Source organism: Cavia porcellus, unplaced genomic scaffold, assembly GCF_034190915.1.
Source record: "Cavia porcellus strain 051 isolate PalLab524CR breed Dunkin Hartley unplaced genomic scaffold, mCavPor4.1 scaffold_29, whole genome shotgun sequence".
Taxonomy (NCBI): Eukaryota; Metazoa; Chordata; class Mammalia; order Rodentia; family Caviidae; genus Cavia; species Cavia porcellus.
Genome location: NW_026947512.1, coordinates 46,019,546 through 46,129,346, shown reverse-complemented (window position 1 = coordinate 46,129,346; position 109,801 = coordinate 46,019,546). Strand labels below are relative to the sequence as shown.

At 35.0% G+C, this 109,801-nt stretch overlaps 1 protein-coding gene across 1 annotated transcript; it reads right to left on the bottom strand.

Moving 5' to 3' along the window:
• Positions 1-232: 232 nt before the first annotated feature.
• On the bottom strand, positions 233-108,624 carry LOC100379225 (ADAM 5 protein precursor). The gene is given in 21 exon segments (NM_001173099.1): positions 233-302; positions 13,310-13,360; positions 13,812-13,989; positions 22,266-22,377; positions 28,833-28,916; positions 37,669-37,891; positions 38,721-38,811; positions 44,269-44,467; positions 46,777-46,872; positions 56,554-56,752; positions 65,387-65,523; positions 94,470-94,551; positions 95,458-95,624; positions 95,803-95,874; positions 102,775-102,840; positions 103,715-103,892; positions 104,691-104,767; positions 105,041-105,119; positions 106,558-106,613; positions 107,589-107,668; positions 108,531-108,624. Coding segments are annotated over 21 exon segments (2,334 nt in total). The 5' UTR covers positions 108,586-108,624; the 3' UTR covers positions 233-250.
• Between the last annotated feature and the right edge of the window lie 1,177 nt (positions 108,625-109,801).

The window sequence follows — 109,801 nt, the reverse complement described above, 5'->3', positions numbered from 1 at the left end:
ATCTGGCAGAACTTGTTGGCTTCACTGGATAAGGGTCTTAACCTGTACTCATCTGTTTCTGAGCCTTTCCTGGACACACGTTATAGTAGATAAGGTGGAGCCTGGAACTGAAATTCAGAGAAGACATCAGACGCATGTCTGGAAATTCAGTCACAGATGATTTATTATTACATAGTGCAAACACCTCAATAATGAAGGCGATGAGGGCGGAAGTGTGCGTTTCCTTCTTGCCTCCGGCCACTTCAGAAGGTTATTGTGCATCTTCCTCTTTGTTACTATGTTCTGTGTCTGCTGGAAACTTGCTGTAGGAAAAACCAAAGCACAAAATGCCAATGCTGATCAAAATGTTTATAGATAACATATTTATACAGTTAACTAAAATATAATCATATTGTCAACTTTGTCCTTTGAAGGACAAAGTTTAGGAAAAGAGAAAACTAATTCCAGAAAAAAAATAATGCTAGTTATTTCAACTAGATATACTCTTCCTAAGTTGCTGTCTGTCCATGTTCTGGTCAATAAATAGTGCAACTGCTTGGAAATTTCCATTTTGGAATCATTTTAATTTAGAATAAAAAATGAAAAAACGGTGGTAATTTTAACTACAGGTATATTTTAAATTAGGCAAAACTACAACATACCCACACATGCACATGCTCCTAGGAGCATATATTCATACACTGAAAACTTTATAATGATTATCCTGGGCATACCAGGATTAGTAATGATTATTATTTCATTTTTTTGCAGATGTATATTTTTAAATGGGTATGAGAAGAAAAAGAGGAAAGAAACAAGATTCATGCATTCTAAGTTCTCTACCTGGACAAGGATCTTAATACCATTAAAAACTAAAACCAGCCTTTAAAATTATGGAAAATGAAGCAAGTATAACAAAATGCAATCAAAATTGTTAATTATTGAGTACAGATATGAGAATGACAAATATTTTAAACCAAAATAAATAATATATAAAAACTACAAGTTTATTAACAGAAAGCTAGGTCTAAAACCTGAGTTCAGATTACAAAAATCAGAGGAGGAGATGGGATAAGTTCAAATATATCAACTATTTTTTGTGCTAACAATGTCTTAAAAGTTAATTCCGTATAATCGTATCATGTTCTATTTCTGTTCTCATACTCACTATACAAATGGCTCATTACTAAATGACAGTGGAAAATTACAAAGAAAATTCAATAGAGTTGTAAAAGAAAGTAAAATTTTAGGTATACTGAAGTTTGGAAAGTATACCATGCACATGTCCAAATGGCTTATAATGAATAATTTATGAAGTTACAACTTCATACGAAAGAATTGCTACTCTGGCCATAGACAGAAATAAACAATAAAGGCATACATGAGTTGATCAATTCTTTTCCAGGGAATTTTCTGTTTTCAAGCTCTAACTGTACAATTGTTCTAAGATGTGTGTACATAAATGGTTATTATAACATGTTTGTAATAACAAAAGCTAAGAATGGCTTAAATATCTACAGTAATTACTTTATTTAAAATTAAAAGTCCCAAAATGATAATTAAAGCCTATATTTTAAAATATAAAAGCTCTAATATTCTTGAAAAAAAGTCTAAGTATTTGCTAATGTTTTAACTTAAAAAATTTTAAGAAGATATACAGATATATTGTTACTGGAAGACTTTGTATGTTATGAATATGAGAATTTTTAACTTAATTCATGTATCTAGTAAGGTTTCTCATATATTTTAGTATATAGTCCATAGTACCTTCCTCTTGTACATGAGTTTCAAAATCTTTTCCTAATTTTTCCTACCCAATTGTCAAAAAAAAAAATCCTTGAATTTACATTAAATGTTTAGAAATCTATATACTAGATATACATCACTGACAGTGAGACTTAAAGTTGGGTTGTTTCCAATATTTCATTCTTACAATTAGTTCTACTATGAACATTCATATGGGTATCTATTGATACACATTGTGAATGGTACATACCAACAAATGGAATCTAGGCGGTTAGATTTTTAAGTTTTCCAAGTATATTTTGCAAATCTAGACAACCTCCAGGATATGCACAAGTTCCAGTTGCTCTACATTCTCACTAAGTGACAATGTAGGTTTTTTATAGTAGCTACCATCTCAGAGTTTAGGAGTATCCCGAGTTTTTAGTTTGCACTTTCCATGTCACTATTGAGCTACACAATTTTTATACAGGCACTGTTCATACAGATGCAGTCTCATCTTTTTCTGTTTGCAATTTAATTTTTAAGATTTTATTGTTTCCTATTGTGTTACAGACACTTATTGGATGATCATCTAGAAGTTCCTAATGCCCTTCCCTCCAAAAACATACAAAAAGTGATGAAAACCTACAGAGCACGGAGTCAGCACAGGAACACAGAAAAGGGAAGAAAACATCTAGACTCACCACTCCATACCCTTTAGGTTCAGCTTGGACCTGGGAAGGACTTCTCTTTGTGTGCAAAAGATAGTCAAGCACTCTCAGCAGCCCTCATTACCACAGTGGATGCCTACAGTCCCCACTCCAAGAGAATCCTGCAGTCCTCACAGGCGTCAAGCCAATTTGGGTAGTTGCCTTGAATAAACACAGAAGTACTACTCCAAAGAAAAACCCCAAGCTGCACCCTGAATTCAGTGGTTCAGACTGCTACCACATTGCAATCTGAAACACTCTCTTAAAACTAGAACCATTGCTTCGGTAAATCCTGCTCTAGGGCCAATGGCTAGTGTACTCGATCATCCCTGAAGCTCTGCCATTATTGGGGCCATGCTGGATCAACGGACCAATGCTCACTTGAGATGCTGAAGCTTCCTATCTACTGGAAACAAGTTGTTAGGACACATTCATCTCCTTCATCCCAGTGGCTGCTGTGACATGTCTCTGGCTACTCATAGCAAAGGCTATGAAGCAGATATGTCCCCAGGTGACTGAACCAACACAAGTCCTACCTGTCACCCCTGAAGTTAGCCACTTAGTACCTAAACTCACTTAGTAACCACCATCTCTGTATACCAGGACCACAGTAATGAAGACTTATCCCAATAAACATAGCTCTCTACCATCCAGAAAACATCCCAGGGGAGTTGCCAAGATCCTGGGCACTTGAGACAAGGTTATGCCTGTACTAGAGGACAAGAGAATAGAATCTCAGCACAGTAGAGCAGATCTACCCCAGATGCCTGACCTGACATGACAATTTCCTCCCTCTCCACAGAAACAGAGCCTTGATTGAGTTATGCCTCCCCATTCTCTAGAACAAATATCCAAGGTAACCTACCTCTCTGGCTCTGAACCAGACCTTAGGAGTCAGCTTCTGAGGTATCCTGCCCCACAGAGAAATGACCTCATCATAGTGGACATCTGGTGGACATCTGTCCACCAGAGTTCAGTCCAAACCTGCCATTTCTCTTTTATTTTTCCTTCTGCATTCAGTTTTGCAGAGCCTAGGACATGGCAGTATCCCTCTACTTTAGAGTACAGGATCCCCCATATGTGATACCTCCTCTCCTGGTGCCTCCGTTGCTGCTCTGGCCTTTTGACTCTAGAAACTGAATTTCATGTGTGCCTTGCTCCCTTGAGGCCCAGGCTTCTAGATTACCTCTTCTTCTCCAGAGACATACAAGGGATATGATCTAATTACCAGGGCCAGAGTAATAGCTGTACCTTTTGTCCACTGGCCAAACATATTGATTTTAAGGTGCTATGAACTATATACTAAAAATCTAAAATAAATCTTGGTGAAAGAGCTACATCCACCCAGTGCATAAAGGAATCTACAGCCATGCTATAGGACTGACAGTGCTTCAGAAAGATATTGAGCCCAGGGCCCAGCCCCAAAACTAATCCAACCTCCTGTGCCTTAAAACAGCACTACTGTGGCTGCTTATGAGCTCAATTAGATGCTATATCAAGAATATTTCCCTCGATACTGGGACTGGGAGGACCCACCAAGATGCCAACAAGCCAGCATTTCTGGGAAGCTACACAAGCTGCATGGGTACTGGGAAAAGAAAAATCAGTGCCTCCCAAGAATCAGCCATGCTGGGATTGGAAGGACCCACCACGAAGCCAGACAGCCAGCCCTTCTGGTAAGCCATGCAAGATGCGGTGGTTCCAGGAAGAGAAAAGTCAGATAGCACCTCCTGTGAGCCTATCGGTGCAGGGTATGACAATCAAATCACCTCCCACATCTCTCGTGAACAACCAGCTGGTTCTGAGGATAAGTGAAGTTGATAGCAACTAAAGTACATTAAGCAACTAAACGTTTGTATTGTTTGGTTAATTTTTCAGGCCTGGAGCCAACAGTCTGAGCATCTCTTGGGAGCATGACAGTATGCAATATAGCAAATATGGGGGATTTCCTTCTATCTCATCTTTGAAATCCAGTATTGTTCTCACTGTTTGCTTTGTTCTGATTGTTTTATTTTATTCAATATTCTGTTTTTATTGATTTTATTATGTTATATTTTGGTTTGATTTTGCTACACCTGATGGCATGGGCTACTATTGTGAAGATAACAAGATATACTATGGTAGCTCTTCTCATTTTCTTAGTATCCTGCCTTGAAGTTCTGTATCAGTTTTGCTGCTTTGTTCTGTTTTGTTTTGCTAGATTTATATATATATAATGTTTCCCTCAGCTAAGTCTCTTCATTGTGAATACAGTAACACCAGGACTCCTAAAGATCTTGACATCCAAAAATCTATCAGCCATATACACTGGCACAAATTCCTACAGGTATATGCACAAATTCCACTCAGGTACATGTAGCTATCATAATGCTGATCCCAACTGAAAACACTGAATAAATTCTACAATACTGTACACTCAGAGAGCCAGAGGTAGGGAACTTATCCAACATCTACCCTAGCACTAATCTAAAAGTGAAAGTGCTTCTCCAGGCATGGATATCTGATTTCATCAGATATAAAGACAGAAATCCCATGATATACAAGAGAAAATAGACACTTCAATTAAGAAAAGCAAATCATGATCTGAATGAGAAATTCACCAAAGATATATATTTAACTAAAAAGTTCTGAGACCTTGGAATTGAAGAAGTCAATAAATAAAAAATTTTAAAAATACAATTGAGAGTTTTCTCAGCAGATTAGACCAACAATAAGAAAGAATCTCTGATTTTGAGGGGACTTATTTTGGAAAAACTATCAAATGGAAAAAAAAATGAAAAAGAGTGAAGAAAGTCTGCAGAACTTATGTGACACTCTTAAACAAATATTTGTATTATATAAGTCCTGTGAGGAGAAAGAGTGCAGAGAAACAGGGGAAAATGAGTTATTTAATGAATTAAGGTTCAAAAACTTCTCAAGTCTTGAGAGAGATATGGACGGCCAAATCCATCAAGCTCATAGATTGTTAACCAAGTACAACCTTAAGACATCCTTCAAGGTCAAAGAAAAATGAGCTTTAAAAACAGAAAAGTAACCCACCAAGTGGCATACAAAGAATTTCATTAATCTAGGAGAGATGTCTTATCAAAAATCTGGGTGATAGGAGAGACTAGAAAAACATACTACCCTTCAAGAATATATGATATCAAGAGGCTATTTACAGAAGTAATAGCTGAAAATTTCCCAAGCATGAGAATGGAAGCTGACATTAGGATTAGTGAAGCATATAGAAAAACAAATAGCCATAACCAAAATAAAACTATGCCCAGACATATAATAATCACCATCCCAAAAATCCAACATATGAACAGAATATTAAAAGCTGTTGGAGAGAAAAGACAGATCACTTATAAAGGAAAATCTATCAGAATCACAGCCGACTTCTCAACAGAAACAATGAAGTCAAGAAGAACATGGCATGAAGTATTCCAGATCCTAAAGGAAAATGATTTTCAAATTAGACTGATGTACCCTAAAAAACTGTCCTTCAAAATGGATGGAGAAATAAGATAGTTCCATGACAAAAAACAACTGAAGAACTTCAAGATCACCAAACCAACCCTGCAAAGAATACTGAAAGACAGTCTAGATACACATAGGAAAAAAGCGACTAAGCAAGGCAGACAATTAAACAGAATGGAAAGATAAAGATGCAACAGCAGCAAGATAACATGTCAACAATAAACCAATATATAACAGTTATAACCATTAATGTAAATGGTCTCAATTCACCAAATAAATGAAACAGACTGGCAGAATAATGCATCAAGAAACAATATCCAACCATATGCGGTCTGCAAGAAACCCAAAAGGAAACTCACACTGAAAGTCAAAGGATGGAAAACAATAATTTGTGCAACAGGAACCCCCCAAAAAAGCAGAGGTAGCTATTCTGTTTGCAGACAATGTGAACTTCAAACCAGGAATGATCCTAAGAGAGAAAGAAGGTCACTACATACTGGTTAGGGGAAAACTTCAAGAGGAATAGATAACTATCTTAAATATATATGCACCAAATTCCAGAGCACCAGCTATACAAAGCAAGTATTACCAGAAATGAAAAATCCAATTAGCAATAACACAATTACAACAGGAGACCTTAACACACCATTGACACCAAGGGACAGGTCAACCAGACAGAAAGTCAGCAAAGAAATAACAGAACTAAATCACAACTGTGAACAAACGGACTTGATAGACATATACAGGGTGTTCCATTCAACAACATCAGAATATACATTCTTCTCAGCAGCACATGGGACATTCTCTAAAGTAGACCATATACTAGCTCACAGAAGATATTTAAGTAAATGCAAAAGAACTGAAATTATGCCACGCACATTATCAGATCATAGCACCATGAAACTAGAAATTAATGATAAAAGAAACGCAAAAACCCCCAAAAAACATGAAATTTGAGTAATACACTCTTGAGCAACCAGTGGATCACAGGGGAAATTAAAGAAGAAATTAAACAATACCTACGAGCAAATGAAAATACAAATACAACTTACCAGCATCTGTGGGATGCAATGAAAGCAGTCCTCAGAGGAAAGTTTATTGCACTGAGTTCCGACATCAGGAAAACAGAAAGAATACAAATAAATAACCTGATGTTATACTTCAAACATCTAGAAAAAGAAGAGCAAGTGAAGCCCAAAGCCAAAAGAAGAGAGAACAATTATAAAAATCAGAGCAGAAATTAATGCAATAGAGAATAAGAAAACAATTGAAAGAATCAATGAATCAAAGAGTTGGTTCTTTGAAAAATAAATAAAATTGATAAGCCCCTAGTTAATCTTATTCTAAAAAGGGAAGAAAAAGCTCAAATTCATGCAATAAGAAATGAAAAAGGTGAAATCACTACAGACTCTGTGGAAATACAGATCATCAACACTTATTTTGAAAATCTCTACTCTCATAGGTTCAGTAACACAGAAGAAATAGATTACTAGAAACATATGAAATACTAAAGCTGGATCAAGATGTAAAACTGATGAATAACCCAATTTCTGTTAATGAAATTGAAAATGTAATGAAGTCCTTACCTACAGATCGGAGCCAGGCCCCAACGGATTCACTGCAGAATTCTACGTACAAAAACAACTTAAGGCCAACACACCTCAAACTCTTCAATGAAATTGAAAGGAAAGAAATCCTTCCTAACTCATTCCTGGAAGTAAATATTACTCTAGTACCAAAACCTGAGAAAGACCCAACTAAAAAAGAGAACTATAGGCCAATCTCCCTAATGAACACAGATGCAAAAGTCCTCAATAAAATACTGGCAAACAGAAAGCAGCAAGAAGATTACACACCAAGTGGGATTCATCCCAGGCATGCAGGGATGATTCAACATACATAAATCAATAAATGCAATCCATCATATCAGTAAAGCCAAAAGCAAGAATCACATGATCATTTCTATAATGCAGAAAAGCTTTTGATAAGGTCCAACACCCATTCATGCTAAGAACCTTACAGAAAATTGGAATAGATGGTCTTTTCCTCAATATGATAAAGGCCATCTATGACAAACCAATAGCCTGCATCGTATTAAATGGCCAAAAACTGAAGGCCTTTACCTTAATCAGGCACAAGACAAGGATGTCCCTTATCACTGCTCCTATTCAATATAGTACTGGAAATACTAAATTAGATAAGAGAGAGATAAATAAAAGGGGCAAAGGTAGGAAAAGGGGAAGTTAAATTATCACTATTTGCAGATGACATGATACTCTACATAGAATACCCCCAAAACTCCATTGAAAGCTCCTAGATATAATAAATAAATCAATAGCATTTCTATACACTAACATCAAAATCACTGAGAGAGAAATAAGAGAAGCCACGCCCTTCACACTAGTATCCAAAAAAAAATGAAATACCTAGGAATTAATCTCACGAAAGAAGTAAAAGATCTGTACAGGGGAAATCATAATACCCTGAAAAAATAACTTGAAGAGGATCTCAGAAAATGGAAAGACAGTTCATGGATAGGAAGAATGAATATTGTAAAAATGACCATTCTCCCAAAACTGTTATACAGATTTAATGCAATCCTGATAGAAATGCCATCAACATACCTCATAGATCTAGAGAAATGTCTCTTAAAATTCATCTGGAACCAGAAGTGACCTAGAATAGGAAAGGCAGCTCTAAGCAGCAAAGGCAGGGCAGGAGGCATCACAGTCCCTGACTTGAAGTTATACTACAAAGCAACTGTAATAAAATCAACATGGTACTGGAATAAAAAGTGATCTGAAGGTCAAAGGAATAGATTAGAAGATACAACCACAACTACAAACACACTCAACCACCTTATTTTTGATAAAGGGGCCAAACATGTTCACTAGAAGAATGAGTCTCTTTAATAAATGGTGCTGGAAAAATTGGATCTCCACATGCCGAAAACTAAAACTAGACCCATGCCTATCACCATATACTAAACTAAAATCTAAATGGTTCAAAGATCTGAATATTAAACCAGAAACACTAAATCTCTTGGAAGACACATTGGGTAAAAACCTTGAATACATAGGGGTAGGTAGAGAATTCCTGAACAGGAATCAAATCACATGGGAAATACTTCCTAGAATCAATAACTTGGATCACATCTTATTAAAAAGTTTCTGCATGTCAAAAGAAATCTCCAGCATAGTGAAAAGAAAATCCACAAACTGGGAAAAAATCTTAGTGAACTGTCCCTCAGACAAAGGACTTCTGTCTAAAACATATAAAGAATTTTAAAAAATCAGACCCCCAAAATTCAAAGACCCAATCCAAAAACGGGCATCAGAGAGGAATACACAGTTCTCAGATGAAGAAATACAAATGGCAAATAAATACATGAAAAAATATTCATCATCATTGGTCATTAGATAAATGCAAATAAAAACCACCCTGAGATTCCATCTTACTCCAGAAAGAATGGCCAGGATCAAGAAAACTACCAACAACGAGTGCTGGTGAGGCTGTGGGGAAAAAGGAACTCTCCTGCACTGTTGGTGGGAGTGTAGACTGGTGCAACCACTGTGGAGATCAGTCTGGAGACTCCTCAAAAAGATGAGATTGGAAGTCCCATTTGACCCAGCTATTCCACTTTTAGGCATATTTCCCCAAAGAACTGAAAACATCATATCAAAGTGATATATGTGTGCCCATGTTTATAGCAGCACAATTTGTAATAGCGACATCTTGGAAACAATCTAAGTGTCCGTCAACTGAGGAAGGGATTAAAAAGTTGTGGTATTTTTATACAATGGAGTACTACTCAGCTATAAAGAATGATCACATTTGAGATATTTTATATATAAATGGATGCAACTTGAGACCATACTCATAAGTGAAATAAATCAAACTCACATGTATAAATACCGTATCATCTCCCTAGTGTAAGAAATGGTAAAAGTGCATAAGAGTTTATGGTAATCATGATTCCCCATTACATTGCTTTGAAGCCTTATAGTGCTTGCATCTATTATTTGGATTGGTTTTATCCTGGTTTGTTTGATTTTACTATCTGTGATAGTATGAACAGCTATTTTGAAGAAAACAAGACATTATAATAGCCAGTGCTGATTTAATATCATCTGACTCTGAAGTCCTACTATGCTTTTGTTCTTCTGTTTCCATTGGGTCTACTGTATTATATCTTATTGGATTTTATTTTGTGTGATAGTATAAACAAATTTTCTATGGAAAATGAGATAATATAGTAGCCATTGTTTGTTCTCTGCTATTTGGTTCTGAAAGCCCTGTAATGCTTTCAGTCTCTTGAATGGTTTTATACTGTTTTGTTATGTTTGATACTATCATATATGAAGCTATACTCAACTGTTTCATAGAAAGAGACATTATGGTAGTTACTGTTAATTATGGGTTGTCGTGGTAAAATGCTGTGTTGTTTGCATTGTTCTGATCTGATCTGCTTTGTTATGTCCTCTTTTTCTTAATCTCTTTCAAATAAAAAAATTTTAAAAAGAATAAGACAATAATATAAATCGATATGAAAGTATAAAATTCATTAATAGAAAAGCCATACTCAAATTCATAATTCATTAGTAGAATAATAGTGTATTAATTCTCTAAACCTAGTATAAAGGTTAAAGTCAAAATGGTCAAAAATAACTACAACTACTCTAAATTATTAAGTAATACACAAGATAAATAAATGTGAACTGCAACTGCAGGGAAAGTGGGGCAGGTGGGCAGGGAAAGGCCCAGGGAGGTTTCGGGAAAATCCTGACTAGCCAGCCTGAAATCCTTCCTAGAGAGAGCAATTAGGGGGAAAAGCAGGGAGAAATGATAAGCAGCCTGACTCGGGTTGGTGCCAGAACTCCAGCGGGAGTCTGTGACCCTTCCTCACCTCGAGTTAAGGATAAAGGAGAGGGCTGCATACTAGGACACTTAGTATGTAAAATGCATCCTCACACCTGAACATGCATGACCTGCATGTGGGTAAACAACACTCAGAAAAAAGAAAAGTGAAGTCAGATCTTTTGCAGGAAAACAGGTAGAACTTTGGACCATAATGCTAAGTAAAATAAATCAGACGGAGAAAGTTGAATATCACATGATCTCTCCTGTATGAGAAGCCCAAAATATAAAAATTAAATAAATAAACACATAAACAAATAAAAGGGTAAAATAAAGGAGAGATGATAAGCAACAAGAAGAAAATGTGTTTTAAAGTGCGCCTTAAATTGTGGATTGCGAACAATGTGTTCCATTGGACTTGTGTGGTCACAGCACTTCAGAACCCAGGTTTTTGGAGACAAATCATCAGAAAGGATGAAAGTTGGGTCTCTGGTTATCACCCTGAGACTAAGGTACAGAATTGTCAGTAGAAATCAAAAGCATGCTGATCAAGACACAGCATCAAGGTGATATTATTGTGTTTTTTTTTTTTTTTTTTTTACTTTGACGGAATTGTAGGAGCTGAGTTTGTACCCAGGACTCTACAGTGAACTCAGAATATTATAAGAGCTTGTTAGAGTACTTAAGAAATGATATGGTTGAAACCAGACTGAGAAACAGGCAAACAGGTATTATTCTCCATCATGATAATATTTGAGTTCACACATTGCTTCAGGTATGGCAATTTCTGTCAAATAAAAATATTACAATGTGTCTTCATCTGACAAGGATGTTTTTGGTGTCTGGTTAACTGGGAATTTTTACAATCAATTTTTCTTCATGTATAAAACTGTTCAGGCTTTTTTATTATTCTTAATAAGGTAATTCTTATTTTAAACCAGCTTGCCATTTCTAAATTATCCTCATGAAAAGATGTAAAATGAATATTCTTAGATTGTATTAGCCTATATAATATTAACTGGGTTCTTTTTAGAAATGTTTTATCTAGAATTGTTGAATCTGTAATCAAAAATCCATCTGTGCTTTTACTTTCTGGCAGTTCCTTTTGGTATCTAAATTAGGCTGCTCTTATGAAGCAACTTTAGAAAATGGGTTTTTTCATTCTCTGCTTAAGAATAACTGGTATTCTTACTTAAATATTTGGGGAATGTAATGGTTTGAGTTATTTTTCTCAGTTCCTTATATCTTAGTATGAAATTATTGATTAATTTTTATTTACCCATGGTTTTTGCCCCATGACTTTGCAATATTGTCATGTTAGATTAGAGAGTTATACTGCACATTCTCTTTTATTGATGCTGTTTGGTATTGTATCTTATTTCCCCAATTAAGTACAAGCTTTTGTGACAGGAAATTTTGACTGAATTTGGCTTAGGTTTTATGCTTTTAAAGTATTCCTTGAAAACAGCATGTCAAGTAGTAACTTTGTGGTAGATCGTAAATTACAACTTCTATATCTTAAGGGGATACAATCTTACTTATATTTTATTCCACATTATTACATTTTACAAACAAAAAAAGATGCATAAGGGAGAGAGATAATGAATTGTATATTATCTAAAAACTTAAATTTATTGACCTTAAATTGTTCTTACGTCCAGAACATTCTTAAGATTACATTTTATGAGCTGGTATTAATAATTTTATCAATTCTCTTTTTATTTTTACCTGTTCAGTTATTTTTTATAAATTTTGAGTATGTCCAAATACTCAGTTTTTGTCTTTGTGTATTTTTATTTTTATTCTTACATGTTTCTTTATCCTTTTTTTCTACACACTAAATTTGAGTGTAATTACTGTTTTATAGTAAATTAATTATAGGAGTAATAAATACATTTTTCATTATTGTCTGTTCTATAACATGCATCTCCTTGCGATTAAAACTTTAGGATCAAATGTAGTTTTGTTTTAGAAAGGAGAGACGTACCTGTGTTGTATAGATTTTAAAACGTCTGCCTTGACAATAGAATTAGGATAACTATAATTGACAGTGCCTCTCACATAATTCTCAGTTCAGATATTTGTGTCAATATAGTATTTACTAAATGATGTTGCATGGTCAGCACATAACTTTATACTGCAATGATGCAGAAAAAACTTGAAAGATAATCTTGACTGGTAAGTAAAATATACATTCCTGTCTACCTTTTCAAAAGGGAAATATTGTGTACTAACATGCAAGAGGGGTTATCCAATGTTATAAAAACGAAGTCACTTTATTTGATTGTCTAATTCTTCCACAATCTGAGCTCTCAATTTACTTTTTGAGACGATATAAAACAGGAAAGCAAATGAATCCCAAGACTCTATATTAATAACAGCAATGTTTGCTACAATAGCATAACTGTTAAGTGCATAAGAAGCCCCGGTAGCCAGCATCTGTTCATACGACAACAAAATCCCACCAAAATAAAAATTTTTCCTGCCAATGCTAAAAACAAAGAACAATTTATATATTTATAGATGCTAGGATGGTAGCACACACCTTCTTTTACATTTGTATATTCTACATTTACCTTTCGGTGGCAGATAACGTGACGCTCCTGCTTCCATCTTCTGACACAGAACTATAAAATTGATAAAAATCAGTTTTAAGGTTGAGAAAATCTTAAATCTCATGTTAGAGGACTATTTGAAAGCTCTTCTTTAAGCTAACAGCATCCCTTATATTTCTTCCTTGATTTACAGTGCCACTTATTATTAAGCCCATTGGCTACATGGCTATTTTGACTGGCTCAGTGACTTAGGAAGCTAACGAAACCTGCATGGCAGACAGATCGCCTCCTACAGGGATTCTGGTGGCATACTGAGTGGTTTTCGTGATGAATAAGACTGGAAAACAGTGAACATTAAATCAGCTTCAAATGTATCTCTGTAATTTTCCTAATATTGCCTTGTCTATAGTCTTAGATATTCCTAATAAAACATACTTACTAGTTTTGACTTATTCAACATTAATGAGTAAATATGCAGACACATTATTTACATATATATATAAACATATATGTATACACATACCTCATGTGCTCTTTTTCCCCTCTGCAGAACAACTTTCCCAATTGATTCTGCTTTATTAAAATAGCAGCAACAATAATTATCACAGGTATACCAATGTAGAAAATGAGTTGAAATCTTTTTGTTGAGAGAACAACATATCCTCTCCTCATGTTAATTTTACGAAATCCACTTGTTTTTGCTGGAATGGAAAATATTGATTCTAAATTGTCTTAGACACTTCATTAGCCAAATTAAAAGGTAAAAAGGATAGCATTACCAACATCATCCCCAAGCATTAAACATCCATATATGATGATTACATTATGAGAACAATAAAAAATACCTAACCAATGTATATAAATATGCCATTACTCATGTTTTACTGATATTTTTTAACTCATTAGATTGTATAATATTTGCAAATTTATTTAATCTTTTTTCCAACTTGCTCACTCACCCTGCAGAAGTTGCTTTGAACTGGTTAATACTGGTTAAAGACTGGAGTAGTTATAAGGTGCATGCTGAAAAAGCCTATGTTACCATGAAAGGACTGTTGTATACGCATTGGTTCTGGAGAGGGCCAAGAGAGGAGAGAGGGCTGGAAAGAAAGCTTCCATCTTCTTCGAGAATACATAAACAATCATGAACAGAATGTTGGCCGAATATGAATATTAAAGAGGCTTCCAGGCTCAGACAGAAGAAAAAAGGAACATGTTATTCGACAAGAAATAAAAGATTATGTCCATGACAAAATTAAAAAAAAAACCTTGGCTAAATGATATTCTAATGTTCTGTGGAGGATGGAACTCAGTTCCGAAATTGTACAGATAGCCACGATTTCTAAGCAAAATGTCGAAGCCATGACTCGTGTCTTCCAGATCACTTATGTTAAAATGCCAAAGGGATGAGATGGATTAAAAAGCAATTGTGGAGCAATTTTCATCTTATCCATATTTCACAAAGCAACAAAACATACTCTGTAGTTAATACCAAAAATGGTCTGAAAATCATTTGATGAAGATGTAATAGGTATGAACCATGGGTTAAATCAGCCATCTCAGCAGGAGTCAGGAATACGGATTAACCAGAAGAGATAAGATTTATACCAGCAGAAGCGCTGTCACTCTGGTTCAAGGGTTCAGACTGGGATAGCAGAGCTACCTGGCTACGAAAATGATGTATCTTTTAAGAAAGGAGAAGAGTGAGCTGGCAGGTACCTCCATAATCACTGGGGCTGCCATCACCCCTACAAACCAAGGAGGCACAGCAGCCTCCCCTTGGTTTCAGAGGAAGGGGACCCCTCTTCTGTGTCTGTGGCCCTGGATGCCGCAACGCAGTGCATCGTAAGTAGAACCATTACAAAGACAGCACGGATGGGGCAGCTCTCCAGAACTGAAGGAGCGGAGTCATGGCCTGTCATCAAGGGCAGAGGGGGAAACACAACGCTAAGTGTTACCACTCTCAAGTTTCAAGATTCAACGGATCCTGCCTTGCTAGCTTTTTTTTCTTTTTCATTTGGATTACATAATAGTTATGTTCATTTTGGGGAAATGGTAAGTAATTGACATATGTTCAACATTTTTATCCCCTTTCCCCTCCACTTCTCACTCTTTGATCCCACTTTTCCCTTCTCCAAAAAGTTTGCCCTTATTTTACTCTTTACCTTGTAGGTGTGGACTTGCTTGGGACCCGGAACCCTTCCTTCCTTCCCACCATTCCTCTTTGGAGTACACAGCCTACATAGGTCCATCTCGCCATTGTACTTCACAATCACTTGTTTGGTTTCACAGAGTCACAGCTTTGAAGAATTTTCATCTTACATAGAATCATACTTTAGATCTCACTTATACTATGGACTTCCGACTGGCTGGAATGAGTGAATATTTGGAGGGATGTTGGGATAGAAACTCACTTTGCACGTAAGAAAGGCAAGAATTTTTGGGTTCACATTGTATAATATTATGGATAAAACTGTCACCTTCTAAACTCATATCTGGAAGTCCCAATCCCCAGTGCAATGGTATCAGGAAATGGGGCTGTGGAAGGTAATTAAGGTTAAATGAAGTCTTAGGGTAGGCTCTCGCCTGATAGCAATGCTGTCCTTAGAAGGCAAACAAGAAATTCTCCTTCACACACATGCACAGGAGAGGTCACGTAAAGATGTAGTCAGAAGCCTTTCTGCAAAGCAAGAAAAGAGCCTTCGTCTGACACCAAATTTGCCAGCACCTTCAATATGGACTTTGAGCGTCCAGAAGTTAGAAAATAAATGTATGTTAAGATGCCTGGCTTGAGGGGTAAGGATTTGGCTCAGCAGCACAAGCGCCTGCCTGGCAACCATGCGATAGTTGAGTTACATCCCTGGTACCAAGAAAGAACCCTTTGCTTGCAGCATTTAATTATGGTAGCCTGAAAGACCAAAAGACCAATATGGTGTGTTTTAAGAAGGAATGTACAATAACACTTAAAGTCCAGGATATTCTATGGAGGAAAAAATAGTTTTGAATTTCCTATAAAGTTTTTTCTCAACCACATTCACGACCAATGATCTCAAGAGCTGCAGAGCGAAAAATAACAATGTCATATTTAAAAGTTTCAAAGATAATATATGATCATTTCAATAGATGCTATATATGAATCTAAAAATATATTTATTTTTAAAAACTACTTAGAAGGAATGAATATTTTCTAAGCAAAATATGTTTCATAAAAGGTAGGAGTTTTTATGATAAAAACTAGAGATTTTTCCAAAGAATAAAATAATGAATATCATTTTCATGATTTTTAAATTTCTGAATGAATTATCCATTGAAATTGTAAAATGGGAAAGGGAGAGAGGATAAAGGAAAGGACAGTAACCGAAGAGATGGAGAGATAAATTATTATTTTAAAAATGGGGCAATTAATTGTATTTTACATCATTTAAACATTGTCAAACCAGAAACATTACCTAAAAGTTTTCTAAAAATAGTAACATTTCATTGACACAATTTACACCCAAAACTCAGTAGGCTTTCTATATTTAAGAAGCAATGTGACAGACAGAAAATATCTTCTTCTCATACCAATTTTCAAAAAAATTATAACAGACTTAAAAATTAAAACAATAATTCCTGATCCATAAAAAATGCTTCTAGAACTGCTTCAGTACCTACAGAGAAATAAAAACACAAATAGACACCACTTCCCACTTATCAGGAAGCCGGCTAACACAGAACACGTGCAGGCAAGGACGTGGAGAAACTTGATCATGAGGGGAGAGTGCAAAATGCAGCGACTGCTGTCAAGTAGCAGAGTATTCCTCAAAAATTTCCAAATAAAATCACTAGATGATCTAAAAATTTCACTTCTGGGCAAATGCTCAAAAGAACTGAACATAAAGTCTTGACATATGGCAGGTGTAAGTGAAAACATTGGTGCGTGTTTAATTTTTAATTTTTGAAAACAATTTAATACCGTTAAGACACACTGCCATTAATACCCACACTGTCCCTCACTTGGAGCACATAATTCATCTCTTCATTCTTGCCATTTTGTGAAGTCCGCTTTCACGGGTGTTTTTAGTCACGCTCTTCTGACTGCCTCAATGTCCTAGTGTCTCAAAGGAACATCTATCTTTGCTGTTGATGTTGACTTTGAGTAAGAGCCAGAATTTGCGCAGTACCGGATCCAGTGAGTGAGACGGACAAGGATGCACTGCCATGTGTTTTCCAAGCCTGCCTTTCCATTTCTGCACTTTTGATCACATGTCATAAAGACAAGCAAAATGGAAGATCCTGAGTCCTGCCTCAGAAATGACAAGAACTAGGGTTTAAATGTATTCCCAGGGCGGGAGTAATGTGAGGCAGAGCGATGGCAACGAGCATTTCACACACATTTTTACTATGCCTAGTATTTATAAACATGTGATCATAGTCATTATTCATAATAATCAAAATGTAAAAATAACTTGCGTCTGTCAACAAATGAGTACATAAACAAAATGTGTAACCATTCAAGAATATTATGTAACCTTTAAAGGTCAGTGAAGTTCTGAAACATGCTGTAACGTGTCTGAATATTAAGGACACCATACCAAGTGAAACACATGTGTTTGTCACTTTTCTCACTGCTGAGATAAAGTGTCCGACACCCAAAGTAAAAGGAGGAAAGATTTATTTAGCTCGCAGTTTGTCGAGGTTTCAGTCCATAATTCCTTGGCTCCAAGGCAGGGTTACATGGCCAAGAGGCAACAGTTCATAGTAGCAGAAGGCAACAAAAGCAAAATCCACCAATCCAATCAAACACCCTTAATTCCAGTGTCCTGTGGTCCCAGCATTGCACTAGGAATCAACCACACATTCCAGGCTCAGCTACTCCTAAAAAAGCCCTATGACTGCGTGAGACTTTGGGGTGACATCTAGACACAAACCATAACAAATAGACAAGTCACAAAATGACAAGTACTGTATGATTCTAACTATGTAAGACAAGTAGAGTAGAAAAATTTACAGAGAAAAAGCAAAATGGTAGGTTCCAGGATCTGAGAAGCCAAGGAATGGGCACTTGGTGTTTAACTGGCAGCAGTGATGGAGAACCCTTTAGAGCTTTCAGTGATGTAACAAACAGCCCTCTCTGGCAGGCAGGCCGTAGGTTCCCACCGCTGGTATAGAGCATCAGTTTTATAAGACTGAAACATTTCTGAAGAAGGATGTGGTTGCACATAAATGTAAAACAATAATTTACTTAATGCCACTGAACTTTATACTAAATTATTAAAATGGAAACCACTGCAATGTGCAATTTACCATAATTAAAAATGGACATTTGTGTGTGTGCTATAAAAAAATCAAACAAACCAAGAGAGTAGATTGACAAGGTTACTACACGTCAAGTGGCAGAATTACACATCTCTTATAATCGTAAAGGAAAAAGAAGGCCTCACAGAATTGAGGAACTGTAAGCAGAATATCACTTTTCGGCCTCTTATACTTGTCAAATATTAAAAAGACTAATAGTAATCCTTGAAAATAGGAATAATGTATGAAATTATTAGTGGTAATCTCTGGTAGGTTAGGATTACATAAAAAGTATTAAAAGAAAAATATAATGTGAGATTAAAACATACTTTTTATAATTTTACATTATGGCTGGGGAATTAATTCTGTGGCAGAGCACATAGTTAGCATTTGTGAGGACTTGGGCTCAATCCCCAGCACCACCAAAGAAGAGACGAAAATTCTACATAAGTAGACAAATAAATGTTTGAAATATGTGTATTTAGATTATAGAATTTGCAAAAATGGGTTCTCATATCCATAAGCACTCAAATATTATGTTTATGTTTACAGTTGTATATATGTGTGGGTGTGTGCGTACATGTACTAATGTGTGTGTTTGTTTTTAGCATTCTTTGAAAATGTCCATAAAGTAGTACAAGAGTTGATAGTGCATCTAACTACAAATAATAATACCACATATAATCCATAATTTGAGGACTTTCCAGGCTTATCCTATTAATATAAATCAGTGAGGTTCAAAATCAATAGAACAAGAGAAATAACAAAACCTGGGCTCCTTAAGACAGTTTTCGCCTCCTAATACTGACAAATGGATTAGGATCGTAAGGATTGCTTCCATGGTAAGTCCCAGGAGCATCAAAAGACATAAAGAGATTCCTATTCTAGATGCGAGGCCCTCTAAGTGAAGGGGCAAAACATGCAGCCATGTACCACACCAGCAGAGGGAGCTCCAGGTACAGCCATGAGCCCCAGGTCTGGAGCAGAGTAAGTGGAGGCTCACTAGTGAAAGGCTTTCTTTCCTACTGCCATCTGGACCCAGAGGGTACCAGTTACATACACGTAGGCTTTTCTAAGACTGTCCTTGTTGTAGTACCGAACATCTCACATACTGGTGAATCCCTCACTAGGATAGGAACTATCTGGCTTTTTACAGACAGTAGCATAAAAGAACAAAATCCATATAAAAATATAAGGATTAAAAGCAAACGTTTTCAGTGTCAAATGAACATAGCACAGATTTTTTATCTTCTATAGTCATTATAGATTATGGAACCCACAATCTGTGGTTCACCTTGAGTAATGTGATTTAAAGACCTTGAACTTATGAATGCTAACAGTCCATCTTTGGCTTAATCTGTGGAATAACTATTGTAATTTGTATTAAGATATAATTTAAGTTTTCATTATTGGGACTACAGTAGCTGTGCTAATTAACAACTCAGATGATGTAATTGGGAGCAGCTGTACTAGCAAAACTGTAACAACTCAAATACCACTAAACTAGACAAAATGACTGTGATTTTAGTTACAGGAGGAAGGAACAATGCACAATATGCAAAAAAATGATTTGGGACTGGACATGATGGAGAAGGGGTTATGAAAGCACATATGGTAACAGAATGTGCAATATGACAAGTTCACATGTCTAGGAAAATATAATCAAGTACTTCTAAACCAATCAGATATTTGTCATCCAAATCAAGTAATTTGTTTTGCCAAAAGACAACAATGTCCTGGCAAAACAACTATTGTTGAGTAAGCTTGGGTACAGAACAGATATAAGCATATCTTATTATTCATTCTCTAAACAAAAGACCGTTACCATTCTGAACAAACACTGCAGACTTGATGTATCTACATCCACATTTAGCTACCACTAGGAATTTAAATATTTGCAACTTCTATTGAGTCTATAATACATATCTTACTACAGAAAGGAGGGAAATCTCACCTGCTAAATACACTGCATATCTTACAGATTACACGAAGTGGGATACAGCATCTCAGCTTGGGATACAGAGTTTCATAATGCAAGCTTTTGGTTACTGCATTGGTCAGTAACATCCAAGAAACAGAGAGATGGAAGAAGTGACAAGAAAGGAAAGGGCCAGGGTGAAATACAGTCCCTAAGGTCACATCTCCATTACCGATGGAGACACACCCCGCAGTACGCTTTACTAAGCTCCCTCCTGTCTCTTGACCGAGCAAACTGACAGTCAAGATTAAGTTACTTTCAGTTTCCTCTATGTACATAGACTTAATCTGAATTTTTCATTTTATGAAATGGACAGAGATATTCCTTAGATATGTATGTGTACAAGATGATTATCACTGTTGCCTGATACCGGAACTATGTTAACATATTGTCCTGCCATAAAATCTTATTTTAAAATGTGGGATAAGAAATTACTTGTGAAGTTGACTTTAGTCAGTTTTGCTTATATATATATATATATATGTTTTTAAGGACATCTTAAAAGATACAGGCAGTTCAGAGAAGTGTTATCATAATGAAACATAAAAGGTAAAAATACCTGATTGAATCATAGGACAAATAGAAGCATATGATTTTTATTATATATAAAAGGAACATTTATGTATAAGAACATATCTATCTAATGACTCCTATTGCACTTATGTCCTCTAAAATTCTTACATTTGTAAATAGTACTTTTACAGTATGTAATAATATAGCCTATATAATTTAAACATCCAACAAAGAGGTTTTTTTAAAAGTTAAATTACTGCTTCATGGGAAGTTATGTTTTTTTATTATAAAATGCTGATATAATTTTCTCAGAAACAGCATTTGTTTAGCTGTACTATGAAATACTATTAATTCATAGAGTGTATTACTCCTTTTGTTTTATTTAAACAATGATATCTATGCAACTTGACAGAAAACACAGAAAAATATGCAATTCAAATAAATGTATCTTCCATGTTTTGTAAAAATAATAATTTATGCATTCCACATCTCACATATATCATATCTTAGATCATTATGCTTTTCTTTTAGCTTGACACGTGATTTGATTGTATGTTGCATCTAAAAATTTGGTAGCCTCATAACATCCAAGTACACAAAATTGTGCCCAAGGCTTTTCATAACTGCTTTCTGAGGCCCATAGGAAGGCAGGTAGAGTGGATGGCCCAACTGTTGCCCTATCTTCCAAAAGGTCAATACCTTATGAAACAAAGGACAACCCCTAGTTTTTCCCAGTCTCATCCATGTTTGTTTGACCTCAGAATGCTACTCAAGAACAAACGAAGTGAAGTGTAAAAGAGCAAATTTCAAAAGCTTAATTGGAGCCCTTACAACACAGACAGAAAAGCTATTATGAAGCCTACAAGAAGAAAAGTCAGACTGAATGCTTTCAAGGGCATCAGTATCATATGGAAAAGATGGCTCACACTATTGAAAAATAGGAGTATTTGAAACAATCCAGTGAACTATCTTAATTTACAGGACAAATTATACACAATGAAATTTCCACTTTGGGAATTTTCTGACACTGTACACAATTTTTCTTTAGTTATCAATGTCAGTGCTGATACAGAAAGAACAGTATGAACTCACTTGATCACTTTATAAAGTCATGTTTGTTGGCATCAGTTGCTTTGTAATATACCTGCAAATCTATAATTTATTCAATTATGAGTTTTATTTAATTAATGCAATTTTAAGGATACTAACTTGTTTCTACCAAATGGCCATCATCAAGACTTCCAAATTGTCCTTTCTTCGGTGCGCATTCAGGAGGGACAAACCCTTTGTGACAGTGACAATTATCAAGATTGTTGCAAATCTAAATTAATAAAAAGGAATAATTTCCATCTGTGAAACATCAATTTTTAATATACAAGTGTTTATTTGTAATATGGAAACAAAAAACAACAACAGTAGGCATAAAACCTAATTATGGCTTGAAGGTAATGATTTTTATACATTCACTTATTGCATATTGGAAATATTTAAATGAATGTTTAAAATAGTCTCAGTAAGACTGTATTTAAACATACATTTTCTATCCCACTTATTCCATGTACTGATGATCTGAGAATCAAAAGGTGCAGCCCTCAAGAAATTGTTAAATCACTAAGGAAAAAGAAATAATCAAACTTTGTTAAACAAAGATTACCTTTTGAAACTTCATATCAGAATTAAAATATTTAAAATGATTTTCTTTATTTACATATAAGCACATTTATATGTTGTTAAACTTATGTCAAACATTATCAATACAAATAGAGGTATTCTGGAACACTATGCAAAATTTTAAAAGCATTTTATTACATCATTAATTCACTTACTATTTCAACAGTTTTCAGTGTCCCTTTTAGAATTTTAAAGTCTTCGTAACTAAACTCCCTGACCTTAGTTTTAGTCCCCTAGTCTAATTAAGACCTAGCACTCTTTGTTACTCAGAAACTCATGAATAAAATCACATATTCATCAGATTCTATCCTTTAAATAAATTTTATTACTTTATTTACCAGAATAATTAGGTGCAAGGCCTCCGTATGATACTCCAGAGGTACATCTTGGTTAACCACATGGGTCCTGGAAGCTCTAAATTCTGCCTAGCCAGGCACAAGAGCCTGGTGCCAAAGTCAGGGGTGCACCTCACCTTACCATGTGGGTACCATAGGTTCAGAAATCTACCCAGTCAGGCGTAAGGCCCTAGCACTACACTATGGTGATGCATCCCTTCTGGCCACATGGGTCCTAGAGGATCCAAGCTCTGGCAGCTCAGCATCCCAGTGAAATCCATCATGGGAACATCCTACCAGCAGCACAAGTCCCAGAGATGCTGAGCTCTGCCTAGCCCAGAGGTCCAGAGCTGTACATCAAAGAGAAATCACAGGTCCTAGAGATTTTGAGCTGTGCTCATCACAGCACAAGGCCCTGGTGCCATAGTTTGGGAGTGCATCTCTCCTATATCCACACAAGTAATGGATTACACAAGCTCTGCCCAGCCCAGCATCCCAGTGCAGGCTATCAGGAGGGTTCCTGACCAGCCACACAGGTCCCCGAGGAAAGTGGCAAAATGAAAGAGCAAGATGCAGTCTCAGACCTCCAGCCACTGAGAAGAAACTCAGGAAACACTGAAATGGAAGACCCTGGAAATCACACAACTGAACTTTCTGAAATGATAGCTACTGAAGTAAAGACACAACTCCATGAAGCATCAGATCAGAAATCTCCTCTCAGAAAAAAAAGACAAACATTATGAAAGAAATGCTGAATGTCTAAAGAATATGTAGATAAAAACAGAGAAACATGAGGAAATGAAGTGATATAAACTTTAATGGAAAATATAAAACAGAATTAGAATGCAGGAAACAAATTCAAACAAATATTCAGGAAATTAAAAATTCCATTGAAACTGGAAAAACTGCTTGAATGAAGTTGGATAGAGTCTCAGACCTTGAAGACAGGATGGAAGCTAAGATCTCTTAAAAAAAATAAAACAAGGAACCAGGAAACAACAATTCCACAGATTCAAAATGATACAAAGAGAAATAACATAATTTTGACAGGTGTCAATGAAAAATCAGGAAGCAACAAAAATGAGATGACATTGACAGAAATAATAGCAAAAAAAATGTTCAAGCATGGGAAAAGAATATGATATGCAGATAAGTGATACATATAGAAACTCAGCCATAACCAACATTAATCTTCACTCAGATATGTAATAATCAAGATCTCAGAAATTCAGCACAAGAGCAGAATACTAAAAGTGGGCAGAGAACACAAACAGATCACCTAGCAAGGAAAACCTATCAGAATCATGGCAGACTTCTCAACACAAACCTTCAAGTCAAGAAGAGCTTTGAGGTAATTATTTCAAGTTTTGAAAGAAAACAGCTTTCAACCCAGATTGATGTACCCTGTGCAAAACTATCTTTCTAAATTGAGGGAGAAATAAAATACTGTCATGAGAAGGAACAACTGAAGAAGTTCATGACCACCAAACCAATACTAGAAAGCATACTGAGAGACACTCTAGAAAGAGATACAATGACTACAGTTCCAATAACAACAGAAGAAGGAAACCACCAAACAGGGAAAATACTGAAACAGAGAGAAAAAATAGCGAACCAACAGCAGAAAGATAACATGACAAAGATAAGTCAGTACATACCAGTTATACCCATTGATGTAAATGGCTCAACTAACCAATAAAAAGAAACAGCCTGGCAAAGTGGATTAAGAAACAAAATCCAACATCCAGGAGAACATGGCAGATAGATAACAGCAGCTACAGAGGCTCTCTGAGATCGCCAGCTTAGAATCCAGGAATGATGCAGTGTGAGGAGTCCTAAGCAAGGGGAGATATACTCTGCCGACCAAAGAACAAACTAAGCTGAGAGAAACCAACTGGAAATGCAATCCCGATGCTGTAACAGGAACAGATAAAATCTCAGCACGGAAGCTGGAACCCGCACCTCTGGAAGCCGCAATTTGAATTTCCTGCTGCCACTGCTGTGTCCCAAATGGCACAGCAGGAAGAAAGAGTGCACGAAAGCTCTGAGAGCGGGAATTGGCGAACCAAATGGAGTTGAGAGTGGGACTGGCCGGAAGCCCTGCATCAACCTGTGGTGAGTGAGAGGAACGGGGACACTGTCATAGACTAGGAGGCTCCAACAGAGGACGTTCTGGGACTGGGCAGACTAGCCAGAACAGGATGCTGCAGTGACTTTAGTCGCATATTCTCCTCTCAAGCTCCTCCCACAGAGCAGATTGGTGGGAACTGCTTGGCCTGTTTCATGCCCTGAGCGAGACCCAATAGCCAGGGATGAAGTTGCCCCCAAAATTGTGCTAAATTGATTCTGTGTATGCAGCACACACTAACGTGGTGAAGACCCCCAGTGACTCACTGGCTCTGAGGGAAGGGGCCAGCCTGCACTGCCCCTGCTTATACGTCAGTGATCAGCAGCAAACTGGAGAGGGCAGAAATTCCTAGCCAGCACACTTCAGAGTAACTGTAACCAATACAGAAACGGCCTGGGACCTCCACCATACACCTGTCAAGAAGAAACCAGAAAAACGACAAGAGGAAGAAACAGGAAAAAGTCCTCAGCCACCAACCCAGGGAATATGGGTCCAGGAGAGGTAAACACAGAAGAGATTGAGAGCAGCAAACATGCAATATCGGATATGGCACCAGCTGACATAAAGAAATATCTTCACGACATTATAGAAAAACTCAAAGCAGAAATATTAATACAAGTGAAGCAAGATATAAGAAGATTAATATAAAAGAAATGCTAAGAGTCTCTCAAGAAGATACAAATGGAAGAGTGGAGGAACACAAAAAAGGAGAGAAACCTTCGACAAATAATATTTTATAAATCTATAGTGCATGAAACAGATTCAAAGAGATTACCAGGAAATCAAAAACTCCATTGAAAGCTGGCAAAATTGCTTGAAAGAAGCTAAAGATAGACTATCAAAACTTGAAGACAGGTTTGCAATGTGTGATCACAAAAGCAAAGATCTCTTAAAAATAACAAGGAACCAGGAAGTAACAATACAAAGGATAGAAGATGACAAGAAGATCTATAAATTAAGAATAAAAATGTGAGTGAAGAAGCAGGGGTAAACACAAATGAAATACAAAGGCTATTCACAGAAATAATTAAGGAAAACTTCCCAAGCATAGGAAAAGGAAATGATATTCAGATAAATAAGGCATACAGAACTCCAGCCGCCTACAACTAAAACAGATCTACATCCAGACATATAATAATCAAGATCCCATAAATTCATCACAAGAACAGAATAATAAAAGCTGTCAGAGAAAAGAAACATATCACCTATAAAGGAACACCCATCAAAATCACAACAGACTTCTCAACATAAACCAAATCAAGAAGAGCTTGGAGCAAAGTATTTCAAACCCTGAAAGAAAATAACCTCCAACCCAGATTGATGTACCCTGCAACAATATCTCTCAAAATAAATGGAGAAACAAGATGCTTCCATAACAAAGAGGAACCGGGGGAGTTTGTGACCACCAAGCCAATCCTACAAAAAATACTGAAGGACATTCTAGAAACAGAAAAAAACACTAGGGTTTCAGGAACAGTGGCAGAGAGGCCTCAGTGAACGGGACAGACAGCAGGATGAAGGAGAAAAGACAACCAATGGCAGAAAAATAACAGAGCAGAGATGAGGCAGAGAAGGTTGGCTATACTCTCTAACATAGATGGTCTTGATACACTAACAAAAAGAAACACAGACAGAGTCAATCAGGAGAGAGGATACATTGAGATGCTCTTCATAGGGAATATAATCAACCCAAAAGAGAGTGCATGGACTGAAAGGCAAATATGAGAAAATAATGCTCTATGTGACAGAGAAGTAGGTGCAACTTGTCTAGCAGTTGTAGATAGGTTGAAAGGCCTCACGCTTTTGTGCAGTAGACAACTATTCAGCTGTAGGGAAGGAAAAACTTGAGGCTTTTGTAGTTAAAGGAATACAACTTAAAATCAAGCTCAGGGGTAAAAAGTTTCACAACTACTTAGGTAAATAGTGGGATGCCCCCCTAATCTAAAAACTAAAGGAAATATTAATGGAACCCAAAATGTACAATTCACCCTGTGAAAGTGAAAGAGGAAGAATTGTCTAAAAAAGGAAGGCAGAGGATATTGTTAATAGTGTATCAGGATTTAAAGCCCACATTGTTCTCATCGCTCTGTTTAGTTTGATCATATGCTATTCCAGTCTGTTTACTTGTACTAGACTTGAGGGCACAGACAGCTATTCCAAAAACAGCAGGATATACTCTGGTAACCATCCTTAATTTCCTATTAACTTAATCTGAAGCCCTGTATTACTTACACTGTCTTATTTGAACCTGGTTTGTTAGATCGCTGTCTTGTCTTGACTGATTTTGACTGATTTTATTTGAATCTGTTGTTTGATAGTATCAAATCTGAGAGTATAGGCAACTACTCTGAAGACAGCAAGATTCACTAGGATACCCATTCTGGTTTGACTATTACCTGCTTTGAAGTCCTATAATGTCTCCAATGCTTTGTTTTTATTAATATTGTTATGTGCTGCTATGTTCAATTATATTATGCCTGATGATATAACAATTCTATTGAAGATAACAAGAGACATCATAGTAACCATTGTAGATCACCTTGTGTTGTGGTTTTAATATTGTACTATGTCCATTCTTTTGTTTTGAATGATCCCGTTTTGTTTTGTTTTCTTTCTCATTTGGTTTTATTCTTTTCAGAATAAAATTTTTTAGAAATTTAAAAAAGATTTTGTATGTCAAAAGAAATCTCCAACAGAGTAAAAAGAAAACCCATGAGTTGGAAAAATATCTTAGTCAACTGTCCCTCAAACAAAGGACTTCTATCTAGAACATATAAAGAGTTAAAAAATAAAAATAATTCAGCCTTGAAATGTGTATGTAAATTATTGTCCTTATTATAAAGAGGGAAGAAAAATAGCCTAAAACAGGTGGGAGCAATTTACATGGCTTGTAATATATGATAACTAAGTGTCTGATATTAACAAAAAAGGAATGATTTTTTTTACAAAGATGGTTTTTGATGGAGACTAATAGTGCATACTATTCCATATAGTATCTCATTGCAGAAACCTTATCTTAGGGAGATTAACCAAATTTCCTTTGGAACTGCTTGTACTTTAGAAAGTACATTTTAACTGTCATCAAATATCTTCTTCTCCTCCTCCTCCTCCTCTTCCTCTTCCTCTTCTTTCTTTTCTTCCCCCACTTCCATCTCTTTTTTTCCTTTTCTTCATCTTCTTCTTTTACTTTATTCAATGCCAACCACAGCCAAACACAAATACCTCACAATTAATAGTAACATGCTTCTAATTGTTATTAACCTACTAGTTAGGCAGGATAGGCCAGACTCTAAATACTAATCAATGCTTCCAATAAAATTCTAATGAAATTATTAGCTACTGTCTACCTTCTTTTTTTAAAAAAAATATTAATATGGTGACAAAGCACTACATAGGGTTAGCACACATCCACCCCTCACAGTTATAGAGGGAATCATCTTCATATTTCTTCTGTTTGCTCCCTAATAAATAGTTGGTAAATTTCTTAAGAAAAGATTAAATGTACAAACTATAGATGGTAAAATGACATGATATAGCATAAAAGTAACAAAAATGCCTTCAGATCATTTTTCAGACCCCCCCAATTATTTAATTAATTGTGAAAAAGTCATACAGCTTTGGATGAACAATAAATTTACTTACCCCACGGCCTTGACAGTGAATTTCAGCATTGCAGGATCCATTGTTAATAAACTGAACTTCTTTACAAAACCATTTGTCACAATACTGAGGCAAAGCAATATAAAACAAAAATAAAGTCACACAAATTATGTACATAGGTACTCATAATAAGAAAAATCAGAGAAAATCCATGAATTCTTATTCCCCAGAACTGGCATGTAATTCATGAGTATACACTATGGAAAAATACTTAATTGTGACTATAATGAGAAAAGCTGTATAACTTCAGAGAATAAAGATATGATCTGTTCTAAGGAGCTGAAAGTAATATTTTCCTATCACGTACATTTGATTCTCTCAAGTAATTGGGAAAATCATTTGACCTTTTGAGTTGAATAACTATTTGAGGATCAGTTTTAAAATAATGCTCAATATAAGACCATTATATCAAAAGCTCCAGGGTTATGCAATTACTATGAGCAACCAGGGGTGAGAAATATTGGATGGGACAAAAAGGTCCTAAAATTACAAGTATGACATGAGACCACACCAGGTCCAGGCACAGATGCACACATATAATCAGGTGGGAGCAACAAATAGGACCAGTCCAGGAGCTGGCTGGGGCACAGAAGCAGGCCAGGGAAACCAGGCTCAGACATGAGTGCATATGCAGGCCCAGGTGAGACCTGTGGTGTGGAAACGTCCACTGCAGCAGTGAGGCGTCAGCAGCTGCAAAGTTAGGTGAACCAACATTGTTCTTCAGCACACAGACACCCTGAATGCAAGTGGTGGAGGCTACCACTCTATATCAAAGGGCTCCAGAAACAGAAGATCAGCCCTAGCCCCACATCCAGAGGCCAAGATCAGCTCCATGCCCAGCACAACTCACCTGATAGTCTTGGTTGGAATACACAGTACATTTCTGGGATCTGACTTGGACACTACGAAAGAAGAAATCTGCAGCTATTCTGTTCTCTGCCACTGAACTCAACTCAAACACATGATGTGTTATCAAATTAAAAGTTCTATGAGTGAGCTAAAAACAAATTTGCTGCATATATTTGTGCTCACCGCAAGGTATATACACATTATACCATGGGCTTCAGCTATGCTTATCTCAGTTTTTTGCAACTCTACACTTACTACCCTATTAAAAAGACAAACTTTATATAATCACTGCTTCAGACTTTGGAGACTACTCCTCTGGGGCCCACCAACACTAGTAAAATTTCCTCTTTTCTTCTGAGTGCCTGGTTACTTTTGACTCAATTTTCCCACAACACTCCCATAGAACTGTGAATACTAGAGGAATTTTACTACTTTTATTTCTCTTTGTCTGATTGGTTACCCTTTTCCTATTTGGTTGAGTTTTGTTTGGTTCTTTGTGGAGATTTTTTTCTTTTCCTTTTATTTTTTCTCTTTCTTCTTTGTTTTTCACCATTTCATTCTTACCTTTCTTTTTGTTCTCTTCCACTCATCTCCTTCCTTTCAAGTACTTTGTAAATTTATATTTATATGTGAGTAAACACTGTCTCTTCTCTTTCTGATACATTTCAATACTGTTTGGCTTTCTGTTTCATTCCTTCTCTCTCCTGTGTCCTCTAGCTGCACAAAACTTGGGTGATCAGTCTTGCTTCTTCTATAATGACCTCATCAGCTCTCTATCTTGTTCTCTACCCCTCTTAACACCTTCACCCTCAAAACAGATTAATGTCACTCCAGTAAGGAGATAATATTGCACACAATTTCCTAGTGTATGTTGGATTTTGTTATATAATTGTAGAATTTTCTCCTATTGTTAAAGATATTAAGTAGATAGTCACCACAGTTTGTACGTAGCTAGGCTGTACTTTATGCTATTGTTATTGCTAACTATGGGACTTTAACCAGGTCATCATACATCTTATAAACAGTTTTATTCGACCTTATATGCTAACACTGTGATTGTATGGAGTCATACTTATCACCTAAAACCTATCATCTAAACCATCAACTAAAAACCTAGGTGCTGAACCAAATAGCAAGTTTTCATCCTTAACAACTTGGGAAGGTAGGATCTTGGGATAGACATAAAGACCACCTATATCTAGAAGACATCCCTGAAAAGCAAATATCTTCTAGCATAGCTTCAATACTAGTGATAAAGCTATCTACCATAAGATTTTTGCAGGAATCAACACAGAAAAGAAAATAAAATGCCAAATAGAAAATATAAAATGACAAGACATGGAAGCAAAATGCAAATCAGTTCCCTAGCCTACCCAAGGCAAGCCCGAAGCACAATGAAACAGAATCAAAGTCATACCCTCGAACTTTCCAGAATAACAGTAATGAAAGTGAAAAAGCAAATGGAAAAGGCTATAGAAAATAACATTTCAGGCACAAAAAGAAATGCTCAAAATGAAAAAATATTAGGGTAGATACAGATTTAAAAAATAGAAGTTAGGAAAATGAAGGAAACCATACAGGCACAACCTAGCAACCAAATGGAAGCCATGAAACAGATCCAAACAGAATAAAACCTCTATTGAAAGTGCAGGTAACAGACTAAACAAAGAAAAGAATAGTCTATCAGATCTAGAAGGCAGATTGCAACTAGTGACCATGAAAAGAAAGACAGATTAAAAATAACAAGAGAACATGAAAAAATCAGTAAGCAGTTGCAAGATGAAACAAACAAACAAAAAAGCAACATTAGAAGCATCAGAGTCAACGAGAAGGCTGGAGGCAGTGAAAATGCCAGGGGGGGAAACTTCTCTACAGAAGCAGTGCATTAAATTTCCCAAACATCTATAAAGAATTTGACATGAAAATAAATAAGGCATGTAGAATTCCAAATAGTCATGACCAAAACTAATCTACACCGAGGTATATAATAATCAAGATTGCAATAGATACTTAGCACAAGAACAAAATATTAAAATCAGTTAGAAACAGAAGCAAGTCACTTATAAAGCTAAGCCAAGATTACAAGACTTAGGCAAGGAAAAAAAATCATCAATCAATAAATGCACAAAATGTTTTTTTGATAAACTCACAGAGATTAGTAATACAGTTATCTATCTTGTGTGTGTGTGTGTATATATATATATATATATATATATATATATACATATACATATAATCTCTTCTTTCCTTTTCTCCTTTATCCATCCCAGTTGTTCTTTCCCTTTGAGCACTCTCTTTCCTTTTCGTTTTCACAATACCTTTTGTACATTTTGGATCATAGTACTCTTTTAGGTTTTTTTACACTAAGGAGAAAATACAATATTTACATGTATGAGTTTTATTGTAATATGACCAACTACTTCTAATATAGCTTTATAACAATATGCAATATATTAACTAGTGTGAATTTTCTACTTTTTAAAAATTCTGTATCATTTCTATCTTTTTTGGTTTTTTTTAAATGAAAGTTTTTTAAAAGGAAAGCCCATAAGAATCACAGCAGTCTTCTCAACACAAACTCTCAAATCAAGGAGAGCTTGGAGTGAGGTATTTCAAGCCCTAAAAGAAAACAATTTGTAATCCAGATTGACGTTATTGTGAAAATCTCTTTGGTTTGAACGAGACTACGAGGTCATTTTGGTTTTGTATCCTTGGCACTGTATGGTGATGGTGGTGGCTGTATGGTGGCAGTGTTGTTGTTGATATTATTTTATTTTTCTCATATGTCTTTGTGATTTTTTCCCTTTTGTTCTCTTTCTTATCCCTTTATTTTCCCTTACAGAAGAAGAATCAGCCAGTACTTTAATTTAAACAATAGCTTTCATTGACATGGCAGTGTAATTCTCACCAAAACTGTGCATAGGCTCTCTAAACATAAGCCAGCTCCTACCCTATTAACAGATGCTAACACCCTCAGAATTGATTTCAATCTCCAGCTACATTTGCTCACCTGCGAATCCCTTCTGCCACTCCCAGAAACATTCTCTCAAACCCTCAACACTAGTGCTTTACTCCAACTATAAAAATAATTCCAATATATTCCCATCTTGTCTCTTTTTTTCTCCTCTGTCTTCTGATGGACTTCCTCCGTTTATATTTGCTTTTCTTATGCTTCCTTCTCTTTATGCCCTAGTCCATTACAATCAGACTAGTAAGAGGCACAGAAAGAATGTGTGAAATTGTTTTTTAAAAAAGTTTTAGTGTACATGATAGATGTGTGATTGGAGTTGCTGATACAGAAATAAGCAGTAGATATTCTCTCCTTGCAGCACAGCAGCTGGGTCAAAGGCTATTAAATTGACTAGGCCAAAGACAGACAAATATTGAAAAACAGCTAAAGCCAAGATCACCTCATGGAGAAGCAGACACTAAATAAAGAGAACTCCATACTAACAACAAAATCTTTACACAATAATTTATCAACCTACAGTACACATGCACACACACACACACACACACACACACACACACATAGAAATATAAAAAAAAGAGAAAACAAAATGCATCCTATAACTCCTAAAAAGTTGATATACTGGGCATTGCAATAAGAAACTGAAAAACAAAATGGATGAATTATATAAAATGAAAAACAAAGAAAAAACAGTAAAGTGTTCAACAAGATAAAAATAATGTAATTAAACAAATAATGATTTGAGGGGGCTCAAAATTGAATGGAGGGCCTTGTGCATGCAAGTATAGCTCTACCCCATCCCCAGCCCAATAACAAGCTTAATAAAATAATCAATGAGCTTAAAGAAGACACAAAAACATGCGGAGCTGACAAAAATGATCCAAAACATGAGCAACCAATTTAGCAAAGAATCAGAATCCATGAAAATATACAAATCAGAAAAACTGGGTTTAACAATTCTGTTGGAAGTCTGGGAACCAGAAGTAACCAATGTGAGAAGCAAGTGTCAGAACTAGAATACAGGGCTGATTCAGATGACCATGCATTCAGTAAAAACAAAAATACAACAAGAGATCATGTGGAATGAATTCGACAAGTGCTAAGTGATGTGAAGAAAACACCTAAGATTAATTGAAATAAGTAAAAAATCAGAAGATACAAAAATAACACAAGAAATAACCACGATCAGAAAAGAAATTCTCCAGAATGCATTGTAGATAAAATCTCAAAAGTTCACCAGAAGAACAAAATCTTAAAAGCTGTCAGAGAAAAGCAATTAATCACTCACAAGGATAAACCCATTACAGCAGACTTCAACATAAACCTTAAAGTCCAGGAAAGGTTGGAGTAAAATCTATCAAGTCCTAAAAGAAAACAACTTCCAAGCCAAACTACTAAATCATCATTCAAAACTGATGTAGAAATAGGGACTTTCCGTGGAAAAGAGCACTGCTAAGGAATTCTTGACTAACAGTACTTCAAAAAAATTCTAAAGTTTATCCCTCCAGTGATGGCAAACATTTTAGAGAGCAAATACTCAAAATGCAACCTAAAATCCACTTACTTATTACAAAGTGTCAAAACCTGAACATTTAGGTTTTGGTTCAGAAAAAACAACTACCTGTCTGATGCTCAACTGCTGGGACAACTTGGTTCACCTGCAAGCATAGAGGTCTCTGCATGGCAACTGTGGCACATGTGCCACAAGTTCACCATCACTGTCCTAAAACAGACAAAATGATGTCAATGAGTAGAGTGGAATAAATACACCAGGTAGGATGGGAAGCAAACCAAAATGATAAAAATCAGCAACAGAAAGTAATGCAATCACAGGAATAAGTAAATACCTTTCAGTAACAAGTCTCAATATGAAGAGTCTCAACTCAACTGCCTTATCAAAAGATACAGACACGAAGACTGGGTCAAAAAACAAAACCCAACAACATGCTTCATATATGAAACACATTTAATCCAAAAAGTAATTCAAGGAATCAACATCAAAGAGATGAAAACAATATTCATGCAATAGGATCCTGAAATAAAAAAAGGACCTGTCCTATTTTCACACAAATCAGAACCCCCCCCCAGCAAACTTGATAAGATGAAAAGATGTCTATACATTGGCAAGGAACAATTTAGCTGGAAGAGATAACAATTGTAAATATACATGCAACAAATGCAAGCATACTCAACATTATAAAATAAATACTGCTGAAAATAAAAAAGTAGAGAAATTGTGGTAGACAATCAACACCCTACTATCATAAATAGGAAAAAAATCAAAGTCAAACCGTGCCTTCAAACAAACTGGCTTAAGAGATTTCTATAGAATGTTCCACCAACAAAATGCACAAGCTTCTCAGCAGTAAATGGAACTTTCATCAAAACAATCCATATATTTTTAGGGTATAAAGCTTGCTTAAGTGAATAAAAAGAATTGAAATTAAACCACACATGTTATCAGATCATAATCCAATGAAACTAAAAATCAAGGGCAAAAGAAACCACAGAAATTATGCAAATATATGAAGATTAAAAGTTCACTTGAATAAAAAATGGGTCACAGAAGAAATCAAGGAAGACATTAGATCATTCACAGTATCAAACAATAATGCCACCACAGTATACCAGAATATACTGGATACAATAACAACAGACTTAAGCGTGAAACTTACAGCTTTCAATTCCCACTCCAGAAAAAAAGCAGGCCCAAATAACCAAATGGTGTTCTTCAAGGTCCTAGAAAAAAAACAACCCAAATCCAAAGCTACTACAAAAACTCAAAAGTGAAGAGTAGAAATTAATGAATATGAGACTAAAAAAATACAAATCATCAATGAATAAAAGACCTGGTTCTTTGAAAAAATAAACAAAATACGTAAAACCTTAGCCAACCTTAGCAAAAGAAGAGAAGATATATATGAATGCAATCAAAAAATAAAATGGTGAAATCATAATGAACATTGCTATATTCAGATTTTCAACTACAGTATTCTAATGAATTAGTGAGTCCAGAAGAAATGGATAGCATCCTAGATACATGTGAATTATCAAAACTGGACCAAGAAGACCCTCAATAGTTCAATAATAGGTAATGAAATTGAGGTAGTGATGAAAAAACCTGCCAATTAAGGAAAGCCAAAGACCCAGTGTTTTACCAATGGTTTCTACAAGATCTTCAGGAAGATCTAAAACCAATACTCATAAAATTCTTTAATGAAATTGAAAGGGAAACAGTACTCTCAAAGTCATTCCTAGAGACTAGCAGTCCCTAGAATCCCAAAGAAGAAAAGAGCCTAAAAAGAGAACTACAGACCAATCTGTTTAATAAGTATAGATACAAAAATTTTCAATGACATACTGGCAAACAGAGCGCAGTGAATCATGATAAAGATGATTGATACATAATGGCACCTGGATGACCTCAGCAGCCAAGGGAAGCCTTTGGATGCCTCTCTCCCACACTCAAAAGACCTCAGCAGCCAGGATCATGGGCTGCCCTTCCCCATGTTCCAATGACTTAGCGGACAAGGAGAGCCCCAGTCACCCCTCCCCTACACCCAAAAATCCTCAGCAGCCAAGGATATCATTGGTTTTCCACACCAAAATGACTTCAGCAGCCCAGGAGAGCCTTGGTCACACCTCTCCCACACCCAAATGGCCACAGCAGCTGATGGACCATCAGTGATCCCCTTTCACCACCTGCAGTACCTCGGTGGGCTGGTGTAAGTTTGACAACCCCACCCCCCATCCAGAGAAACTCAGTGGGCCAGCAAGAGCATGGTGACCTACAGATAAGTGAGGCATACAGAACTCCGACTAACCATAACCAAAATAAACTACAACCAAACATATAATAATCAAGATCTCAGAAATACAGCACAAGAGCAGTTGTTAGAAAAAAGAAACAGATCACTTATAAAGGAAAACTCATTGGAATCATGACAGACTTCACACCACAAACCCTCCAGTCAAGAAGAGCTTGGAGTGAATTATTTCAAGTCCTAAAAGAAAACAACTTCCAACACAGATTGATGTACTCTGAAAAACTACCTTTCAAAATTAATGGAGAAATAAGCTACTTCTATGACAAGGTACAACTGAAGGAATTCATGTCCACCAAACTAACCCTACAAACAATAACAAAGGGCATGTTAGAGAGAGATAAAATGACCACAGTTCCAGGAACAGTGGCAGAGGGGGATGGCTGAGTTGGGGAGGCAACTGAATGAGGAGGAAAAGGAGGGAGTCAGTGACAGGAAAATAGCGAGTTAGAGATGAGCTCGTGCGTGTTGGCCATCACCTTTAACGCAGATAATCTCAATCCACCAACAAAAAGAAGCACAGAGTGAATCAAGAGAAAAGACCCACCAATGTATGTTATACAAGAAATATGTAACTCAAAAGAAAATTTATAGACTAAAAATTAAAGGAGAGAAAACAACAGTCTATGCAACAGGGAACCAGAGAAAAGCAGGGGTGGCTTGCCTACCAACCACAGAAAGAATAAGAAAGATATGGTATTTTTATACAATGGAAAGCTACTCAGCTATAAAGAAGGATAATCATGACACTCTCATAGTAAATGGAGGCAACTTGAGATCATACTCGTGGGTGAAATGGCTCAGACTCACATAGGTGTAGTCTCCCTAATGTAAAAAACTGAAGGAGTTAATGGGATCCAAAGTTGACAATGGATATGGTGAAAGTGAAAGGGGAGGAAACATCTAAAAAGGGAAGGTGGGAACAATTGTCAATTTCTTTTTATCTTGTTTTCCTGTATAATTTTCATTTTTCTATTTTGTTGGGTTTTATTCTGTTTGATTTTATTATATCTGAAGGCATGGTCAACTATTTCAAAGATAACAAGATATATTAATGTAACCATTGTTGATTTCCAATTATCTTGTTTTGAAATCCTATATCACATTCACTGTTTTGTTTTGAATAGCTCTATTCTGTTTTATTCTCTTAAAAAAAAAAGAATCTGTGTGTTACCTGGCCAGGCCCACAGATGGTACCATCTTCTACAAATGTTTCATCTCTGTCTTCAGGTAGAAGGACTGTAGTTAGTGATAAGTCCCTAATTATCTTCCTTACTGTTTTAGTTGTAGCTACACATATATCGTCTCGAACATGTGCATAAACCACAGATAAATTTACACGTGATACTAATTGTTTGTGTGGCCATGTGCAAACTAATTTTCCACATAAAGCATGTCTAGAAACACAAGAAAAAATTATTTTATCATTCAATGAAACAACAGATAGCCAATAACATGTTAATAAATAACAGATTTTCTTCATTGTTAAGAAAATAAGCAGTTAGGTCTCTGTTTCTTCTAAATTGTTAACTTTCTTGTTGCCAGGAACCAAACTCATGACCTCATATTTGCAAAGCAGGCACTTATGCCGCTGAGCTAACAATTGTTTTCTTTCCATCACAGTTCTTTACCTAATGTGAAAATGTAGCTTACTCTTATTTAACTTACCAGACAGCCAAATTCAAGAGAATGTTTTATTAATTTAAACCCAGATTTCAATCATTTTCTCTCACTAAGTCTTTTTAGCAATGACTTACAACATGCCTTTTGCTTTATGAAGCAATTTAACAGTGAAAAATCAATAATCATTAGACTTTGACTCTTTTTTTCTGCCCTCTTCTGAAATCTGAGCAATCATTGATCTTTAGTTTTTCTTTTTTGATCTTTAGTTTTTTATAAATAAAAAGGGATAAGTATTTATTGCTAAATAAATTTGATGTATATAAATATATTTATAATTAGTATCTGCCATATGTAAATTGCAAACTAATTACCTGTCTCACTAATTACAATCATAGATAGAAGCTTATTTATGTGGTCACTGTTGCCTTAGCATTATAAGCACTGAATACATATGCATTATCATAGGTAGTGAAATACTGTTCAGCTCAGATCAGATAATAAAGAAAATCCAAAAAATACCATTACTCTGTACAGGATATAGTCTAGGATTTTAGTAACCTACAACCTGAATTCCTAATAAAATTATAATTTTTAAATACATACTGAATGTAACATTGGTGGCGGCCGCAGTTTCCGTAAACATCTCCTCTGGAATTTACTTCATCATAACAAGCAAAAGGAGCACCTCTAGAATCTAAAATGAACATCCAAAAAATTTAAGCAAGATATGATACAGAATTCAAATTATAGAAATAACAGAGATGGTCTGAAAATTATACTCTGACTTCTAAGCAGGTTTATGATTTCCCAGCAGTAAAAATTTGCTGGGAATAAATTTAGATTTAGATTAAAAAGAGAACTCCTGATTTTTAAGCCTGGTTGGTTTTATTCCCTATAAAACAGTAAGTAAAGAGCAATATCATAAGATGGTTCTGTACTTTTAGGAAGATAAGCAGCTGTAGTGCTCTATTTCCTCTAAATTGTTTACTGTCTTACTTACCTACTTAATATAAAAATAGAGCTTACCCTTGTTAGTAGGGAAATGGTATTCAGTATGCCATATGGATAACCAAGTCAAAGAACATCTCCTTATTCCATATCATACTCTTAATCTCTGTTCCTTAGCACTAAATAAGATCTATTACATTTCAAAATTAGAGATCAATGTCCATCTACTGTAGCCATAGTACATATTTAGCTATTTGTAGTTTTTAAATTATGAAAAAAATTCAAAAATCTCTAATAACCACCCTATCACTTTGGACGTGGTACTTTAAATTTGATTTGCATTGATCATGTTAATCATTTGGAGTAAGAACTGAGATCTTTTATTGCCACCACTAATGTTTGAGTAGGAAATTCTCTTGCACAATTTCATATAACCTGACCTGTACATTTGACTCTCCTAAAAAATACAATGTACACCAGAGATATTCTAGCACATTCTAGCCACATTTCCAGCCCTTTTTATTTTTTATTCTGAGACAAGATTTCACTAGAAGACTTGAATTCATCAGCATTCCTTAGTGCTAGTAAAACAATTCTTTCTTTCTCTTTTGAAAAAGCATACTTGAGTTCATACAGAAAATCATGAGTTTTTTGCTTTGTTCTAATCAAAACATTGGCTTGGTTAAACCTAATTTAAACTTTCCAGTTCTTCCAAATTATAATGTGACCAGAATTTGGAGGTGAGGTGGAGCAAAAGCTAAATAATCAGAATAAATAAATTTTCATGTAATAGTTTCTAAAAGATCAAAATCAGTATAAGAAACATCCACTATGAACAAAATACTGAAATTGTATGTAGGGATAGGTCATTTGTTTTATGATTCTGCTACTCAACTCAATAGGCATGGCCATTTCCAATTGTCCAGTGGTTACACCACGAGATCAAGGGCCGCGTCTGCATTCAGCAGCCTTCACCTAGAACCGTAGCAGCCTACTCAGCCAGGTAGAAAAAAGACTATTCCTGTGTGCCTCTATTATGTCATGTAACTCTGAACAATCCAGCATTCTCTCTGATGTCCTTTTGCAGTTTAACTTCTTGAGAATCAGAAAGGTAGGTAGATTGCTGTGTTTTCTTGATGCCCTCTTGTGATTGGAATTCTGTGCGCCACCAAGATATTGACAGAACATCTATCATTTAATTTTGTTGGGTCCCTGGGAGGTTTTGGCATATAGAACAGCAGATTTCCTCTTCCACTCTCTACTTTATGGGTTACTAACTGAGGTGTCTACAAAATATGAAAGCACAATTCATGAAAGAAATTGTTTGGGCCATTTTTAGACAGAGCTTTGACTCTTACATTTGTTTCAGTCAGTCATCACTGCACCTCCTGAAACTTCACTGTACAAAACTGTTAGAAAGACGCTGCCTGTCAAAGAGCAATCATACCTGGACCACTTCTAGGCATGTGTTTCAAAGATTCTGAGACAAAAGATGTATTTTGTACCCAGTATTGGAAATATACAACTAGTTTCCTTAGTTCATGTTATGGCTGTGTCTAGATGTCCCCACAAAGCTTCATCCAGTCATAGGTGGGGCTTTTTCAGAGGTGGCTGGATCTAGCGTGTGTGATGCTGGGATTGACTCATAGTCCAATGCTAGAGCTAATGGGGCTAGGGTTAAGGGTCCTGGGACTAGTGTTATGTAGGTCAGTGCTCAAGAAGAGGGGGGAAAATACATATATATTACTATTATAATTCATTCAGGTGAGTTGAATCAATTGAACCTCATAAATCTAAATCTTTAAATACAGCACTGGTGTGATATCATCAATGGTTCTTGAACACAGTGTCCTGTGACTTTTAATCATGGTACATGGGGTAAGTACTATGGAGATTCTATCTAGTCTTCCAATAGTCACTTCAGACTGGAGGATGCATCGGTACATAAGCTGGTGAACCACCAGCTGGGGTCAGGAACAAGTGTTCAGATCCATCCCTCCACTAGGCAGTGTGAAGTAGGGCAAGTTGTGTGATTTCTTTTTGGCCCCAGTTTCTTAGTAAAGGCAGCAAAGCAATAAGACTCTATTCTCTCATCTGAAATATTTTATACAAAAGTTTTACATTCAGTGACTGACTATACTTCCAAAAATACTGTCTCTTGTAAGCAAAGTCACAGGCTTTCCATTAAACATGCAAACTCCATATAGTCATGTGTTTTTTGTTACTGTATAACTTTCCTGAAATGTTTTCCACATGAGTCAAAATATGGTAGGATGCTTTCATAAGTTAATACAGAAATGCATATTTTTCCTCTTATTAAGACTGAAATATAACTCAGCCTGGCATTCTTTAATGAGAAGCTCCTTTTCATTCTGGCGTTTTTCCTTGTCTGAGCAAAAATTCTAAATGAATTTAGAATTCATCTTTGTTTTCCAAATTAGAATGAATTATGATTGCCTGGATATCTTCTCCTGAAAATGCCTTAGGAGTTCTTGTCAGTTGTACTAATACTTCCTACTCGAAGACAAAAAAGTATATTCCCTTAACCTTCTCTGCTCAGGACCCATGAGCTTGGCATCTCAAATGATAATCTGAAATGCTGAACCAAAGAAAAGGAAGAGGAGGGCACATGCTATTTTTCTTTCATTAATCAAGTTATATAATTGAGCGGTCTGTTGTTCATGATGTTTGTCTCTATTTTGAATGTTTTAAAAGGACCTTCAAATATCTCAGGGAGTAATATAGATGCTATAAATAAATCATAGTCTTGACCAACCTTGAGGAAAAATATGTAAAACAGTCCCACTAGACTGGTGCTCATTCAGTAGGGCACACCTTAAGAGGAAATGCTTTTCTTATCTCTTTAAAATCAAAAGCACTTTAATTTAGGAATCTCCCCTATTATATTTTCTTAGTCTAATCCTGTTATTTCTGGGATGCTAACTGCAAGATGTTGAGAGAAACAATCAAAGGCTTTAATTACAGACCTTTTCTGTACTGTAATAAAGTTTTTCTCTGCACTTCTAAAACAGAGTACCTGAGAGAATATTTGCTACAGATTCTCATTTTAATCCTGATTACTTCAGTACCCAGGGCACTTTTGCAAAGGTGATTTAAAAGGGAAATTGTCATCATTGGAAACTGTGGGAAGGCCAGAAGCAATTAAAATATCTAAACAGATCTTGAGAAAACAAAAAAAGAAGACTATTGAATATTCAAATTCGGTCTTTCATATTTCTATCCTAAATTTTAAAGGCAAAACCATCTCCCCAAAACTGTAGTACTCAATAATTTCTGGGCAAAATCAAACAAAATAATCCACTCTGAAATTAATCTTTTTTGTGTCATTAATATTCATTAACTTGGTCACATTCCGATGTAGATCTTCTTCTAAACCTCTCTTCTCCAAATTTCTAAGGAAATAACTCGCTCAAGGATACTCCCCAAAAATATCAATTCCATGATTTAGTATTTATCTAATATTGTTACTATACATAATAACCAAAGAAAATTTAATTTAAAGCCATGGTGTAGAGCTGAGCTATAAAATACACAAATATGTCAAAGGCAAAAGAGATACAAAAGAATTTGTTCTAGAATTGTGAATTTTATCATTTTATTACCTACCATCCAGGGAAATAGATAGACCTGTAACAATTAATCTACAGTTTCTCAGATTTAGAAAAATTCTCAATGGATGGTATAGAGGAAATTAACTGAAAGGAGCCCTGCCTTCTCTTTTTGTATAAAGTCCCAGATACACAACACTATATGAAAGAACAAATTGGAATGAGACTCTATAAATCTGGGACACTCCAATATTTTGGCTAAACAAGTCTTTAATTTTTTTCATTGGTATATTTTATGGTGCATAATATTTAAATTCATCTTAAAATATTTTAAATATTCATCTGAACATTTTTAAAGCAATTCATAAATTTATCAAGCTAGGAACACCAAATTACGTCACTCTTGATGACAACTGGCCCACACCATAAGGACTAGATCAAAGAATGTCCACTCTCTTAAGAATCAAGGATATTTCAGGAGTGTATTTGCCATTTTCTATATTTGGCTGCAGATATCATAAGGAAAAACAAAGACTGAAAAAGCCAATATCTCATTTCCTTTTCCAAAGTAATTTTAAAAATATGATTTAAAATCAAGGTCATTCACCACCTGTATAGAATATTACACTATGACTTGATGCGTAAGATATGTCTGTTAATATAAGCATATTAAAACCTCATGTTTGTGCCAGAAATCAACAATTTGATGAAACACAATAATCTGTATTAGATCTGTGGAGCAATACCTCTATTGCTCATTACCTGTAAGTTTTATGTGGATTTCATCTTACAGAGAAAATGCCTTCTTCACAATTATACCAAACCCTACTCTACAAACATGCTACAATTCTTCAATTCATTGATTCTTTGTATTGTTTTCTTAGTCTCAATTGTATTAATTTCTTCTCTTTATAATTTCTTCCCTTGTACAAACTTTGGATTTGATTTGTTCTTCTTTTTCTAGAAGTTTGAGGTTCAATATTAGGTTGGGTTTTTGTTTTGTTTTGTTTTGTTTTGTTTTGTTCTTGAGCTACAGAGGACTGCTTTCACTGCATCCCATAATTTCTGGTATGTTGTACTGGAGTTACCGTTTAATTGTAGATACTATATATTTTCACAAAGAAAATAATCCACACATTTGAGGAAGCTATCAAGTTGGATTGGGTTTCTGGTAAGTTAGAACCCTTTGCCATAAGCAACACCTTGGAGATTCACATAATCCATAACTAGCACTATTGTGTCTTCTAAAACAATGTTTAAGTCTAAACTATACCTCTACTTAATACTATAGGAAGCTGGATTTTCATTTCAGATTTCTTTATTTTGCACATAAGAATTCCATATAAACTCAGGAATTTTATTTTTCAAAATAAAAAATTACAATTTACTTTAACCCTATTCTACACTAGGCAAGACTTTAGTCGAAAACAAATTATGTTTACATTTTTGTCTTAAGGAATTGGGAAGAAGTAAAAAAGATCAAGATGAGTTTTATGTACATGTACTCACTCTCTATGATCAATACAACTATTATGTACTGAGAACACATACCAATAAAAATTCTAAAATTACAAAACAGAATAGTAGACTGGAATAATAAAATTTTAGGAACTAAAAAGAAAATTAGTCATTACCGCCTCCTATTAATGCTTGACACTGTCTGTCATGAGTCCGACAACGTCCATTAAAACAGAAGGCTCCACCTGAGTCACAGAAGTGTCCATTTTGTGCATAAGTATCATGTACACAGTCCCCACTTCGTCCATTGCAGTATTCATCGAAATCACAATCTTTATCAACTGATTTCCTACAAAGTACATTGGCTTTCTGAAACTAGGAGGGAAAGGGGACATAAAAAACAATTATATATTAATATTATTTCAATTTTCTTTTTATTTATCTTTAAATTCCCATTAGTTTTTTTCTAAGTTGATAAGAACAATAAGAAAGTGAAGTGTTTTGATCACTTACTGAAGCATCACATAGAAATTTAGGTGATGGAGTTTTTTAAACATGAAATAAAGGGTAATATTTATGAGGGTAATTAGGAACTCAAAGATGAGCATACTGGGATAAAATAAGGAAAATAAAACTATTTACTTAGTATACTGCATGGTAAACAACTTAAAAATAATATCTACAGTTAGATATCTGGTATCTTCAGGGTTTTCTCTTTAGCTAATAACTTCTTTTTCTGCACACTTGAGTTTGCCAAGAAATATAGTATATTGCAAATGTTCTTTTCATCAACACAAGGCCCAGCTCCTCATGGCTACCATCATTATCTAGTACAAAGTAAGTTAAATTTTGTTTAGTTTCTAAAGATCCTAGAGACCCAGATCGTATAACCATGTTCAAATTCCCAAATTGAGTTTCTTTATACTTTTTATTGAGTTCTTGATAAGTATATGCCACCTTTAGCAAATGTTAACACAAATTTTCTAATTGATGGATGAGGAAACAATAATTTGCCTTTGCATCCAAGATGATGGCACCAACACTGAACTAAAAACCAGTGACTAAAATTGTTTCTCATGAAAATAAGTAAAAATACTGTAAGATAGTATCATTTGTTTGGTATTTGTTTCCTTTCACAAATTTGTCCAAAGTCAAACTTTTACTCTAACTTTACAAAAATACTTATGAATCCTCAGTTCCTCAAATGCTCTCAGAGCCAAGCTTTACTATTTAGTACCTCTTCCCTTAATAACCAGAGAATTTTCTGTGTGTGTTGTTTTATACTTGTAGGGCAGTATAATTCTAATTATAATTATAGGGCAGTATAATTATAATTGTAGGGCAGTATAATTCTAATGCTTGCATTTAGAATTTTTTCAGGTTATATTTCATGATGATAGAGGTTAAATCAATTTAATTCTGTTTCTCTTCTTAGGCTCAAATTGGAAGTATTTCTTTCCTTACTTCTATAATGAATTCCTGTTAGCCCTAAACTTTAAAATTACTAGTTCTGTTTCTGAAATTTTTCCTCATAATTTACTGGGTTTTTAAAAAATTCTTGAACAGACTCTCAGTCTGTATGATTTATCTAATTAATGGTCAAGATTCTGTCCCTTTCCATAACTGGACCAGTGAGGGACTACACAGTAGACACTATTGTATCTGTGCTACAACTCATGGTTTGGGCTCCCTAGTTTCCCAGCAGGTAATGTATTGAACTCACTGAAACTATGAGCCAAAATAAACCTTGACTTCTTTAAGATGCCAGTATTGGGCATTTCCCCCCAATTACAGGAAAATGCCTAACACAGAAAAACAGAACTGAATGCGATCATAGTAGGATTGTTTTAATCAGGGAAATCATTCAAGAATGTATACAAATCACTAAAAATTTTTCAAAGTGGATTTTCTTGGTTATATTTTATCACACCTGTTTCAGCCACTGAAATTCTGATATTTGCTAAGTTGTAGTGATCTTCTATTTAAATTAAAAATGTACTTGTAAGCAGTGGCTCATTCACCTTCAATTTCATTTTGTTCCATTTCCTCTTTGTAATAATTCAAAGAAGAAAGCATTTTTCTGAAATTTCTTCTGTATTTCAGAAAAACTTAATTTAAAAACTGTGTTATTCCTCCAATCTATGGATGTTTGCTGTTTATCTTGCTCAGAATTTTTTTCAGGATCCAGCAAATTATAATGAGTATAGGTAACTAGTTAGAATTGCTTTAAGATGGTCTCTATTGAGGAGGAAGGAATGAATAATTTCAACACATAACTGAATGAATTGTAGAGGAGAAAAGGACTTTGCCAGAAGAGATTAAGGTGAATTTAGCCAACAAAATAAAGCTCGCCTGACTTCCTTACCCCATATAAGTGATACTTATAGGAAAACGACTACAAAAAATGCTGTAGGGATATGTTGACCACACAGAAATTTCATAGAGTACACAGGAATATTTTTAATTCCTATATATATATGTAAATTAAGATGAGAAAGAAGTTTCAGACATCATGGATATATGAACTTAACAAATAAAGGGTTACTGAATAAAGTATGGAACTGGTCAGTTCTGCATGATTACAATGTAGTGGAAAGGATGAATAGGGTACGAATATGTTTTCCATTTTCTTGACACACTTCAAGAAACTGCTACACTGCTATCAAATACAGATTGTCTCTTACCTGGCAATCCACTGTACAACATGGTCCAGAGCCACATTTTGCACCCTTTTTCATCCTGCATTGCATGGGATCACAGCACTTTTTATGTGTACAATTCTATAAGGAAAAGCTAAATGTTAGCTAATCACACTTGGTTTGAGTGTCATCAAAAAAGAGCACAGTGCACGACTTTACAAAGTCTAGTCACAGCACTCCCAGTTTCAATAACTTCTTATTTTATAGTCTACAGTATTTGACTTACAAAAGTCAACATCTCATTCTGTAACTTGGAAAAGAAACATGTTTTCCACATTCTATGTAATATGGACAATGATGCTACACTGAATAAGAACCAAGAGGAAATTAGATGCTTTATTAACTATATTTTCTTTAAACATTTTTATATTTTATATTATTTATATTTACATTTTATTTAATAACTATCAACTATTCTATTTACATACAACTTTCAACTTTAAAACACTTCACCAATTGTTCGTAAGATGGTAAATGTTTACTACAATTGCAAATTTTCTCAATGCCCCCACTTCACATTGTTAGAAGAGATGAAAAACTAGAGATTCTAAAACTGCACCAATAGATAACCACTAGCCATGTGTATCTATTTAAATCTAAATGAACTAAAGCTAGATGAAATTAATAATCAAATTATTTAGTCACATTTTATATATATATATATATATATATATATATATATATTCCATATATATATTCCAGGTGTGCACTGGTCACAAATTTCAGAATTTCTGTTTGAATCTTTCATACTACGCATCATGCTCCTTAATAATTCAATAACTTATCTGTATCCTCTTTAAAGTCAAGGATCCTCCACAAAATCAAGTTTCTAAAGTTCTTTGTCCTGTATTTAATCTACTTTTTTTGTTATATTCAGTCACTAACAAGTTACAGATTATTGGAAGAGTTATATTGCTTTGTCTTTTAATGTTTCCTGTTTCTCTTTTGAGATTTGTACAGCCATTGGGATGGCTATCTCTTCCACTTGTATAGGAGTGTGTTCTTAGGGAAGAAGCCCTCTTTCGAAGGCTCAATCCCCAGTACTGCTCAGAAAAGAGAAATCAGACCATAGTAATGACATCAACACACAGAAAAAGCAAATAGAAAATGCAGTAATAACAATAAATGTTACAACTATTCTATCAATGACAATGTAGAGAAACAATGTAGAGGTAACAATGTAGAAAAAAAGGCTAAAAATCAGTAAAGGTTCAGAATAATAATAATAATAATATAATAGCACAGATAGACTAGGAAAAAAGAAAAATGAAAAAGGAAGCAAGATTTTAAAAGAAAAGGGGTGTAGCAGGACCATGCCAGGTCACTGACGTTTTGTCTGTCTTAGGGCTGTGTTCACTTGAGAGCTCTGGCTTTCTCTTCTGTGCACTTGGAGTCACTGTTCTTCCCAGACAGCCCTCCCACATGTGACCTGATGAAGTGCCCTGCTCATGCCACTACCCAAAGAAGTGGCAAATGTCCAAGCTGAGGCATAGCCCCAGGCTCACAGAAAACTGGGAACAGCAAACCGACTGAGTTCTGTGCCGGAGGGAGGCAGTAACAGGACCAGTCACCTTCTGAGCCTGATTCTGGCACTTTGAGACAAGGCCCTATCAGGAAATCTCTGGGATGGTCCTTACACCTTGTCAGGGAAGGCTGAGGAGCTTCCACTGCCAGGGCTGTTGGAATGTCTCAGACACGTCTTCAACTAATTTTTCTTGTCTCCACTACGGCTCTCTCCCATCGGGTCATGGCAGCAGAGTGTCCCTGGGACCCTGGAGTGAAGATGTGCTGTAAAATCTGCTTCCCACAGCCCCTCTGTCTCAAACAGTGGGCCCCTCTGAAGGCAGTTCCTGGTTAGGCTATTCGGACATGTGGCAATGTGCAGTAGATTTCTTTTGCAAAGCAAGGCTGCCAACGTGGGTAAAGTCATTTTCAAGAAAAAACACACAGGCTTTCAGTTTGTATGGTGGATTGATAACTGGTGGTCCACTTGTAATACCAGCTGAACTAAATCAGTGTGCTGCTGCTCAGGACAGCCCACCTGACGATTGTTTCCAAGATAAAAAAGGAGAGGAAGACTTCAGTGTTGCTGGTTCTCTGTGTTGTTGTTGGTTCTCCTGGAGAAGCTTGTCTCGCTGGCTTCCTCATATGAACCCGGCTGTTCTCATTGTCAGAGGAGCTCAGAACCTCATTGTCACCGAGGATGGCAGTGGTACTTTTCAGGTTCCAAGTTGCTTCCTGGTTCCAAGGCAGAACCCTCAGCCTGATGTGCAAAAATCCTTCATCCCGCTGGCAGACTTTCTGGCTTCCACTGTTCACCATTAGGCCTTCTCAACACAGATCCATGAAATAGGGAGTCGTCATCATGGGCTCCAGGTCTTCAGCTGGATTCCTTGTGTCTAACTGTGTGGACAGATTTCCTGCATTTCTTGTATTTAACTCTTTGGGTGCCTATAACAAAATAACACTGTATCATGCCCTGTATGTGATTGCTCTCCTTGTAACCGCAGCCTATACACTTTGCAATGACTGTTTGGTAGCTAGGGCTGCTGGCCCGTGGTTTATCACTAGGCTGCCAGCTTTCTCCAAGCAGAACTCGGCATTGTTCTCTTCCTCCCCCTGGGAGCCAGAGTCTGTCCTGTAGTCAGCATCACACTTTTTTCTCTGTTGCCTTTATGCTTTCTTTGTTTCTAGCTTTCCTGTCATGTCTCTCTTGATTAATGAGCGCTTCTCTTTCTCCCCTTAGAATATACTTTCTCCTTTATAATTTAACTCATCTCAGTTTGAGAGTCACACACAAAAAAGATTCTTGTATTCCATCAACCTATTACCACTTTCTATATTCCTATATTTTACTTACAGCCCTGCTATAGGATTACTTACTATTTACTTTTGGTGGCAGTACTACATAATGTTTTGTCACTACTTACATATTTCCAGTTCTGAATTCAGTAATGTTAGATTTGTCACTTAAAATCAGCTACCGTGGAGTATTCACAAATAGGCATTTGGAAGATGCTACAAATCAGGGTTTCATTTACATCTTGGTTGACTCATTAATGCAGATTTTGAAGAGATTCAATGTACTAAATATAAAACAGTATAAAAGTGGCTAATAAAGCAAATACAAAAATAATAAATTTAGGGAAGAACAAATGGGGATGAAACTACATTTATCAAATCATAGCTGACTCAAAGACTTTGTAGGAATACAGATGTGATACCAAGATATGATTTTCTGCAAAAGTAAACAAAAACATTCTGAAAGAATCTGCTGTATAACTTTACAGCAAGCACATGGTGTGATATATTTCATCATCACTCCAAAATTATTTTATCCATCTTTCATATCAGTAGTATTTAATAAATACATGCACATAAGTACATGTGTAAATTTTTATTCAGAGATCAGTTGTTATATATTTACCAAAATATCACTGCTTTTGAATTCATGTTTTATATAATTTATCTTTTCCTTCCTTTCCCCTTAAACTATCTACTACCATTTATATAAATTTTGTCTCTTGCAAGCATTAATTGACTTTAGTTGATTTTTACTTAAATCTGCCAAATATATTGTCCATTGCATTTAATGTAATTACTAAGAAGCTAGAATTTAAATCAACTATCACTTCTTTTGTCTACTGACCTCATTTGTATGTTTTTAATTTTTTCTTATCTTGCTTTCTTTTGTGTTGATTCTATAATACTATCATTACTTTTTTTCTTCATTAAGTTAGAATTTATGTATAGTTTTACTTCTGGCTGTGTGGTTTCGTAGAGGTTGTAACATCCACCCTGTCTTATTACGCATAAGGCAGTTTAAAGCATTTGTATAATACAGACAACACATTTAATTTCAAATCTAATTGTTAGAAGGAAGTAGGATTATCGTTTTATATTTCTAGCTTTCATTTAGATTTGCCCCATGTTTAAACTTTTGTTTTCTCACTTTTACTTTTATCATGTTCTTCCACGGAAAGTTCTTTTCCTTCTGCAGGCAGGAAGCTCTATAAATTCCTTCATTATTTCCTGTAATATTACTCTGTTGGTGTTTTCTCAATTTTCAAATTCTTCCGAAGATGTTCTTTTTATATCTTAATTCTTTGAGAATAATTTTGCGAGGATACGCTGGCTGCTATTTCTTTCAACACTTTAGTGATATACCATTTTCTCGATTCAATTATTTCTGTTGGAATTTAATCATTAGTTTTATTATTCTTTTGAAATTCACATTTTTTTTGTCTTTTGAATTTCTCCTTTTCTTTTACCAGTATTTTCATTACAATGTACTAGTTTTCTTTAACTTTGTAAAGTTTCCAGGCACGGTGGTATGATTCATTTCTTCTGTATTTGAATGAATTTCCAGATATTACCTCTTAAAATATACCTTTGCATGACTTTCTCTTTTTTTGTCATCCTGGGTAAAATTGCTTACATACTCATATTTCTCTTGTATCTCTCGATCTCTCATCTATTTGGATTATGTTCTTGATCTTTTACTTCATTCTGTTCAAATTTACAGATTCCTTCACCAGTCACATTTAACTGTACTGTTCCATTCAGTCACAACGTATTTCAATTCAGTTACGTCTTTTCAAAATTTTCATCTTATTTTGTGGTTTTCAGGTCTCTGCTAATTCTCATTATTGGATTTAATCTCCTTAAACATAAACAGTCATCCTAGATATTTTAGTAGTATATCTGATAAGTCCAGTGTCTGCAGGGTCTATGTTACTATTGTCATTTTCAGTGCTATCTACTCATATGCCCGGTTGTTTTCTCGGTGCAGATTTTTGTGTATAATGCATGTTTAAAATACATAGTGCCTAGGCAGACATCAGCGCTACTCTATATTTAAATGGTCAGGTTACTGAAATTACTTAGACTTTGGCATTAGTTTAATCTAATTGCATGCATTTTAATGCTCTGAAAATTAAGACAGACATCCCCACCAGAGGGCATGTGAACAGTCTACTTACATCCGCACTTGTCATGGAGCGGGGGCACAGGGACCTTTCAGCCTTGTTTGCCCCTGCAAACCAGGCTCCGATGTGAATATTTCAAAAACAACGTTCAGATTCTCAGCAATTCCCTCCAAAAGGACCAAGTTCCATTATACACACACACACACACACACACACACACACACACACAAACACAGTGACCCCCAGACCACGGGTTTCCATGTGATACTGGTTTCACACTTCTTAAACGTTGCCAGATTCTTTGAGCTTGCTTGACTTTCCAGTTTTCACGAAGAATTTGGCTCCAAATTACTATCATTAGTAATTCTGAGTTTCCACGAGTTGCCTTTCTATTATTCTGGAACCCATAACTTAGTACTGTGATACTTTTTGGTTTTCATTCTTTCTGAAACAGGGTTTCTCTATGCAGTTCAGGCTGGCTGGCCCTGAGCTCACTTTGTAGCCCAGGCAGGTGTCACCAGGCCCTGCTGTGATACATTTTTGAGACAAGATCTCACCAAGTCACTAAAGCTGGGTTTGGGCCTGTGATCCCTCTGCCTCAGCCTCCCAGAATACCAGAATTATAGGCCTGTGTCACTGCACCTACCCCTGCTCTAATGTCTGCCATATCTTTTCTTCTGTTTTCTTTGGATTTGGTTTGCTCTTTTTCCAGTTTCCTAAAGCAGAAGCTTGCATGCTTAATTTGTAATATTTCACCTAATGTACTCTTTCAGTGTGATAAATTTCACTCTGGACACTATTTTTTCAGTCAAGCTATTATTCATGTACAGGAAGGCTACTGATTTTTGCATATTGATTTTGTATTCTACAAATTAATAAACTGATTTCTTAGTTGTAATTGTTTGTGGAATCTGTGGCATTTTCTGCATATAGGGCCATGTTACTGCAAGTACAGATGATTTTACTTCTACCTTTTGAAAATGGTTCCTTATTCTTTCCAGGTGCCTTTGCTAGTACATACACTACCACGGTGAATAGAAGTGACAAGAGTGTCTTGTACCAGAGCTTAGTGAACATTTTCCCCAGTAAATTTAATGCTAGCTGTGAGTTTTCCATGAAATAGCCATCACTGTTCTGAGAACTTTCATTCATATGTTTAAGCTGTTAAGAGTTATTAAGAAAGGATGCTGAAGTTTGCCATATGCCCTTTTAATACGAACTGATATGACCATGTGGTCTTAGCTTTTACTCTCCGATTATGAGATGTCACATTTGTTAAATGTATGTTAAGCTAAGCTTACATGCCACCTGGTTATGTTTTATAATCATTCTGCTCTTTAATTAGATTTTCTCTTTTATTGAAATGTTTGCATCAATCTTTCTCAGATAGATTTGTCTATACAGTTATTTTCTTGCTCTCTCAGTCTGAGTTTCAAGTGCAATAGGCTTTATAAAATGTGCTTAGAAGTGTTCTCCTGGCTCTGTTTTTGGTAGAGTTAATCATAGTTCATATTTGAATCTTTGGCAAAATTCAGTTACAAAGCCATTTGGTCCTAGGATTTTATTTGCTGGAAGTTTTATTATTACTACTACTTTTTCAATCTCTTTATTTGTTATTTGTCTGTTCAAGCTTTCTATGCAAATTTCTTTCTCATTCAAAGTTTGGAATCTATCCTAAGGAGTATTCCAGATGCACAAAAGAAGAATGTATATTCTATTGTTATTAGATGGAAAGTTTTGCAAACATGTATTACATGGAAAGTTATATATATATATATATATATATATATATATATATATATATATATAGTTGGTTAGATACATTTGGTCTAAAGTAAGTTTAAGTGAGCTAAATATTTCTCTATTAATCTTCTATCTGACTGACCTACTTATTATTAAAAATAAGACAGTAATGTCAGCTATTAAAAGCCAGACAGTAAAGGAATAATACAGCTTTATGCTTATTCATTCCCTTATGCCCATTAATACGTGCTTTATATATTTAGTTGTTCTTATATTGAGTGCATACCTTGCAATTGTCATATATGCTTGATTACCTGACACTTTTACCATTAAATAATTTTGTCTGCTATTACAAAATTTTAGACTTAGTCTTCTTTTGGTGAGAGCTATCCCTGCTCACTTTGAGTTATTATTCACATGAAATATATTTTTCTATCTGTTTGATTTCAGTATATTGTGTCCTCAAAGCTAACATTCATCAGCTGTAGACAGTAAATAGCCAGGTCTTATATATAAATTGAAGAATTCCATTAAGTTTTTAAGATTAGGTAGGTATTGTTACAAGCTTTCTGTTACAAGCTCAGGTTTGTCCTACAAAGATTTTGCTTCTCTTTTATTTCATACAAATAAATTTTCTGAATGTAATATTCTCGGGTGGCAGTTTCCTTTCAACAGCTTTGAATATACCATCACATTTCTCCCGGACTGAAAAATTTTCTCATTCTTTTTTCCTTTTTCTTCCCCTCTTACTGAGTTGTATCAAAAGACCTACCTTCAAGATCAGGGATTCTGCTACTTAATCTATTCTCCATTGAGGTTGTCAATTGTATTCTGATTTCGTTCATTAAATTCCTCAGTTCTAAGACTTCGTTTTTATCAATATATTTGTTGAATTTCTAATTCACAATGAACTTTTTATTTCACTATATTTTATATCTGTATTCTCCTTTATTCTCATGAAATTTTCTTAACATTATTATTTTGAATTCCTTTGCAGAAAATTTATCAGTCTCCATATTTGAGATGTTGGTGCAGAATTATTGTGGTTCTGTGGTGATGTTTCTTTTAGTGTGATTCTTTTTCATGCTTTATGTACCTTCATTGATGCCTAAACATCTTGGAGTAGTTTCCTCCAGCTTTAAAGAGTGGCTTTCACAGGGAAAGACTTTCACTTGCAAACTGTCCCAAGGGTGTTAGTTGAAAAAGATGTACTGGTCCTGGCTTTGATGAGTGCTATTCAGTAGTCTCTATCTGGCTTCTTTAGCTGTGATCAGTGTCAGTAATGACTATTTCAATGGCTTTACTTGGTAGGAGTTTGTAGTGGCAAGCTTGATGGAGTAGCTCTTGTAGGCTTTTGGTAGTGAAGATTTTAATGGTCCTATTCCCACTTTTCCATAGTGAGACCTAAGTGAGGGGCTTTCCCTGGCCCCAGGTCTGACACAACCCACAGAACGCCACAGTAGTAATGTCTTCCAAATCAAAGATGTTCACAGTCTTTATGAATCTAGGATCCTGGGCTGTATTTTGCTGACCTGCTGTATACCTATGACATATGTGTAGGTTTACATTATAGGGCATGGGTAGATACAAGTCCCCTACGATTGTAGCTCTGGGGCACTCCTTTGTATTTCAGTCCCACAGGCAGGGATATATCTGTGACTCTAAACCCTGATCTAACAGTATTGGCCTGCTTCCAGTGAAGAACAGTGTTCCAGAAGTTTAAGCACTACAGAGAAAGATACAGTTATACTTCAAATTATTGAGCCTACAGGACAGAGTAGCAACTTGGGCACCAGGGGAAGATGCACATGTGGTAAAGACTCTGGACGCTGAAGAGATGGCTCATCCTCTTTGAAGTCAAATGCTGCATAAGTACTGAGGTATGGTGGCCTTCCTTGATGGCCAGGGTCTTTGCAGTCAGGGGGCAGTTTACTGATGGCTGTGCTACCCAGGACAGAAAGGCAGCTAAACAGCTTAGACTCTAGAAGGCTAGTCCAAATACAGGAATATAGGGCACTGTGGCTGCTCAGCACACAAGGGAGGGGTGGCACACTCAGACAAGGTTTGGTTTATCATGAGAAAGATGCCACATGGACTCAGGAACTTGGGGGCACTGCTACTCTGCTGGGCCTAGACTAAGAAGCCCGTGGAAAGGCAAAGCAGCAACTGGAATTGAGAGATGAATGACTCCTGGGTAGCTCATTCCAGAGGGCAGGGAAACATCATATTATTGTGTCTCTGTAGTGAGATGACACAGTGATGGTAGGGCCTAAGGGAGGAATGGCTACTGGGTGTGAGAGCAGCATGCACTCTAGCAGCGCCTTTGGTTTCAAGATAACACAGGACAGCAGAAGCTTTAGTCATGTATCACCTTTTATTACTACTTTGATCTTACTTTTATATTTTTACAAGATATCTACTTATTATTTTAGAATATTTTGCATTGGTATCATTTGTACTTAAAATATTTTTCTCTATAAATTAGCCAACAATGTACTTTACTGTCCTATTGGACATAGTCCCTTGCATTTGGACATCTTTGTTGCTTTTTGTTACTGCTGGCTATAATGAGTATATTGCATTGACCCTTTTTCTTTTTTCTTTTTCCTTTCTTTTCTTGGTGACTTTATCTTATTGGTACATTTTAGATAGGCATAATAATAGCATTCATCATAGGGAGTTTGTACCTGTACATGATACACCTTGCTGCTTCTTTTTTTCCTATTCCTTTTACTTCCTTTCAACTCCTCCTCTTTATTTACCAATGTTTTGTTTTTCCTTCTATTCTTTTTTATTATCTCTTCATTCCATCCCTCTTTGTTCCCCCCTTCTATTTGCATTGAGATTGTATTGACAGTCATTAACTTTTTTGCTGATATTTCACTAATGATACAAAGAAATTTTTTAAGATAAACATTATAAACCCATGCACTCACTTGCAAAAATAAAATTAGAATACATGAAAATTTATAACTTTCCCAAATAAAAATGTCTTTTTCAAATAAATTTCACTGAAAGACAAAGTTGGCATGCTTTTTCTTTTCTTACTACTTTCTACACACATAAGAAATTGAGAAAAATTTCTACTAACACGTAGAGTGCCACAATCACATTCTTCACCTTCTTCCCTTATTGAATTGCCACAGATTCTCCGTCGCCTTGGTGGGAACTGCTTATAAATTGGCATATCGTAAGAAGTGTTCCTGAGACAAGTAAGGCCATATTGTGATGCAAAATATTTAAAGTTATCCATGCTGCAAGTGCTAAAATCCTTTAAACCACTGGCAAACCTAAAATATAAACATATGAGCATAACAAAAATTATTGGTGTATAGCTCCACATATCTCTTAATACGATGTTTCAAAGAAAAGTTTCACAAGCATTATTCTACATGGAAAATAATAAGCACATGTTTAGAAATACTGATTAAATTGATATGTTATAACGTACTTTTATAATCCCACTAAGAAAAACTAAAGAACTAATATATTCCAAAAATTTTGGTCACACACACCATGTTTATATAAAAGCTAGTCCAGGTGATCCCTTAATATCTGCAAAGATCTGTTTAAAGATCCCTTGTGCCCCAAATCTCAGAAATAATAATGCACAAGCTCAAGTTCTTATAATTTATATGTTCAAAAAACACCTCCATTCCCATGTTTATTGCCATATTAGACACAATTGTCAAAATATGGAATCAAGAGCCAGTGCTGACATTTGCACAAGCAATGTGCCGATCCAGGCACAGAAGGACATTATCTATTGGTTAATGGAAATATTCAATAGCAAGAGTTAAGAATTATAAATATACATGTGCCAAACCACTGTGCACCCTACTTTATAAAACAAACTCTAATGGGCATAGAAGATCAGACAAACATCAATAAAATCATCACAAATACATCAACTATACAAAAAATTCAACTTTTGAACAAATGGATTTAAAAGATGTGTACAGACTGTTCCACTTAGCAACAGTAAAGTACACATTTCTTTTGGCCACACATAGGACTTTCTCCAAAATAGACAACATACTACTAGCTAATAAAGCATGCCTAAGTAAATGTAAGAGAATCAAAATTTTACTGTGCATATAATAAGATCAGAGTGAAGTAAAATTCAAAATCAAGCAAAAGATATTACAGAAACTATATAAACATGGAAGTTAAAATACACATCCTTGAATAATCGATGGATAACAGAAGAAATTAAGAAATAAGACAGTTCCTCAAATTAAATGATAATATTAAGATAATATGTCTAGAATTTTGGTACATACTGAAAACAGTCCATTAAGGAAAATTTATACCAATAAATGCCCACATCAGAAAAGTAGGATGAGCCCAAATAAATAGTCTAATGATTCATCCCAAGATCTTAGAAAAACAGGAACAATCCAAACCTAGATTTTATATAAGGACAGAAATCATAAAGAGCAGAGCAAAAATTAATGAAATGGACACAAAAAATACAAAGATTCAAAGAATAATTTCTTTGAAAGAATAAACAAAATCCACAAACTCTTAGCCAACCTTTCCAAAAATGGAAAGAAATGACACAAAATGAGTGCAGTTAAAAATGAAAAAGTTGAAATCACAAGAGACAATGGAAATCCAGAAAATTCATAGCATCTACTTCAGAAACACACATGCCAAACAATTGGAGAACTCAGAAGAAACAGAGTTCCTATATACACATGAAATGCCAAATTTGAACCAAAGAAATTTAAAAATCTTGAACAATCTAGTAAAAAGCAATGAAATTCAAGCACTAATAATAGAGAACTACCAACTAAGAAAAGTCCAAAACCTCATATATTCACAACCAAATTCTAGAAGAACTTCTAATACTAATACTTCTCAAACTTTTAATAAAATTGAGACGGACAGAGAACTTTCAAAATCACTCTCAGAAGGTAACATTATTCTGGTCCAAAAAACAGGAAAGGATCCAACCAAAAAAGAACTAAGGCCAATTTTTCTAAAGGTCATAGATGCAAATATTCTTAAGAAAACACTAGAAAGAGAATACAACAAATCATCAAAAAGGTCATATACCATGACAAAATAGGCTTCATCCTAGAGATGTAAGAATAGTTTGATATATGTAAATCAATGAATGAAATTCATTGCAAAAACCAAAACAAGGACAAAAATCATATGATCATCTCAATACAGTATTTCTCCAAAAATAAGACCTCACTGGAGAATAAGCTCAAGCATGATTTTTAGGAAGTTCATAATATAAGTCGTATCTCAACAATAAGTTCCAGTTAAGATCATCAGCCACATGGACACATTTAGGACATCCACTGTAACACATGACAGAAATATTGAAATATAATAGCATTACTATATAAATAGTAATATTAGTGACATTAACTTAAAATAAATGATAATATAAACTATAACTATTTGTAAATACCTAAGCAGGCAATGTGCACCAGAGGTAAATAGATTACTGTCTTACTTTTTACTCATTGCTGAGACAAAATACCTGAAGCCCAAAGTTGGGAAAGGAAAGGAAAGGTTTGTTTCTTACAGTTTTTGGAGGTTTCAGTCCATACTCAGTTGGCTCCATGGCAAGGTAGCATGGTGGGGCCGCAGTTCAGGCTGCAAACAGCAAGGAGGAACCAAGCAAGAAAGAGCAAGACACGCCTTCTTCCTGCCATTACATCACATCCTGGCTCCACCCCTATGTGGGTGGAGCACTGACACCATCAATCCAAGCACTAGACAATGAACCAATCACAAATACACAATGCAAACTCATGAGGCCTGGGGGCCACAGACATAAACCATGGCAATTTCCTTGAGACTTACTGCCAAATTACCAGGAGTACACACACACACACACACACACACACACACACACACACGAATAATGTGCACACTTGATGAAGAATGTAAGTGGTCTGTCTACTATGAATTTTCATAACTCCAAACATGGTGTATTGTAACAGACATATGTGATGCCCTCAAGTGAAACAAAGAAATGTTTTCTGAATTTTGGTGCCTGCAATTTTTCATCATTTTTGTGGGACCATTATTTTTAACCATCATCATTTTTATTGCCACTCTTGACTCCTAAGTCTCCAGTGAATACTCAATTTAATGGAAACTTTGTGAAACCCAGCCTGCAAGAAGTCATGACTTGGGTGAAGAATTCATGGGCAAAAATCAGTGATAGCTGTGTTACCAGTGCACTAGATACAGGCAACACAGACAAGAAGTGTTCATTCAAGGGGCTCTCTATTGCTCTACACGAGGGATTGAAGCCAACAGTTCTACAGAAAATAGAGTCACAAGAAATTCCAGAGGGAATTCTGAGCTTAGAGAGTTACAGCAATGTTCCAGAAGAAGACACGAGTGTACTGGAAACTCTGTTTTATTGTTACTTTTTTTTTCTCTTTAAAATAAAAAATAGGGCTAGGAGTTTAGCTCAGCGGTATAAGTGCCTGCCTGGCAAGCACGAGGCAATGAGTTCAACCCCGGTACAAAAACAAAACAACAACCACAAAAGAAAAAAACCAAACAAACAAACAATATGGTAGTTACTGTTAATTATGGGTTGTCTTGTGGTAAAATGCTGTGTTGCTTGTATTGTTCTGATCTGATCTGCTTTGTTATGTCTTCTTTTGTCTTAATCTCTTTAAAATAAACAAACAAAAAACTAAAAATATATAATGACTTTTCTAAACAAGTAAACATAGACTGTTGTACATGAAAAAATAAGACACCTGCTGCAATAAGCCCTGTTCAGAGTAAGAAATTTTTGGAGGAAAAATTAATATAAGACCCAGTATTACTTTTGGGGAAATACAGTAGGTTAGAGAAAAAGCCTTCGACAAAGTACAACATCCATTCACAATAAAATTCTAAAGAAACTAGCTGATAGAAGATTTTTTAATCTCAACATGATAAAGTCCTTTTATGACTAACCTACTGCTTATATCATATTAAATACAGAAAAACTGAAAGACTTTCCTCTAAAATCAGGAATAAGACAAAGATGTCCATTATCACCAGTCCTGTAAAATCCAGTCCTTGATATAGTACCTCAAGCAATCATGCAAGAGAAGGAAATAAAAGAGATACGTATAAGAAAAGACAAAGTCAAAATATCATTTGCAGATGACGTGATCTTTTATTTACAAGACACAGAACACCCTACCATAAGACTCCTAGTATTCAGCAGTGTAGCAGGATATAAAATAAATACACTAAAATCAATAGCATTTCTATACAATAATAATGAACTCACTGAAAAAGAAATTAGGAAAACAATATCATTCACTATAGCATTAAAAATATTAAATATGTAGGTATTGACAAGGAAATGAAAGAGTTCTGCCATGAAAATTGCATCAGATTGAAAAAATAAATCGAGGAGGACATCAGAAAATGGAACGATACCCTCTGTTCTCCGTTGTTATGTTATTCATAACATAATCAAAATGGCTATCCAGATATTCAACATTTAATAACTTAACTATTTAATGACTGAATTTATGGTCTACACCTGAACTTACAACCTATCTCTTTTTGGTACAGCTATGTACATCTTGTTTGTAGAGAATGTCTTATTTTTAATTTAAAGAGAATTTAAAATCAATTCAGAATTTCAAAACAACATGATAGGAAATTGATAGTAGTTAGTATATTGCATATTGTTGTCTTTAAAATAGTAGCTCAGATGACCAGATCAGCCATGAAAAATTGATCAAAAAATGTAAGCACTAACTGATCCTCTTCATGAACTAAGAGTGAGCAGTAGCATTATCTTAACTGCATTATGTGTTACATATTTTGCCTTCCTTTTCTCCTTTCCACAATCCCACTTCTTCTTTCCCTTTGAGCAGTTTCTTTCCCTTTCACAATATCTATTGTACCCTTTGCATCTTATTTAGTCTTTCAGTTTCTTATACTAGGGAGACAATATGATGTTTACACATGCAAGTTTGATTTTTTTCACTTATGAGTATGGCTCTAGTGCATCTATTTACCTATGAAAGCCTTGAGTTTATCTGTCTTTATAGCCGGGTAGTACTCCATTGTATAAAAATATCACATTTTTTAAATTCATTCTTCAGTTGATGGGCAGTTGGATTGTTTCCAAGATTTAGCTACTGCAAATTGTGCTGCTATAAACATAGGTTCACATATATTGCTATAAACTAGGTATAGAAAATTTTTATCAAAGATCTAAATGTTAAAAGAGAAACAGTTAATCTACTGGAAGATAAATAGATACAACTCTTAAAGACAGACATAAGCAAGGACTTTCTGAACAGAGCCCCAGTGACACAGGAAATAATACCAGGAATCATCAAATGGGATCATATCAAATTAAAAAGCTTCTGGATAGCATAGGAAACAAAACAAAGTGAAGAGACAATCCAAAGAATGGAAAAAAATTTTGGCAGCTATTCCATGGACAAGAGACTAACACAAAGAATATATAAACAAATAAAAAATAATATAGTCCCCAAAATAAAAGACCCAATCAAAATAGGCAAATGAAATGAATAGGTATTTCTCAATAGAAATACAAATGGCCAATAAATATGTGAAAAAGTGCTCACCATGGCATACAATTAGAAAGATTCCATTAAAATCATACTGAGATGCCATCTTACCTCAGAAAGAATAGCAATCATCAAAAATCTAGTAATAACAAATGTTGGCAAGAATGTGAGGTAAAAATGAACTCTTCTACATGCCAAAGGGAATGTACATTAGTACAACCACTTTGGAAATCAATGTGGAGATTCCTCAAAAAACTAAAAATAGAAATTCCTTTTGATCCAGCTACCCCTTCCTGGCATCTTCTGAAAAATAATAATTATATACCAGGGATACACATATACCTATGTTTATAGCAGCAAAATATGTAACAGCTATATTTTGGAAACAGCATATATGTCCATGAACAGATAAATGAAGAAGGGAAATGTATTTATACACCATGGAGTAGTGTGTTGCTGTAAAGATAAATTTGAAGCATGCAGAGATAAGTGGATACAACTTTAGAACATAATGTTACGTGAAATAAGCCAGACAAACAAGTGCAAATATTTGATGGTTTCTCTTATATGAGAAACACAAAAGAGCTATAAATATACAGATAAACAGCAAAATAAAAAAGAGATAAATAGAAGATAGGGTGAAGTTCAATTGCTTTCCCAAGTTACCTATTTTATATTTTAAAAATATTTGCATACGTATGCCAATTCCTTTCATTTATTTTTCTTATAGTGTTGAAAAGAAAGTTTTGTATTACTATTTATTGCTTTTTGTAAGAACCTTTTTGGTTTAAGTCTTACACTCTCAGTAACTACTTTGAAGATAATGATACAAAGTGTATTAACTACTGCTATTCTCTTACTATTTTGCAATGAAATCCTACTTTTACATAAAATCTTAAAAATTTTAAGAGGTTATCAGATTAATAACCTTAGGTAGTTATTTTTAAAGAGATATGGAATCAACCTAAGCATTTATTAACAATGGACAAAGAATATATAGTATATTTATGCAACGGAATACTACTCACTCATAAAAAGCCAGGAAATATATGTATTTTATCTCTATAATATGTATCATATATATGATAGTTAAGATAGTTATACTACTAATTTATACTACTTTCTAGTATACTACTAGTAGCAATATACTACTAATATACTACTATCTAGTATACTACTATAGTTAAGGTACTTATAATACTAATTTCACCGGTTTATGTTTATATTATTTGATCCATTTTTTCATGCCTCCATTCTGTAATGTGAGCAACTACTTTGAAGATAATACTCAACACGTTAACCTTGTTACTCTCCGCTCTTGTTTTTAAATTTTATACCATAGTTTTTATTGTTTTTTCTCTTTAAAATAAAATTTTAAAAGTATGAGTCCTATCATGTGCAGCATGGATTACCCCAAACAACACTGCATTATGTGAAATAAATAAGGTCCAGAACAGCAAATACCAAATCAACTCACCCATATGTAGAATATAAAGAAGTTTGTTTCATAAGAGTTAACAGTAGAATAGTGCTTACCAGAAGCTAGAGAAACCAAAGGAAAGAGGAAACAGCAAAAAATCAGTAGATGCAACATTATGATTTGATAGGAGGAATACATTCTAATATTCTGGGCCAGGGATTTAGCTCAGCAGCTCAAGTGTTTGCCCGAGAAGCGCGAGGTCGTGAGTTCAATCCTCACTACAAAAAAGAAAAAAATCTAGTGTTCTCTGGCATAGCACAGTGAATATAATTAAAACAAGATGTTATCTCAAAACAGATAAGATGATTTGGAATGCTTTTATCATAAAGAAACAAGAAAAGTTTAAGGTGATGGGTATGTCAGTTACTCAGGGTTGGTCAATATATACACAAAGCAAAACATCATCATAATCTGATAAATATGACAAATATTATACGACAATTAAAAGTAAAAATGGCAAAAGGTAACACTGCCAGTAAGGAAGTACAAAAAAAAATCCTTGTACAGTACATTGGTAGAAACTTAAATTACTAGTCATTATGAAAAACAGTATGAAGGTTCCTCAAAAAGTTAAAAATGCAATTACAGTATAACCCAGAAATGCAAGTTCCAGCAATATATATATACAAAGGAAGTGAATTCTGTGTGTTGAGGAGCATTTATTGTAGCGCCATTCACAACAGTCAAGATACAGAATAAGTGTCTAATGCTTGCACAAATCAAGAAAGCATGCCACACACATACACAGGGAAACTCCTCAGGCATGGATGAAAAGAGGAATTCTGTCATCTATGACATCATGATGGGTCTGGAGGATGTTATGTTAGACACATGCTGCGCATGGAAAGGCAAACCCAGCATAATCTCACTCCTATGTACGAAATCAAAGCGTCCATCTCACAGAAGTGGAGAGCAGAATAATGATTCCCACCGGCTGGAGATGGAAGGGGAAAGGAGGGATGAACTGCTGGTGAATGCAGATGAAATTACATTTATGTCGAAGGAATGTGTCTGAAATTCTAGTGCAAATAGTGACGTAATATATAATGTACACTTACAAGAAGCTAGAAGAGGATTTTGAACGTTTCACCACAAAGATAAGTACTGAAGTTTATTAATATGCTCATTACCCTAATTTCCATTATTACTAATGTACATATACATTGAAACATCACATTTTACTCTGTATATTGCTATATTTGGTATATATCGATTAAAAACATTTTTTAAGAAGTTAAAAACCAGTTAACCTTCAAGTGTGGCTTCATTTCTGAGGTTTCTAACCTATTAAATTGCTTCTTGTGTACATTTCTTGCTCAGATGACACTTTTTTTTACTACATATTTGTAATATATTTTGATATCAGATAGCATGAGACCTCTAGTTTTGTTCTTTTAACTCATGATTACTTTGGCTGCTCAGAATCTTAATTAGATGCAAATTTTATGATATTCATGTAATTTTTCTGAAAAATGATGTTAGAATTTTAATATGGATTGCATAAAATCAATATTTTGCTTTGGCTAGAATGGATAATTTAATAATCATTTTATTGAACACAGTCTAGCTTTTCATTTATGTCTTCTTCAATTCATCTCATCAAAAGTTTGTATTTTTCAGTATATAAATCCTTTGGCACCTCTAAAACTATGAAAATTATTTGATTCAATCATTGAAGATATCCAGCTAGTCAAAAGAAACTCAAGGAAAATCCAGATTCTGCAATATAGGACAGAGGACGAGTTCCTCATAAAGAGTACTTTGCCTGTACTGGTATGTGTTCCCTTTGTTCTGAAGTTGTCTAGTGGCAGTATGATACATTGTTAGTCACATTAACTTTATTAATAAAATACAAAACTAACAAAGAAGAAGGGAGAAGATATCAATGTATTTAATAAAGGAAACTTTCTTACACTGCTTCTTGTGTCATTGTGCAAACATCTGTTGAGCAGTAGCAGCTGTCAGAAGTGTCATACATGACTCCTGCACTCAGGCTCAGCAACTGCACAATAATGACAGCGAATGACTCCAGGGATAAACCGGCGGGATACTAAATAAGAAGTAAATAGGGAGAAATTATTGTGATCAGTTATAAAATAAAGCAATATTAAGCATAATGAAAAAATAGTGTGCTAATGCAACTGCAGTACAATTAAAGTTTTTGATAATAGAGTTGGATACACGGATGAGTCAATGTAGCAGCTAGCTTCAAAATACTATGAAACTTAATGACAATTGAAGAGCTACACTTAATCTTAAACACCATCTTTGTGGTACTTCTCTGAATTATTTAAACAAAATGGTTCTAACCTTTTACTTTAATAGTTAATTCTACATTCCTTCCATAGCAGGCAGCTTCTGAGATGAGCCCTAGAAATTCTTGCTTCCTGGATGTGACTCTTTCCACAGAGTATGGGCTGGATTTGATCTGCTTCCAATTAGCTGAATGCAGCAGAAATAGCATGTAATCATTTCTGAGATAGCCTATGAAAAACTCAGGTCCTCACTCCTTCTAGGGGAAGCCAGCCAATTCACTGTAAGGCGGACAGTGGCAGAGGCCCATGTGAATGAGCCTGGAAATACGGTTTTCTGAGGTTGGTCAGCAGCTGGGTGACAGCAAGAGCAAGATTGCCCTCCCCGGGCAGCTGAGCCTTTCCTTCCTTACATCTCAATTGCAGCCTTGTAAAAATTCCTAGTTCTAAACCACCCACAAAGCTTATTCCATATTCCTGATTCGCAGAACTGTATTGCTTTTATTTGCTAAAAGTTTTGTTTGAGTTATTTATACCACAGTCTCAAAAGACATTATTGTTCTCCAGTGTATCATTTCCAAATTCTGTTTTCTCTTAACAGTTCTGCTGAGAAGATAAAGAATGTTGTATAGGAAGAGAAAACAGCTGTCTACGTAGGTCTGAATTGTTGCCTTGAAATGAGGGCAACCCTGAAAATACCTTTCAATCCCTTCATTATTCGCAGGCATTAGTTTGTATATTTAAGTGTTTTAGATAATATCAATCTCCACAACATGCAGCAAGATAGTAGGAACACCTGAACATCTCCACGATACCACATAGCAGCACTGCAGAAGGAAGTTGACTGGTCTTGCACACTAATTTAAAATCCTGTAACATAACAAAGTAGTTGGTTTTAATGGGCCACGAGAAAGAGAGTGCCAGCAGTGAGGGACTGGCAGATAATTAACAGCTCAGAAGAGCCAGGGCCATAACTAATGCGGACACGGGTAGGAATCTCAAGAAAAAAAATCATACATCCAAGCACAGCCAAAGATTAAGTGTTGGTTAGAACAAAATGTTATTTATGAAGACATAATAAAAAATAATATACTTGAAACTAAATTTAACAAAGAAAATATAATATCTATGCACTGAGGACCATAAAATATTGATGAACCAAAAGATTCTAATACATGGAAATCTCATTGTCATGGATTGTAAGAACTGACATCATAAAAATATCTACACAAAGTTATAAGCAGAGTCAGTGCAATCACTATAAAAATCTCAATGGGTTTCCTCAAAGAAATAGAAAAAAAATCAAAAAACTTGCAAGGACTCTCGAAAACGTCACAGTATTTACAAAAACATATAGGTCAGTAGAACAGAATAGAAATACCTCATCTTACTCCATACATACAGAGTAGAGCAATGTCAACAATCAATGAGAAAAGTCCTCTCCTCCGTAAATGGCCCTGGGAAGAGTGGACATTCACATGTACATAGGTAACCAAGTAGAAGTAGCCCGTACCTTACACCATATGCAAAAATCAACTCAGAAGACTTAACCATAAGACCAGAAGAAGAAATTCCTAGAAGAAAACTAGGGAAAGACTTCTTGACATTAGCCGAGGCAATGGTTTCATGACTACAATCACAAAAGGTCACACACAAAATGAAAAGGAAATATGAATCAATATCAAACTTATAAAGCTCCTTCACAGCAACTGGAACAACCAACAACTGAAGAAACAACCTGAGAAACAGTAGAAAACATTTGAAAACTGGATAGAAACAGAGATAGATATAGATAGATGATATAGATATAAGTACAGATGTAGATGCTAGACATAGACACAGATATAGACCTATAGATTCATAGAGACATAGATAGAGACACATCTATAACATAGAGATAATATCTAAAGTATATATTTATATAATATATGAAATATATATAATAAATTGTTGCAATTCAACAGAAAAGTAAATTAATGAATAACATAATTTTAAAATGTTCAAGCCCTGAGGAAGTGAAACGTTTCTTTGAAGAAGTTACCAGTGATCGACAATAAAAGGTTCTCAACATCACTCATCGTCAGGGAGATAAATGCCAGCTGAAATCATAGCAATGTCACCTCACTTCACTTCCAGGATGATTACTGCTTTTAAAAAGATTTTTTAAAAAGTTATCAAAATAATAAAAGGGGAAAACAAGATCCCACTGTTAATGGGAACCTCTGTGGTGCTGCTGGTTACAACAAGGAAGTTATGAAGAAATTAAACTAGAACTGTTATATGATCCAGCAATCCCACCTCTGGTTGTGCACACACAGGAACAGGAACCAGAAAAATGAAGAAATACTGCATTCTTGTTTTCATTGCCGCATGATCCATGCTAAGACAAAGAAGCAACCTAAATTTTCATCAACAGAGGAAGAAAGGCATATGAAAAATATAAAAAACATCAGTGAGAGCGAGAAGAGGTGGATGAGGAGAGAAAGAAAGAAACTGTGCCATTTGTAACTACACAGATAAACCTGGATTATGTTATACAAAACAAGTTTATGAAGTAATATGTACAGTTGTATTAATGGTATGTCAGATGCAAAAGTAAGTAAATGACATGTCAGGTACCAAAGATAAATGATATGTCAGATACAAAAGGAAGTAAAACAAAAAACACTACATTCACAGAGAATCTAAAGTAGGCAAACTAGAAGGTCAGTCACCCCGAGGAAGAGAGCCAGCATTTCAGCAGCAGCCTGGTCAGTAGAATAGGCTCCCATTCCTGCCACCTTCCTCACCAGCAGAGGAACGTGATAATTGAGGTACTGCACAAAACAGGGCATCAGAGAAACGAAGCTGGAGAGTGGTGTATCAGAGGACACCAGCCGGCCCTCAGGAGTCTGAAAACAAGCATGATGCCATTCCAGTTAAGGACTTGAGCCTGACCACCAGGAAAACTGCCTCCGCAGCTGTGTGGTGAGCAGCATCTGTGAATGACAGGCCTCTAAGGAAAGAAGCCAGACTGACACAGAGATAAGTACTCATCCCTTCCTTCCCCAAACGCCAGGAGAGTTGTGCTCACCGGATATCCTGCATGCCTTTCGTACCTGCTAGGGAGCACCCACAGGGGAACTCCTACCACTGCTGCCAGGTACTCCTGAAAACAAGGAGTGACGCTTCGGGGATTGACCAAGAAAATACTGTGGGTGGAGAGACAGAGTAGGAGTACCTTGGTCAGAGAACAGCCAGGGACATGTAGAGGCACCCACAGGGTTTGCACTGGGGAAAGAAACCAGGAACCAAGAGGACCGTGCTGGAAATCAATAGAAAACTAGGTGAAGGATCAGGGCCAGTTATACTAGACCCTCCTCTCCCCAGAATAACAGGTAGTTGATCTAGAAACAGAAGCAAAGGCTACAGTTAGCCACACCCCATGCATGGGCCACAGGTCTGAGTGTCACAACCAGTAAAGGAGCCCCTTGACCACAGGCAGGCAAAAAGCAACCCAAGGAGAGAGACCAACCCAGAGACCTGCAGCTGAACTCAAACTGCAACACAAATGGAACTGGGGGGATGCCTGGATTTTGCACTTTTGCAGCTGCCTGACATTTATCTGTTGTTACTGTTGCTTCCTCTTTATTTTTTCTTTAGCTTTTCTATTTTACCTTTTTCCTATTTTTGCCAACTTTTTCTTTATTCTTCTCTCTGCCAATCTCTCTTACCTCTTTATCTTCCCTATATTCCTTTCCTCTTTTGGCAAATATGTAAGTGTCAATGTATGTGCCAAGGAGAATAAATATTAACCAATGCTTTAATTTAAATAGTAACAGTCATGGGCAAATCAGGGCAAATCATCAAACTGGGTGGGAGCTATCCAAACATAAGCTAACCACCAACATATTAACAGATTCTGGCAATCTAACAATTTCCCTCAAACTCTAATTACACCTCTTTCCCTTTGCATTCCTTCTCTGGCTCCCAAAACATTCTTTCAAATCCCCAAAACAAGTCCTTTACTTTATCTATATCTATAAAAATAATTCCAACAGAGTCTAATCTCATGTGTACCTTTTAGCTACTGCTATTTCTCTTCTCCTCTTCTCACAGCATGCACCTTTTCTTTCCTTTTTCCTTTTTCTATCCCTCATTCCTCCACATCACAGGCTGTTAGTAGCAGTATAGTACAGTCTATCAGGGACACAGATAAAATAAAAAGTTTCATTGTACATGATTAATGTGTGATTGTATGTGTTGGCATTGAAATAACCAGTAGGCTTCTCTAGTTGCAACACATAGGTGCAATCCTATTAAGCTGATAGATCAAAGAGGTAAGTACCAAAAAGCAACCAGAGCCAACACCACATCACTAGAAAGCAGATACTAAGTAAAGAGACTTCCATACTAACAACAGTGTCTTTCCACTGTAATTGATCCTCAACCTACAGCACACACACACACACACACACACACACACACACACACACACACAGAGGCAAGCAAATAAAATCATGAGAAAACAGAACAACAAAATGCCTCCCAAAACACTTAACTCCCCCAAAGTTAATCAAATGGGCATTGTAAGAAATAATAAAACAAGTGACTGAATTACATGAAATGGTAAAAGAAGAAACAAACCAATAAGCCATACCAATAAGGAGTGCTTAAAAATCATAAAACTAAATGGATAATGAAGTTGCTAAACAAAATGGTCCAAAAAAATTCAAAAGAAAACTAGCAGAGTTAATAAAAATGATCCGAGACACGAATGAGCTGTTTAGCAAAGAACCAGTGTCTATGAAAAGGTAAGAAACAGAAATCCAGGAGCAAAACAATTATTCTAAAGTATGGGCAGCAGAAGTCACCACTGTGTCAGGACTAGAAAACAGGGCTGATACTCATGTCCACACACTCACAGATCCAGGAGAAATTACAAGAAACTGAGAAACCAACCCGCAGCTGCCACTTCTCTCAGTGTCTACACCAAAACTCCTCCATGGCAGCAGGCACGCGGGTGTTTATCTGATTCTCCCAGTGCATGCTGGCTGCCCACAAGAAGTAACCTTTCTCGTGGTGACAGTGGGTGTATAAGGGCCCATAATGCATCTTAATTTTCTTATTTTATCCCTTTTTCCTGTTCCTTCCTGACTGAGAAAAGAAAAACAGCAATTCCATTTGACCCAGAAACTTCCTTTCTGTGTATCTGTCTTAGTCATTTTCCTCTCGTTGCTGAGACAAAATACCCCATATTCAAAATTAAGGAAGGGAGGTTTTATTTAACTCACAGCTCAACTCATGATCAGCTGGCTCCAATGCAGGGTGGCGTAGCACGGGGACCACAGCTCAAAGCAGCAAGAGCAAAACGAGGGGGGACAAGCCTCCCCTCCCTTATACTGAAAACAGGCAACCCCCACCGCCACATCACCCCAGGGTGGTTGTAGCCATCACAAAATCTTCTTGCCCTCCTGATGCACAGGCTCATTATGCTCACAAAGTAAGGAGCTGGCCCCTGCTGTATTGCTAAGTTAACCTGTATTTCTCAAGTTAACACAATGTTATCAAATATAACAGTGTCCTTCCCAAAAGTCGTATTACAGCAATACACTCATACCCATATTTATAACATCATAAGTTATAATACATAAATATTATAAATCGTCTATATGTCCATCAACAGCTAAATAGATAAAGAAAACAGGGTATTTAGACAGCACAGTACCACTGTACAATAAATCAGGATAAATTTTTTTTAACAGAAAAAGGTGAAAAATAATAGTAAAACAGTTTTAAAACAGGCTAATAGGAGAGTAACAATAAACACATTGCTCATTATTATTTTCAGAGTAGTTGTTCACACAAGATATAGGAAAGAAACATCACTAGCACAAAATTTCGTCTTCAATGAACTGAGAAAAATCAGCTATATAACTATCCTAACTGTCTTGTGTTATGTATATTTTTCCTTTTCAATTCCTTCATTTCCTTTCTCCCATCACAGTTTTTCTTTTTTTTTCTGAACAGTTTCTCCCCTATCCACAAAATTTATTGTACATTTTGCATCTTATTTACTCTTTCAGATTCTCACACTAGTGAGATAATATGATATTTACACATGTGGGTCTGGTTCATTTCACATGTACGATCTTGAGTTGCATCCATTTACCTATAAAATTATCAAGTGTATCTTTTCATGGCTGAGTAGTATCCCATTATATTTTTTAAAATGTATCTTTTTATTCATTCCTTAGTTGATGGGCATTTGGGTTGTTTCCAAGATTTAGCTATTACAAATTGTGCTGCTACAAACATGGGTGCACACATAGTGCTGTAGTATGATGTTTGAGATCTCATTTATTAAGAAGTTTTGCACATCAAAATAAGATACCCATAAGGGAAATAGGTGGGTCAAAAGGAAACTGTAAAAGTAGTTACCATATTGTCTCTTTCCTTGAAATCCTTGAGTACAACTTCATATACTGTAGCATTAAGTATATCAAAACAATGTAAAACCATTTAAGAGAATGACAGCATTACAGAGTATTTAGAATCGACTAACAGAAAATGGATAATGGTTTCTGTATAATCTCCTTGTCTTTAAAAGGTTTTTGCTTATACTATCGTACATAATAAAATCCAGTAAGATACAACCTATTTAGACCATTGGAGACAGAAGGACAAAAGCTAGATGAGACTTCAAAACAAGATGATACTAAATCAGTATTACCTATTAAGATGTCATTTTTAGGTCAGGATTATCTAGTGGTGAAACACTATTCTGCTTAAATGGTTATGTTTTGATCTGTGCTGTTTCGTTATTATGCCCTCTTTTATCTCAATCTCCACTCCATTATTTACTTTTTTAATACTTTTTTTATTTTTATCCTTTTAATTAAAGGAAAAAAATAGCAGGATATATTATAGTAACCCACTTTGACTTTCCATTACCTCGATTTAAAACCCTGTATTACTCTCACCATCTTGTTTTTAACTGATGTTCCCCTATTCTGTTTTGCTGGATAGTATCAGGTTCGAAAATTTAGGCATCAGCTGTGAAGATAATGAGATTCATTATAACGCCCATTCTCGTTGACTTTTATCTACTTTTGAAGACCTACAATGTCTCCAATGGTTTGGCTTTGTCGGTTTTGTTCTTTACTGTTTTGTTCAATTGTATTATAACTAATGGTATAGGCAATTCTATTAGAGATAGCGGGAGGCATTATGGTAACCATTGTTGATCACCTTGTATTATGTTTTTATATTATCTATTATGTCCACCCTTTTGACTTGACCGATTCTGTTCTGTTATGTCACATTTGGTTTTACTCTCTTCCAAAAAAGTAATAAGAACCGTGAGAGCAATGAAACCCAAAATGTGTAATAGTCATTGTACAAAAGAGAGGAAAAGAAAGTGCTCTAAACTATATAACTGCATGTATATTTAAGTGTATAAGATAGAAAACGATATCACAGAGTTTTATTGGATCATTGAACAGAACTGTTTGCAGTATCATTGATGGAATGTCCACTTTACAAGCTTTAATTTTGTGACTTGAACAATTATTTCTAAGATGACAGTATGTAATCCATTAACTAGTGATTTCCTACTGTTCATTCTTTTTCTGCAAATCTGTATAACTTGTACCCTTTCTCTGCTTTTTTTTTCTTTTCTCCTTAAATAAAATTTAAAAATAAATAAATAAATTTTTTTAAAAAGTTAAAAAAAGGGAACTGTAACCCTAGTTGTTGTCTTTTTTTTTTTTTAAAGAAATCTCCACCTTGATTTCCACAATGGTTGCACCAGTCTATACTCCCACAAGCAGTAGACAAGAGTTCCTTTTTCCCTACAGCCCTGCCAGCATTTTGGGGTTATCTTTTTTGTTTATTTGTTTGTTTTCTTGATGGTAGCCATTCTTCCTAGTATGAGAAGCAATCTCAGTGTTATTATAATTTGCATGTCTTGGATGACCAATTATGTTGAACATTTTTTCATACATTTATTTGCCATTTGTATTTCTTCATCTGAGAAGTGTGTATTTATCTCAGATTCATTTTTGGATTGGATTTTTTCAATTCTTTCTACAATCTAGATATAAGTCCTTTTAGAGATAATTGGCTAAATTTTTTTCCTGTTTTGTGGGTTGTCTTTTCACTCTGTTGGTGATTTCTTTTGATGTGCAAAACTTCTTAATAAGTGAGGTCCATTTGTTGACTCTTTGTTGTATTTCCTGTGCAGTCTGGGTTTTGTTCATGAACTCTATGCCTGCACTGAAGTCTTCAAGATTTCTACCTGTTTTCTCCCCCAGTAGATTATTTGTTTTAACATTTAAATCTTTGATCCATTCTAACTTTAGTTTAGTACATTGAGATTCACATGGGTATAGTTTAATTTTCAGCATGTCTTTCTTTCAGTGAATATGTTTGGCTCCTTTTTCAAAACTAAGGTGGTTTAGTGTGTTTGTAGTTGCATCTGCATCTTCTGTTCCACTGCCATTCAGATCTGATTTCTTAAAAATTTGTATTGTTTTTTGTTTTTTGTTGCTTTGTTTTGCTTGCCAATACCATGCTGATTTTATCACAGTAGCTCTGTAGTATTATTTCAGGTCAGAGAGGGGGATGTCCCCTGATTTGTCTTTGTTGCCCAGAATTGCTTTTGCTATTCTAGGTCTCTTTTAGTTCCAAATGAACTTTAGGAATATTTTCTCTAGTTCTGTGAGGTACACTAAACATGCTTTGATTGGAATTGCATTAAATATGTATAGTAGTTTTGAGAGTATGGCCATTTTCACTACATTGGTTCTTCCTATCCATGAGCAAAAGATATATTTTCATTTTCTGATAGCCTTTTCAATCTTTTACCGAGTATTGTAAATTTCAATGTATAGATTTTTTTACTTCTTTTGTTAGACTGATTCCTAATTTCACTTTTCTTGGATAATATTGTAAAGGGTATGATTTGCCTAATTTCTCTCTGTGTGAGTTTGTTACTTATGTATGCTTGTGTTGTTACTGATTTTTGAGTGTTGACCTTGTATTACTGAAAGTGGTGATTAAATACAGAAATCTTTTGGTGGAGATTTTTGGGGTGTTCTACATAGAATATCACATCTTCTGCAAATAATGATAATTTTACTTCTTCCTTTCCTATCCTTTTTTCTTTCTTGCTCTATGCTAGTTGTTCTGGCTAGTGTTTCTAGATCTATATTGAATAGGAGAAGTGGGAGTGGATAGCTTTGTCTTGTTCTCAATTTTAGAATGAAAGGTTTCCATTTTTGACCATTTAACATGATATTAGCTGGTGGTTTGTCATAGTTGGCCTCTATCAGATTAATGTAAGACCTTCTATTCCAATTTTCTGTGGAGCTTTTATCATAAATGAGTGTAAGACTTTGTCACATGGTTTTTCTGCATCTATTGAGATGACTATGTGATTTTGTCTTTGGTTTTGTTAATATGGCACATTACATCTATTGATTTGTATATGTTGAACTATGCCTGCATTTCTGGGATGAATCCAAGTTGGTCACAATGTATAATCTCCTCAATGAGTATCTTACAAGGATTTTTGCATTTATGTTCATGAGACAGATTGGCCTGTAGTTTTCTTTTTTGTGTGGGGGGGAGTTCTTTTCCGGTTTTGTAATCTGGGTAACACTTGCCTACAGAAATTATCTTGAAAGTATTGCATACTTTCAATTTCCTTAAAGACTTTGCATTAGTAGCATTCTCTAAATTTCTTATAGAATTCAACTGTAAATCCATGAGGGTCTGAGCTTTTCTTTGCTGATAAGCTCTTAATAATATTTTCAATTTCATTGACTGATATCATGTTTAGAATTTTTATATCTTCTAAACATGATACACTTGAAGCATTTGCAGATAAATGTAACTTGAGAATATAATGCTAAGTGAAATAAGTCAGAACAAGTTTCAAAATATAATTTCTTATATGAAAAAATTAGGTAGATTAGATAGATAAGTAGGTAGATGATAGATAGATAGAATGAAGAGGAAGCAAAATAGAAGACAAATAAACAAGAAGTAGGGACATCTTTTCAAATGTATGAAAGAATAACAGATGGAAAGAGGCAAAGTAAAGGGAAGAAAAAGAAAATGGGGGGAAAAAGGAGAAAACAATGAAAATAGAGCTTTTGCAAATAGGAAGGGATCAAATTTTCAAAAACCAGGATCATAAAAGCTGTTAGAAACAATAAACAAATCACTTATAGAGTTAAATCCATTAGAAATACAGCAGATTTCTCCACATAAACCTTAAAAGCCAGGAGAAATTGGAGCAAAGTCTTTCAACCTTCAACTGCCCAAACACACTTGACCTATGCTCCAAAACCCTTTGTTCAAATTGGATGGAGGAATTAGGTTTTTCTTTTTTTATTTTAAAAAGAAAAATGAAGTCAGAAAAGAAAAATAAAAAGCAAAAGAGATAAGTAACAACAACAAACCCAAAACAATAACAACATTGGTTTTCAAGACAGAATGAAAGAAATTTAACATTGGTTGTTATAGTGCATATTGTGATTTTTTTAAAGAAAGAAAGAAAAGAAATTTTAAAATTAGAAAAACATAAAAAGGTAGAACAATACAGAATTCAAAAATTTCACATCATAAAATTGCTAACTGACACATTACACATTGTCATCTTAAAAATAGTCAAAGTCACAAAATCAAAACATGAAAATTGGCTAGACACTCAAACACTGACAGTGTAAACCCTTCTGTTACTTGATCCAACAGAAATTCAGTAATATAGTCATCTATCTTACACACTATACATACTGTGAGAGCACTTTCTTGCCCTTTCACTTTTACAGTATCTTTTATACTTTTTGGATATTCCTGTCAGTTTTTATTATTTTTTATACTGTCAGTTTTTATTATTTTTTACATTAGAGAGACAACATGATATTTACTAATGTAAGTCTTGTTTATTTCACTAAGGAGAATATTCTCACATTGCCTCCATTTTCCTATAAAGGCCTCAAGATCATCCTTTTTATAGCTGAGTAGTACTCCAGTGTATAAAAATATCACATATAATTCTGGCTGCACTTGGACTGTGGAGTTTCCAGCAAGCAGGAGGGCGCACACTATCCCCAGAGCCCAGCCTATTTCGGACTCCTGCACCATCTGGGTGCAGAGGAAGGTCTGGGTGGATATGGGGCACCTGCATCCGCCTACCTGTGTGACTAGAGGACTGTGGATATCTCAGCAAGCAGGCGAGCATCGCAGGTTCCAGAGGCCCCTCGGCCTTCACTAAGTGCTCAGTGCACTTTGCCCCAAGCCCAGACTGTTCGGGACTCTCCAGGCTTCCGGGTGCAGTGAAGTGGAAAAGTGGGTTTGAGGCATCTGCATCCGCCTCCCCATTCTGGCTGTGCTTGGAGAACTGTGGAGCTTCCAGCAAGCAGGTGGGCGTACAGTGTCACTGGAGCCCAGCTTATCTGGAACTATGGAGTTCTAAACAGGCAGAAGAGGGCCATTGGTTCTAGGGAGCCAGTGGCTTGGGGGAACTGGGTGCCAGAGTCCCAGGAGCTGCAAACATAGAAGTGCATTTCCAACAGACCCTGAGGAAGCTTTCGAATGACACTTGAAACACAGAAATATAGGAAAATGACAAAACGAAAGACCAAATTACAACCTCAAACCTCCAGCCCATCTCAAGAAACCCTAGGAGCAATGTATATAGAAGAAAGTATATGTCATTCACCCCAAATATCGGACATAATAGCTACTGAAATTAACAAGCAACTCCAGGAAGCTTTAAAGGAATTCAAACTCGAAATAATCTCCCAGGTAAAAGAAGAAATGATGAAAGAAATGAAAGAGATTCTAAATATATCTAAGAAAACACAGTTAAAAAATTGGAGGAACTAAACAAAAAGATAGAATCCCTAGATGAGCAATATAAGAAACAAACAGAATACACAATGCAGATGCACAGAGATATACAAGAAATAAAAAGCTCCACTGAAAGTTGTAAAAACTGCCTCAATGAAAGTGAAGATAGAATTTCAGACCTTGAAGACAGGATTGCAGCTAGTGAACAGGAAAGGAAAGATCTTTTAAAAATAACAAGGAAATAACAATTCAACAAATGTAAGATGATGCAAAGAAAAAAAACATAAGATTGATAGGGATTAATGAAAGAGAAGGGGACAACATAAAGGATGTCAAGAGGATATTTAGAGAAGTAATAGCTGAAAGTTTCCCAAGCATGAGATTAGAAACCAACATCAGGATCAGGGAAGCATATAGAACCCCAAATAGTCATAACCAAAATAAAACTACACCCAGACATATAATAATCACCATCCCAGAAATCCAACACAAGAATAGATTATTAAAAGCTGTCAGAGAGAAAACACAGATCACTTATAAAGGAAAATCTATCAGAATCACAGCAGACTTCTCAGCACAAACAATAAAGTCAAGAAGAGCATAGAGTAAAGTACTCCAGACCCTAAATCAAAATGATTTCCAACCTAGACTGATGTACCCTGCAAAACTATCATTCAAAATTGATGGTGAAATATGATACGTCCAACACAAAAAACAGCTGAAAAACTTCATGAACACCAACTCAACGCTGCAAAAAAATATTGAAAGACAGTTCAGATACACAAAGGAAAAAACCACTAAGCAAAGCAGTTAATTAAACAGAACAAAAAGATAAAGATACAACAGCAGAAAGATAACATGTCAACAATAAACCAGCATTTAACAGTTATAACCATTAATGTAAATGGTCTCAATGCACCAATCAAAAGAAACAGACTAGCAGAATGGATCAAGAAACAAAATCCAACCATATGCTCTTTACAGGAAACCCATCTAACCTAGAAGGCTACTCACAGACTGAAAGTCAAAGGATGGAAAACAATACTTCACGTAGCAGGAATCCAAAAAAAGGCAGGAGTAGCCATTCAGTTTGCAGACAACGTGAACTTTAAACCAACAATGATCAGAAAGGAAAAAGAAGGTCACTACATACTCATTAGGGGAAAACTCCAAGAGGAAGAGATAACCATCTTAAATATATATGCACCAAACTCCAGAGCACCCAATTATATAAAACAACTATTAACAGAAATGAAAACCCAAATTATCAGTAACACAATTGTAACAGGAGACCTTAATACACCATTGATACCAAGGGACAGATCAACCAGACAGAAAATAAGCAAAGAAATAACAGAACTGAATCACACCTGCGAACAAATGGATTTGATAGACATATACAGAATGTTCCACCCAGCAACATAAGAATACACATTCTTCTCAGCAGTCCATGGATCATTCTCTAAAATAGACCATATATTAGCTCACAGAACATATTTAAACAAATGCAAAAGAGTTGAAATCATCCCTTGCATGTTATCGGTTCATAGTGCTCTGAAATTAGAAATTAGTGATAAAAGATACTGCAAAAATCCCACAAACACATGGAAACTGAATAACACACTCTTGAGTAATCAGTGGGTCACACAAGAAATTAAAGAAGAAATTAAACAGTACCTACAAGCAAATGAAAATGCAGATACAACTTACCGGAATCTGTGGGATGCAATGAAAGCCTTCCTCAGAGGAAAATTTATGGCACTGAGTTCCCACATGAGGAAAACAGAATGAATACAAATAAATAACCTGATGCTACACCTCAAACAGCTAGAAAAAGAGAGCAAGTCAAGCCCAAAGCCAAAAGAAGAAAGGAAATTATAAAAATCAGAGCAGAAATCAATGCAATAGAGACTAAGAAAACAATCCAAAGTATCAAAGAATCAAAGAGTTGGTTCTTTGAAAGAATAAATAAAATCAATAAGCCCCTAGCCAACCTTATTTTAAAAAGGGAAGAAAAAGATCAAATTCATGCAATAAGAAATGAAAAAGGTGAAATCACTACAGACTCTACAGAAATACAGATCATCAACACCTATTTCGAAAACCTCTACTCTCAAACGTTTGATAACACAGAAGAAATAGACAGATTATTAGAAACATATGAAGTACCAAAGCTAAATCAAGAAAATTGTAAAACTGCTGAATAACCCAATCTCTGTTAATGAAATTGAAAATATAATTAAGTCCTTATCTACAAAGAAGAGCCAAGGCCCAGACGGATTCACTGCAGAATTCTACAAGAAATACAAAGAAGACTTAATGCCAACACTCCTCAAACTATTCAATGAAATTGAAAGGGAAGCAATCCTTCCTAAGTCATTCCTGGAAGCAAATATTACTCTAGTACCAAAACCTGAGAAAGACCCAACTAAAAAAGAGAACTATAGACCGATCTCCCTAATGAACACAGATGCAAAAATCCTCAATAAAATATTGGCAAATAGGATGCAGCAAATCATCAAAAAGATTATACACCATGACCAAGTGGGATTCATCCCAGGAATGCAGGGATGGTTCAACATAGATAAATCAATAAATGTAATCCACCACATCAATAAAGCCAAAAGTAAGAATCACATCATCATTTCTATAGATGTTGGACCTTCGATAAGGTCCAACATTCATTCATGATAAGAACTTTACAGAGCAATTAGACAAGAGAGAGAAATAAAAGGGGTAAAAACAGGAAAAGAAGAAGTTAAATTACCATTGTTTGCAGATGACATGATACTCTACATAGAAGACCCCCTAAACTCCATTGAAAGACTCTTAGATATAATAAATAAATAAATTCATTAATGTAGCTGGATACAAAATCAATACTCAGAAATCAATAGCATTCCTATACACTTACAACAAAATCACAGAGAGTTAAATAAGAGAAACCACACTCTTCACACTAGCAAGCAAAAAAATGAAATATTTAGGAATTACTCTTAGGAAAGAAGTGAAAGACCTATACAGGGAAAATTATAATACACTGAAAAAAGAAATTGAAGATGATTTCAGAAAATGGAAAGACATCCCTTGCTCATGGATAGGAAGAACAAACATTGTGAAAATGGCCATGCTCCCAAAACTGTTATACAGATTCAATGCAATCCCAATAAAAATACCATCAACATACCTTATAAATCTAGAGAAATCACTCCTAAAATTCATCTAGAACCACAAGAGACCTAGAATAGCAAAGGCAATTCTAAGCAGCAAAGGCAAGGCAGGAAGCATCACAATCCCTGACTTGAAGTTATACCACAAAGCAACAGTACTAAAATCAACATGGTACTGGAATCAAAACAGAGATGAAGATCAATGGAATAGATTAGAAGATACAACCACAACTACAAACACACTCAACCACCTTATCTTTGATAAAGGAGCCAAGCAGGTTCACTGGAAGAACGACAGTCTCTTTAATGAATGGTGTTGGAAAAACTGGCTCTCCATTTGCCGAAAACTAAAGCTAGACCCATGCCTATCACCATGTACTAAATTAAAATCTAAATGGGTCAAAGATCTGAATATTAAAACAGAAACACTAAATCTATTGGACGACAAATTGGGTAGAAACCTTGAAGACATAGGGATAGGTAGAGAATTCATGAATAGGATTCAAACCGCACGGGAAATACTTCCCAGAATCAATAACTGGGACCACTTATTATTAAAAAGTTTCTGCATGTGAAAGAAATCTCCAGCCTAGTGAAAAGAAAACCCACAAACTGGGAAAAGATTTTAGTGAACTCCCTCTCAGACAAGAGACTCTTGTCTAAAACATATAAAGAATTTAAAAAACTCAGACCCCCAAAATTCAAAGATCCAATCCAAAAATGGGCATCTGAGATGAATACGCACTTCTCAGATGAAGAAATACAAATGGCAAATAAATACATGAAAAAATGTTATTCATCATTGGTCATTAGAGAAATGCAAATTAAAACCACACTGAGATTCCATGTCACTCCTGAAAGAATGACCAGGATCAAGAAAACCACCACCAACAAATGCTGGAGAGGCTGTGGGGAAAAAGGAACTCTCCTACACTGTTGGTGGGAATATAGCCTGGTACAACCTTTGTGGAGGTCAGTCTGGAGATTTCTCAAAAAGCTGGGATTGGAAGTCCCATTTGTTCCAGCTATTCCATTTCTAGCCATATTCCCAGAAGAACTGAAAGCATCATACCACAGTGATATATGTGCACCCATGTTTATAGCAGCACAATTTGTAATAGCCAGATCTTGGAAACAACCTAAGTGTCCATCAACTGAGGAATGGATTAAAAAATGTGGTATTTCTATACAATGGAGTATTACTCGGCTATAAAGAAGGACCACATTGAGATATTTATCAATAAATGGATGCAGCTTGAGACCATACTCATAAGTGAAATAAATCAATCTCGGATGTGTGAATACCCAATAGTTTCCCTAATGTAAGTAATGATTCAAATATATAAAAGTATGTGGTAATCATGATTCTCCATTATGTGGCCTTGAAGCCTTATAAAGTTTTCACTTATTAAATGGAATGGCTTTATTATGGGCTTCTTGATATGGAAATATTTGAAGCTATAGTATATGAAGTTTTATTCAAATATTTCAAGGGAAAAGACAGACACTATGGTAACTATTATTAAGTCGGGTTATTTGGTAGTGAAGTAGTAGGTTGCTGAAACAGTCATGCTTTGACCTGTATTGTTATGTTGTTATGTCCTCTTTTATCTCAATCTCTCACTTATTAAAAAAATTATTTAGTTATTTTTATGTTTTTTTTAATTAAGGGGAAAATTTTAAGAATTAGCAGGATATATTTTAGTAACTTTTTTTGATTTCCTATTAACTTGATTTGAAGTCCTGTAATACTCCCACTATCTTGTTTTGACTGATTAGATTCTGTTCCGTTCTGTATGATAGTATCAAGTTTGAGGGTATAGGCAACTACTTTGAAGGCAATAAGATTCAGAAGATGCCCATTGTGGTTTGACTATTATCTCCTTTGGAAGTCTTGTAAGGTTTACAATGTTTAAGTTTTATTGGTCTTGTTCTCTACTATTTTGTTCAACTTTATAATACCTAATGAGGTAGATAATTCTTTTTAAGGAAGCAAGAGGCATTATGGTAACCATTGTTGATAACCTTGTACTCTGTTTAACATCATGTGCTATGTCTATCCTTGGTTTTGACTGACAGCTTTGTTTTGCCATATTTGACTTTATTCTCTTCCAAAAAAAAGTAATAAGAACTAAGGAGTAATAAAAACCTAAAATGTATTAATTTTATTGTAAAAAGGAGAGGGAAAAAAGTGCTCTAAAGGATACAACTACAAGTGTGTTTAGGGGTGTTAAATAGCTGACCATATTAATGTTTTTGGTTGGATCATTAAACACAACTGTTTGCAGACTCTCTGTTTGAATGCCCACTTTGTATGCTTTGATACTGTGACTTGAGCAACTAAGATGATAATGTGTAATCTATTAACTGGTGATTTCTTATTTTTTTTGTAGTTCTGTATTACTTGTACCCTTACATTGCTTTGTTTTGTTTTGTTTTTTCTCTTTTTCTTTTAAATAAAATTTAAAAAATATATCACATCTAGGGGCTGGGGATTTAGCTCAGTGGCATAAGCACCTGCCTTGCAAGCAGGCAGTTGTGAGTTCGATCCCCAGTACTGATAAAAAAGGGAAAAGACCAAAAAAAATCATATCTTTTTCATCCACTCTGCAGTTGATGAGCATTTTGATTGTTTCCCAGATTTATCTATCACAAATTGTGCTGCTATGAACATGGGTGCATATATACTCTGTGACATGACCTTTTCAATTTTTCTGGGAAAATACCCAGGAGGGGAATAGCTGGATTGAATGGAACTTCCAATCCTAGTTTGTTGAGGAATCTCCATACCGATTTCCACAGTGGTTGCATGAGTCTGCACTGCCACCAACAGTAGAGCAGGGCTCCTTTTTCCCCTGCAGCCTCATCAGCACTTATTATCATTTGTTTTCTTGATGGTGGCCGTTAGTTCCCGGGTGAGATGAAATCTCAATGGTATTTAAATTTGCAGTTCTCAAATGACCAGTGATGGTTATTTGCCATTTGTATATCTTAATCTAAGAATTGTGTGTTCATCTCTGATGCCCATTTTTGGGGAGGGTCTTTGATGCAGGCTTGATGTTTGACAATTCTTTGTACCTTCTGGATATAAGTCCTTTGAGGTATTATTGGCTAAAATTTTTTCCCACTCTGTGAGTTTTCATTTCACTCTGTTGGTGATTTCTTTTGAAGTTCAAAAACTTTTTAGTAATATGAGATCCCGGTTGTTGATTCTTTTGAAGTATTTTCCGTGTTTTATTCATGAATTCTCTCCCTACACCTATGTCTCCAAGACTTTTCCTCCAGTATATTTAGTGTTTCTGTTTTAATATTCAGATCCTTGATCCATTTTGACTGTAGTTTAGTGTATGGTGATAGGCCTGGATCTATTTTCATTCTTCAGCATGTGATAAGCCAATTTTTCCAACACCGTTTATTAAAGATGCTTTTTTCCAGTGAACATATTTGGTCTCTTTGTCAAATATCAGGTGGCTGAGTGTCTTTGTAGTAGTGTTTGCAACTTCTGATCCGTTCCATTGATTTTCAGGTCTATTTCTTTGCCAGTCACATGATGATTTTATTACTGTGGCTTTGTAATATAGTATCAAGTCAGGAATTGAGTTGCCTCCTGTCTTGCCTTCATTGCCCAGAATTGCCTTTGCTATTCTAGGTTTCTTCTGTTTCCAGATGAATTTTAGGAATATTTTCTCTAGATATGTAAGGTACCTTGATGGTATTTTGATTGGGATTGCCCTGAATCTGTATAACAGTTTTGGATGTATGACCGTTTTCACAATGTTGGTTCTTCTTAATCAAGAGCAAGGAATATCCTTCCTTTTTCTAATATCCTCTTCAACCTCCTTTTATAGGATAGTATGATTTTCAGCATATAGGTCTTTTATATTCTCAGGTTGATTCCTAAGTATTTCATTTTTTAAGATACTATGGTGAAGGGTGATATTTCCATAATTTCTCTCTCGGTGAGTTTTTTTGTTTGTATACAGGAATGCTATTGATTTTTGAGTATGATCTTGAAATCAGCTATGCTGCTGAATTTATTACCTCTAGTAGTCTTTTAATGGAGTTTTTGGGGCCGTCTATGTAGAGCATCATGTTGTCTGCAAATAATGATAATTTAACTTCTTCTTTTCCTATTTTTATTCTTTTTTTTTCTTCCTCTTCTCTGATTGTTCTGGATAATATTTCCAGAACTATATTGAATAGGAGTGGTGATAATGGACATCCTTGTCCTGTTCCTGATTTTAGAGTGAAGGTTGTCAGTTTTTGTCCATTTAGTATAATGTTGGCTGTTGGTTTTTCATAAATGGCCTTTATGAGATTGAGGTACATACCGTCTTTTCTGAGTTTCTGTTGAGTTTTTATCATGAGCAGGTGTTGGACTTTATCAAAAGCTTTTTCTGCATCTATTGAGATGATCGTGTGATTTTTATTTTTGGCTTTGTTGATATGGTATATTACATTTATTAATTTGCTTATGTTGAACCATCCCTGCATTCCTGGAATAAATCCACTTGGTGATGGTGTATAACCTTCTTGATGATTTGTTACATTCTATGTGACAATATTTTATTGAGGATCTTTGCATCAATGTTCATTAGTGAGATTGGTCTATTATTGTTCCTTTTTGGTTGGGTCTTTCTCTGTTTTTGGTATCAGCATGATACTTGCCTCCAAGAATGATTTAGGGAGGACTGCTTCTCTTTAAATTTCATTGAAGAGTTTAAGGAGTATTGGCATTAAATCCTCTCTAAATTTCTTATAGAATTCAGCTGTGAATCCATCAGGACCTGGGGCTTTTCTTTGTTGATAAGTTTTTAATCACATTTTGATTTTCAGTAGCTGATATTAGGTTATTCAAAATTAATTTTTTCTATGATAAAAAAAAACCCTTAAGATATTCATGACTACCAAACAAGCACTCTAATAAAATTCTCAGGAGTATCCTACATGAAGACAATGAAGCCAACGATGCCAAAAACTTTTAATGAAATTAGTATATAAATTGGGGTAAGAAGTTAAACAAAAGGAAAAATTAAAAGAATCAGTAGCTGAGAAAATAACACAATAACCAGAGCAAGTCAATACCTTTCAGTAATAACTTTCACTGTAAATAATCTGAATTCCTCAATCAAAAAAATTTCTATATGAGGTCAGAAAACACATCCTAACAATATTCTGCATGCAAGAGACATGTTTAAGCCAAAAAGAAAATCACAAACTAAAACTCAAAGGATGGAAAACAACATTCCATTCAACAGGAGTCTAAAAACAAGAACCAGTAACTATTCGGTTTTCAGATGAAGTGGATTTCATGCAAAAACAGATCAGAAGAAGCAAAGAAGCTCACTATATACTGACTAAAAGAACAATTCAACAAGTAAAGATAACAATAGTAATAATATATGCACCAAATAATGCACCCAACTTCATAAAACAAGCAACAATGGGCATAAAAGATCAATAGGCATCAACATAGTCATAGTGGGGGACCTCAAGATCTCACTATTATAAATTAAACAGGCATTGATCAACAATGAAATATCAAGGAAGCCAACCATGCTCTTGATCAGATGAACCTGGTAGACATCTACTAATGTTATAGCCTACAACAACAGAATACACCTTTTTTTAAAGCAACCTATGGAGCTTTCTCCAAAAGAGATTACTCAGTAATCCATAAAGTTTGCTTAAATAAATATAAATGAATTGAAATCATACTGCAATAATCCTATAAATCAATGAGAAAAAAATAACAAAAATATACAATTGGGGACTACACAAATTACTATTGAATAGAAAAACTGTCATAGAAAATTAAGGAGGATTTAAATAATTTCTAGAATCAGACAGTAATGCTAGTACAACATACCAGAACCTATGGGACACAGTTAAAGTAACTCTAAGAGGAAAGCTTATTACTATGAATACCCACATTTAAAGAAGACAAATAAATAACCTAATCTTGCATTTCAAGGCCCAGCAGAAACAACAAGTCTAAAAGTTATCACAAAGAAATTGTAAGAATTGGAGTCAAAATTAATAAAATTGAAATCAAAAAAGAATAACACAAAGAACAAATTGACAAACTAATGATTCAAAAGAATAAACAAAGTAAACAAATCCTTAGCCAAACTTACCAAAAGGATAAAAGTAAAGATACATACCAATATAATTAGAAGTGAAAAAGTTGTAGTGACAACAGAAACCATGGGAATGCAGAAGATTATTAGTAATAGCTTTCAAAACATGTACTCCAAAAACCTGCACAATCTTGAAGAAATGAATAGATTTCTAGATGTATATGAATAAAAAGTTCGATGCCACAGATATAAAAACCATGAACATTCCAACAACAGACAATGAAACTGAAGGACAGACTTTTTAAAACCTACCAACAAAGAAAAGGCAAGGTCCTGATGGATTCAGCACTGAATTCTGTAAGAATCTGGGGAAGATCTAATGCCAATACTCTTAAAACTCTTGAAGGAAACTGACAGAGGAGTACTGCCAGACTCCTTCCTAAGAGCTAGCATTATCTTGATTCTAAAACCAGACAATTATTAAACAACAACAGCAACAACAACCAAATGGCTACTCTATCAAAACAGATACACAGATTTACTGCAAGCCTAGTCAAAATACCAACAGTATTCCTCACAGAGCTAGAAAAAACAATCCTAAAATGCATATGGAACCAGAAGAGACTCACAATAAACCTAGAGAACAGGAGAAAACATAAAGCAATTTAACCCTAGACTTAGATTACATTACAAGTCTACACTGATGAAACTAGCATGTACTGGCACAGAAACTGACATATGAATCAATGGAATAGAACAGATGATGCAGAAACAACCCCTTGCACACTCAGCGATCAGATCTTTGACAAAGGGACCAGAAACCTAAGCTGGAGGAAAGACAAGCTCTTCAACAAACAGTGATCAGAAAACTGATTAGAGAAGTAAAAAAAAAAATTGGACTTAGACCCATATCTTTCACTATATATGAAATATAATCAAAATGGATCACACTTACTTATTAAAACAGAAGCAATCTGATGAAAGACAAAATAGGTAAAACTCTTGAAGACAAGCACAATTAAGGACCTTTCAAACAAAATCCCAGTTGCATAAGAAATATCATCAAGATTCAACAATTTGCATTAAATCAAATTTAAAAGCTTCTGCATAGTAAATGAAACAGCTAAAAGAGTAAAAGACAAACTACAAAATGAGAGTAAATATTTACTTGCTACTCCTCAGCCAGAAGACTAGTACCTAGAATATTATAAGAAACTCAAAAACAACTACACTCTGAAGAATAAAATAAAAAAGCAATTGAAATAGAACATTTATCAGAAGAACAAATCACTAATAAGTACATGAAAAAATGTTAACCATCTCTGGATATCTCTGTGTAAATTAAAACAACACTGAGATTGCATCTTACTCAGGAAAAATGGCTATCATCAAGAAATCAAATAATTACAAATGCCACAGGGAAAATGGAACACTTCTCATAGATGGCGGGAATGTAAACTTAGTACAACCACTATGAAAAACAGTATAGAGATTCCTCAGAAAACCTAACAGTAGAAATTTCATTCAATACAGACATTTCCCTCTTAAGTATCTCCCTAAGAGTCAAAGATGCTGTATTACAGTGATACTTGCATACTTTTGCTTATGGCACCACAACTCACACTAATCAAATCTTGGACCTGACTTATATGTACATCATCAAATGAATGAATAATGGAAAGTTCTATTCAGCCATCACTAAGGATAAATTTTAGTCACTGTGGGAAAATGGATGCACCTTGAGACTGTAATGTCAAGTGAAATAAATGAATATACAAGCCCAGACTTCACATAACTTCTCTTACATGGGGAACTCAAAATATAAATAATTTGAAGAGCAAAATAAAAAATGGATAACAATAAATAGGGAGATAGGGGCCTTGTAAACTGGAAAGGGAACTAGAAATGGAGGTAGAGACAGGGAAAGGCAGGGGGAAGTAAAAAGTGTTAAAATACGTTCTGTGTGTGTACGCAGATTCCCACAATGAATGTAATCACGTACAGCAAACATGCACTAATCGACATAAAAAATAAAATAAAATAAATAGGCAAACTGAGTAGACTTCTGAGAGGGGTGAAGGGAAGAGGCAACTGGGAAGTGATGATCAAAGGCACAAAGTTTCAGTTACATAAGATGAGTAAATTCTAAAGCTCTACTACGTATGCAGCATAGTGTCAACGGGTAACAGCACTGTGCTGTGCATTTAAAACTTAAGAGGAGGGCTGGGGATTTAGCTCAGCGGCATAAGCGCCTGCCTTGCAAGCAGGCCGTCGTGAGTTCAATCCTTGGTACCGATAAAAACGAAAAAGACCAAAAAAAAAAAAAAAAAAAAAAAAAAGTTAAAACTTAAGAGGAAAGAGTTTATTTTAAATGTGAGTATCATGAACTAACAATTCTACAGGATGAAAGAGTTTTGCTGAGGGGATGAATATACTTCACATTTACAGATTCACCAAGTTGTATACACTTGATGTGCACATCACTTTATTTTTTATTAATCATATTTCAATATATCACTTTTAATTTTTCATTAATTAGTAATGTTTTAAAAAATAAAACCAATTGGGAATTAGGAAGCACATTATTAGAACTATAAAATCTATTGGGTATGCATAAGAACCTAATTGAAACTATAGTAGCATGGACAACAGTACTCAAAATTATCTCAGATGAAACACGGGAAAAAATGAAAAAGTAAACTGAATGCACAATGACCAATAGCATGTAGTTCAACAAAGATATATAACACAGAAGAAGAAGGCAGATTAGAACAGAAAATCTAAAAAGCAAGGGGATCAAGAGGTTGGAGGGTGGGAAGAAAGGGAAGATAAATGAGATGAAAAAGAAAGTAGGGTTTGTTGTGCACCAACTTTCTACAAGGAGCATAAACATTCCTCCATATTTCTGCTGATAAAATGAAATTCAAATTAAAATTTAAAAATGAAAAAGGTCTAATACTGGTATAGTTTTTTTTCTTTTCCTAATTCTTTGGAAAAGCATTTCAAAATTAAAGGGGGCAAAAGTTTAGCTGTTTCATGGGGACTGTAAAATATATATTTTATATATACAAATGCACTTGAGTGATACAATTACATTTGGACCTAAAAGATGTGAAATGGAATTATACTGATGTTGAATAAGTGTATGTAGTGGTATAATAACAGTTTAACAGATTCTGATATATAAACACATATGTTTTATTATAACTAAAAAAATTAAAGAAAAAAGGACACAAGTGAGAAACAAATAGCTAATTTATATCCCTATGCTCAAATTTAATAACTACATTAAATGTTATGAGGTAAATAAAAAACTGAGCTAAAAGCAAATATTGGCAGAATAGACTTTTAAATAGGCATAATTACTAACAATGCAGGCTTAAAAATGAAGTTGGAAGGAGAAGAGGGAAAAATATGCCATGCATCAGTATAAATGTGAAGAAGCTGTACTAGCACCAGGCAAGGCAGTTTTCAAAGCAAAGAGTGATAAAAAAAAAAAAGGAGGGATACCGCATAAGGATAGAAGGACAGATGTGCCAAAAATACATAACATTCCTATATATTTGTACAGTGAAAATCAGAGCATCCAGGTGTATGCATCAGAAATTGATAGAAAGAATGAAGAGAATATGTTTATGATGGCTTTACCAATAATACATTAATTTTTAATAGCAGACAAAAATCTAAAACTGTTAATCAACTCAGCATAGTAAATGTTTATAGAACATTATACCTAGCAACTACATAAAGAATACATCTTCTGCTTAAACATATTTGAAAAATGTGCTGATACAGATCATATGCTGAGGTATAAAAAATCAAAACAAATGTCTAAGGATATAATAGTACAGAATGTATTATAAGTGAATCACATGACAAAATATCAGCAAAAGATAACATTCACAAATATTTAGAAATATAACAACACATTCATCTCAAGCCAAATGAGAAATGAAAGGAAATTATAAAATACTTTGGACTTAATTATGAAGCATGAAAATAGGACATAGTTGACTGGACAGTAATAAAACATTCATAGCTTTAAATGCTTGCATTTTAAGGTTTTTCAAATAAATCCTTATCCAAATTTCTGCTTTTAAAATTAAAAATGAAAATGCAATATCAACCCTAGCAAATTAGAATGAAGATGTCAATGAACAAAAGAAATCAATAAAGTAAAAAACAAAAATCAAGTCATGTTTTAGTCATTTTAAAAAATATAAAAGAATTGATAAATTCCTACAAAGACCAATCTCAAAATAAGACAAAGAGGATATCACTACATATCCTACCACAGGAGAAAGGAGATCATGAGAAACCATACCAACCATTTTGTTGTACTAACAAAATGCACACTTTTTTTTTAACAGAACAACAATTTATCATAATCCACACAGAAAGAAACAAATTGAATAGTCCTGTAAATGTAGAATAAATTGGCTTCTTAATTTAAATTTTTCCACAAAGAAAATCTCTTCTTTTAGTTTGACAGGTAAAATTGTTTAATTTAATTAGAAATGATCGATATTATGCAAACTATTTCATTAATAAAGGTGAATATTTCCTACTTCTTCTATAAGACAATCACAACCTTAGTACAAAAAATGTGACAAAGAATCACAAGAAAAGCCAATATAAGAAATAATTTCTTAAAATCCTTAACAAACAGTATCAAATAAAATTCATCAAGATGAAAAAATAATCTACCATGATCAATTAGAATAATGAATATAAAATAGGACCAATTTATATAGTCATTATATTTACTAAAAAGAAGGAAAAAAAGATATGAACATCTCAGTTAAAGAAGAAAATTCACCTGACAATATTCAGTCATTCATGATATTAATTCATAGCAGACAAAAGACAGGATGAAACTATCATTATCTGACAAGGAAACATATATACACCTTATATACACACATAACATAGTTAGCTTCATCATTCCTGAAAAAAATATTGAACATTTTCTCCATACATTTCTATGTGGGAGAAAGAAAAGATGTTCTTTCTCATCATTTCTATTAAACATGGTTCTAGAAGTTAAGGAAATTCAATAAGGGAACAAAAATAATCAGTAAAATTATATTTGTTCATAAACAAAAATGATGCTGTGTACTGAGAATCTAAAGGAATAAAAAATGTAATGGATTGCACATATAAACTCAGTCAGATTATGGAATATTTACATGCATGTATATGTCAATAAATGTATATCAAATATATTTCTATCCACTAGCAAAGAAAAACTGAAAATAAAATTGAACAATCAATGCAAGTTGCAATAGTATCAGAATTTATAAAGTTCATAAGAATCAGTTTAGAGATCTACAAAACCTCTAGATTCAAAACTATAAAATTATGTTAGAGAATATTTAAAAGACATCAAAACACAGAATAATCATGTCAGTGGATTGAAAGACCCAATATTGTCAAGATGGCAGATCATCCCAAATTAAGCATCCCACTTGTCCCATTTTGTTCATTCTGTGTGTGTGTGCGCGCGTGCGCACGTGCACACACGTGTGTATAACTGGACAAGCTGATTTTAAAATTTATTTGAAAATGCAAATATACATTTATGTATATATTATATATAATATTGTCAAAGAACAAGATTAAAGGACCTTAACAAACCACTGTATTGAAGAAAAGTATTAACTTTAAAACATTTTACATTATGATTGATATCTATCACCATAAAATTGTGTGGAAGACAACTTGAGTGACTCCCCTTGATGCAGAACAATTGCTACAACTTTGATGCTATTGAGACGTATTTCCTTATACTGATGCATAGAGAGCTGACTATGGTATTTCCTCCTCTCTTCAATTGGCTCTAAGTATTGCAAATAAGTCTAGCCAGGTACCCGTATGTAACCTCTAAAGCCATCAGACAGTCTCCCGTTTTCTCGCATAGTGCTGTCTCTAAATTATGTAATCACAGTGGAATGGTAGAGCCAGTCAGCTCCAGGAATGTCAACCGGGTGTGAGCTTCAGGGTAAAGAAGCTATGACTGCCCAGGGCACAACAGTTGACATGTCAGAAACCAAAGCAGCAGCCTCCTAAAACGATTCAGTTGCTACCTTAATTGAATTATGCAAATTGATCCTTCTGCCTATCCTTATCTCTGCATTTTGCAGAGATGCTTTTCTCCCTACCTAGCTAGCCAGCTCAAGTTGCTTATATAATTTCCACCATCCTCACTGTCACTCATCCTCGAGCTACCCCCTTCTTCACAAGATAATAAATTCTGGTAGAGGCCTAGGATCAGGGTCTTTTTCAGCACATCCTCACGAGAATTGGACGTGGGACCCCTTGGCTGCCCTTAACTTGGAATATGTCTTGGTGTCTTTACTCTCGCTGTGGGTTGCATTGGAGGTGGTAGATTGGAATTACTTTGCTGGGATTCCAGTAACATCTCATGTGATTGTAAATATGACTTTTGGATTGTGAGGAAGACTAGAAAAGGGATTATAATACTTGGATGATTGTACACAATATTTGGGATTACAATAAAATTCAACTTTCTAAACTTGCAAGTAGAAACAAAATATAATTAATTCATGTATATATATTATTTGCCATTCTATAACACTCAATTCATAGATTCATTTTTTCTTTACCAATTTTTATTACAAAAATATGTATCAAAATTAATGCATTGAAATTAAAGTATAAAGAATGGTATCAAGAAAACATTTATGTTAATTCTATTAAATAATTGTTATGATCTGCTTTGTTTGCTTTTCACACATAAATATATACACACTGAATGTAAAAGAACTCAGCCAAGCAAAATAAAATTTAAATGTAATTATCAATAGTAATAAAGGTCCAAACAACTGTTTATTGACTCTTCTTAATTCGTGGTAGAGAGATGAAAAAAGTGAAGAATTAGGATGAAACAAGTCCCTTGGAAGCATCAAATTATTATTGAAACAAATAACCACACAGCCGCTTTAAGACTGCACTAATCAACCAAATGTCTTTTATAGCAATGTAGCAAACATACATCAGAACTACCTTTAGATTTAACTAATCTAGCAATGAAAATTTGCTTCTTTGTACTTGCCACTGAAAAACAACAAATAAATCAACATAAAAGTCATAATGTAGACTTCTTTTTGTGAAGTGCTACTTTCCTGTTCTAATTTATATAATTTGTAAAGGAAGATGACCCTATAGAAAGAATTTTTTCTCCCTTTCCCCACAAAACTATAGATTGTAAATCTATAGTTTAATCAGTACCCTGTACTACAGCAATATGCTTCTTCTCAATGTACAATAAGGAATTTCACACAATTACCTAGAAAAAAATATATGTCCAATTTAATAAAGTGTATAATGATGTTTGATAACATAACTGCAGTGATTATACAGCAAAAGATGCATAGCATGTTGTTGTTCAAAAAAATGGATTTATGAAGATGAAATATGCTTTTGAAACCCAGTATATTATGATCAATTCATCTTGAAAATACTCTTTCTTTAAGGCAGTGACAAGCTGTTTCATTTTAATTGTTTCAAATTACTAATATAAAAGCTATAAAAGAATGAGAAAACTAAAACTAGATTCATTCATGATTTAAAATATTTAGAAAATTTTACAGCATAAAAATAGTAACAGTGAATTAAACAATAATTACATACCACAGCAATTCCTGAAGCATACTCCTCATTACATATATTCTCTGGAAATGTGGCTCCTATAGACTCGGGATACTTGTCAAAACTAAAACACAAGAATTTTACTCATAAATGCATTTTACTAAGTTCATATTACTAACGATAAGCTTCATAATAGCAAACATTAATCAACAATTACTGTTGCTGCTATGAACTATACTGTACATTTTCTCAAACCTTCACAATGTTAACAAATATTTCAGTAAATTAATTTTGGATGATAAACATTCAGGAACAGAACAAGACTTAATTCATATAAAATGTTATTACACTAATGGTTATAGTCTTCATTCTTGTTTCTTAAATATTTCAACCCAAAAATTTCAATTGTCTATGATATAAATATTTATTTACTAAAAATGAATATTATTGCACTTTAGATTCAAGAGAGCATGACAATTCAATATATTCATTTTATTAGGAAATAAAATTTTTATCCATTAGGTAAGAGACAGAAATACAGAAATTTGGTAACAGGTAATAAAAGATTATAAACCAAAGGAAATTACACCATTCATTTTTAGTTTTCATTACTTTATTTCTCTTTATGTAACTTTGCATTTTTAAATACTTTAAAAAAATTTTTTTACTGTGGTCGAAACAGATAACAGCTAACCAGCCTTCCTAAATTTTTAAGTACATGGTACAGTCTGATAAACACAAGCTCTTTAGTGTATATTGGCTCACAACGTCACACTCGCGAAGCAGGCACTGTGCTGCCTCAATCCCAGGCACATCTTTTGTACATTTGTGCTGCTGATAAAAAACTTTTTAAAGTTTTCATCACATTAGCTCCTTGAGGACAAGGAATCTACCTTTTTCACAAGCCATGATTTCTGTGGAATTGTAGAACACATTGGTTACAAAGTAAACCCTTATTTTTAATAATTCACATATTAAGCTTTTTTAGGTTATCCCTTCTACGTTACAAGATGCAGGATATTATACTTACGTTAATAAGTATGCAACATAATGTGATTTGAGACTAACATGTTTACGTTTCCAATCTGAAAACCTAAATAAATCATCATCAGGACGCCGTGTGTTTGTGACTTTGTTTGAACGTGACCAGATTTCAATGGAAGATATTAGAACATGCAGTTTTAATTGGGTAAACATCTAAATGAAAAAATAAATGAGAAATTTTAAATAAACTTGAAAGTTACATTGAAATTTTATAAAATATATTTAACAGTATTTTGATTACATAGTCAAGAGCTCAACAAATATTTCACACATTAGTTCATAAATTCTATATTTTTACAATCTATAAAATAAAATGATTTTGAAGACTCACAGCATTAACGAGGCCAATGACCTGAATAATCTTCTGGGTTACAGTCTTTATGTCAGACCCCAAATAATCAAACTGAAAAAGAGAAATTATTAGTAAAAACAAGTGGATGTAATGAATACATCACATTTCTTTACACATACAATTGCTGGACTCTAAAGTAGCCATAAGACTACATTCAATTGAAATGCAGAAAATTTAAAAATGATTTATAAATAGCGACTTGGTAAAAGCACTCAATAATGCAATTTTAGGAATATTTCATACACTTGAGACTGAGGGTCACAGGACATGAAGTTGCTCTAGTGATTGTAACCCCATTAATGATTCTGATTTAAACCGCCATTCATTCACCAATCTATCTTCACAAGAGCTGAGACCTGCTGAAAATCCAGTGTCTGGTTTTTGTACAATAATAGTAAAACCAAGGAGAGATAGAAATATTTACAAATAATTTTGGAAACTTCAATGCCTCTCTCAACAACTTCTAGAGCACAGTAAAAATTACCAAGAATTCAGCATACCACAAACTTATAGTATCAGCATACCTAACCTTTCACTCTACAAATGCAGAACACTCATTTTTTAAGCATTTATGCAACATATACCAAGGTGGATAATATCTTTAGCCTAAAACTTAGCTCAATGAATTTAAAAGAATTCAAATCATACAGAATGTGTTCCATAACAATAAAACAAAATAAAAAAGATAATAGGAAAAATATCACTAAACACCACACCTCTTAGTAATCCATGGATCATAGAAAGCTTCAAAATTCCAGTAGACAAAATGAAATGAAAATATCAAAATTTTGAAATAGAGCAGTGATAAGAAGAGACTTGATAACATTAAATGCATACATTCTCTAATACTAATACTTATATGGTTTCATTTTGATTGGAATTATAGATCAAATTTTATTTTTTAAGAAAATTTTTCCAATACTGATAATTATTAAAGAGCTATTTTTATAATTTAGATTGCCTGGTTGATTGATTTTATTTTGTGATGCAATACGAGGGATTGAACTGAAATGCATCCTCAGCCCTTTTTAAAAATGTGTTTATTCTGAGACAGGGTCTCCTCATGGCCAGGCTGAGGTTGCAGCACTCCTGCCTTAGTTTCTCAGAATTCTGCGATTAAAAGGTTGCATTATCACACTCAGCTTCATCTACAGAGTTTTGTATACCATGCTTATCAGACTTTTTTATTTTAATGATAGTCACTGTTTATCTTTATTAATTAAAATGATCTATAAAATGTCAATCTAATATTGTCAGCTTAATTCTTTTTTTTATTCAGTACTTGCTAACCTACTCAGAAATGTTGTTTTTACGGGAACCATTTTTTCATTTTGCTAATAATATTTAATGTGAAATTTACCCTCAACAGCAGTTCAGATGCAGACCACAGCATTATCGCCAACAGGCACCATAATGTAGAGCTGATCTCTTAAAACCTATTCACCCTGTACAACTGACACTTTGTATAGCAGCAGCTCCCTGTTTCCCTAACATCCCTGGAAACCATCGTAACCCAACATGGATCACTTATTCAAACACAGTATCAGCTGGGTCCATCACTATCATAGGATACAGAATTTCCCTCTTTTTTGAAGCTCCGTATTTCACTGTGTGTCCATTCCCCCTTTTCTTTCTCTATTTTTTTGATAGGCATCAAAGTTGTTTCCTTATCTTGGATATTATGAAAAAGGTGCTTCAATAAACATGAGTGTGCATATATTATGTTCAAATTGTAATTTTAATTCATGTGGATACAAACACATAACTCTGAAAGCTACATCATGTGATAATTCTTTTTTTTTTTTTGAGGAAGCTCCTCCATACTGTTCTCCATCACCATTGTACAATGGATATTTCTTTTGTCCTCATCCTTAGCAACACTGACATAGTGCAATAGAAGCCATGAGATAACTTGCATTTACAAACTGCCTGATGATTAATGATCTTGAGCACCTTTTCACATACTGTGGACCATTTGCATGTCTCAGTGTCTCCAGGAATCTAGTTTTTTCTTTCTTCCTGGAGGCTACAATCTCTTTCTGCCTTAAATGTCTGACTGTGCTAATTCCATTAAAGCTCTGCATGAAGTAAAATACAAAACGGACACTCAGTGTGATACTACAGAGCTAGGTACAGCAGAGCCGTACCCTACTTTTCCGTCCATGCTACCAAAGCAGCAGCTACAGTGCTTCACCTACTTTGAACCTTTTAGAGCTTTATCCACCAAAACTGCTGGCAGCCAGGCCAGAACAGTTTCTCTAGTGTCCTTTGTGAGGTGGGACAGAAAACAGCCTCTCAAGAGTTGCACTGAAAGACCAGGGACAATGGCACCACGATCTATTCCCCCTTCCCTCCTGAATTAGAGGGTTCAGGTCAACGCCTGCTCTGTACTTTACAGATTCATGCTGCCTGCAAAAGATGCCCAGGTCACATGACTATGTCAGCTCTTTGAACCATTTATGTGAACCAGAAACCATTCCTTTAGGGAATACTGAAAGGCCATCAATCTTGGACTGTTACCAAATGCTCCCACCACTCAACAAAGAGTCATATTTCTCTTGGCGCTAAGCCATGCTATCTTGGGGGAAGGGCTGATGCACATAGAGTGAAATTGTTCTGCTTACTTATTTCTGTGTGACTTATCTTGGTATTGTTCTTATCTGGATACTGTAACTTTTTAACTGGATTCTGGACTTCTCATGAAGATACTTTATTGCTATATCATTAAATAATCTGCTGGAGTAATTATCTTCCAGTCTTACCGGAGTCACTTCCCCATGCGAACTTTTTCCTATCCAAAATGATGTATATTTTTGTTACATTTATTACTTTTACTTAATTTTAATTTTATTACTTTTTAATATTTTCATTACATTTTTAAATTAACTTAGGGAGAATCCATTCTTTACATTGTTGGTACTTTCTATCCAAGAACATAAACACTTCTTAATTGTTTATGTTTGTTTGTTTTTCTGGAATAGTATACAGATTTCCAAACATTGGGTTTACATTTTTCTTCTAAGTATATCCCTAAGATTATATTTTTACTGCTGCTATTAAAAGTGTATCTTCTAATCTGAAGAAAAAATTGAAGGCAAGAGAGAAACTTCAATGGAGGAGGAAGAGGCCGCCTGCAACCTTTCCTTCTGGAGTCCAGAGTCATTGTAGGGGAAATGGGTGGCTTGCATCTGCCTCTGCAGTGATGACCGGCAACCTCAGAGGCCTGCACTGAGAGGCGCACCAGTGGAGTCAGACTGCAGGGACCGGTGATTCTGTTCCTAATCAGATGTCAGGCAAGAGAGGAAGGCAGTCATCTTGGAGCCAGCCCAAAAGAGCTCCTGAGTCAGAGCTGCTGCTGGCTCCACCTCGTGGCTTCCAGCCACGTTTAAAACACAGAAAGTGTGGTGGTTGCTGTGGGCTGGGCTGGTCTGATTTCAGCCTTGCAACTTGAGGCCAGCCTGAACTTCACTGGAAATAAGGGTGCAAGCTTACTGGGATTATCCACTACCTCACTGTGGAGCTGTGGCTGGCTTGCTGGGATTAAACCACATGAATCTGGACTCTGACCATGCAGGCTATCAGTGGCAGGAGACACACACCTTCAAGAGAATAGTTTTTCTTTTTTCTTTCCTTTTTTATTTAATATCTTGTTTATTTGTTTGCTCTTTTGTTTATATTTTTCATTATTCTTGTTTTTATATGAATATAAAAATGGTTTCCAGGGGAGTTTCTGTTGTTGTTAGTTTGTTCTATTCCTGTTTTTATTTTTTCCTTCTCTCTTTCCCTTCTGTCTTTTGCAAAGTTTCCCAAAGTTTGTGTGATCTTCCTTTGCTTCTGTTTCTCTTTTACCTTGCATCTAATCTCTTCCTTTTCTATGTTTCTCTATTTGCCCTTAAACCCATTTAAATTTTCTTCCATAAGTGTGAAATTGTCATATTGAGGGTTTATTTACTGCATACAAAGGTCTCCTTTTTGCGCATGATATTGATTTTAACTCCATATGCTTCTAAGTTCTATATTTCTTCTTATCATAGATGATTAAAATGTTCAACTTGCAATAAATGGAGATTTTCTAGTTCTCTTTCTTTACTACCAGTATCTACTATAATTCCGCAATAATAAAACAACAAACTATGCCAATATTAACACACAACCCCAGTTTGTGTGATTTCTAGTCTAGCTGGCATTACCTGTGGCTGGTTGCACTGTTTTAGGGCCACAAGTGCTTCTCAGCAGTCAGCAGCCAGTAGCAGTATGTGCCTCTGTGTTACAGAGTGTTGTGCTAGTGTGAGGGTGCTATGATTTCAATGTGTGATGAAATGCTCAACATTCTTGGCCACAGACATAGCATAGAGGTCTTGAGGCTATTCCTGTATACATTAGTTCTACCCAAAGCTAGTTTAAGTCTCTACATTGTTGACTACTGATCAGTGGCTATGGATGAAACTTTCAGACCAACTCTAGGCCCAGCATATAATAATAGATTACCTATTTTTAGTCCCTCCCTCAATTTATGTTGAATAGCACATCAGCTGTAGACTTGGGATGAATTGCCCTCTAGGAGTGAAACTGCCAAAACACCAACAGCAGACTCTCAGCAAAGCTGGACTTAGGGTACCATCTTGAGCTGCACTAACAAAAATGACAACAGGCTCAGATAGAATAAGCAGTCTCTTTGACATTCTAGAAAAAAAAGGCATGAAGCCAGATTACAAATATTGGAATAAATACCCTTACTGTTCAATGTTCAAATGATGTTTTACACCAGCAAACATCGATAGCTGTCAGGCACCTGACATTCAAATTAGGAAAGCAGAAACTGATCAGACAGAATGGGCGGAGTCTCAAATGAGAATTTAAAACATCTGTTTTAAAGTAAATTCACTGAATTTCAAGAGAGCAATATTCTAACAGAAATTTAACAGAGAAAGAGAAGCAATTTTTGAAAATCAAACAGGACTTGAAAAATAAAACATATGATAGAAGGAATCAACAACAGAGTAAATCAGACAGGAGCAAGAAGCAGCTCAAACACAGTCTATTTGAAGAGAGACTACTGGAGAAGACAAAAAAGAAACAGGAAGGAGAAATCAAATGAGAATTCTGGGCATTTTCCTACTAATAGGCCATTTTTAGAATGTCACTAGCAGATCTGCCTCAGAAAATTTGTCCCTGATTGCAGCAAAGACAGTCCTCATGCCTGCCACTGGCATCCTCAGAGCAATTTATATTTTATTTGAATGAATAGCCAATACTTCTTTACATGTATGCCTGTGCCTCTGAAATCTTAGTTTTTAAAAAAAACTTAGTAAGAAAATTAAAAAGTAATTTCGCACAGGAAAAAAGCTCATGGCATTTAAAAAATAACTTTATCAACAAAACACAGCTAATTAGATGAAAAGGATTTGAGATGGATAAAAGGGTAGAGATCTCTACGCTCCCAAACAAATACATAAATTGTTTTTGTTTTAAGCCACTAAATTTTGGAGCATTGCTGGGATAGATAGCTTAGTTTACAGTTGTCTGATGGTCTACTTTGTCTGAAAGTAATCTAGCCACAACCATGTCTTAAAATTTGTGTTTTTCATGCCGTATTTTTCCAGTCTTCTATGTTCATTATTTATGTAAAATATTTTAGGATGTCAGTTGTAGGCAGAATGTATGTATGTCTGTTGTATGATTTTTTTCTCTGCTTTTAATCTTTTTCTTTCAGTTTTAATAGCACTGCTATCTGTGACTGTGTCATAATTACTGACACAGATGAGTTCAAGCATTTCATTTTAAATCTAGCTTTTAGCTTCATCCCATATTTGAGACAGATGCTAAGTGTATAATGCATTTCTTGCTGCTCATTACCTTTTCTCATAATTATGTTTATATCTTCTTGCTTTTTCATAATTGTTTTGCAATTTTATAAAAATTCAGTTATAGGAAGTGCATTGTCTGTATAGTGAATCAATTTACCTCTACTAAAATACACCCAATGCTTTAGTGAATCATTAATTTTAATTTTTGCTGACTGCTAACATTTAGCTCAGCTTTTCTAACTCATATTCCCCTTTTTGGAAGCAGCAGACTCCCTTAAGAGAAAATAAAATATTTTTATTTTATAACTATTTTAAACATTTAGTATCTGATTGTTTTTGGGCTTTACATTTTTTCTGTTTGCTATTGTCAATGGTGATTTACTTCCTTATGGATTGTGAGATCATATATGACTGATATTAATCTATAATAATCATAAGGTATCCTACTTGAAGTATCATTCTTCCAAGGATAAACACTATTTGTGTCCACTAAAATAACATGGACCAAATGTAGCCTCATAGATGATAATCCTAACTGAATATGCTAATATCTATTCAAAGCCTAAATGTTCATGGAATTTGAAGTATAGTCATGAACTTGTAATATGATGAATTTGCTCACTTTTTCCTTTCTGTTTATTTTATCTAGAACTACGAAGAAATGAGATAATTGGTTTTCTCCTTTTACTTGGAAATACAGCCTATTTGTCATGGTGACCAGCCTCCAATTATGATGAGGTAGTTAAATATTACTATTGTAAGTAGAGTTTGAAGGTTTGAAGAAGTTGTAATCCATCCATTTGCTGGGAGTGTAGCCTCTTTGACAAAAGAAAAATAGTCAGTAAAACTTAAGAAGATGCTTCATCTTACAAAAGTAAGATGAAGAGTTCCTATCTATAAAGGAATTAATAACGTTTGTTTTATTCATATTTTTTTTTGGTACTAGAAATCGAATCCAGGACTGCACGCTTTCCAGGTAGGCACTTATGCTGCTGAGCTAAATCCCTGGCTTTATTCATAATTTTTATAATGTATTATCTAGAAATGCAAAATAACAATGGTTGATTTCCATTAAGTCATTAGAATCAACTTAAAGACAGATAATAAATAACTTAAAAATAATAATGAAAATACTAAGACATACCAGATTTTTATTCACAACGATATACATGTCAATGTATCGAGGGGATAGCTTGGAAACTGTAGTTTTCTGAAAAATATACAAAATGCATCTTGAGGATTCGACAAAACTTTAATTTCTCTTAAAATTATATTCAGAGATAAACTAAACATATATACTTATTGAGTATATAACAGAGCTATTTTAAAATATAAAATATAGGTACTAGTAAGGATTCTATCTCAACAAGCGCTGTGATTAGCAAGAACTTTCAGTGAGAATTTCCAACCTGTAAAGAAACTCAGATATCTTTCTTTGTTGTAATAATTGAAACTAAATTTTAAGTTTAATAACATAAAACATTCCTTTTCTTATCCTTGTGATAATCTGTATACTAATAAATCTATATATTAGTATGATTAATAACAAATATGTTAATATTTGTATTTTCTATATGTCTGTATCAGTCTTCTAATCATTTATTTTTAGTATGGCTAATAACCATACTGATAATTGTTTTAGTATTGCAGATTTATTTTTACCAGTTATTAGGAAACTAATTTGTGGAGGAAAAACTCATCACTGCTTTACTCACACATACCTTACTTAAGCCACTAAAGAAATTATGCAGCTTTGAACCTTTACGAAACAAGCATTTAATATTTTGATCTAAATTATCTCAGTAATAGAGGAAAATGAATATATTATACTTATTATCGAAAAGTCCACTTGTGAAAATGTTGTAGTATCTTTTAGTCCTATTGTATTTCCAAGATTACTTGCTGAGTTTAATTTTGCTAAGCTTGTGTCTAAACATGGCAATGAGCAGAAATTCCATTTAAAGTCATGCAGACCTTTCATGAAAAACGTTAAGATTACCAAGTCAGCAATCAAACCTGGATATAAAAGCAGTTTTCATGTAACAAAACTATACAAAACAAATAAAACGAGAGTTAACACTTACATGTACACTCCTTCTCCCTTGACTCTCTAAATTATGAATTCGAGCATAACTATTATTTTTTCCAAAGAGAGGAACATGGGTGTTATCGTTGTTTTCTTCATAGATCATGTGCGTAAATCCTGATAAAACCTCCAGTGGTTCAATTGCATATGAGACGTTTTCGAACTGTATTACTCCCCTGAATATGAATTAAAGAAAGTTTGAATTAATTCTATCAAAACTATAATTTCTTACAAGAAATTTTGGCCAGAATCTCTCTTTCAAATTCAAAATCACTTTCAGTTTTCAATTTTTCTCTCTTTGTTCCTTATGGTCTTATACCAGAAACAGACCACAAGGCATTTGTTGCTTTCTATTACAAATATTTTTTAAATTATTTTAAAAATTGCATGGTGATGGCACGGGTTTGTGTTCTTACACAGCCCTTTCCAGACCCTTCCTAGATTAGCCTATTTAACATCTGTAGACACTTCCTTCTTCAGCCTTAGGACCTTTGTACTGTTACACTAGGTATGTGTAAAATAAAATGATGAATTTTTACTCCACAAACATCCGTAAACCTAATTTTTCTCTGATACTTACTGTCCTAAATCATGTGTTTATGTGACCTAACTGAAGTACTACATGCTTAACCACGAGAGAGCCAAAATGACCATCAGTTCAGGGTTTCTAGAACTATAGGTTATTCTAGCAAGCTGAGGTTAGGACAAAAACTGAATTTTGGAAAAGAAGCATCAAGTGACCAATGTATACTCCCTGCATTCAAGATTTCTCAAAACTTTCAAAATCAACAAATACCCTCTTATCAGGAATAGATGCTGCCGGGTGACCAATTCTATTTATTACAAATTCTGATGAAATTCTTAAGGAACTGAAATAGAAAGATGGTTACAGAACTAGGAAAGAAAGATGGAGGATTCATTCATAGGCTAGGAGGATGTAATATGGGTAAACGACATTATCTTTAGTCTACAACCTGAGTCCCAAACAAGTCGCGAATACCACACGAGAATGTGGAAAGCCTGCGACATAGCCACTGTAACTGCAATCCATCTGCAAAAAATAACAGACAAAGAAAAGCAAATGGATGACTTATTTTTGAAATGCATACCCCAGATGTATCATTTATATTTTTTTACCTAACTTAGTACTTTAATATGACTGGCAATTATCAGATGAATTTATGTCAGACAGAAATAAGCAATGCATACAGGGTATCCGATTTCATTGAATGTGTGAAAGAATATTCCAGTATGGACAGACTATTCATATTTTTAAATAAAATACAAAATGAAAAATCTGGAAGAAGAAAAACCTAAGACTTACCTCAGGTAACAAAGGCTGAGAACGTTGGACACCACGGTTGTCATAAAAATAAATCACAGAACCTGAAGATAAAAATGACCTAGGGAAAAACAAGCTAAAATGAAGAAGAAGAAGTACAAAAACGCTCTTCATGTACACATTGTCTATGTATTCAGGAATTTAAAATAGGATCGACTACTTGGAACAGCCTATTGTCCAAATAATTTCTGTCACGTAAACCTCATACTGAGGGTGGCAATTTTACTAGAGTAACACACTTTACTGATATGCAGGTCAGTGAACAACTCAAACTACTAGGTATCTCAAAGTGCCAGTTTCCTGCACAGAGTATCCAAATATTTGTCTTTATCCATAATTGATTTCAGAAGTTATACTCAAATCTCAAAATTAAAATGCAGAGCTAGGACTAAATTTTAAAAAAGATTTGCTTGGCCTCACTACAAATTCATATATACTAAGCTTAGCTCAGTCATGACTTCCTTAAATAAGCTTGGTCTAAATTTTTATTCGTATCCTTTAGTGAATATTCAAAACCTTGACACCACTCCTATCATTTATCCACGTGACTGCCATATTCACTGGCTCTCAGATCATGTTTCCACCATCAGTCCTTTTCCCAGGCAATTACCCCTGTGCTACAGGCCCTATCCATGCCATGAGCTAAAGAGATGCCCTTCCTCTCCTGCAATTAGCATCAATCTCTCCCCACTTTCTCTCTCCAAGTTTTTTATATTAACACTATTTTAGAAGTTATGTTCAAAACCTTGCCATCCCAAATAACTGCACCAAGCAAGTTGTCTTCTATACCCTTTACTTTTTTTCAGTTCTCAACTGATTTTTTTTATCCAGAGTAGTCTATGCATATATGCTCCAATTTCTCAATTCTTATTCATCTCAGAACTTCTCTGGAGAGCATCTATAACCATGAGTGTGTCAAATTTGAAGGATATTTTTTAAAATAATTACTGTACTGGGCCTCTAACTTTTATTTAAAAACTGAGTGCTCAGTCTAATTACTTGATTTATATTAAGCTTCACTCTTCTGTTATTTTTCCTAGCTCTGTGGCTCTCTCTAGTGTTATCTTCCAGGTTGGCTGCATTTTATTTGCTATCTATGCTAGAAATACTAGTCTTACATCTTCTCTCCAGGAGAGAAGAGCCTCCTGCGCTATGTCTTCCTGGCCATCGACACCTATGTACTTTCCCTCAATACTCAAGTCATCTCTTTTCTCTATTCAGAAGCCTTCTCAAACTCCTAAAGAATACTACTTACATATTTATCACCTTATAATAAAATTCCGCTTCTCTATTAATGTGTCTGAATGTCTACTTATCCATTCCAAATTCATGTTTTATGCTCTTCTTATACCTAAAACTTTCCCTAATTCCCACTATAAAATAGCTATCTATTCATTTAAATTGAAATCATGCTTAGCATAACAGTGTTTAAAAATCAAGAAACCCAAGAATTGAAACTTTTAAAGGAAAAATACTTACTGCTTTTTTTACATACTTACTCTTTTTTAAGACGGACAACATATGATTTTCCTTTTAGCGTAATGTTATAAGCAACCTAGAACAAAAGTATCCCAAAAATCCAACACTTGTAAATAGTATATACTAAATTATCTACTTTAACTTATGTTTTAAAAGATTGATAACGTTAATAGAAATATTGCAGTTGTATCAATTTCACTTCCTATGTGGATATTTAAAACTTCAAAATTCTAAATTGACAAATAGGTGCCTGCTCCTCACCACTGCCCTCATTTGTGGGGAGAAACTCACCTGATTTTCAGTTATCCTTGGTGCAGATCTTTCCCACCAGACTACCATGCCAAAGGCAAACAGTACGACTCACCTCAGGCCTCACTCTAAATCTGCGTTAAGGTAATCCCAGTTTTTTGCTATTCCCTTAAATTTTGTACTATCCGTTTTGGTTTATAATAAGATGCTCCTCTAAAGCCTCATTGGCTCACAGGGGGAGCTTGTGGGAGGTGGCTGGATCATGGGTTGATGGTACCAGATTATAGGTGTGTAATAACTGGGCTGACTGATTTAGCATAATTCTGAGTGTGGATGATAAGAAGGGTCACCCTGAATGTGGGCGGCATCAACCAATGGACTTTTAACCCAGATGGAATAAAAAAATAAAAAAACAGGAAAGCTGGATGCTGCCTCCTGCCTACCCAGTCATGGACTGTTTCTCCAGTGCCACACTCCTCTGTTATGCTGCCCTGCTTTGGAGCTAGCCAACTATGGACTGAAACTTCCACAAATAATAAACCTTTCTTCCTTAACATATGGCTGTTGAGTATTTTGTCCAAGCAGTAAGAAAGTAATTAAGAAAGTATCCCTAAAGACCTTGCAAACAGGAACACAACATTTTATACATATTCATATCCTTCCCAATGTGCTGTTGTAAACATGTTCTAAGCTGTCAGAGCATATTCACAACATGTTTCTGCCTGTGCTCAGCAGCTTTGGACTTGACATTTAAAGGCAACTTAACAGAATCTAAGGTATAAAAATACTATTCCCCGATTACATTATGTTCTAGATGTCTTCTTGTATCTACTGATGAAATCCTTTCAGGAACTGTGGTCTGCACAAAGGTTTTACGAGGATCTAAAAATACAGATAAGTAATATTTTGGTAAGTATGGTCTAATTAGGCATTTGTTTCTCTGAGCTGGCAGCTATTTTTAAATAATGCATACATCCTTCTTAACTACTGTGTGTATGTCGCTCTCTACCCCTTCCCCCTCCGCTTCTCTTCCCCTCCCCCTCTCCCCCCCCCCTTCTCCTACTCCTCCTCCTCCTGAGACAGGGTCTCACTATGTAATTTAGATTGGCTATGCAGCCCAAACTGGCCTCGAACTCTCAAGTGCTGACATTACAGGTATGTCTCCACTGCTCCACTGTCTTTTTAACAATTCTTACCTACAAATTTCTGAGTCCTTGCCAATATCTGTTTTTATTCTCTCTCTGTGTCACACACACACACACACACACACACACACACAATCAGCAGTTCAACAGCTCAGCAAAGCTAATAGCAAGTACAAAATTACAGTGCAGTCAAAGACATGGCAGTATGAAACCACATACATATTCGACAGGAAAGTAAGATCATTTTTGGGAAAGTGTGGAATATTAGATACACAGTCTTCAGTGGAGCAGTGAAAGGACAGCAGTTGACGAACCAGAAAAATCATAGATGAATGGTGATACAATTATTCCTAGGGGGGCAGAATTTTATAGTGAGTAGCGGACACAGATTTCATTTTTGTCCGTTTTATATATAAGAAAACTGCCCCGAGAAGTACAAATGTTCTCCCCTTGAGGTGTCTCTCTGCCCGTGTACCCAGAGGAAGGGGCCGGAAGCAGAAAGTGCCAGCAGGCACCCAGGCAAAGTCTCAGCCCTGTCCAGGAGAACAAAGACCGCTCAGACGCTTCGGACTGCGCTGAGGGATCACGTCTGGACTCACTGTTGCCTGCGTACAGTCTCCCAAGGCCCGTGAGAAGCACTAAAACAAGGAACATGGCTCTGATGTCCTAGAGCCCGTTGGAACTGCAGGTGAGGGGTTGCGATGTGACTCGAGCGCAGACCCAGCTGGGGCCTGCAGGCGGCGGGTGGGGCGGGGCTAGAGGGTGGGCGTGGCTAGATGGTGGGCGTGGCTAGAGGGTGGGGCGGGGCGCCGGCTGGCCGAATGGGGACTTCAGTCTGGTGGGGCGGGGCCGGCGGGCGGGGCGGGGCTGGGGCTCCTCCTCCTGCTGAGGGAGTGAGTTCGGGCTGTCGGTGTGAAACCGCAGCGCTACTGCAGCTGTTGAAGATAGCAAGGTTGCTTCGAGCTTCTCAGGTTAGGGGTGCCTGGTGAAGATTTTGTTTTTATATTTTAGTCAGACTTCTGGCTTTGGAATTACCGTCTCGAAAATAAACAAAATGCAAATTATCAAGGCTTGCAGCAGCGCTCATTCAGTCATAGGTACCATCCAAGCCCCTGAGCTAGAGCCAGGCAAAAAAAATGTTTGCAAGGACAACAACAAAAGATCTGCTGATAGCTGTGACTTTCAATTTCACTGTTGGACGAACAAAATAATAAAATAATATCTGCTCAAATACAGACTTACAAAAAATCTTGTGCAGTATCCGGTGCTATTATTGCTACCCTCTGTAATCCTGCAGTCCTGATTTTACTTTAATTAGCTTTTTTTAATTTCTGTACTAGAAGCAGAAAGTTTGATTTCTTAAAGGCCATAGGTGCTCCTTCCTTTGCTAGCCCACCTCGTAAGTACGTTAAATTAGGCCATACTCACACATTTACTATAATGTTGCTGCAAAAATAATGCAGAAGACATCTTTATAAATTACTTTAAAATGACTTTACCATCATGCCAAAAACTTTGGGAAGTTATTAGCAGAATGACAAACTAATCATCTTCAAAAGGAACCAAGTGACCAGGAGAAAAATTCAGGGTAGAGGAAATAAACAGAATGGACATGGTTGCTTAATGAATTTGGAGTATCATGTTGATGAAATCTCTTAGAAAAGAACAGAAAAAAATAGAATACAGTTATAAAAATAAAATGAAGAGCTAAGAAGAGTAGAAATATCGTTATTAATATCTAGATATGTAACAGCATTCCAGAAGAGAAGAAAAAATAGAAATAAGAGAAAACACTTAAAGGAATAATGGGTAAACTTTCTGTAGATTTATAATTAAAATGATAAAAATAACCCCAATTCTGATTTTCAAA